At 44.4% G+C, this 143,813-nt stretch overlaps 4 protein-coding genes across 7 annotated transcripts; 1 reads left to right on the top strand and 3 right to left on the bottom strand.

Annotated features, from left to right (window-relative positions):
* Nucleotides 1-1,131: 1,131 nt before the first annotated feature.
* On the bottom strand, nt 1,132-55,298 carry Cfap53 (cilia and flagella associated protein 53). 2 transcript variants are annotated; one of them, XM_048418978.3, is made up of 8 exons: nt 55,091-55,287; nt 43,041-43,270; nt 42,118-42,291; nt 32,001-32,304; nt 28,849-29,067; nt 26,916-27,132; nt 23,346-23,448; nt 1,132-1,512 (listed from the first exon to the last, which is right to left on the bottom strand). In XM_048418978.3, exons 1-8 carry the CDS (start codon nt 55,157-55,159, stop codon nt 1,284-1,286), a joined length of 1,545 nt encoding a protein of 514 aa, XP_048274935.3. In that variant the 5' UTR covers nt 55,160-55,287; the 3' UTR covers nt 1,132-1,283. The 2 variants fall into 2 exon arrangements, with proteins under 2 accessions (XP_048274935.3, XP_085532549.2); XM_085676423.2 differs by lacking the exon at nt 42,118-42,291 and having other exon boundaries at nt 55,091-55,298.
* Nucleotides 55,299-55,571: 273 nt separating this feature from the next.
* Mbd1 (methyl-CpG binding domain protein 1) lies at nt 55,572-71,394 on the bottom strand. Its single transcript, XM_085676422.2, is given in 18 exon segments — nt 55,572-56,389; nt 56,392-56,426; nt 60,802-60,863; nt 60,950-61,081; nt 61,452-61,589; nt 61,678-61,977; nt 62,304-62,471; nt 63,051-63,119; nt 63,203-63,313; nt 63,428-63,502; nt 63,689-63,817; nt 63,905-64,051; nt 65,225-65,265; nt 65,783-65,868; nt 65,946-66,103; nt 66,182-66,296; nt 70,125-70,259; nt 71,239-71,394. Coding segments are annotated over 17 exon segments (1,911 nt in total). The 5' UTR covers nt 70,235-70,259; nt 71,239-71,394; the 3' UTR covers nt 55,572-56,354.
* A 14,704-nt stretch (nt 71,395-86,098) lies between these two features.
* Nucleotides 86,099-91,539, bottom strand: Cxxc1 (CXXC finger protein 1). Of its 2 annotated transcripts, none has more exons than XM_048419401.3 (15): nt 91,203-91,539; nt 90,398-90,516; nt 90,197-90,297; nt 89,675-89,904; nt 89,398-89,586; nt 89,007-89,033; nt 88,675-88,920; nt 88,433-88,552; nt 88,094-88,278; nt 87,614-87,821; nt 87,429-87,539; nt 87,250-87,299; nt 87,005-87,101; nt 86,615-86,767; nt 86,099-86,536 (listed from the first exon to the last, which is right to left on the bottom strand). In XM_048419401.3, exons 1-15 carry the CDS (start codon nt 91,203-91,205, stop codon nt 86,390-86,392), a joined length of 1,986 nt encoding a protein of 661 aa, XP_048275358.1. In that variant the 5' UTR covers nt 91,206-91,539; the 3' UTR covers nt 86,099-86,389. The 2 variants fall into 2 exon arrangements, with proteins under 2 accessions (XP_048275358.1, XP_048275359.1); XM_048419402.3 differs by having other exon boundaries at nt 88,445-88,552; nt 91,203-91,538.
* A 12,841-nt stretch (nt 91,540-104,380) lies between these two features.
* Ska1 (spindle and kinetochore associated complex subunit 1) lies at nt 104,381-115,189 on the top strand. Of its 2 annotated transcripts, none has more exons than XM_087895918.1 (7): nt 104,381-104,441; nt 105,096-105,191; nt 108,654-108,778; nt 110,693-110,790; nt 113,155-113,292; nt 114,214-114,383; nt 114,895-115,189. In XM_087895918.1, exons 2-7 carry the CDS (start codon nt 105,107-105,109, stop codon nt 115,041-115,043), a joined length of 765 nt encoding a protein of 254 aa, XP_087752044.1. In that variant the 5' UTR covers nt 104,381-104,441; nt 105,096-105,106; the 3' UTR covers nt 115,044-115,189. The 2 variants fall into 2 exon arrangements, with proteins under 2 accessions (XP_087752044.1, XP_087752043.1); XM_087895917.1 differs by having other exon boundaries at nt 104,382-104,573.
* Nucleotides 115,190-143,813: the final 28,624 nt, after the last annotated feature.

The raw sequence follows: 143,813 nt of genomic DNA on the forward strand, positions 1-143,813 counted from the left end.
AGGCATAATGGTCAGAGAAGACCTGGAAAAGGTTCTGATAATATCGTGAAGCTAAGGTACATACTTGTATGTCCTGTCTATTGCTTTGTCTTGTCAATCTATTGTAAAGCTGACATAGGGAAATGAAAGATCTCAGATGTAGGTTCAAAAAGGATGCTGAAGTGGATGGTTTGTCATAAGAAATTTATTGCAGAAGTTGCTAATGCCATGGATGAATAGACAGACAGACAGACAGACGACAACAGTATGGTGGGGACTCTGAAGAAAGAACAAGGCCCATGTGCTAAATAAGGGATTCTTCTCTTACAGCTTTCTGAAGATGGGGGTGGTTTTATAGGACAGGCTCTCCAATTCTCAGGTTGGAGACAGGAAAGAAGTGGGGGAGCAGAATGTGTTCTTTCCTCACCCCCCCAACACCTTCTTTACTGTAAACTCATTTCCCCAGGTGAGAAATCTGGGCACCTGGAAGTCTGTTAGCTAGGGAGTTACTGATGATGCCTCAGCAGGCACCTGCCAGTGTCTCTGAGAGGGGGAAAGCTGCTGGCGAGATTGTGGCCTGAGCAGCAGTCTGGTCTGGATTCTAGTCTTTCATTCTTAAAGAGAGAAACTGAAAAGAATTAAAGCATTAGGTTCTGTCCTGTTGACTTTAATTGTTACCTTGACACAGCCTAGGGTGTATGGGAGAAGAGGCCTCAACCAGGGATTACCTAGATCAGACTGGCCTATGGGCAGGTCTTTGGGGGATTGTCTGATCATTAGTTGATGCTGAAGGGCCAGTCCCACTGTTGGTAGCACCTTTCCTAGGCTGTATAAGAAATTAAGGCTAACCATGAACTGGTAAGTGAGCCAGAAAGTGTGCTAGCATTTGATCAGTGTTTCATCACAGTAGGAAGTTAGGGCCATACCATGGCCCAAACTAAAAAAAAAAAAAAACAAAAAAAAAACAAAAAAAAACTGTTTCCTTTACTAATTCCTGTCTCCAGGGTTTTGGTAACATACTACACAGACACTTCACGTCCTGTAAAACCAGCCAAGCTGTGCCAAGAACTCTGTGCCAAAAAGCTAAAATAAGTCTTTACTCTTTTTAAGTTGGTAATGTCAGGTATTATGCCATAGCAATGAAGAATTGACTAGTATCCAAACAAAGAACAAATTTATTTGAAGGAATAAAATTATATCTAATAAAGAATATAAACTCAGAGAATAAGAGTTTATCCTTTAGCTAAAAGGTGTAGTTAAAAAATACCAAAAGACCCAGGAAACATACACTGATGTTTAATAAACTATAGTGGAAGCTTGCCAGGGCAAGCCCTGCGCATGGGGTGCATTTTCTGAGACAGAGCTTGATGTTCCGAGAGGATCCCCTGGATCTTGTCCAGACAGGCTTGGTTTGCTGCTACCCCTGCTTCAAATTCCCGGCGTTCCTCTTCCTTCTCTGCTTCCAGAGCCTGCTTCTGGTAGGCAATTTGCATCCGAAGTTGATCCTTATACTCCTTAGCCAAACCACAACGCCTAAGGTTTTAAAGATAACAAAGGAGAACATTAAAAGTTACCATTTGGATTTATTTATAGCATTATCATTAAATATAATACTTCCATGAATAGGAACACGACAATATCACTTAGAGACTGAGAAATGGGATTGCTAGATCATATGACAGTTCTGTTTTTAGTATTTAAAAAAAATGGTGTGGGAGAATTGTCTGTATTCTGTCAATCATATTTTAACAAAACGCTGATTGGCCAGGCAGGCAGTATAGGCGGGAAAGCCAGAAAGGAAGTAGGGGTGGAGCAAAGAGACTGGAAGTATTCTGGAAAGCAGGAAGCTCCCTCCACAGTTCTGCCCAGACCACCGGAGAGGAAAGATGTAAGCTGCCCTGCTGGAAAAGGTACTGAGCCATGTGCTAATGTAGATAAGGATAATGGGGTAACAAAAGTTATAAGAGCTAATAAGTAGCCTGACCTAATGGGCCAATCAGCTTTATAACTTATAGAGATCTCTGTGTGATTGATTTTCTCTGGGACTTGCCGGTTGTGGGGTACCGGTCGGGAACAGATACCCCAACAAGCCAGCCAGGCCTCATGCTACAAAGAAACTCCTTGCCAGGCAGTGGTGGCGCACGCCTTTAATTGCAGCACTTGGGAGGCAGAGGCAGGTGGATCTCTGTGAGTTTGAGGCCAGCCTGGTCTACAAGAGCTAGTTCAGGACAGGCTCCAAAACTACAGAGAAACCCTGTCTCAAAACAAACAAATAAGCAAACAAAGCCAAACACAACAACAAAAAACTCCAATGCTGGAGAGATGGCTCAGAGGTTAAGAGCGCTGACTGCTCTTCCAGAGGACCCAAGTTCAGTTCTCAGTACCCATATTAGAGGTCACTACCATCTGTTACTCCACTTCCAAGGGTTACAGTATCCTCTTCTGGCTCTGGGCTCACCAGGCACATGTGTGACGCTGGCAAAACATATACACACACACACAATAAAAATAAATAAATACCTTTTTTAATAAAGAAGGAAACTCCAGTTAGTTGGCCCATAATAGCTACTGATGGTACAACTGTGACACTACCTTAAACTGAAACCCCCGGTCCTAAGAAACAGCATAGACATGTCTTTCAAACACCCTTAACAGTTTCACCCACAGTTCTGCAGTAGAACACCTGTTGCAGTCTCCCCTACTCTCTGACTCCCATCTCTAATAGATCATGGAGGCCTTCTCCTCCAACCTTCCTCCTATTCATCCTATTACCCCAGCCCCTGATATGAGCAGACATTCCTTGAGAACATGCTTGCTGCACCAGCCAGGGAAACAGGTAGGCTAACTTCAGATTGTTGCCCCTCCCTCCCTCTAAATACAGCTCCCAAGTCTCACCCCAGCTCTGTAGCAGACCTTACTGCAGCCCCACTCATCTCTGCCCCATCTCCATGGGACTGCAGGGATATCTGGACCCAAAATTACAACCTTCCTAGACACAGATGTCCATCTGATAGCATAAAAACACAACAGTCAGGAAAATATGTCCCCACTAGAACACAAGAACTACTACAATAGGCCGTGAGAAATGCAAAATAGCTGAAACATAAAACAAGGAACTTAACACATCCATTATGGATATAATGGATCTCCTTAAGGAGAAAGTGAATAAATACATTAGAGAAATCCATAAAAACACAAACAAAGAGCAAAAGAAAAATAATAAAATAGTTCAAAACTTCAAAGTGGAAATCAATCAATAAAGAAAACCCAAACTGAGGAAAATCTGGAAATGAAAAACTTAAGAACTTGAACAAGAACCACAAAGGTATACACATAATGGAAGAGAGAATCTCAGGCATTAAAGACAAGATAGCACTGGCTGTTCTTCCAGAGGTTCTGAGCTCAATTCTCAGCTGCCATATAATAGTTCACAACCATCCATAGTGGATTCTGATACCCTGTTCTGGCATAAAAGTGTGGATGCAGAGAGAGTTTTCGTATACATAAAATGAATAAATAAATATTTTTTGAAATAGCCCTCCTGGTTCAAAACACCCAGGAAATCTGGGATACTATGAAAAGACAAAATCAAAGAATAGTTAATAGAAATAGAGGAATGTTGTGGGAATTCATTCTGTCAATAACTTTGGGGTAAAGTAGTGTATGGCTTGTTCTAAGCTCCCTTGATCCCAGATTTGTGAGTCTGTTTTCCTCATAGCATGCCTAAATACATTGATATATATGTATCTCTTTGTGGTTCAAGTTACAAGTGGCACCCATGTGGTCAGGCCCCAAATGACCCTGTTGGGGCACATTGCCCCACACAGCCACGCAGGGCTAGTTTATTAACCCCTGTCTGCAATCAGCTGCTCCATGTAGCCCAAATTCCTGTTAGTTGCTGTTTTATATGCATTTTCCTTTCCTACAACTGAACTGTCAACCAGTCCCATGACTCCAAATCCCACCACTGCTCCTCTGTCAGGGTGAGAGTGACTCTCTCAAACCCTTCTTAGCAAATATGCAGACTCCTAATGGGAACCAACACATATGAAATAATTAAAGGGTATTAAGGAAGCAAGAGATTCTTATGGTATGCATTCAGCATATATGAGGCAGTTGATAAATACGTGGTCTTCTAGGAATAGGATTACTCCAAATGACTGGTCAATTAGTCTTAGAAGTATTAGAATATGGTCTTCAGTTAAAATGGAAAAGCTATTAGAGAGAAGAAGCTAAGGCCTTTGAACAACAAGGTAAGATTAGAGGTTATGAGGTCTCCCAAGATCAAATTCTTGGTGAGAACCATTATGCTGATGTAAATAGTCAGCTACATACAATGAACACACCTTATCCCTATGCCATAAAACAACCTTGAATGCTTGAAAGAGGATTCAAGAACCATGAAGAAGAATTGAGTCATATGCTAAAGTTATACAGGGTTCAGAAGAACCCTTCAGTGACTTTTTACAAAGATTAATTAAAGCTGTAAATATAGGGGTATCAGATCAAGAAGCTAGACAAGTATTAACTGAATCTTTGGCTTTTGAAAATGCTAATTTAGAATGCAAAAATACAATTACATCTTTAAAGGTCAGATTAGCACCCATAGGTGAATAAATCTTACATACAGCCAATGTTGAGTCTCTTAACTATAGTTATGAGGCCCGGATAGGAGAGGCAATTTCCAAAGGCCTGAAGAGACATCAAAATGCCAAATTTTTAGTTGTGGTAGAATAGGCCATTTGAAAAGAAATTATAGACAGGGAGTTCCTAGAAATAATGTTTCTTCTAGGCATGACCCAAATAGAAGGCCCCAAACTTCTGGATTATGCAGAAAATGAGACAAAGGCCAACATTGGACCAATAAATGCAGATCAACAAGAGACAAACAAGGCAACCCTTTACTACCAGGAAATGCCTTGGGTGGGGGACTCTTGCAGGTCCCCAAGTCAAATGTGATCCAGTCATTTCTAGTCACTGTGGAGGAAACTCCTCCCTAGAACAATTACAGGATCCAGTGCCTATTGTAATAAACCACACTGCTCTGGATGATAGAACATCTTTGGAAGATGAATAAAAAAATTCCAGGAGCAATTATAATACAAATATTTTGACAGACTTGAATAAATGATCAAAGACCAACTCTTAGGGTATGAATAAATAACACCGTGCTTGAAGATTTATTGAACACAAGGTTGGATGTGACTATAATTACACCATAATCATGCCATCCAAATTGGCCCATTCAAGAGGCAGATGTTCAGTTCCTATAGATTGGAGTCCTATCTCAGGTTAAATTAAAAAAAAAGCATGAGATGGGTTGAATGTATAGGGCCAGAAGAAGGACAGAGAGGAAAATTGAAGTCATATGTGGCTAATGTAGCAGTGAATCTATAGGGTCATGATCTGTTACAGAAATGGAATACTCAGATTAATATTCCTCCAGTCTCATAAATAGAACATAAATGAACTCATGTTTCTGGGAAGAATATATAAGGCACTATAAAAAAAACAGTCATTCAGGCTGTACAAAAACAGAAAGCAACAGCTGTCTCATTCTCAGAGGTGCCGATAGCCCTACCCTTAAAATGGTTAACTGATAAACCTGTCTTGGTTGGACAATGGCCTATGACAGAGAAATTACAGGCCTTAAAACAACTGGTTTAGGAGCAACTAAATGCTCAACATGTTGAAGAATCTACCAGACCTTGGAAATCTTCGGTATTTGTTATTTAAAAAAAACTGAAATGTGGAGAATGCTGACAGACCTGAGAGTCATAAATATAGTAATTCAGCGAATGAACTCTCTACTGCCTGAAATGTCTTTGACTTCTCTGTTACCTAAAGAATGGCCTGGGGGGCTGGAGAGATGGCTCAGAGGTTAAGATCACTGACTATTCTTCCGAAGGTCCTGAGTTCAATTCCCAGCAACCACATGGTGGCTCACAACCATCTGTAATGAGATCTGATGTTCTCTTCTGGCCTGCAGGTGTACATGCAGGCAGAATATGTATACATAATAAATAATAAAGAAAAAATTTTTTAAAAAAAGAATGGCCTGTTATAGTTATTGACTTAAAAGACTATTTATAACAACTCTCAGTCAGTTAAGAGCTATCAATGGAAAATCCTCCCACAGGGAATGTTAAATAGTCCCATCCTGTGCCAATATTTGTACAAAATCCATTGGAAATAATTTCTGTTCAGTTTCCACAACTTATAATTTACCATTAAATGGACAATATCTTATAAGCTAAATCAAAGATAGACACTTTTTTTAAAAAAAAAGTTTGAAAAAGTAAAGAAAGTTTTACCTCTCTGGGAATTACAAATTACTCCTGAGAAAATACAAAGAGGCGATTCTATTAATTACTTAGGGTATAAAATAAGTCTACAAAAAAATTAGACCATAAAAGGTCCAAATCAGAAGAGATTAACTGCAAACTTTTAATGACTTTCAAAAATTGCTAGAAGGCATTTCCAGTTTATGGACCACTATTAGGATAGAACCTTATGAACTGAGTAATCTATTCAGTACCCTTGAAGGGGACAAGGACTTAAATAGTTGAAGAGTATTATCAGCTGTAGCTAAAAGAAAATTGATTTGGTAGACAAGAAATTACCGAATACTCTGTGGGTCATGTGGATCCAAAGCTTAACTGCAATCTGGTTAGAGTACCCTCTAGAAAATCCCCTTCAGGGAATTTGATGCAGAAAAAAGATATCATATTGGAATGGATATTTCTATCACACAAACAGAGTAAGAAATTACAGACATATGTGGAAAAGATTTCTGATTTGAATTTAGAAGGAAAATTAAGATTTCACCAACTGACAGAAATGGACTCAGCAAAAATTATAGTACCTTTAACAAATGAGAAAATTTTTCATTTGTGAAAAGATAATAAATATTAGCAAAGAGCTTACAGTAATTTGGGGAGAAAGATTAACAACAGTTATCCAAAAAGTGAGAAAATTTAATTCACAAAAATAACCAATTGGATTCTTCTATGCATTCTAAGAACACCACCAATCTCTGGAGTCTCTAGGTTCTATATGAATGCAAATAAATCAGGAAAGGCAGGACATAAATCAGGAAATTTAAGTAAAGTGGCTCAAAGTCCTAACAATTCTGAGCAAAAGTCAGAATTTTATGCCATTCTAATGGTACTAATGGATTTTACAGAACCTCTCAATGTAGTTACTGATTCTTAAAATGCAGGAAGAGTTGTTTTATATATTAAAACTGCCAAATTTATTTTTGGTAAAACAGAATTAACTTTGTTATTTATACAATTACAGGAAACAATCAGGATTAGGAATTGCCCCATATATGTAACATACATCATATCCCATACAGGTCTGCCAGGTCCTCTAACACATGGCAATGATGAAATTGATCAGTTATTAATAGGAAATATGCTGGAGGCCTCAGAATTTCATAAAACCACTATGTCAATAGCAAAAGTTTAAAAAAGGAATTTTCTATCATTTGGCAACAAGCCAAGGAAACTGTAAAACTGTGTCCTATTTGGTGCTTCTATAACCAAACTCCACTACCTGCAGAAAGTAATCCTAAAGGTATGCAAAGAAATGAAATTTGGCAAATGGATGTTTCATTTTACAGAATTTGGAAATTTAAATATGTACACCATACAATAGATGTATTTGCAGGATTTCAATGGACAACCTCTTTGAGTTCTAAAAAGGCTGATTCTGTAATTGCACACTTATTAGAGGTCATGGCCATCATGGGAATACCTGTACAAATTAAGACTGACAATACTTCAGCTTATGTCTATAGTAAAATAAAACAGTTTTTGAATATTATAATATAAAGCATATTACAGATATACCACACAATCCTAAAGGACAAGCAGTTGTAGGAAGATCTAATTGCACTTTAAAAGAAATGCTTAATAAAGAGGTAGGGAGACTTAAGACCCTCAGAGAAAGATTTATTGCATAATGCCTTATTAACGTTTAATTTTCATAATGCTAGTGAGAAAGTAATAGCAGCTGCAGAGAAACATTGGACAAAAAAAAACTACTGAGTAAAATAATTCTGGGTATTTTAAAAATGTGTTGATCTTAGAATGGAAACCAGGGTATATGTTTCATTGGGGAAGGGGTTTTGTTTTTTTCTCCACCCAAGAAAAAAAGCTATGGATACCATCAAAATTAATAATGATTCAATTTGAACAGGAGAGACTTTTTAATAGAAGTGATACTTCATCAACCAATGTTACATTTCAAAAGGAAAACTCAACAAATAAGAGTTTGGGGTTCTGGGGTTTTTTGTTGTTGCTTTTTTTTTCTTGTTGTTGCTTTTTTATAGGAAAATAGAAATACCCACCTTCAAGAAATCAAAAGACCTTTGACATCTAGATGTCTAAAGAAGAGGGGAAAGCTATACAGAAAAAAAAATATCAAGCAAGAAAAAATCTGACCTATGGCATCAATATTCTCTGCAGGACAAAATCTCACTACCAAAATGTCTGTATTTCTTTACTTCTCAGAAAAGTTGTAGTCCTGGCACAATTAAAAATCAAAGCTGGCATTGGGATTGGAGTGTGGCTACCTCCTTCTCTAAACCTACATATGTTGTTAAAAATATTCAGAGTTCCTGTCTCATATTAGAAGAGTCACCTGATGTGGGACAGAAGAAAACTAAAAATATAGGGACTATTGTTATCAAAACTCTTGTTATCTCCCCCCAAATTCTATTTTTCCCCATACTTATTTTTGACTCTTTAGTACTTTTCTACAGGGTTTTTCTGTAGTTTTGGAGCCTGTCCTGGAACTAGCTCTGTAGACCAGGCTGACCTCAAACTCAAAGAGATCTGCTGGCCTCTGCCTTCTGAGTGCTGGGATTAAAGGTGTGTACCACCACCACCCAGCTTAGATAAATATCTATCCTAATATTTAAACTTTCCATTTTTATATTAATATTGTTAAGTTTTCCACAGCAAACAATACATTTTCCTAACAGCAATCTCTAAAATCTCCAGAAGAAAGATGGAGCCTCACAACAATTCAGCCTTGTACATAATGATGCCAATGAGCCAATAAATACCACTCAAAGATTGGCTTTGAACTACAAACTGCTCAAAACAATTCCAAATTGGCTGGCTGAGATGGTCCACCTTCTTATAACGCTCTTACCAGATAAGAACTTCTGGTAAGCTTTTCCCACTACTCAGAGACCGGCTACAAATGCTACAGCTAGTCCTCTTGAGACTTAACCATTGTTTTAGTTATTTACAGGCTCCCACAGAGATACCATCACCCCCAAGGCAGCTTGAAGTAATTCTAAGGAAATATGGCCCCTCTCCCAACAGATGAGATGGATGGTTTTTTGGTTTTCCTCAGGGTTGGTTGTAAGATATATATTATAGGGTTGAGGTCAAAATAATAATAATTAGACCCAGGAATCTCATTTAGTATAGAAAAAAGGGAAATAGGGAGACTAGAATAATAAAGTATATTAATGTATTAGATGGGCTAGAATAATAAAGAATATTAGTGTATTAGGCTAGAATAATAAAGTATATTAGTATATCTACTTAAACATCTTAACAACTATGAGTTTTAGAAAATTTACATTGGTGTAGATTCTTGTATATTGATACATATGTAAAACTATTGTTATATTCCTATCAAAAATAATTTGTACATTGATACAAATTCAAAATTATATTTGCCACATTGTGTATGTGCCTACTTCTGTTTTCAATATATTTGTATACAAACATAAAATTATTTTTGTCATACTATATGTATGTTTCTACTTAAGATATTTTGTATATTGATACAAATTAAGGATATTTTTGTCACATTGCACTACACATTTTTACCTCTGGTTAATATATTTTTATATAGTGTTACAATTTGAGGTCATTGTCCTCAATGATTCAAACACATGTTTGAAGATTGTTTACTTTTATAATGTGAAGCCTTAGTCTTTAAGATATATGGGTCATTAAGAATTACAGGTTAATAGTCACCCATGTTTGTAATTCTTATATTAGTTAGGTTCTCTAGATGCACAAATATATACTCCACATAGATAGGTAATCTTCAAAAACTTCAAAGACCTATGGAATACAACATTTAAATGTTTTAATAAATTAGAATTCCATTGATGTGAGTCACAACTGCTCCTGGCAGCACTGATCTACTCCCAAGAGAATGATGGACACTGAAGATACTCCATATGAAATTTGTTTATTCTAGGAAAAACTGGCTTATTGGACAAAGAACTTGCCTCATCTTCTTATGGTAAACACCCTGTCCAATCTGGACAAGCAGGATACAAGAATAAATTATTGCTGAACCGTGCCAACACAGGGTAAGACAGTCTTTTGAATTTTCCTGCTTCTAAAAATGGTCTGTCCGATATTCTAGGCCTATAGCCAAAGTTGGTTGCCCAACATTGCAGAGAGACTTTGGGTAACTGTCCAGTTAGCCAGCTGTTTCTGCCATTTCTTGCATCTTTTGGAAGTCACTTACTTGTATTTCCTGCTTACTCAGGAAGTGTTTACCTTCTCAGGACTTTGATGGGGTTGAAGACTATATAGTCATAATTATTATCCTCTTATATCTTAGCTAGGGAATATTAAGTACAAGACGAAGATGCTTCAAGATAGAACAGCTTTCAGAATAATCTCTGTTATCTACCAATGACCTATAGCTGGGACATTTAGTGTATGTCTCTTGCTTGATGGTGTTCTTGTTGGTTGTAGTTCCAATTTTGTGTATGTTATTACCATTTCTACCTCCTGTATAATACTTGATAAGTATTCTTATTGCATATAGTTTTATATTAGGTTTAGAATATTCCTATTTAGATAAAAGGGTGATGTGTTGTGGGAATTCACTCTGCCAATAGTTTTGAGGTACTGGCCTTAAGGTGTGGCTTCTTGTCTGAGGACATGATTTCTTAAAAGGAGAGAGAGAGAGAGAGATCATACACTTTCTTGGGTTGTAAAGACCAAGTCAGGCGGCATGAAAAAACATGAGGCCAGTTTCCAGTTCCCTTGGTCCCATTTTTGTGAGTCTGTTTTCCCCATAGCACCCCTTAATATATATCTTGTGGTTCACATTACAGAAGAAGACATAACCTAGTTCAAAGACAGAAAAAACATTTTCAGCAAAATCATATAGGAAAATTTCCCTAACCTAAAAAAAAAAAAAGATGCCTATCAAGGTACAATAAACATACAGAACACCAGATTGACAGGACCAGAGAAGAAAGTCCCTTGGCACATAATAAACAAAGCAGTAAACATACAGATCACAGAAAGAATATTAAAAGTTGCAATGGAAAAAGACCAACTAATATATGAAGGAAGACCTATAAGAAAAACATATGACTTCTGAATGGAGACTTGAAAAGCCAGAAGGGCCTGGACAGATTGTCTACAAACTCTAAGAAACCACAAGTGACAGTCTCAGCTTCTATACCCAAGAAAATTTGCAATTATAATAGATGATGAAAGTGAGACTTTCCATGATAAAATCATATTATATCAATATATATCATTCCAGACCTACAGAAGATGCTAGAAGGAAAACTCCAACCTAAAGAGACTAAACACACCAAAGAAAATACAGGGAATAAATAATTATAGATAGGCAAATTGAAATAGTGGAAACACACATATGTACATGCAAACCACAACAAAATAATAGGAATCTACAAACATTGCTCACTGCTGATATCTCCTAGTGTCAGTGGTTTCAATTCCCCAATAAAAATAGACAGACCAATAGAATGGATGTGAAAACTGTATCCATCTTTCCGTTGCATCCAAGAAACATATTTTAACATCAAGGACAGATATCGCTTCAGAATAAAAGAATGGATGGGGATTGCATTGAATCTATAGATTGCTTTTGGTAGGACTGCCATTTTTACTATGTTGATCCTACCAATCCAAGAGCATGGGAGATCTTTCCATTTTCTGGTATCTTTTTCTATTTCTTTCTTCAAAGACTTAAAGTTCTTGTTGAATAGGTCTTTCACTTCTTTGGTTAGTGTTACCCCCAAGATATTTTATGTGTGGCACCACCACACCTGGATTTGTTTCTGTATTGGTCTTGTGTGGCCTTGAACTCACAGAGATCCTTCTGCCTCTGTCTCCAAAATCCTGGGATTAAAGGTGTGTGTCACCACTGCCTGACCTCTACTGCCCTTCCAATTTTTAGGTGAACTTTATTAAAACACAAATAAAATATCACTATTAACAACTATGCACCAAACACAAGGGCACCCAAGTTCATCAAAGAAACAGTGCTACAGCTTAAATCACATGTTGACCCTCACTCACTAATAGTGGGAGACTTCAATACTCCACCCTTGCCAACAGACAGGTCATCAGACAAACTAAGCAGAAATGCTGGAGCTAACTGACATTATGAACCAAATGCACCTAAAAGATATCTACAGAATATTTCACCCAAACACAAACGAATATACCTTTGGGAACAAAATCTATATTGTGGGAAGACTAGGGGAAAATGGGGCAGACAGGAGGGATCAGCTGGGAGAGGATGAAGGGAGAGAGTACACGGAGAGATGACTAGAATTGGGGGGCATTGGAATTGCAATGGAAAGTCTCAGGAATCTATGAGGGTGACCTTAGCTAAGACTCCTAGTAATGGGGGATACGGAGCAACTGGCCCTCTTCCATAGCCAGGCAAGACTTACAGTGGAGGGTATGGGACACCAACCCAGCCACATGACTGGTCCATGCCACAAGAGGGCGCCCACTCCTGACACTGCTTGGAGAGCCAGGACCCAGAGGCTGAATAGAAACCTAGGATAGAATCAAACTTGACTGACAAGAAAAAGTCAATGAAAATAACCTGGGCTCAAAGGGCCCCACAGGAACTGAACTCACAACCAGGGAGCCTGAATGGGACCAACTGAGGTCCTCTGCATATATGTGACAGTTGTGTAGTTTGGCCCTCTTTGTAAGACTCCTAACAGTGAGAGCATGGGCTGTCTCACACTCTTTTGCTTGCTTTTGGGAGCAAGCCTTTTCCTCCTGCTGCGTTGCCTTGTCCAGCTTTAACGTGAGGGGATGTGCCTAGTCTTACTGTAACTTGATTGCCACGTTTGATTGATATCCCTGGAAGGCCTATCCTTTTCTAAAGGGAAATGGAGGAGTAGGGAATCTAAGGGCCAGGAGAAGTAGAGAGAAAGAACTAGAAGGAGAGGAAGGAGGGGAAGCTGTGGTTGAGATATAATATAGGAGATAATGAATAAATGAATGAATGAATGATTGTTTGAATATGCCTTCACAGCACCTCAGGGCACTTTCTCCAAAACTGACCACATACTCAGACACAAAGCAAGTGCCAACAGATTAAAGAAAATAGAAAGAACACCCTGCGTCAAATCTGACCACCATAGATTAAAGACAGATACCTACAACAACAGAAACACCAGAGAGCTTACGAGCCCGTGGAAACTGAGCAATCCTCTACAGAATGAAAAGTGAGTCCAGAAAGAAATTAAAGACTTTCTAGAAATACTCTACATGAAAAAATGCATGGGAAACAATGTAGGCAGCTCTGAGAAGGAGGTTCACAGCACTAAGTGTCTACGTTTTAAAAATCGGAGAGACTGCATACTAGTAACTTAACAGCACACCTGACAACTCTAGAACAAAAAGAAAAACTTGACACCCAAAAGGAGTAGCAGCAGGCAATATATAATCAAATTCAGGGCTGAAATATATTGCACACAAACAAACAAACAAACAAACAATGAAATACAAAGAATCAATAAAACAAAGAATTGGCTCTTTGAGAAAATTAGTAAGATTAACAATCTTATCCAAATTAACTAAAAGGCAAGAGAAAGAATATACAAATTGAACAAATTAGAGATGAGAAGGGGGTATAACAGACATCAAGGAAATCCAGAGAATCATAAGGACATACTTTAGAAATCTGTATCCCACCAAATTGGAAAGTCTAAAAGAAATGGATAATTTTCTTGATACATATCACTTGCCAAAGTTAAGTCAAGATCAGATAAGCAATTTAAACAGACCTATAAACTTCAGTGAAGTAGAAGCAGTAATTAAAATTCTAACAACCAAAAGAGCCCCAGGCCAGATGATTTTATCAAAGAATTATACCAGATTTTCAAAAAAGAGTTAATACCAATACCCCTAAACCTATCCCACAAAATACAAACAGAAGGAACATTGCCCAATTCATTTTCCAGGCCCCAGTAACTTTTATACTCAAACCACATAAAATACCCAACAAAGAAAGAGAATTACAGGCTAATTTTCCTTGTGAACATAGATGCAAAATTCTCAATAAAATATTCGTGAATGGAATCCAAAAGATCATCCATCATGATTAAGTGGGCTTCATCCCAGAGATGCAGGGATGGTTAAACATAAAACAATAAATTTGATCCACCATACAAAACAAACTAAAAGACAACAAATCACATGATCAATTTATTAGATGCAGAAAATGCCTTTGAGAAAATCCAACACCTTTTCATGGTAAAAGTCCTGGAGAGATCAGAGATAAAAGGAACACACCTCAATATGCTAGAGGCAGTTTACAGTAGTCTCAGAGCAAATACCCACTTAGACGGAGAGAAACTCAAAGCAATCACATTAAAATCGGGAACAAGACAAGGCTGTCCACTCTCTCCACACCTATTCAATATAGTACTTGGAGTCTTAGCTAGAGCAATAGGAAACTGAAGGAGATCAAGGGGATACAAACTGGAAAAGAGAAAATCATTATCCCTATTTGTAGACAATATGGTATATGGTAGTATACATAAGAAACTCCTGCAGCTGATAAACACTTTTACCGAAGTAGCTAGATAGAGAATTAACTCACAGAAATCAGTAGCCCTCCTATATACAAATGACAAACGGATTGAGAAAGAAATTAGGGGGATAATACCTTTCACCATATATTGGGTAACCCTAACCAAGCAAGTGAAAGACTTGTGTGATAAAAAAAATTTAAGACATTGAAGAAAGAAACTGAAGAATATATCAGAAGATGGAAAAACCTCCCATGCTCATGGATCAGCAGAGTTAATATAGTAAAATGGCTATTCTACCAAAAGCAATCTACAGATTCAGTGCAATATCCACCAAAATTGTAAGACAATTCTTCACAAATCCTGAAAGGATAATTTTCAGGCTCATATGGGAACACACACACACACACAAAAAAAATCCTCAAAATGACTTAAACAATCCTGAATAATCAAAGAGCTTTTGGAAGTATCACCATCCCCAATTTTAAGTTGTACCGCAGAGCTATAGTGATAAAAACAGCATGGCATTGGCACAAAAGCAAACATGATAATCAATGGCATCAAATTGAAGCCCAGACAAAAATTCACACACCTATGGACACTTGGTTTTTGATTTTAAAAAAACCAGAAATACACACTGAACAAAAGACAGCATCTTCAACAAATGGTGCTAATCAACTGAATAGCTGCATGAAGAAGAATCAAAATAGATCCATACATATCATGCTGCACAAAACTAAATTCCAAATGGATCAAAGACCTCAACATAAAACCAGATACACACTAAGCCTGATAGAAAAGAAAGTGAGGAATGGCCTGGAACTCATTGGCACAGGGGAAGACTTTCTGAACAGTACAGTATTAGCATGGGAACTAGGATCAACAATTAACAAATAGGACCTTAATAAAACTGAAAAGCTTCCATACAGCAAATTTCATTATCATCCAGTAACACTGGCAGTCCATAGAATGGGAAAGACTCTTACCAACTTAGACATCTGATAGAGGTCTAATACCCAAAATATATAAAGATATCAAAGACTTGATTTCAAGGAAAACAGCCCAATTTAAAAAGTGAGGTACAGATCTAAAGAGAATCCTCAAGAGTAAACTCAAACAGTGAGAAATACTTTTTAAAAATGTTCAACATTCCTTGTCATCAGGAAAATGCAGTCAAAACTACTTTGTGATTTCATCTTATACCCATTAGAATGGCTAAGATCAATAAAACAAGTGACAGCTTATGTTGGTGAGGATATGGAGTATGGGGAACACTCATCCATTGCTGTTGGGACTGTAAACTTGTACAGTCACTATGGAAATCACTGTGGCAAAAGGTCTTCATGGCAACACCATAGTCAAGGCTCTAGCCCTATGCCAGGCTAATCTTCTCATTTCTTTCACTGATACCTCTACAGTGGTCCTCTCTTCAAGGATGGCCCCTTTCCCTAAAGGTCATAACCACAAACTTCTTCTTTATCCCTGAAACCCTAAAACTTACTTTCAATCAAGCTTCTCCTGTTGCTTCATGCCACAGTTCCCCATCACACCCACCTACCCTTCATGCCACAGTTGCCCATCACACCTGCCTATCCTTCATGCCTCCAATCCCTGCACTCGGCCTCCTTCATCCTCCCATCTCCCTGTATTCATGCCCTCCCCTCTCCTAAATGTGAATACCTTACCGAAGACCTTCCACACAGATCTCCCGCACTCCTGTTCTGAAGTTATGGATAGCATTTAGAGTAGCCCACCTCACTAATTCCCCTGTCCCAGAGACCCATGACTGCATGACAGATGCCAATGCCTTAAAAATAGCTGGCTTTGCCATCACCCAGGGGCGGTCAAATCACTCCCTACCACCTCAGACTATGGAGGCCACCCCTCCTCCCCAAGACCACCTTTCAATGAAGCAAAACTCACTGCTCTCATTGCAGCGCTGATCCTAGCCACCAACACACGCCTTAGTCAATATCTTATTGCTGTGAAGAGATATCATGGCCATGGCAATTCTTATATAGGAAAACATTTAATTGGGGGCAGTCTTATAGCTACAGAGGTTTAGTCTATTATCCTCATGATGGGAAACCTGATGACACACAGAGTAGAGAGTAGAGAGTTCTACATCTGGATCCATGTAGAGAGTTCTACATCCAGATCCAAAGCAGCAGAAACAGAGAGAGTTACCGGGCCTGGGTTGGGTGTCTGAAACCCCAAAGCCTACTCCTAGTAACACACTTTCTCCAAACAAGACCATGCCTACTCCAAGGTGGCCACACCTCTTAATCTGTCTTGAATTCTTTGGTTGCAAAAACAGGAAAAACCGGATTTCTGAGATCACAACTGTCTTATTTCCCAAGATAGTCTGTCATGCTTGAACAAACAGTTCCAGAAAGAAGGGACCATTGCAACCTGTATGTACCTTCATCATAGTTCCTACATCTTCACCTGCAAGCCCATCACCTGCCCCTATAAAAGATTCCAGCCAGCTCTAACCTCCCACTCCCCCACCTCCAGGAATATCTTCCATTCCCTTGGGAGAGAGGCTGGCCCTTGCTGTGTGTGCTAATAAACCCAGCTCATCTGTTGAGGTCAGATTCTTGTCTCTTCACTCTGTACTTCGGTCAAAATCTAACAGCCCAGGAATCTCCTCCTGGCCAAAGCCCTGGGAGCAGCAGAGGAGAAATTAGTCTCCCGGAGAAAGGCACACAATGTGTTAGGAAGACTTTCAGGAGAGACATTCTCTTCAATTAAACCTTACCCTCATGCCTGAACTCCTGAAGATGGACTCGAGGGGTGGCTGTGTCTCTGTGTCCCTTTTCCCAATGTGGCCCTCATTCTATGAACCTCTTTTGTTTTCCTGCTTTTAACTATTAATTTGACTTTGTAAACTGTCTCATATAGGCTAACTGGCCAAACCTAGATTGTTGGGGCAAAAGCTGTGACCCCAAACCTGGTAACAAGCAGATGAGACGGGAGATACCTCGGTGGAAAAGAGCGCCAGCCATGCAAACATGAGACTTTGAGTTCAGTTCCGTGCACCCACATAGAAGTTGTGCATGGTTACACACCCTGCAGTCAGCCTAGTCAAACAGCTAGCCTCTGGTTCAGCAAGAAACACTGCCTTAAGGCAATAATGTGAAAAGAGATAGAAGAGGCATCCACATACTTGAGTGTTGACACATGAACATGAGCACATGCTCTCACACACATTCACATGCATGCACAATACAAACCCACACACCCACACACATATACTACCTGAAGCTCATGAATCAGCTACCTGGTCTATGCAGCGAACAAGAAACTGCCTCAAACTAGGTGAAAGGGCAGAACTGACCTCCACATGTCCACAACAGCCTGTACATACCCACGCTCACACATATACATCACAGATACACATAAAGGTTAAAAATTTGAATCTTACCAGGTGTTCATCTATACCTACACTTTACATTTATATCCTAGCACTTAAAAGTCAGAGGCAGGAGAACTTCACAGGTTTGAGGTTAGCCTGTCTCTATAGAAATTCCAAACTATCCAAAGGCTATATAACAAAACTGTCTCAAAACAAAAACAAAAAGGAAAAGAAAGAAAAAAATCTCAAACAAACAAACAAACAAACAAAAAAGGCTTGAACTTGCCAGGGGTGGGGGGACGAAAAGCAGGCTTGCCCGCAGCTCCTCACTACAAATGGCGCCCAGACGTGGATAACTGAATCCACAGAAAGCTTGAGAAAGCTTGGGAAAGAATAGAGTAAAGCATGTTTTCTTGGTAGCAGCAATTTCTCGGGTCTGCTCTGCTGGCTAGAGACAAGCAAGTGCTCTCATCTAAGAAAGGCTTCCTGACTCAGCTTTAGCTGCAAAACCCTGCAGCTCTTTTAAGAGGTCCTGCCACGAAACACTTTAAAACAGTGTTGATGAAAAGCTGAACGCATGCTTTTCAGTTTTCAGCCATAGCAGGAAAAAAGTTGCACTGTTTTAAAATGCTGGCTTTCTGGGCTATCCTGCCAGGGCAAACTCTGACTCTTTCAGGCAGGCAGTCCGACTGAGTGTGGTCTGTGAGCAGAATGCTGCAGCTTGCTTACTGGCAGGGACCTTGAAATGTCACAGAGTTGTGGCAATGAAAATGGCTCCAGCAGTACCTCTGCCATGAGGCTGGAAAGCTAAGACATGGACTGGATCTAGCTGTCAAAGCCACAGCTTTAATCCTCTCCTTAAAGACTCATGTGTTCAGAAAAAGAGAGATATACAGTAAAGAGAGATTTGAAGACAAAGGAAACCCCTAAATGCTTTACAGTGTGTTAAAAATATATGCAGGCTAAAAGTTAAAGTTCTTAAAGTAAAAAAGGAAGAAAGAAAGTAGTTGGGTGTGGTGGTACACACCTTTAATCCCAACACTTGGGAGGCAGAGGTAGACTGCCCTCTGTGACTTCAAGGGGCAGAGGTAGACTGACCTCTGTGACTTCAGGGTGTGGTGGTACACACCTTTAATCCCAATGCCTGGGAGGCAGAGGTAGACTGCCCTCTGTGACTTCAAGGGGCAGAGGTAGACTGACCTCTGTGACTTCAAGGTGTGGTAGCACACACCTTTAATCCCAATGCCTGGGAGGCAGAGACAGACAGATCTCTGAGTTCAAGGTGTGGTAGCAAAGGCCTTTAATCCCGGCACTGGGGAAGCAGAGACAGGCGGATCTCTGTGAGTTCAAGGACAGCCTGGTCTACAGAGTTATTTCAGGACAAAGATATACAAAGAACCTGTCTCAAAAAGTAAAAGTAAAAATAAAAGAAATAGAGGTTAAAATAAAGCCGCATAAAGACGGAAAATACACAGAGAATCTTGATACTGTATGTTATGCTCTCTTTAAATTGTTTGAATGCTGAGGAAGGAGCAATAGCTGTTAAAAGACTTTTGTTTATAAATGCTGCTGAACTAACCCAAGATGGGTATTTTGAAAATACTTTGGCTTCAAAATTTGGATCTAAGGTTATGATGCCTTGGAAAAGTTCTTCTTTTGTTTTCACAGAGGATGAGACCCTGTGGATTGCTTCTATCCCAATATGGTATGATAGACCCATCATCCTGAAAGGTTGCTATGAACACCCTCAAGAAATTACTTTGTTCAACTGCTGACTGAGATGAATCTAGCACACAGTTTATATCATGAAAGACCAATTAACAGTGCCCCTATACAGCAGGAAGAAATTTGGAGAGAAATAACTATGTCCATATTCCCAAATATTGCTTATAAATGTTCTTTTACATTTAAAGGGGGTTATGATATAGATATGAATAATTTGCATTGGTATGTATTTTAAGTTCAATTTTGTTATATGTATATATATTTCTGATCTTGATTGAGGTATTGTGATTGTGTAGTTCATTTAAAAATGCAATGTATAATTAAAAATATAGGTTGTTAATGGATAAATCATCGATAATAGTCAAGCTTGTAGTAATGTTAGTTCGATTTTCTAGATGTGCATAGATATATTTCAGATAGGCATTCTTCATATCTTTCAAAGACTACAGAACATGGCATTTAATGTTTTAATAACTTAGGGCTTTTCATGACAATGAGACACGTCTGCTCCTGGCAGCACTAATCTACTTCAAGAGGAAGATGGGCATCGAAGAGGCTCCTTATGGAGTTGGTTAGCCATTTGGGCAAGAAACTGCTCTTGCCTGGACTGTTGTATAAACTGGACACAGAGAACCCACAGAGAGAGGACTGCTGAACTTGCCTAAAGGTGAGATGATCTTTCGGGGTTCCTGATTCATGAAAGAGTCTGAGAGACATTCTGCAGGACACAGCAGATAGTGACTGAACTGCCTTTTGAAATTTCCAGCTTCATGGAAATGTCCCTGAATACTACAGGCCTGTAGGGTGAAGATGGATGCTTCAATGGTACAGAGGAAGTTTGGGTGACTATCCAGGCGGCAAGATGTCTCTGTCATTTCTAGAGTTTTGGAAGTTGTTTACTTCTTGTTTACTTAGGTAATATTATATCCTTCTGGAGTCTTTGATGGAGTTGAAGAATGGTTAGTTACAGTTTTCCATTATTATGATAAAGATAAAATAGATATAAATATTGTAACTGTAATTCTTACTCAATAACTGTTTTGTTATATGTAATTTTACTATGTTAAAGTGAAAGCCTTTCTTTTTTATTTAAATAGAAAAAGGGGAAATGATGTAGGTGGGCCTTCTATCTATGTGTTATTTTCATTGGTTAATAAAGAGACTGCCTTGGCCCTTTGATAAGACAGAAAGTTAGGTAGGTGGAGTAAACAGAACAGAATGCTGGGAAGAAGGCAATGAGGCAGATGCCATGGAGCCAGCCACCAGGTCAGACATGCTGAATCTTTCCTGGTAAGCCACCACCTCGTGGTGCTACACAGATTATTAGAAATGGATTAATCAAGATGTGAGAGTTAGCCAGTAACTCTCTAGAGATAATGGGCCAGGCAGTGTTTAAATGAATACAATTTGTGTGTTGTTATTTCCAGGGCTAAGCTAGCTGTGTGGGAGCCAGGTGGGACAAAAAGCAGGCCTACTCACCCCTTCACTACAGTACACATTGTAATCCCAACACTCAGAAGACTAAGGCAAAACTGTGAGTTAGAGGCCAGCTTGGGCCGGGTGGTGGTGGTGCACACCTTTAATCACAGCACTCAAGAAGCCAGGCAGAAAGTTGTCTGTGAGCTCAAGGACTGTCTGCTCTACAAGTGAGGTCCAAGATAGCCAGAAAATCATAGAGAAACCCTGTCTTGAAAAATCAACCCCCCCACCCCAAAAGAAAGAAAGAGAGAGAGAGAGAGAGAGAGAGAGAGAGAGAGAGAGAGAGCAAGCTTCCTGATAGAGGGTAAGAATATAAAGAAAGGATGAGGATAAGCATCTGAAAACTTTGCCATAACCCTCAAAGTGGAAAGGAAAGAGGGAGGGAGGGAGAGAGAGAGGGTGCCAGATCTCATTGTAGATGGTTGTGAGCCACGATATGGTTGGCGCATGCCTTTAATTCTAGCACACAGGAGGCAGAAAATAAATCTCTGTGAGTCCAACCTGGTCTACAGAGCAAGTTCCAGGACAGACTCCAAAGCTACACAGAGAAATGCTATGGGATAATAATCTGTACCGTGTAAAGATTTGTCACTTGTATTGGTTTAATAAAATACTGATTGATCAGTAGCCAGACAGGGAGTATAGGCAGGTGACCAGGAAGGACCAGGTGGGGCAACCAGACTAGGATAATTCTGGGAAAAAGACAGGTTCAGTCTGTAATTATCACCTAGACACAGAAGAAGCAAGATGAGAATGCCTCACTAATAAAGGTACCAAGCCATGTGGCTAACACAGACAAGAATTATGGGTTAATGTAAGATGTAAAAATTAGTTAATAAGAAAACCTGAGCTAATAGGCCAACCTATTTGTTTATAATTATGTAGGCCTCTGTGTGTTTCTTTGGGACTGAATGGCTGCAGGATTGGGCAGGATGGAAACTTCTGTCAACAGAGAAATTCTGTCTCAAAAAAAAAAACAAGAAAAAAAAGAAAGAACAAAGAAGGAAAGGAGGGAGGGCGGAAGGAAGAAAAGAAGCATTTCTTCTTGTATGGGAGGCATGGAGGCTCTTATACTCACAGATAAACACTAGAGGAACCAGGAATATTAGACATAGGGCTGTCTCTTCAAAGGGAGAGATGTATGATCTGTTTTCTGCCCAGGGGTTGATGTGGTTAATAGCCTGGTGATCTTTGTGCTATCTGTATAGCTGAGACCACACTGGATCCTCCCACAGATCTTGATTATAAGTTTGTTTGTCTCAGTCAATCTATAGAACCCAACTTTATTGAAGATGTCACTTGTACTATACAAAGAATTTTGATGTCTTAAGCTTTATTGTGCACATGGAATTCGTTAAGTACCATCAGTAAAATTTTCACAAACACATACTTTGTGTTTAAATATGTCTAAAATATACTACTTGGGGTCAGACTCTCAAAGTTTGAACCAACAGCAGTTCCTGAGTCATGCTGAACCACACTGCCATCTTGCCTCCCATGTGTTACAGAACTAGAAATACAACTCACACTATTAGCTTTGGTTTTTTTTTAAGTTCTTGTAAATTAGTGTTATTAGTCAAGATGCTCATCTGGCCAGGCAGTGGTGGCGCACCCCTTTAATCCCAGCACTCAGGAGGCAGAAGCAGGTGGATCTCTGTGAGTTCAAGGCCAGCCTGGTCTACAAGAGCTAGTTCCAGGACAGGCTTCAAAGCTACAGAGAAACCCTGTCTTGAGAAAAAAAAATGCTCATCTGGCTTAATAACCAATGTGTATATTCACACCCACAATGACAGTGGAATTTAAATTTACCAGCCAATTTGTGCCTATTTTTATTGAAATTATATTAATTGCTCTGAGGTTTTAAAAGCACCAGTGAAACATTAATATAAAATAGTATCAGTATTATATGAATTAATGGTGCAGCATCCTTATATTAAAGATAATATTTTTCTACATAAGAAGTGATAAGAAAGAGAATGAGCAAAATCATACCTGGCAAAATTCTCCCTCTCTTCACAGTTAAGTTCTTTCAGGCCTTCATTTATACGTTCTTGCTCGATAGCCAATTCTTCTTGTTCTTTAGCTTTCCGTTGCACTAAGAAAGGCAAGAAGAATTACTTGACAATTTTTTTTTCAAGCAAGATTTGCTGATATTTTTCTGGGCACTAAAGACATATTGTCTCTGGAATTGTTTGGGATCCCTGGGATAAAAAACATGATAGAAGGAAAAAACTGACTCCAACAAGTTGTCTTCTGACTTCCACATGTGCCATGTTGCATATGTGTGCACACACACATACACACAATACATGCATACATACATACATACAATTAAAATAATTTTTTAAAACCAAAGGAAAAGAGAAGCACAATCCAGGCATGCGGCTGTACACCTGCAGTCCCAGGTACAGGGAAACGGACGGAAAAGTATCACTTGAACTCAGGACATTGAGGCCAGCTAGGTAACATAGCCCGACCCTGTCTCAAAAACAGAAGAGAGAGGCACTTCTCTCCAGGAACAAAGTTTCTTATCAACTGTGATCCACACAGATTTCTTCTCATCATTTTGCACTGAAAATCTTTGAGTGGCCTTTTTACAAGAGATTAAAATCTATGTTGGCCAGACCTGCTGATCAGGGAACAGACAAGGTACTCCCTTGATCATGGTGAATGATTTTTTTTATGTGTTCTTGGATTCAATTTGCCAGTATTTTATTGAGTATTTTTTCATCAATGTTCATGAGGGAGATTGGTCTATAATTCTCTTTCATGCTGAGTCTTTATGTGGTTTCAGTATCAGGGTAACTGTGACCCCATAGAAAGAGTTTGTCAATGTTCCTTCTGTTTCTACTATGTGAAACAATTTGAGAGGCATAGGTATTAGCTCTTCTTTGAAGTTCTGGTAGATTTCCCCTGACATTTAAGGAGAATGCACACAGGGAGGGTGAAGTAGCTCCCCAAGGTGTATATTCCCTGTGCTCCTAAACGTGTTCTAAGCAGCCTATGGGAAGGGAAAAAGAAAGCTCAACTTCTTTCTCTTTCATGATTTATGTCTTTTCAATCAATAGTCCATATAATTGGAAAACTCAAAACCTATTTTTCCCTGGGTAGCAGCATGGGGATTAGAAAAATAAGTAAAGAGAACGAAGACGTGAGTGGAAATAATAAACAGAAGCAAAGGGTCAGATTGGGAGGGAGTTCCAGTGAGTACTGAAAATCACTTACATTTAATTTCCATGTGCTTACATACTCCGACTCCAAAAGGGAGGAGTAAGATAAAAACTGTATTGACATAATATAAGGAATGAACAGACCAGTTGAAGAATTATGGGTTACATTCTTAGTTAAACATTCTGCTGCCAGAACAAGACAAGTAGTACTCACACCCTAGACCAAAACATTTTGCAGGCAAATCACTCGCTGGGTAGAATCTATAGTTTTCTCCCTAAGGGAGTAGGAACTCAGTTGGATTCTTTTTTTTGTTTGTTTGTTTTTTTAAGGTTTATTTATTTATTATGTATACAACATTCTGCCTCCATGTGTGCCCACACACCAGAAGAGGGCGCCAGATCTCATTACAGATGGTTGTGAGCCACCATGTGGTTGCTGGGAATTGAACTCAGGACCTCTGGAAGAGCAGCCAGTGTTCTTAACCACTGAGCCATCTCTCTAGCCCCACTAGTTGGATTCTTAGACTTTTGTTTGAGATAGAAACAGATCTACTTTTTCTTCTTATTTATTTATTTATTTTAATTTTTAGAGGCAGGGTTTCTCTGCACCTCTCACCTGCCTCCACAAAAGACCTTATACATTAAAAAAAAAAAAACCTGCTGAGTTTTCAGGCTGCTGTTTGCACATCTCCATCACCGCACATGGCCCACCCAATGCCAGCTTTTCTATATGTGTGTCTGTCATTTCTTCATTCCCTATCAGTTAGGTTTATCACTAAACTATGCAGGTCACAGAAATGGTACCCTAATATGGGGACTTGGCATTTGGCCAGATGAGAGAATGCTCTTCTGAGAAATGCAGACATATGGCACTTAAAGATAAGGGGAGCTTATTTTTATGCACTGGGCACCAAACATGGGTCAGCAGAGTTGAGAGATGAGCAATTATATCTTTAGATTTTGAAGGAAGTTTTGAGGAACCAAGAAAATAAAAATGTTATGCTTCCATCACTTCTTAGACTATGTTCAGGAGACCCAGAAAAGACAGAAAATTTGGTTATTTGAAAAAATAGGAGGAAAGTTAAGGGATAGATACATAGCAGAAGGACCCAAGCATACTTCCATTTTTACTTCAGGTTTATAGAGTCCTAATGAGATCCCATAGATCCTAGCTGTTTCCTCACAAAATTGCAGAGTCTGTAAAATAGGGTCCCAGAGGGTGTCTGGCCTTATGGGCTTTGCCCCTCGGTCTACAAAGGACTGACTCCTCGCCCCTGGAGACAGCCATAGACAGCTATGGGGAGCACAACTGCAGTGCCAACCGTGCCCCTGGGATCTGCGGACACAGAGAGGCAAATTTGATTTACATGTCGTGCTGGCCCTGACCTGCCTGGTGCCTTGGTCACTGACACGGAGAAATATGAACATGGAGGATGAAGATACCCAGTCTGTGGCAAAATGTAACTTGAGTCTAGGTTGCTATGGGATCTGTGAGAAAATAAACTCTCTCCTTTACCACAAACTTTGTTTAGTGAGAGAGATCTGGGAGACAGCACTAACAGTTTTAACTGTTTTTCCATATTTGAATGACTTAATCCAATGCTTGGCCTACAGCTAAAACCAGCGCGTGCATAAAGAGCCAGGTGCATCCTGGGACTGCTTCCCTCCAGAGACCCTCTACTCGGATTGGCTAACACAGCTAATAAATGTGCCAGGTCCATCAGTCACTAGAAATGCCAAAAAAAAAAGCCTTGGGGAGAAGGATACACTTTAAATGGGAACACAGATAGCCTTGAGTGAATGAGCCATTTGAGCTGACTTCAGCAGACACCTAGAATTTCTCAGGGTTCAGTACATTTCAGGCTGCTAAAAAAAAAAAAAAAAATGACCTGTGCAAAATTATGGAGGGACCGAAACACCTTCAGAAAGAAAACAGGGACAGATGACAGGGCAGAGGAAGAGGCAGGATTCGGCCTTCCACCATCTTTTATAATTATCAAGGTCAACAGCACTCGGAGCACACATGGTTGGTCGACCCTGAGAACGACTCCCCCGGAACTGGGCATGTGAACGTGCTAGGATGTGAAGTTTCTCATTCATTTATGTCTCCAGTTCTAATTAGATAAGAATTGGAAGAGCAGGGGTCTTAGTACTTGCAACATTCATGGCATTTCACGGATACATACTTTAAATATTTCGGCTGTTAAAATAAGAGCATGGAGAGGAGGTACAGGGGGACGGTGGGAAGCAGGTAAATGAGAGCGCAATATAATGCTATGTGTCTATTAATATGTCACAATGAAACCCATCATTTTGAATTAAAGGTTAACTAAACAATTAACTTATGAAAAGGAAAGGCAAAAGATAAGAAGAATATAATTTGGTTCCTTACATTTTTCTTGAACTTGGAGTTTTCTTGTACACATGACTTCATTCATAAGTTGCTTCCTTGCTTCCCTTTCAAGGGCCAGCTCCCGATCCTTCTCAGCCAGTTTCTTTGCCTTTATGTCCTCTAGTATCCTGTCTAGTTCTTTCTCTTTGGCTTTTTCTTCCATTCGTCGCTGTATTAGATAGTCATTGTATATCTTTTGTTCTCTTCCCATGTCTTCCTACAGAGCATAAAATTTAATTCATGTTATTAGAACACAGCAACAAGAGCAAGTTTATATTTTTAATACTTGGTATCTTAGGATTTTTATGGCTGTGAAGAGACATCATGACCATGGCAACTCTTATGAAGAAAACATGTAATTGAGGTGGTGGCTTACAGTTTCAGAGGTTCAGCCCATTATCATCATGGCTGGGAGCATGGCAGTGTGCAGGAAGATGGGGTGCAGTAGCTGGAGCTAAGAGTCCTACATCTTGCAGGCAACAAGAAGTCAACTAACACACCAAGAAGTATCTCCTAGCATAGGAAATCTCAAAGTTCTTCCCAACTGCAGGCAGAGGCTGCTAGTTTGTTCCTGGCCACTCAGACCCGAAATAACCACAAAGAAACTGTATTAATTAAAACACTGCTCAGCCTATTAGCTCGGGTTTCTTATTAACTAACCCTTACATCTAAATTAACCTATTCCTATTATTTTGTATTTTACCATGAGGCTTGTGGTTTACTGGTAAGGCTCTCTAGCGTCTGTCTCCTTCAGCAGCTACATGGTGTCTCTTTGACTCCGTCTACTCTCTCTTTATATCTCTTTCAGTCTGGCTATATTCTGATTGGCTGTAGGCCAAAGTAGCTTTATTTATTAACCAATAAAAGCAACACATATACAGAAGGACATCCCACATCACCCCACAGAGACACAACTCCTAGAACAAGGTCATATCCACTCCAAGAAAGCCACTCCCTATGAGATTATATTCCAACTACCACACATGGTAATATATTTGTTATGTAAGTATGTAATGTGTTTGAGTGGACACATATGTGCCATGGTGTATGTGAACCCTTGTGTTGGGGGAGGGGAGTCAAAGGACAACTTTCAATAACAGGCTCTGTCTTTATACCTGGGGATAGAACTCAAATCAACAGGCTTGATATTAGACTCCTTTACCTGCTGAGCCATCTTGTTAACCCCAAGGGCAGCCTAAAAGGCAGTCTTCTAAAAGGTCCCATCCTAATCTTGTGCTGTTATATATGTAAGCGTTCACTGACACACTATTATGTCTGGGATTTACTTCAAAAAACTCAGAAGTACATTGTATACAGGTATAGACAAGACAAGAATGGACTTTCAATGAAAATTTGTTTGTTAAGGACACGAGAAGGCTCAGACATTCTCTGAATCATTTTTTAAATATTTGACAGCACATTTTTGAGTAAATTGATTCAAATTCTTTCTCAAAGAGTTTCCTAAAGCAGTTACCAACACACTTTCAATGGGAATACTGCTACTCTACAATGGAGTTAACTGGAATATCAACAGGAATGACCTAAGTAACCCAGAAAGAAACATTTCACCTAAGAGACTAAGAGAGGGCAAATAAGAATGTAAAACACTGTTCAACAGCATAAACCATTAGGGAAATACAAATTAAAGTCATATGAGCTATTTGGCAACATGGACCATAATAAAATAAAAAGAATGACACTATCAAATGCTAAAGAGAATGTGGAGAAACTGGAGTGCTCCTGTATTGCTGGGGGACTAAAGCTATCTTTTATAGTCTTACCTCCCTTCCTCCCTTCCCTTCCTTCCTTTCTTTGCTGCAAACTGAGCTCAGGGCTTTGCACCACAGAGCACAAAGAAAGTAACTGCCCATAGACTGCCAACTCAACAATCAATCCTGACTGGCATTTAGTAGGCATTAAACAAACGTCTTACTTTCTTCTGCTTATTCTTATCTGCCTCCTCTTGCAAGTCTTGAAGGGCCCTTCCTACAAGTTTCATGTTCAAGTCCTGCTCCTCTTTGTACTCCTGCCGCATGGACTCTATCTTGTCTTGCAAGGCTTTTTTCAAGATGTTCCTAGTTTCCAATTTTGTCTTCCGTTTCTTGAGCTTCTCTTGTTCATTCTCTAGCTTAACTTGTGCATTGTTCTGCTCCTAAGGAGGAATAATGAAGATGAATAAGCATAGTTAAGCAGTTGTAGTAAGGAGGCTGCTTGTTTGTCCTGGTCACCCAGAACCAAAATAATCACACAGAAACCAAATTAATTAAATCACTGCTTGGCCCATTAGCTCTAGCTTCTTATTGGCTGACTCTTACATATTAATTTAACCAATTTCTATTAATCTGTGTATTGTTACATGACTGTGGCTTACCGGCTAAAGTTCCATCCAGCTCTGGTGGGGCTACATGACTTCTCTCTAATTTTGCCCTTCTTTCTCCCAGAATTCAGTTCAGTTTTTCTGGCCTAGCTCTGTTCCCCTATTAGTTGCTATAGGCCCAAAGCAGTTCCTTTATTAACCAATGATATTCACAGCATACAGGGGGGAATCCCACATCACCTCCCCTTTTCTGTTTAAATAAAAAGGAAGGTTTTAATTGTAACATAGTAAAATTACATATACTTTATCTTTTATAATAACTAAGAAAAACTATAACTATAAATTCTTCAACTCCATCAAAGACTCCAGAAGGATATAACATTACCTAAGTAAACAGGATGAGCATTGTAAGCAACTTCCTAAACTCTAGGATTGACAGAGACATCTTGCTGCCTGGACAGTCACCCAAAGTTCTTCTGTACTGTTGGGGCATCCATCTTCAGCCTACAGTTCCATAGTATCTAGTAGACTTTTCCACGAAGCAGGAAGTTTCAAAAACAGTTCTACCTATATTGGCAGTATTCAGTCACATTTTTCTGTGTCCTGCAGAATGTCCGGCAGACCTTTTCAGGAAGCAGGAACCCTGAAGGCCCATCTCACCTTTAGTCAAGTTCAGCAGTCATTTCTCTGCAGGTCCTGAATGTCCAGTTCATCAAGAAGTTCAGGCAAGAGCAGTTTCTTGCCCAAATGGCTAACCAACTCCATAATGAGCCTCTTTAATGCCTGTCCACAGCAGCAACTGTGTCTCATTGTCATGAAAAGTTCTAAATTCTTAAAACATTTAAATGCCATATTCTGAAGGTCTCTGAATGATTTGAAGAATACCTAACTGAAATATATCTCTATTAACTTATATTCTTAGTTATATATTACATTTTCAAATGAACTACATAATTATAATACCTTAATCAAGAGCAGAAATATACATATAACAAGATTAACTTTAAATTTGCATCAATAAACCAAGATCCGTACCAATTCAAATCTCTATAGTGTATCCCCTTTTAAATGTAAAGAAACATTTAAAACAATATTTGGGAATGTGGGTGCAGTACTCTCCACACTACTTTTTGCTATTTATTGGGTGAAATAATTTTTGGGGGGTACTCAAGGCAACCTTTCATGGGGTCTTGGTCCATCAAGCCACATTAGTCTAGAAGGATTCCATAGGTTCTCATCCTCTGTGGAAACAAAAGAAGAGCCTCTTTTTCCAAAGCAACATATCCTTAGACTCAAATTTTAAACTCAAGATACCTTTATGTTGGTTTAGCTTAGCAGCCTGTACAATGAAATGTCTTTCTGTACTTAGCTCCTTCACAGTCAAAAAATTCAAAGAAGACAAATAATATACATAATCCAGACTATCTGTGAATGTTCCATCTTTTTGTGGCTTGTTTATTTTTACTCCATTTTACTTCCTTTTATAACTCTCTATACTCTTTTTCTTCTCTCTCCCAAGCCTATGTACATTTATCCAACACTGTGACCCATTTAGAGGTCTTTTATGCCTGAATCTGTCTTATTGTGTACCTGTAATTCTTTACTATCTAGGAGTGCTTCTTAAAATGCTAAGCGCTCCTTAAAAAAATTAAGCTGTGCCATTGCTGGGGAAATATGGCACTGCCTGCTTGCCCCACCCAGTTCAGCATGGCGGAGCTGCTTGCTGCCTTCAAGAGCCATGCACAAAATGCCCCATCTCTAGGCACATAGCCGATCCATGTTGCCACCAAGCAAGCCATAACACGATGCTCACAAACCCCATCCAAATGTTTGGCCTCCTGAAAGAGCCAGAGGTTGCACTGGCAGCAGGGCCAGAAAGCTGGCATTTCAAAATGGCACAGCTTTTTTCCTGCTAATGCTGAGTCAGGAAAAACCTCTCTCAAAGGAGCTGCAGCATGCCACCAGCAAACAGCAAGAAGCTGTATTAAACTCTGTATTTTTGTGTCTAGAATTCCTTTTCAAGTCCTCCATGTTTTAAGTGAATTTTAGTTGGCCACATGGGAGTTAGAAAAAAGCCAAGGAGCCGCTGCCAGAGACAGATGTGCTGAAACTTTGCTGGTAGGCCACAACCTGGTGGTATGCACAGATTAATGGAGATGGATTAAATTAAGATGTAAGAGTTAGCCAATAAGAAGCTAAAGCTAATGGGCAAGCAGTGATTTAAATAATATGGTTTTTGTGTGATTATTTCGGGGTTAAGCAGTTGGGAACCAACAAGCACCCTCCTTACTACACAAAGAACGTGAGTTAATGCATTTTCTCTACATGGGTGAGTCTAAAGGATTTCTTAGAAATATATACACACAGCTGCATCTAGAGGGGTTGTAGAAATGGAGCTTGCTTTTTAATAAAGCTGAACCAGGAATAAAGCTTTACAGGAATTGTTGTATGTGTGATTGTAAAGTAAGTGATAAGTAGGTGTGTATCCAAAAATGACCAAAAAAAGTAAATGTAAATGACCTTTGACCCCAAGTACTTACCACTCACCACTGCTCAACATGCCAGCCCCACTCTTCTAGGCCTTATGCTTCTATGCACACCTGTACATCTAGACTTGAGTATACTGCTAAGAAACAATGATACTTCAAAGTGGAAATATGCTTAATGGACCAGCCCCCAGTTCCAAGTCAGAAAACTCTATTAACCAGTTGGAAACTGCTACATCCATGGAACCCATCACTACAGCACAAGCATATGAAAGGGCTCACCAGGAAGCGGGCCTCCTCTTCCTTCATCTGCTTGGCTGCCTGCCTTTGCGCCTGCAGGCTAGTGACCTGAGCACCCAGCCCCAGGCGTGTGTTTTCCACCAGCTCTCTCTGTCTCCTCTCTTCTTGAGCTTCTCGTTTTTCCTTGGCTAGTCTGTCTTCCTCCCAGAGCCTTGCATACATCTGCTCTTCCACCAGCTTTTGCCTCTTCAGCTCCTTGTTGAATGCTATCTGTGCCTCCCGTTCCTCAATCACCTTTTCCTCGTGGATACTGACCAGTTTACTGCGGAGCTCCTCACAGCGTTCCCTGGAAGGGAAATTTAAAAAGGCAAAACCCAGCATTTCACAGTGCTGTGTTTAGGCATACATTTACACAGCAATGCATAGGAGAAGGGAAGTCAAAACAACCCAGATGCAGGCTGCCTGGGCAGAGGAAATGTGAAGAAACCACGGGGAGGGAGGCAGGTTCGAGAGAAGGTCACTAAGATACAGGTGCTGCCATCAGCCAGAATCAGCTGAATCCTTGCTCTGCCATTTCCTGTGTGACTTTGGATCAAACATTTAACTTATCTAGCCAGGTGTAGTGGTGCACGCCTTTAGAACCAGAAGGCAGAGGCAGGCAGATCTCTGTGAGTTCGAAGCCAGCCTGGCCTACATAGTGAGTTCTGGGACAGCCAGAGCTACATAGTGAGACCCTGCCTCAAAAACAAAAACAAAAACAAAAACAAAAAGAATGAACTTTTGTGGGCCAGCTGCCTCACCTTTAAGATGCCTTGTCTCTCTCTGTTCTTCAGTCTGAATTTAGTCCTACCAGTTGTTCCTGTATCCTGCGCTCCTTACTCATTAGAAGAGTCTTCCTATTGGCCTCTAGAGCGGTGTTTCACAACCTTCCTAGTTCTGTGACCCTTTTTAATATAGTTCCTCATGCTGTAATGACCCACACCCATAAAATTATTTTTGTTGCTACTTCATAACAGTAATTTTGCTACTGTTAGAAATTGTAATGTGAATATATGATATGCAGGATATCTGATATGCAACCCCTATGAAAGGATTGTTCGACCCCCAGCAGGGTTGAGACCCACAGGTTGAGAACCACTGCTCAGTAGGAAGGATTAGGGCAGAGTGTATTGTTAATGGAAATTCTATAGAACCATTGTCAGAGGCAGAGTCTTCATGGTTCTCTGAACCACATCTTGATGTGGTTTTGCTGTTTTCTCCTCCTGCTTTGTAAGTTCAGTGAAAATGAACTCTTGTATTGAAGGACCCCAATGCGTTTTAACCACAGTTATGCCATTCTGCAAAGGTTTTCAGATAGCAAGCTTAATTAAGGGCCTCCGGAGTTCAGAGCCTCTGGAATGCTGAGCAGATAGCAAGCTTAATTAAGGGCCTCCGGAGTTCAGGGCCTCCGGAATGCTGAGCAGATAACAAGCTCCATTAAAGGCCTCCGGAATTCAGTGCCTCCGGAATGCTGAGCAAAGATACCTGAGGACAGCCTTATCTGGCTGCGAGACAGGAGATTTATGAACTGGTCATAGAAACAAAGAAAGAGAGGATTGCGAGGCCTGAGTCACGTATAAAGCGGGGCTCGTCACGAGTCAGAGGCTGTGCAATCAGACATCTGGTCGCCAGCCAGGAAGGAGGGGCAGGATAAGAGGAACAGTAAACCGCTGAGTAGTCCCCTCATTGTTATTTAGGTTAAGAATTTACCACCCTGCATCTTGCTTCTGTAAACCTCGCTTTTTGCTCTCCTATAAAAAACCCCTCACCCCCAACCTGGGCGCGCAAGTCCTTCGAGAGACTCTGTCGCCCCAGGTACCTGCGTATCCAATAAACCTCTTGCTGTTTGCATCCGGCTGTGTGTTTTCAACTGATCTTTGGGCACGGGGTCTCTCCCGAAGGAAGACGCCCACGGGAGTCTTTCAGTATTACCTTTGTATTCTACCAGTTAAGTGAGAACTTACTCCTAGACCATCTGGTCCTGAATGTAGCTTAACAAGAGATATCCCTTTGCTTATTCATGCTCAGGGACTTGAGAACCTAACTGATATTCACTTTCCTTAAGTCAATCAACATAGTATTCTATCAAAGAGTTCGACATAAGTCTCAAAAATATTTGTTGAAGGCAGGTGTGTGGCAGTTCTAGCACTTGGGAAGCTGAGGTAGAAATATCTTGAATTCAAGGCCAGCCTGGGCTACACCGTGAGTTCTGAGATAGCCTAGATTACAAAGTTAGACCTTTTCTGAAAAATAAATGAATTTGGACTGGAGAGATGGCTCAGCAGTTAAAGCAATGGTTGTTCTTGCAGAGGACCCTAATTTGATTCTGGCAACCACATGGCTGCTCACAGCTGTTTGTAACTCCAGTTCCAAGGCCTTCTTGGGAACTAGGCACACATTTACATCCATGCAGGCAAAAATGATCATAAACAAAAATAATTAGTGTATTTATTAAATAAGTTTTTAAAAGGCTAGTAGCTATGTTTTAAACCCTTCCAGGAAAGAAAAATTGAACTTTTCAAATCCCTTCTGAGATTAAGATCTTAAAATTAAAAGACATATGAAACTGATAATCATATCATGTGACAATCACTACATTGAAGGACTTGAAAAAAAAAAAAGGTTGAAGAAGCCAACCTGTGAAGTATAATATCAGCCAGACTGTGGTGATGCATGCCTTTAATCCCAGCACTTAAGAGGCAGAGGCAGGTGGATCTCTGTGAGTTAGAGGCCAGCCTGGTCTGAAGAGTGAGTTCCAGGATAGGCTTTATAGCTACCCTGTCATGAAAAACAAAAAAAAAAAGAAAGAAAAAAGAAAGAAAAAAAGAAAGAGAAATATGATAGCATTTTAAAAATATATGTTTTATATATATGTGTGTGTGTATGTATATATGTATGTATATATATAAATATTATCATATTTATATGTTTCTGTCTATATGCTAGTATGTGATGTGAGTACAGGTGCCATCGGAGTTCAAAAGAGGGCACCAGATCCTTTGGAGTGGGTTTAAAGATGGTGTGAGTCACCAGATCAGTGCACTGCAAAAAGAATATGGGACTTCTGCAAAAGCAGTACATAGTTCTCAACCCCATGAGAGCAATGCCCTTAATGCCTGTCTCTTAGACATATAAGAGGTAGTGAAACTATAACTACAGAATATAGCCTTATAGCCCTAGGAAGAAAGAGAAATCGTGGGACTGTTCTGGTGGAAGCATCGCCTGTGCCCCCTCCCCCATCTCTCTCCAAACCCTGCCAGATCTCAAAAAGCCTGCCAAATGATGACCCCCCCCATCCCCAAGAGATGCTCAAGACCACTCCCACAGGGTACATAAACTGCCCTCCAGAAAACAGACATTGTTGGCAGAGGCTGTTCATTTGTTATCTGACACCCAGATCCAAAATAATCACACAGAAACTGTATTAACTAAAACACTGCTTGGCCAATCACTTAGGTGAATTGTTAGCTAGCTCCTATATCTTAAATTAACCCATTTCTATTCTTCTATATTTTGCCATGAGGCTCATGGTTTACCAGTCTTTCTCTTTCAGCAGCTACATGGCTTCTCCCTGACTCCACCTGTTGGACCCTGAAATCCAATCACTGAGGAGGAGTCACCCCAAGAGACCACTCTCACACCACAGTTGATATAAGAGCAATAGGCTTTAATTCTGTTGCAACAGGGTCTTTCAGCATTTGAGAAGCCAAAAGACCCGAATAGCTGGTACAGGCTATTTTTATAGAAATAGAAGGAGAAATAAGGGGGGGGGGAGGAACCTTGGGGTAATTTTGTCAACTAATTCAAAGGGCTACTGGACTGATCCAGGACAGGAGAGTGGTTGCTAGATCAGGCGGGGTAAGGGGGGAACATCTGTGGGTCATTGTGACCCTATTTCAGAGACTGAGTCAACACATCAGGAACTGAGTCAACATCTAAGGGTTATCTTGCCCCAATTCCAGGAACGGAGCTCTACTTGGAGAACACTCACAAGGACTCAGGGAGATGGAAAGTTCCCAACATCTCAGTACATGCATGTGTAGTTTTTAGGTCCTTGGTTCCCGGGGATAGGGAGGCACTAAGGCTGAGAGGCCTCGGGAATGGCCTCAGAGTTGTCAGAAATGGCTTTAGAGTTATCCTAGAGTTCTACACACCTACTCTCTCCTTCTCTATCTGCTTGGATTTCCTGCCTTGCCCTACTCTGTGCTGCAATAGGCTCAAAGCAGATTCTTTATTCACCAATGGTATTCATAGCATACAGAGGGGAATTCCACATCAAGACGTGGTTTTTCGGTCTCTCTTTCCTGTCTCCTCTCTGGGAGGCTGGAAAATAGTCCAGGAGCATTTAATCCTATAGACCTGGGTTTTTTCTAATTTGGTTTCATTTGGTCTTAATGGGTTGCTGTGGAGAAGCTTATTGGATGCAGAAACTTTTCTGGAGATTCCACCAAGGGGCTGTTTTCCCCCACCAGCACAGGGACATGCAGTGGGAGCAAAGAACCAACATTCTTCCATTTTGTCCTCTGCCTTCATCTTGTGTCTTGTATAAGCTATTTCCCACAAAACATTCCAGTCCTCAGAAATGACTAGCGGCAAAAGTAACAGGGTAGCCATCTGGAAAGTACAGATAACTGCAGAATGTTCCCACCAAAAAGTCAGCCAATAAGTAAACTGGACAAGCAACAGGTGAGGTTCGAAAATAAAATTTCTGAAAAGTCCCTAGACTGTCACCCCACACTCTGCTAATGTAACTTTTCTGGATTTTGCCTTAAATAGTGCCCTCTAGAAGGGTGGGGTACTGTAATGGTCTATCCTGTCCCTTTAAGAGACAATCCCCACCCACTACCCCCTTCCGCCAAGGCAAGCGAATCTTCCTCTAGCTTCCAGCTTAAGCTCTCTCTTTTCCGTCTCTTTCCTGAAGAGATAATTTCTTCTCTCTTCCCCTCTCTCTTCAGAAGAGATGACTGCTGCTGTAGCTCCTCTCCTCCTCCCCTCCCCCTCCCCCTTCCTCCCTTCCCTTTTACTGAATAAACTATACCCAAACCCTCTCTCCACAAGGCATGCCTATCTCTGTGTCTCACTCACCGCACTTCTTATGGGACCAGCTGCCCTGCCGATCTGCCATGTCCTCTCATCCGCCACCTTCCACCCACCTGAAACCCATAGAGGCCTCGGGAGGTGGGACCTGCCCTTCGTGGTCAGCTGCCCACTGCCGCCCCACGGGGAACGTAGCATTTTATCTGAACTGTCACGGGGTACCTCCTCTCACTGCTGCACTGATGGCTTGTATTGTGCACACAATAAATCTTGCATTTCCGTGAGTCGGTCTCTCTGGTGGTCTTTTGGGGTTCCCACAGACAGGGCATAATAGGAAAACACCGCACCTGCACTCTGCCGAGCTAAGATCAGTTTTCGGAGTCATTACCTTAGTGGCCCAGGGCCTCCTGCAATTTTGGGGGTGTCCTGCCAAAGACACAGCCATGCCAGGTCCCTGACCAGTTAGTGGAATAAGGACCTACCTTGTTTGATGGGAACCCTTCTTCAGAAGATGTTTCATTTAGGAGAAAATCCCATACCCTCTGCCCTTTTTTAACCCAAAGCCTACCACAGTGAACTCCCTGCGCTAGGCTTTGGGTCCTAGCATAGACTTCAGAAATGGGTACCTGCAATTGGAAGTCAGATCCCCAAATGCCCTTGGGCTGCCTTTTACAAGATCTTTTTAAATTGGGGCTATCCGATACCGTATGTCCTAAACACCTGATTTCTCTGTGCACTAAGGCCTGGTCTCAGTATGCTCTTGACAATGGGACCCGACGGCCTTTGAAGGAAACTTTGGAATTTTCCATTCTCCGTGACCTTGAAAACTTTGCCCGCTTGGAGCCCAGTGGACAGAACAGTTATGTGTCCATGGTTTCCGAGTAATGCACTTCTGTCGTTCCCTCAGTATACAGTGTCTCACAGCACTGGTCTTGTTAGCTAGAGTCATGACACCTCCAGATTCCTGCCTGTCTGGGAACTGGGACCCTGAAAATTCTGCCCTGAGCACACCTAGAGACACTTGCCCCTCCCCGACTTCCCCCAGTCCTGCCTACCCAACCCCCTCCTACAGGTCACGTGCTCCATTCAGAGGCCAACATTCCTCACATCCTCCCCCTGTCCACCCCTCCTCCCTTCCCCTTCTCCAGGACAAAGGTCAAGGAGCAACTTCCTCCTCCTCACCCACTTTCGTCTCCTTCACTTCTTTCTACTGCCCCTCCTTACCTTTCTCTGCCACAACCCACGGCCTGGACCCCTTCTAAACACTGGCCTAATTCCCTGAATCCTTCCCAGTCTCTTCTCATACTTGGTCTCGCCAAACCCCTGCTCTCCTCTCCCCTCTCAGAGAGGTAACTGGAGTTCCCTTCTCCCTTCAGGACCTTTCACAGTAGAAAAGCAGTTGAGTTCCTTCTCTGCTAATCCTTCTGCTTCTATCAAGGAGTTTCCTTATCTGTCCCAGGTCTACTATTTGACCTGGCATGACCTCTATGTCAATCCAGGCCTCCAAGCTCACTCCCAAAGAGTGAAGTCAACCAGATCACAGTTGAATATACCCATCTTGGCCCAGCCTCCCCAGCAGGAGCCACAGTCCTGGCCACTCATTTCATTTCTCAGTCAGAGTCAGATATTAGAAAGAAATTTTAAAAGCTGAGGAAGGTCCCCAAACTCCCATACAGCAGTTGGTGAAAATGGCTTTTAAAGTTTTCAATGCCCAAGAAGAGGGACAGACAACGTTGCAGGGGAAGGCTGCATTCCAAGTCTGAACTTCACCAGTAGCCCTGAGGTCAAGGGGACAAGAGAATTTGACCACAAAGCTCCATCCCATCAGAGCTCAGACCAAGTTAATTGCCAGGAGTCTGTTTCAAATGCGACCTGAGGCCACTGACCTGGCAAGGCCATGCCCTGTCTACCCACAGCCTGCTCCCATGCAGGCTCGTCCTCTATGACATGCTACAGATGCCCAGTCTCACCAACACCGGCATCCGAGATGCTACCAGCCTGGTGGAGGACTGATGCAGCCCAGACTTGGTGACTCCCATTGCCCTCTCCGAGCCTAGGGAGATGCTGCAGGCAGTGGGTAAGTCCATCGATTTTCTACTGGAGCTACTCATTCTGTTTCAACATCACACTCAGGTCCTACAATACCCTCTCACCAATTTCTGTCATGCGGTGGACAGGACCCTTTCCTTCCCACTTAAGACCAGGTCTCTTCCCTTTACTCTTACAGGGCAGTTCTTCTCACACTTTGTCCTGGTCATACCTGCCTGCCCCGCTCTCCCTGGGGGCAGAGTACTCCTCAAACAGCTAGTTCCTGGGACTCGAGAGACCATACGAGCAAGACCTTCCACTGTGAGCCTCACCACCCCTTCCTCTGATAAGCATCTGGCACATCCATGCTGGCACCATTTCTCCAGGCTCAAGCAGGCATCTATTCAGGATACTTGATCTGTCCAACAGCTGGGACCCTCCATCCGCCGGTTTTCCAAGATGTCCCAATGAAGGGCCTGTCTGCTCGTCTTCCTGGCACGCTCATCTTTATCAGTACAGCTACGACAGGTGCTAATAATTATTTTTTTCCATAGCAACTCACCTTTTCTGCTTCCTCAAGAAACAAGTGCCTGCCATCTCCAGGATGTCAGCTAACTAAATGCTTTTCCACTCCTACCTGCTGAGTATGCGCCCACCAACTCCCGACCCCTCCTCTCCACATAGTCCCATGCCTGCAGGAAGCAGCCAGACATGAACTGGCATCCATACACCCAAAGAATCTGGGATGTTCTGGTGGAAGCTCCATCTCAAGCCCCCTCCCCCACCTCTCTCCAAACCCTGCCACATCTCAGAAAACCAGCCAAAGGATGACCCCTCCCCCAGAGATGCTCAAGACCACTCCCACAGGGTATTTAAACTGCCCTCCAGAAAACAGACATGTGGTTTTCTGGTCTCTTTTTCCCATCTCTCTGAGGGACTAGAAAAATCATCTGGGAGCACTGTATCCATTAAACCTGGGCTTTTTCTAATTCGGTTTGATTTGGTCTGATTTGGATTGCTGCATTTGCAGAGAGGCTTATGGGGGTGCAGAAACTTTTCAGGGACCTTTCCAAATATTTCATTTTAGGACTGGGGCTATATAAATGCATAAATATACAACCTGCTGAGTCTGTCTAATGTCGCTTTATGTATATGATTTCAGGGCTGACTGTAGAGCACTGTAAAACTAACGAAGAAGTTCATCCCCACAAGACTAATTCTCCTACTCTCAACATTCCCCAGATGCCTGTAATTATTTGTCTAGATATGGTACTGTGTGAGACAGTCACCTTTCACAGTTCTGCTAGCTTCCTTATACAGCCCAGACCACTTGCCTAGGGATGGTGCCACCCACAGTGGACTAGGACCTCTTATATCAACCACCATGCAAGACAATTCCTCACAGACATGACTACAAGCCAATCTGATCTGGAAATCCCTCAATTAAGGTTTCTCTCAGAAATCTCTAGGCTGTGTCAAGTTGATAGCTGAAGCTACCTAAGGCAGACATACACACACACACGCATGCATGCATGCATGCATACACGTGCACACACACACCTTTTAAAGGTAAGGAGTGTGTCTTAGTTTGTGAAATTAAAAGCATCTGCCATACTCTTGATGATGTAATGCAATAGGTCATTTCAGAGAAGGGGTACTTCCTTCAAAGCATTCTATGAAATTGGAACAGATTCAGGATATCTTAAGGTAGGAAGGCAAAATGAGAAGAGGCACTAGAGACAACCATGGGATCAGACTGACTACAGGGAAGACCAGGGATCTGAAAATGAAGGGTCTCTGTAGTCTGAGTCAGAAAGTGGATGATCAGACATGATCACGGTACCAGGCAATAATCAGACGATGGTAAATTAGGCCCTGCCATGTATTTGGCAGAGGTGGAAAGGACCCTTGCTTGGCACTTTCATTCTTGGGAAGCAAGCACGGAGCACTAGAGCAGGATTTTAAGATGAACTGAGCACTTGTGTCTTAACTGATCTACGTAATCAATCTATGTATTTAAAGCGATTACCAAGATTTAAAGTATGATTACTATGTGCTGTGGGACAATGTACTTCTACCCTGTAAAGATTTGTCACTTGTATTGCTTTAATAAAACGCTGATTGGTCAGTAGTCAGGAAGGAAGTATAGGCGAGGCAACCAGAACAGGAAAATTCTGGGAAGAGGAAAGGCTGACTCTGCAGTCATCACCCAGATGCAGAGGAAGCAAGATGAGAATGCCTCGCTGATAAAATGTACCAAGCCATGTGGCTGACCCAGACAAGAATTATGGGCTAATATAGGATGTAAGAGTTAATAAGAAGCCTGAGCTAACAGGCCAACCAGTTTATGATTAATGTAGACCTCTGTGTGTTTCTTTGGGACTGAATGGCTGCGGGATTGGGGAGGACAGAAAACCTCTGTCAAAAACCATGTAGAGGGGAATGGGAGGGTATGGGGAGGAGAGGAGGAAGTGGAAATTTTTATAAACAAATAAATAAATAAATTTGAAAAAAAACTGTGTAGACTCTTCTAAGGTACAATTTACTGTAACTTAAATCATTTTTTAATATACCAGTGAGAATGTGGGACTGTCCCTTTAAGACAGTGGTCACTCTTAAAAGAAGGGAGATTATACAACCTAAAGAAGTTGAGTCCTGGTATTTCCTCTGTTCTTGAGGTTGCTCTGGGGGCTTTCTCGGAAGAGGATCCTCTGAGCCCAACCACCACCCATCCCAGATGCTCCAGTGGGGGGCGCTCTCTTCCTCTACTCCCTCTCCTCTTTTCTTCCCCTCTCCCTCTACTTCCCGTCACCCATCTCCTGTGAGGCCCCCATAGTGTAGTCCCACACACTGAACTATTTTCTGGCTAAAGTTCTCCTCCCACCTCCAGGATCCGCCATGGTCTTGAAGCTCTTTCTTCTAAGAAGCACCATTCCTAAAGGGCACTGTGTGTGCCTGCGCTCCCTTTCCTGGACTAGCAGCAGCTCTGCCATTATGTCCTTAACTTAACCACCCCACGATCACATTCTGCTTGTCTGCTCTTCCAATTTATTACCTGAATTGCTGCTCTAATTTTTCAGCTACAAACTCCTGCCTCTCTTTTTCCTTCTTCTCTCTTAACAACTTGGTTCTCTCTCTCATTCTGTCTTTTTTCTCTTCAATGGTTTCTCCTTTTGATTGCATTTCAGCAAAATAATTGCTTTCTTCTGATGCTAAAAGTTCACGTAGCCTGAAACAAACAAACAAAAGACTAAGTAATTTATTCATAAAATTATCATTCCAATTGACTTTCATTCTTCTGAGTTATTGTCTAAGAATTTTTTAAGAAATAAATGATCACTAAGGGTGAGGAAATAACTCAGGAAAACCCTTGCCTTGCGAACATGAGTTTTGTCCCCAGAAGCCACTTTGAAAAAAATAAAAAAAAAAGAATTGTCTGGTGATCCGAGTTTGACCCTGAGACCCACATAGTGGAAGGAAAGAACCAACTCCCAAAAGTTGTCCCCTGACCTCCATATGCACAATGACACTCACTCCCTCCAATAAATAATGTTTTAACAAAGGTCACACTGTGGTTCTCCACAAAATAAGACCTCAATCTGTGCCATATTTTATTTGAGGATATACAGATAAAATATGAAATGCTTATCTTTAAAAGTAGCAGTGGGCAGATTCTAGTTAAAGAAACAAACCCTAAAACAGTATATTCTTTTTCCATCAAAATGCAGTAAATAATAAAATAAGTGAATAAGTAAAAATAATAGCAAACAATAGTTATTGATTTTACTATAAAAAGTTAGCTATGACCTTCCTTTGACTTGATTGTTTCATGAACGATCTAAACACTTGTGAGCCGAGACATAACGAACTTGCCCAACATAGAAGAGACCCGGGGTTTGATCCCCAGTGCTCAAAGGAAATAAAGCGAGTGCTTCTGGTGTGCTTCAAAGCCTGGGCTACCAGGTCTGTGATTCTTACTTGTTCCGCCGCTCCTCTGTGTTGATGATAAAGCCTTGCATGGCGTCCTTGACTCTTGACTGCACAAGACTGTCAAAGTACTTGCGGTCATTGTGCTGGATCCAGTCAACTCTCAGGCGATCCTGCTCATTTGACTTAATGGAAGCCAAAGTAGTGTGATACTTGTGGTAGCTGCGCTGGATTCTTTTCAGATGTTGTTCAGTCCTTTGAGCCTTGGGAGGCTTGGCCCTCTGGAAACAAATGACAGCTGTCACTCACAGCAGGCAAAAATCAAGAGCTTGGCTGTGCATAGAAAAAAAAAATTGTGTGCTATAGAATATTTGAAGGCATGTTACTTTTATTAATACTCCAGAACATGTTTTAATGATGCAAAAGATGTGTTTGATTAAATAAAATTCGCCTGAGGTCAGGAGGCTGAGTCAGCTACTAGCTGGCAGGAAGTGGTAGAGAGGAGCCAGGTGGAGAAGGGTTGTTAGGAGGAGGCCCACAGGACTTCTGGAGAGATGCCAGGAGAGGAAGTGAACTACCTGCTATTCAGCCTCTCTGAGGAGCAGAATTCCACAACCTTTGAATCTTGGGTTCTTTAAAGGGACAGAGATTTAGATAAGCTCCCTTCGTAGCTTTGAAAGAGCCCGTGACAGATTGAGGGAACAAAATTCTCTCAGGCTGCTGCTCCTGCAGCCTAACGGCATCTGTGTCTTAAAACAGCAACAATTTACAAAGAGGGCAACACACATACATCTTGCTGTTACAGCCAAAAACAGCTTAAGCATCTAAGGGATAACTTGCTTGGTTCTCTGTGTTTGATATTCATCTAATCAGCCTCAAGTATGGAGAGTCTCTGGTTTTCGATAGTGTGTATTCTGATTACCTGATTGTAAACAGGAGATACTGTTAGTAATGATGCATTTTACACACGTAGTCTATCAAGCATAACAAACACAGTGGGGTATCTGTTATTCAGCCTTAGGATCTCTCTTGAGCCTGGTATAGGTTTCATTTCAATGTCCTGCCGAGACCTTGAGAGTAACCTTACTATATATTACTAGTCCACAAAACGACCCAAATTCACATTTTAAAGCACAACCTACTAAATGCCTATCAGTTTTGCACCATCATAAAAAAGTAAGTTGAATTATGAGTTATAGATCATCTATTTTTCTTAACAATTCCTTTGACTAAAAATAGATATAATTAGCTATGTGGTGGTGGTACACACCTTTAATCCCAGCAGGCAGAGGTAAAAGGGTCTCTGTGAGTTCAAGGCCAGCCTGGACTACAGAGTGAGTTCCAGGACAGCTGGAGATATACAGAGAAACCCTGCCTCAAAAAACAAAAAACAAAAAAAAAAAACAAGGTAGAAATTTGAGCAGCATTTTGCACCTCTTTCTGCGTATTTCTACCAGGTCACCCCTCCCCAGAAGCTTCTATTTGCAGTGGATGGTGATTAACACAGACACCTGACACCCACAACTGGTCAAAGTACATAGAATGAGAAACTATAGAATGTTCAGTCCAAAAAGAAACATGTATGCTGCACCCCAATCCCCCTACCCACTTCCAAGGCTCATGGATAATTTCAGAAGAAAGGGAAGAAAGAATATAAGAGCCAGAGGCAATGAATGGCAAGCAAATGTCTTCTGGACACAGGAGGGCAGCTGCACAGTGATTGTGACCGCACAGAACACGTGTGAGCCCAAGCTAACCCACATCCCAGCACAGAGGGGAAGCTGGGCATACAATCCCCTCACTGGTTACAGATGAATGGCAACAACTGTTAGCCGCTGGGAGAGAGAGAAAAGAGAAAGACTTTTCTCTGAGAGTGTGCCAAAGTCCAGATCCCCAAAGACCACCAAGAGACCAGATCCCATGCAAAAGCAAAGAGTCTTTCAATTGTAAGTTTGAACTCAGGTCTCTCATTCATCTGATGTATCGATGGAGCAGAGAAGACCTCAAGCAGTAGTGGGGCAGAGTATTTATTGGGGAACAAAGTGGGGGTGTTGGGAGCTGCAGACCCTCAGACTCTAACCTTTCTATGACCTCTTGCCTGGTCAAGTAAACAACTTGATTTTCTATGCTTCCAGCTGCTCTGAGCACGAAACCCTCATGAGTTCCTGATAACAAGGAAGCGATTTCTGGTGGGCTTGCAGTGGAAAATCCCCAGAGCTAGGGCTTGGTCATTAGTCAAGGAGAGCACTATATAAGCTGTCTGGGAACATAATAAAATGGGCATTCTTGCTCCAAGAGTGACTCGTGTCTCTGTGTGTTCTTTACTCCCCAGGCCCTTGCCCGACTGTGGTTCCAGGTGGTGCAGGGATCCGCTGGGATCGGGAACTAGGGACACCTCTGAGGGACACCCTCCAGAAGGCTGACCAGCAGGTAAGAAACAAAGAGAAGGTGAGAGGGTCAATTGTAAGGATGGGGGTGGATTCTTCCAAATCCACTCTTGTAAAGGAATTACAGGTACTACTGAAAAAGCAGGGTACCGGGATTAAGAGAAAAACAGCTGAAGAATTCCTGGAAACCCTAGGTTGGGTTAGTCCATGGTTTCTACAGGCAGGCACCTTGAATGACCATGACTGGGAACATGTTAAGGAAGACCTACAAAAGGAACTGAGAAAAAAGGGACCGGAGTCCTTTCCCATTGTCATGTTTCCTATGGAGGCTGGTTAAAAAGTCTATAGTTACTAAAAATTGTAGGCCTTCTTAAGGAAGCTGTTAGGATACTGGAGGATGTCCAAGACAGAGAATCCCTGGCGTCAGGCAAAGGAGATCCAGAGGGGGAAGAGCTGAAGGAGCCTGAGGAAGCTCGGATCTCAGATAGTAGGTGATTCCGAGTCATCTCTCGGGACTGGGTCTGTTCTCTTGCCTCGCCCCAGGAGAAAGAATCCCTTTTACAAAGCAGCTGCCTCTCGGGCTAGTGGGAGGGAGGCAGAAGAGCTGCAGGGACAATCAGCAGAACTTAAGTCCAGAAATATCCAGGCATTCCCTGTTATTGAAACTGCGATCCTCAGGGGATAGGCAGAGGCTACATCTGCAATTTCAGTTTAAGGATGTAAGTCAGCTTAAAGAGGCCGTAACCGCTTGTGGGCCACATGCTCCCTTTACCGCTGCCTTGGTGGAATCATACACGGATCAAAATTTGACTCCTAGTGATTGAATGCAGCTTTGTAGGGCAGTACTTAGTGGAGGGGATTACTTGATTTGGAGGTCTGATTATCAAGAAAATTGTGTGGAGACGGTCAGAATGAATGCTATTGAAGGGCACAAGAACAGAAGTATGGACATGCTCACCAGTGCTGGACCATACGCTCCACCTAATCAGCAAGTCATGTATGACCCAGGGGTGTATGCTCAAATTGCCACTGCTGCCTTAAGAGCCTGGAAAGCCTTGTCTAACAAGGCTGCTGGGGGTCAGTTACCTCAGGTGCTGCAGGGGTCTGAGCCTTATTCAGATTCTGTGAATCCGCTCTCACAGTTAGCAGGAGGATTTCCCTGATGTTGATGCCACCATGCCAGTTATCAAACAGCTAGCTTATGAGAGTGCCAGCAAGTGTTGTCAGGAGGTTATTCATCCTCACCGGCAACGAGGAGGGCTGAATGATTACATCAGACTGAAAGACCCCCGCCTGTCTGCCTCGGGGAATTTCCATTATAGCCATAGTCAAAACCAGGTCAAGCTGTTCCCAGGCCAGCATAATCACCCTGAGACCAAATGGGTCCCTAATGATGAGAAAACAGGATATCTGTCACCCTGAGACCAGATGGGTCCCTGATGATGAGAAAACAGGATATCTGTAGTCAGATACCTGGAGGTCAAAAGGGAGCAGGAAGCCCAGAGTGGGCTGCCTTAACTTATTCCTATGTATTCAAGATGAACAGACAACCCGCCCCTGACCTGACCCCACCGTTTTATCTGAAATAACCATTGAGAGTGTATCCACTTCTGTAAGCCCGCTTCCCATCGTCTTATCTGAAATAACCATTGAGAATGCATCTGCTTCTGTAAATTCGCTTCTTGCTATATAATCAGCCCCGAATTTAGCCCGACACGCTCAGCCACTCGAAAGCTGCAGCGTCCACGGGCACCCGTGTGAACAAATAAAAAATACCAATTGCTTTTGCATCCAGTGCAGACTAGTCTTGGTTCTTGGGCATCGGGGTCCCCGAGGGGAAGACACCCAAATCGGGGATCTTTCAAGACTGTGTAAGGATGATGACCAAGCCCATATCACCAGGGCTGTGATGACCGCTGCTCTGCAGTATCACGGTCTTGGGGCACATCCCAGCTCCTGCTTTAACTGTCGACAAGCTGAGCATGAAAGACCCCCGCCCACCTGCCTTGGGAAATTTCCATTGCAGCTATAGTCCAAACCAGGTCAAGCTGTTCCCAAGCCAGCATAATTGCCCCGAGGCCAGATGGGCCCCTACTGAGGAGGAAAACAGGATATCTGAAGCCAGATGGGCCCCTACTGAGGAGAAAAACAGGATATCTGTGGTCAGGTACCTGGAGGCCAGCCCTCGGCCAACAGGAAGATAGAAGGGAACAGAAAGCCCAGAGGGTGCTAAAATGAGCCTTATCTGCTTTCCATGTGCCCTGTCCCTGACCTGGCTCCATCGTCTTATCTGAAATGACCAATTAGAACTCTGTAACCATGCACCTGCTTCTGTAAGCCTGCTTCTTGCTGCCCCAACCCTATATAATCAGCCCCGAACCTAGCCCGGCACGCTCAGTCACCCGAAGGCTGGAGCGTCCACCAGGCACCTGTGCGAATAATAAAGTACCTCTTGCATTTGCATCCAGTAGTCTGGTCTTGGTTCTTGGGCATTGGGGTCTCTGAGGGGAGGACACCCAATTCAGGGGTCTTTCAAGCATTTTAAAAAACATTGTCCCAAGTGCCCCGGAGACCTGTCTTCAGGTAACCCATGACAACCAGATGGAGCCTCAGGTAGGAAGCAGCCTGGCTTGTGCCCCCATTGTAGGAAAGGACATCGGTGGTCTAATGAATCTTGGTCTAAGATGGACGCTGATGGTCATCTGTTCTCTGGTCAGTTGGGAAACAGGAGGAGGGGTCCACCCCGGGCCCCACAACAAGTTTATGGGGCACTAGAGATTCTTCCATGACATTCATTCCTCAGAAAAGGGTACCATTGACAAGCTGGTCCGGGGAACCAGAGGGAGCGCAGGACTGGACCTCTGTACCGCCGCTGAGCAGTTTTAACATCACAAATGGGTGTTCAAGCCCTTCCCACAGGAGTGTTTGGTCCCATCCCTACTGGGTCGGTAGGCTTGGTGTTGGGTAGGAGTAGCACTGCTTGTAAGGGATTAAGGGTGATTCTCAGGAGTTTTATTTCCGGAATCCACCCCAATATGGTATAGTGCCTACCTTCATGGGATGGTATCTCTGTGGACCTCATGCCTGTCTAAATTTTGGACCCTTGGCTTTGCAGGATTTTACCTTGCTTAATGGCATAGCAAAATGGAATGCCACAAATACCTTTGAAGATATCTTGCGGTTAAACCAGAGCCAAAATAAGACTTTTCCTGCAGCATTCTGTATGTCAGGGCCATTTTTCTTTCTTTTAACTAACCATACCTTGAATAATTCTGCCCTTAACTGCTCTCAAGTTTCATGTCATTTAAGCAGCTGTTGGGCCAACGACATGGCCGCTGTTGTGGTCCGTGTGCCAGGCCGGGTGCCCATGCCAGTGAATGTCACCACAATGATCAGCTGGTGCTGAGTCGCCTCCACTGAGACTTCGGGATCACTGCGGCTATAGTAGCCGCTATTGTCACCTCTGTGGCCTCCACCGTGGCAGCCGGAATAGCCATCAGCCAGACTGCTGCTGGTGATTCCCTAGCTGGATGGGTTGCCACTGCCTTAGAGACCCAAAATTCCGTTAATGAGCATATTTGCGGGACATTTTCCAACTTAACCTGCAGACCACCTTTTGACAAGAGCAGTTAGATTTCTTCTGGGATTTGCGTATGGTTAGTTGATCCCCTTCCTTCCATGACATTTGTGCCATGCCCAGGCCAGTCAAAAACCTTAGTGCTACCATCAGCCAGTAGAATTCTTAAGGGACCATGCAACACACAATTTCGTAATTTTACTGTGTCCTTTGCTAGAGATATTCTTAAGATTAATGAGACTCGTGTTTCTCCCACTTCCACAGATTCTCTAACTAAGGACATTCTTTATGACCTAAGCTTGCTGAAAAGCTGGTCTGGGACTGTTGCCCTAGGAACTCTCTTAGCTGGAGGAATTTTATTGCTCTCTGCCTTTATAACAGGCGGTCAGTGCATCGGTAAGTAGCAGCTTTATATCGCTACTAAGCAACTAATGCTTCCCAAGTAAGCAGGCTTCCTCCGAGCACAGTATGGGTCTACGTGCTACAAGAAGGCCAGTGAGCCAGAGATGGGTAAGACAGGAACCTGTCACAATCAACCTAAGACAGAGGCCTTGTGTGCTGAGGCAAGTGCTCTTGATGATGGGTAAGACGTGAATCTGTGCTTCTGCAACCTAAGACAGTCCTGGTCTGATTATATAGAAAAGGGGGAGTTTTGGGGAGCTGCAGACCCTCAGACCCTAAACTTTCTATGACCTCTTGCCTGGTCAAGTAAACAACTTGTTTTTCTATGCTTCCAGCTGCTCTGAGCACGGAACCCTCATGAGCTCCTGATAACAAGGAAGTGATTTCTGGTGGGCTTACAGTGGAAAATCCCGAGTTACAGCTTGGCCATTAGTCAAGGAGAGCACTATATAAGCTGTCTGGGAACATAATAAAATGGGCATTCTTGTTTCAAGAGTGACTTGCGACTTTGTGTGTTCTTTAATCCCCAGGCTCTTGTTTGTGGTTCCATGCGCCACAAAGGGTTTAAAAAGTGTCGAAAACCACCTTTTTGAGGTAATTTCTGCCACGGTTCAGCCACAACAGGTTCGTCTGCTCCAGGGGAGGAGTGTATGGATTAGAAATGTTAGGTAGGTGGAACAGATAAAAGAAAGAAACACAGAAACACAGGATAGTACCAGGGGGAAACTCAGTGGATACTGAATTTGCCTGCATTCATTTTTCATATGTTTTTATACCCCAATACAAGAGGAGGGAAGAAGGAAAAAGACTGCTTTAACATGACACAAAGAACAACCAAATCTGTTACTTGATTTAATGCTTGAGACATTAAGCCATTATTTCCTGAGTAAGGCATTTGATGCTTGGGCAAGAATGTTCAGTGAACACACCCTAGACCAAGTATTCTATAGGCAGCCACTCCCTATGTCAAATTTCCTATTTTAAACGGAGCCAGGACTATGATTGAATTCTCTTACCTTTGGTAAGTGTGGAGTGGATTCACCTCTATGGGCTATCTTAATGTCCAAAACACCAAGTAACCACACCCTAAGTCAGGGTGTATAGCCATACTCATTGTCAATGAAGGACCCCAACTCGTTTTAACCACAGTTATACCGTTTTGCAAAGGTTCGCAGATAACAAGCTTAATTAAAGGCCTCCGGAGTTCAGGACCTCCGGAATGCTGAGCAGATAACAAGCTTAATTAAGGGCCTCCGGAATTCAGGGCCTCCGGAATGCTGAGCAAAGATACCTGAGGTTAGAGCAAGGACAGCCTTATCTGACTGCAGGACAGGAGATTTATGGACTGGCCTGAGTAGGAACAAAGACTTCAAGAGAGGATTGCGAGGCCTGAGTCACGTATAGAGCGGGGCTCGTCATGAGTCAGGGCCTGTGCAATCAGACATCTGGTCGCCAGCCAGGGAAGGGGGGACAGGATAAGGGAAACAGTAAACCGCTGAGTAGTCCCCTCATTGTTATTTAGGTTAAGAATTTACCACCCTGCATCTCGCTTCTGTAAACCTTGCTTTTTGCTCTCCTATAAAAACCCCTCACCCCCAACCTGCAGCGCGCAAGTCCTCCGAGAGACTCTGTCGCCCCAGGTACCTGCGTATTCAATAAACCTCTTGCTGATTGCATCCGGCCGCATGTTTTCGACTGATCTTTGGGCACGGGGTCTCTCCCGAGGAAGACGCCCGCGGGAGTCTTTCATCAACAACTTTGAAAGAGCAAAAATAAGCTCAAAGTCTCTGACCTCTTGACAAGGTGGAACAGGCTCATGTCTGTGTGTGTCCCAACAAAAAGAAAAGAGAATACAAGTTGGGTGGATATGGAAGGAGGGGTGGATATGGGAAGAGTTGGGGTAAATACAAGCAAAACAGGCATGGAACTAGAAACTCTCAAAGAACATAGATAGAAAGATAGATAGATAGATAGATAGATAGATAGATACATACATACATACATACATACATACATACATACATAGAAATAGATGATGATGAAGATAGATAGATAGATACATAGATAGATAGATGAATGGATGGATAAAAATTTAACAGACCGGGTTCTAGAAATATTTACTCAACCAGAGATGTGAGTACTGTGTTCAGAGTTCAATGTTCAAAGTGCTTCAGATAGTATAGACCTGGATAGTAAGAATTAGGGGTTTTCTCAAACCTGGTATTGTGACTTACTGTGCACACATTGTTTTCTAATCAGTTATTAGCATCAAAATACTTTCGATGGAAAAAGTATTTAACTACACATGTACTAAATTGTGAACGTGAAATACCAAAAAGGAAAAAATGAAGAAAGGAAAGAATAGGAGAGGGGATTGATACTAGAAATTTACTCTGACTTGGTTTGTTTCTTAAAAGTTTGAATGAAAGGCCTATGCTACATGACAGGACCCACAGGTATGGATCCATTCTACTTTGACTAAAGGCCAAAGAATAGAAACTTACTTCTGTTCCTTCAAAGTTATTGTCTACAGTTCAAATAACAGGTATGGCTAACATTCAGATTTGGCATTTCAGGTATTAAGAAGTAGATCTGTACCTATCTCAAACAAAAGTCTAAGGCTTCAACTAGGTTCCTACTCCCTTAGGGAGATAACTATGGATTTCACCCAAGAAGTGGTTTGCTTACAGAATGTTTTGGTCTAGGGTATGTTTCTTGTCTTGTTCTGGCAACAGAATTTTAACTAAGAATGTAGCCATTAACCCTTCAGCTGGTGAGGTCATTCCTTGTATTATGTTAATGCAGTTTTATCTTATTCCTACCCTTTGGGGTCAGGGTATTTAAGCAAATGGAAATTAAATGTGAGCAATTTTCAGTATACACTGGAACTCCCTCCCTATCCCATGCTTCTGTTTATTATTTTCACTAGAGTCTTCATTCTCTTTACTTACTTTTCTAATCCCCATGCCCCTACCCTGGTAAGTGGTATCCTTGTCAAAGCTGATCTCTGACAGTTATAGACATTTTGGGGATAGTTCGGTTTCTTTAAATGTATTCTCTTTGCACAATGGTCACTCAGAAGTTGGAGGTGTGCATGCAGTTTGACTATATATTAACATACCAAATGAAATTTCCTTAGCTTTATCATTTCTGTTTCGCTAGCCTTGAGCCCACTCATCCCGCATTAGCCTCTCAATATGAATGAGTGAACACTGTTTCTGGGTGGTCTCGATGCAGTGGAGTGTCTGTACCTTCTGGTGCCATTAAGGAATCAATGGTCTTGAACTTTCAGCAGTGGTTTTATCCAGTCATCTTTGGTGAGTTGTGACACGTGGGTGCTCATTCATAGTAATAAACCCAGAAATCCAAGGCAGAACCATTCTGCTGAGTCATATTTAGAATATAAGTGTCAGAATGACCAGATACTGGGGTTTGGTCATTGTGGTAAAGCATCCAAAGGAAACAAACACAGCATCCATCCAAAGATAAACTGACGAAATGCTTCAGGTACACAAAGAGCCACCTAGATGCAGCTGACAGAATGAAACGGGAAGCAGCCCAAGATGAGAGTAGAAAGTGTATCACGAGAAGCAAATCCACATCAAAATGATTTGGAGTCTAGAGTCAACTAATTAAACTACTATTGTCTAACATTCCTGGTATTTTATGTATGTGGATTCTATGATAGTGAAGTAGAGTAGGGTCACTGGGCAGGAGACACAGAAAGAACTTAGACTTCAGGTAGACATGTGCGGGTTGAGAACACAACCCCGGCCAGCTAGACGCAGTGGTTACCAATGGTCAGGACAGGAATCAAGACCTGAGGTACACTTTGACTAGAGTGGACAAGAAGAGTTGGTGAGAAACACCATGAGTGGTAGCTAGACTTGGAAGCCCTGGAAGGTTTGCGGCATTGAGACATGGTGTCATGTAGCTCAGGCTGGCTCAAGTTCTCGCTTAACTGATCATCTGCCTCTGCCCCCCAAATGTTGTAGTCACAGACTGTGCCACCATACCTAGCTGAGTTCCCAGTCTCTGGATGAAGAAGGTGGGACCTTGAGTTGTCTAAACTGGAAAAAGGTGACGCCCGTCAAGGAACAGGCTTGTCACTGACCAAAACCCACACTGTTCAATAGAAATATAATACAAAACAGACACACAACTTAAGTTTTTCTTGCAACTGAATTGGTTAAAATATTAATTTTGATAATATAGTTTATTTATCCAGTATATCCACATATATTCAATATGTGACTCTGAGCATTTTTAACTAACACATTTCCAGAAGGGAAAAGTCATGTGTGGCTAGCAACTGCAATAATGGCACTAACCCTCTGATGGCACCAAAAGAAGATCAAGGAGGGATTTTGCTATGATAACATCTCAGGTTCCTATTTTAAAGAACAATACCCCCATCCAGGCTTGATTCTGACCTATACTCTAGGGTTTCTGGATTTCAAGTCTAGGGTTTCTCATCTGTTAAAAACTGCTTTTTCCTTGGGAATTTCTGAGGGTCCAAGCTTCATCAATTACCTCTCATTTCTTGTCACCCACTTAGACACCAGAGAAGAAACAACACTTTTGCCTCCTCCTTTTTTCTTTAAGCACACAGTATTCAGTGGCTTGCTTCTGCTATAGCAGTCTTTTTTTTTCTCCCTGTTCCTTGTTGGTTATGAACATAAATAATAGTCGCCAACAAATGACCTGGATCCCAAAAATGCTGCATTGAGATACAAGACTCAAAAGTGTCTGATTCTGTTGTCCATGAAGTTATCTTGAGCTTTTAAAGCCCACAGCAGTTTCCAGACTACTTTTTTTTTCCAGGTTCAGATTTTATAGTCCTGGGACCTAGAGAAGAGGGAGTTCTGTAAGTGGAAATATGAAACATGTCCTACGGGCCGTAATACAACTGTATTCTTGATTAGCCCAAATCTTCCTTCCTTCCACAAGCTGCCACCACAGTGAACATAACCTATTGCCTACTTTTAATGTCTTATTTACGAGGAGGCTGTTTCTTCATCATGTGGATGGGGCGTTTAATGAAGGGGGTCACTGGATTTACCCCATTAATACTATACACCCAGTAGTGGTTCCAGCCATAACTGATTACATATGACTGATTTTCTGATCTGTAGAAACAAGTGTTCAGGAATTTTAAAAAAATGCATGGAATAGAAGTGTCTGTATTGCTAGCAAAATTCATTTTAAATTCCTTTCTTATCGGCAACCCGTACCAGTCCGTTGTAGGAGTCAACTAACTGGCTTATTTTCAGTCTGTAGGAGCATTGCTGTCCAACACCAGCTACTCATTTAGCCGGCACAGGGAACATCCCATCATCACAACATTCAAGGCCTAATCCCCTTTTTATAGACTATTTTCATAGGGTCACAAGACCATTGCGTTGTCCCGTTGAACCATAGCCAGTTCAGATCCAGAATCAGCCTCCTGCTCCAGTGCCCTTCCATAATGTTCCCACACCCAAGCTCACGGCATTTGGGGGATACTAAAGGAAAAACAAAAACAGCAAGATCCCAAGTGGTAATTGTAGTTGGAGGATGGAGTGGAAAAGGATGCGGTGGGTATGGGCGGAATGATAGATAGGCGAGCAACGTTTTCTTTCTCAAAGTCCGCTGCTTCGGGAACCTGCTTCCCAGGTGAAAGAACTCAGACTGGTCGGGCTCCACCAGGAGACGGAAAGGGTCTTAAGTTTCCCGCACAAATATCCTGTACTTACAATGATCACCGCCTTGGTAGTGGGACCACTGAATTCCCTTGGGACAGTGCCAAACCGCTGGCTGTACATCTTCAAGTCTCCTTGGGATGGTGGCTATCGGGAACCGCCAAGCCCAGGATAGTCTTCCACGACGCAGAGGCCAGTTGCCATGGTGAGCCACCCCTCCCGCGCGCCGTTAGTGAAGGTGGGCGGGTCTAGCGGAAGTTGTCCCTGGTCCCTCTGCTGTTATCGCCCCGCCCTGGCAGGAACACCTCTACCCCACCTCCTTCTCTTCCGTCCGGGATCGCCGGATAGAGGCGGAGAAAAACAAAGGAAAAAACCCCTCTAACTTAAGAGTCAAAACACAATTCAGTGGATTTGCTAGTTATCACTTGCCTATAATTGATCTAAGCGCATGAGAAAGCTTAGTGGGCTGAGAGTGGAAAGGTTAAACTTTCTACCACCTTGAAGTTAATCTTGATGTAATAATCACATGGCAACCTTATGCTTGAATAAATTTTTTCTTTTTTACAATTTGCAAAGTATTTCCAGAAACAACCTTTGAGATTGACAAGAATCTTACAGGGTTGAAAAGAACTGAAGGTATCATTAGCATTATTTTACAGTGAAGTTGATTAGGGCTCCAAGAACCTAATTGCTATATATAGAGCCGCACAACCAGTACTGCAAAGAGAGTCTTCTACTGCACTGAACAGAAAACGGCTTACACTTCAGGTGAACACAGGAAGCAGGCAGGTCAGATGTACTGGTGGGACAGCAATCTTACTGGATTGAACACAAAAACTCTTAATGGAAGAATCAGAATGGATCTGAACTGTGGATCACAAGTTCAGCTACTCAATTCTTGAAAATTAGGATCCCAGGCAAAACTGGCAACACAGTCCAAGGAACTGGATGGTCCTTAGCACACGTGGGGACCTGAGCTGTAGTTTCCATTAATAATAAGATGGCGTTATAATTCTCAAGAGCCAATTATGAATACTACTTTAGTATTCATTCAAGAGAGGGGAGTTAAGAACAGAAAAGCAGGTGGGGGAGGGGCAGTGACAAGGTTACTGGTGGACACCACTAGTCTTAGTGCGAATCATGGATATACCCTGTCAAGGTCGGTTTTTTCGAATTAGCATGCTTAATTATTTGTAACCCAGCCACTTCAGATTTTCTATACGGTACATCTCTAGATTTGGGGTCCATTTCCTAAATTCTGGGTTCAGCTTTTCAGCCGTAAAGGAATGTCTTTCTTCTCTTAATAACTGTTTCTCGCCTACAATATTTCTTCTTTCAGCTGCAGCTCAGTAAATACTCATTTTCATTTACTGCTAGCAGCTTATGTAGCCTGAAACAAAAAAGAAAAAAATTAGGAGGATGTCAGGGTTCCCCGACAATGTCCAAAGAGGTACCTCCTTCATCTGAGTGGCTCTACATGTTGGCCTTTTAGGTGGATCTCCCCTTGCCCCCAGCACACACACCTTCTGCAGAAGTGAAGAAACCTTTGAGCAGGGTTTGTGAAAGACCCCAGAAATTGGGGCTGCCTGGTCCACACCCTTGAGATTTGTGTGGCCACAGAAGTCCTGTTTGTGAATTTGGGGAAGCTGAGCCTTAGAGGTAGCCAGCTGCTCGCAGCATCACACCGCCATCCTGTGCTCCAATGGCAGAGCAGTCAGATGATGAACCTGGTCAGGAGACTCAGACTGTTCCGCCATCCTCTGAGTAATGGAAGTGGCCTCTCAGACATCAGGAAGTATGGCTGGTGCAGTATCTGCCCCAGGGTGCCTGGTACCAGCTTTGGAATCTATCCAATGGTCGTCTCAACCAGCCTAGACCTGGAGGAGCCTTACGGACTAAGGTGGGTAAGGAGCAGCGCAGTGCCTCAGTCACAGCCACCCCAATCTGAAGCCTAGGGAAATGACAACTGATCTTCATCTTGCCACCCACTATCCCAATTCTTCCACAACGGTCAACACTGTTCCCACCACCAAACAATCCTCAAAGAATCAACTAACATAAAAACCAATAAATAGAACAAGAAAATTGTTTTAAAATAATTTTAAAATAGAACAGTTTAAAAACAGAAATGATTGTTTCCAACTTCTCTTGCATCTCGAAAAAGGACTGGCTTCTCCATAGTATACTAGATTTTATATTTTGAGCATCAAAGTCCATAAAAAACTGAAGATCTTTTTATAATTTGCAATATATATTGATGCATTTTATAAAATTGCATTTTTGGATCTCAGTATCATGTACAGTGATAACTATGAGCCAAGTTTTCCATATTTGGATGAATGACAAAAATACAGCTGAGACCAGCAAGATTGTTATGGAGGAGCTTGGCAGGGTTTCTTTCTTTGCTGGGACCATCATGAAATCCACGGTCTTCAGCTTTACATTTTCAGCTTATCCTCGGGTAAGTGGTGAGAACTTTGGGAGCCGAGTCATGGCAGGGTGGCTTTCTAACATGTCACCTGGTCTAGACTATGCTTCCCAGAATCCTTCCCCATAGACTTCTAGTTAAGAAAATCCACAGAAACATTGTGGTTAGCAGAAGTGAAACAGCAGTAGGCTGTTGTGAAGTTGGTGCACGAATACCAGGCATATTGCAGTTCATACAAGCGGTCATTCATCTGCTGTCTCACCTTGGTATTGGGAAACAGCAAATCCTACAGCCAGGCTCCAGCTGCTACAACTTCCCTGGGATCTCTTCAGCTTCTCTAGTCCTAGGCCAGATGCTACTTCCACTAGCTTCTTCTCCAGGACACAAACATCATCGAAGCGGGAGACGGTGAGACAGACATGGATTTCAGGCCATATTGAATTCCAACTCTTGTTCATGGGCTCCCATGGGTCCATCCTCCTTCCCTTCCTCACTGCCTGTTCTGAATACTCTGAGCTCCAGTATTACATACAACTGACAGTCTTAGAGGCTACTAAACTATCTCCCAAAATTACACAATGTAAAATGTCTCCCAAAAGTCCCTTAAAACATATATATTAGTCTTTGTTGAGTGGTTCTGACCTTTTGGCTGTACCCTAGTCAATACACATAGTAATCAGAATCTTTGTTCACAAGTCAAATGCCAACCAAAGATGTTACCCTTAGAACATCACTGTCAGAATTACCAGAATACTAGGAACAAGTTGTGTGCTTTAGGGGTTAAAAAGCAGTATGATTCCAGGATAGAACTAGGCAAAGCAAGGCCAAGAAAGAGTAGAAGGTGGCAGAGAGCTGTGTGAGTTGGAAATAAGAAATGAGTAATCCACATCTGAATTACCTAAAGCAGCAGGGCTTGGGACTAGGCTAGAGCAAGGGGGGCACACAGGACACAAAGTATGTCGAGGCACTCAGTCCTGGCCCTGTAAACCTGGCTAAGTAACCAGTTCTATATCTTTTTGGCATTTTAAGGATGGAAAGTGAGGTAAGGCTGAGTCAAGACCGGCCCTTGGGCGGGACTCAGTGCATAAGCTCATTCAGCCTCCTAACAAACATTTAGGCTGAGGACAGGAAACATGCACAAAGGTCATCAGTAGCAGATGCTGCCCGGAAAAGACGTCCCAGCTGACAGCTTGAGTTCCAAGCACTGCTCTGGCTAAAGTGCTATCTGGGCTCAAGCAAATTGTCAGCCAGCAGTGAGGAAGAACACGCTTTTGGGGCTGAGGGATCCTATGCAGCATCCGGGGCCTTCAGGGAACCTAGATTCTACATGAACCAATGCTCTGACGAGAAGGTGACCCCATCCACCCATAGCCAAGGCATTCCCTAACCACAACTGAGGCAAAGGTGTAAAGGATATTTTATACTCTTCGTAGTCATCTACTGCTACTTTCAAAGTCACTAAAACTGTTATTGTAATATACATTATTGCACAAAAGACTGCAGTTAACAGTTTAGTGGATTAAATAACAAAGTTTGTATAGCCTGGTTGATTTCTAGACTCTACCAACACTAGCTGTTTGACACTGGTACGTCTGTCTCTTCTGAGTCTGTTTACCTACCTACAGAAGTGCTCAACATCACTCACTGTCTTCCTAAGGACTACTGTGAGGGTTCAGTAAGTGGCTCCATGGGAGGAGCTCACCAAATAATGCCTTTTCCTCCTTTATTCTGTAGCATTTCAACTGCTGTTTCCCTGAGAAAATGTGCAGACACACTGCCAGGTCTCATCCGGAAGCCACCAACAATTATGAAGATGGCTTGTTTGAGTCGTTGGTAGTGGCTTCGATCATATCCTCCCCTCCCCTCCATCCACCTTCTCATCACACTGAGATCCTTGGAGGAGCGGACGTTCTCCCAGTCTTCCACTCTTTCTCTTCCTCTCCAGCTTCTTTCCTCTAAGCTTCCAGGCCTAGGCAGGCCTGTTCCTCGATTGTGCTTGCAGGTCTTTCTCCTAGAGCTGATTCACAAACACGCTCTGCAACCAGGCCAGGGCCCAGTCCTGGTAGATCAGGTTGTTTCTCATAAAGCCGGTGCGCAAATATCACCTTCAGTCCTACAGTCAGCAGAAGCCTCCAATCTACTGCATTTTAGCTTCAGGATTTTTAAGGTCCTTGGACCTAGAGAAGAGGGAGCATGTCTGTCTGTTGAATGAGGTTTGCCATGTAGAAAACAGCATCACAAAACCATTTCCTCCTACTCTGCATCTGCAGCCATTTCTCCTTATTCACCCAGAGCCACTTTTCTTTCTTCTATAGACTAGAAAACAGTACAGCACTTCTCTGTTAAGAGGGGAAAAGAATTCATCTTCCAGAAAATCCTAAGCTCCCGGAAGCCAGGGATGCTGTATCTTCTCGGGGGTAAGCCTTACAGGCTGCAGTAGCATCACCAGTGGAAGCCCCAACAGCTGTATGCCAGGCAGGGTGTCAGTCATCTCCACCTGCTACCTACAAGGTACACTAGCAGATTTTCTAGCAGTTAAAACTGGTGTACGGAAACAAAGGAATCCAGGTGCTTGGCCCTATAGTTTTGTTTTTTTTGTTTTGTTTTTTTAACTTTGGCGTGGTCCTCCTCCCACTACCACAATGACATCTCTCCTCACCTCTGTTAATAGACTTACAGGGACAGTTCTACACAGTATTCCAACAGTAAACTCAACAGGAAATGTTTGGAACGTACAGGCCAAATCTACCCACAGATGCTACTCTAGGAAGTGGGGGGGGGGATACACTTGAAATCACACAGCTACACAGGCTTAGCTTGCAGAGCCACTTAAAGCCCAATCCCCAAACCAACTCCACTGCCTAGGCAAGTCCAATGTCATCTGTGTGATATACATTCTTCCCATCGTCAGGAACAGCTCACCCAATAAAGGGCTCTGGAGACATCAAAGGCCTTCAAGACCACAAATGGTGATCTTCTGAGTAAGAATGTTTATACCAAGTCTGACCCTTAAAAGGATTTTCTTACGTAGGTGGGGACCAGCCTCACTTTTTTCTTTGAAATCTCATCATGGAGCATCAGTCCTTCTGTTCCTTCCCCAAGAGAGCCCTGGAATACCAGCAGGCTGGGTCTCAGGAGCAATCTTTACAGATCTTCATGCACACGTGCACACACACACGCACGCACACACACACATCCTTACTGGTTGTGCAGTGTAATGGTTACAGTCCTTATGTCCCTTTGCACCCAATCAAATTGCTGACCCTAGGTTTAAAACTCAGGGCCCATATCTGGCCAGCACCTACCCCATTCCCACACCTAACTGTATGGGGCACACCTTGGCCACCAGGCTGCTATGTCCCGGAGGCGGGTTCCACCCAGGCTGAAAATCTCCGTGATCTAGAAAAGAATTAACATCATGGGTCAGAATGACAGGAGGAGAGAAGGTAACATCAGGGTAGGGTGGGAACATCCCCAGCACTGACCACTGGTGTGCCAACCCCTCCTGTCTCCTCCTCTGGGGCTGATGCAGAGACATAATCTTCTCTGTTTTCTTCTCTATCCTCCTCAGGGCCAGGGGGCTCTTGTTTCACAGGCGGAAGGTCTGGGTCTACTGCCTAGGAGAATGAGGAAAGGCAGCAGTTAGGACAGGGCCAGGCTGAGGCAAGTTTTTTTGAGTATTCTTTATAATAATAATAATTATATATATATATATATTATATGTATAATATATATATTATATATGGAGAGAGAGAGAGAGAGAGACCTCCCTTTTAACACTGAGAAATGCCACCTCTCTGCCTGTGAACCTTTCCCATTCCTCAATGATTTTCAGTCCCCTGGGAGCTGGGCAGCAGAGCAGGGAAGGCGCCTGCTGGATATGCTGGACAGTCTAACAGAATGCTCACCATCACCCCCGGCAGCCCCACCACAGCTCACTATCACCTTGCTTACAGACCACCTGTACGCACCCATTACCTCCCTAACCTTGCTAGGGCAGCCAGGCTGCAACGTGGGAGAAGTCAGGAAGGCTGTGCCTGCTGTCCACTCCTCTGGGGCATCCGCCTTCTCTTGCTTCACCTGTGGCAAGGTCACAACCCAACTCTGGGCAGAGCATTGGGCCTCCTGCATAAGGGAGGATGGCAGCAGACTTGGTCTCAGGTTCAAGGCACAAGGCTGGGTGGAGCTTGGAAGAGTGGGAGGAGATCCTTACCTGTAATGGGGCTTCTGAGGAAGCTGCAGCAGGACCAGGCACCTGCAGAGGACTGCTGGCACCCTCTCGTAAAAACACAAGGTCTGTGTCAGGTGGGGTCGGCACAAAGCCTCTACCTGTTTGCTGCTTCGCTGAAGCCTGGGCAGGGCATGGTGGGGTTGTGTGCACAGCCAAAGGGGCCTTTGAAGAAGAGCTTGGATGGAGTTTTTGAGGAGAACCAGGCCTCTTTCGACAAGGGTGACATGGAGGCGATCCTGCTCCCTCCTCAGACCCTGACCCAGTACTGGGCAGCAGTCGCTTCTGCGAGAACAACGTTGGGTGCTGTGGTAAACCCAGTGCCATCTGACCATACCCACCCTGCCCTACTCAATGTGGCTGCTAACAACCCATCAGACCACACACAGAATCTGCTGCTTCCGGGAGCTGTCATCACTAAGCCTGCTAGTCAATCTCCTGCCTGCAATGGCAGTACAGCTGAACTCATTACCCCAGCACACTGTCTGCTAATCCTCAACGAGACTCACTACACCACCCATCCATCTACCAGGCCTGCCCACGACTCCCAAACAAGGGGGTGGGCCGGGCCCAACCTAGCCCATCCACCTAACCCTCCCTGCCCCACCCACCATGGCAAATTGCAGGCACTGGCGCCAACGACACTTCTGGCGCTTCTGGTTGCTGCCCCCGAATTTGGGCTTGTCGCAGCAGAAGTCGCAGTGGCCACAGTCCATCCGCCGTAGGCAGGCTGCACAGGCCCCGCACTTGCGGTTCTGCCGGTGGTTCGTGTAGGGCTGCTGGGGTGGAGGGGAACGGTGCTACTGTCACTAAGACTAGGAGAGGCCGTCCTCAGCACCAATCTCAGTACTGTGCAGGTGCTCCTCTAGCCCCATGGAGGAGCTAGCTACACACGAGGCTCAGCCTGCTAACTCTCCTAGGCATCTGTGGCTTCAAAATATGCCGCAACCACTGTGCCAGCTGGCCTCCAAGCCCATTAGGACTGAGGCTGCTCCATTACTCTATCAGTAGAGCACCTGCGATCAGGACAGTGTCTCTGGCCCTCACTTCATCAGGACTTGGCTGACCTTCCATTAGTCCTCATCACTGCCAGCGATGTTGACTTACTCTACACAAACGTGTTTACCTGCACCCCTGTGAATGTCACCATTCAGCCTCTTTGTCCTGCACCAGCCATTGCTGCTGGTTCATCCGACAGAAGCACCGTACTGCTAGCCCCTCTTCTTTCCCAGCCAATTGCTTATCCCATCCTAGCACTCACTATTACTCCCTACTCGTCCCATTACAGCATCTACTTCCTTGGGTTAAATAAGCATCAGGAGCATCTAGGTTTATCCAGATAAGGTGGGGCCACTCACTAGCTCGTCCTCGTCTACACAGTAATAGATGAACTCAGCAGGTGATGTGGGCGCTAGGTCGCTGATGTGCTGCAGAGGCAAATGTGCTAGGGTCAGGGCAGGTCCTGAGTAAGTTTAGGGTCATGCCTTCCCCCTGCCCACCAGGGCCTTACCAGCTCTGTGGGCTCTGGGTGCTGCGGTGCAGGAAGTGGAGGCAGTGGCTGAGCTTGGGAGTGACGTTTGGCAGCCACCTTCGATCTACTCTTACGATGATCACGTTTACCCTAGAGGCCGAAGGGACAGTTAAGGCAGGGTGGTACCAGGGAGACACATGAGCCCCAGGGAGTACAAAAAGCATGCATTGACTGGTCAGGCAGAGTGTGCAGTCAGGCACTCACAATAGGGGGAACCACAACCTGGGGAGGGCACTGGTGACATCCTTGAGGGTGGCCACGGAAGCGATGAGCAAAGTGCTGGCAGAGAAAGGCAGGTAGGCAGAACCAAGGAGGTGAACATGGGGCAGAAAAGAAAATAAGACATGAAGCAGACAAAGCCAGATTGGGAGGAAGAAACAGCAGCAGTGGTTATAAATTTAACAGCAGAATGAGCTCTGCTCCAGCATTGACTCCATCAGCACCGGTCCCTCTAGCCAGACTCACCCACAAGCAGCGCCGCTGCAGACACCTCCACTGGCGCTTGAGACCAGGGCGGGGAGGGCGAAGGCAAACTCGGCAACGGCCACAGTCCTCTTGATTCTGACAACCCCGACAGACTCCACACCCTTGGCTCTGTGGGGGGCGGGGGCAGGAGTTGTGAAGAGGCTAAAGGCCTTGAAGGCCAGGAGAGCCCTGGCCCACTTCATCTGATTGCCTCACCTTCTCCACAATCCGGAGGCAGCGTCTCTGCTCACACTTGCAGAAGAGCCCTGAGGCCACATCATGGGGCAGCTGCAGGCGGCAGATGGAGCAAGCCCCACAGTCTTCTTTCAGCAGGCATGCTGTACACTCTCCACAGCCAACTCTCTATCAGAAATGGATGGGGTAAGATTAGAGGCCTAGGGAGAGGGCTCCAGGGCCACTGCCCTTCCAAATGTTTGCCGTACTTATTAGTCTTCCATTAGCCCCCTTACTATAGCTAATAAACTACTGATTAGCTTGCCAACACCAAGGCTACTACTATGCCTTCTACTAGCATTCTGTTAAATTCATTCCTGTAGTGATATTTCATTTGTATTTTAAGAAATAAAACTTGCCTGAAAATCAGAATGCAAAAGAGCCACACTAGTCAGCCATACAGGCCAGGTGGCACAAACCTTTAATCCCAGCAGCCACATTAGTCAGCCATAAAGGCCAGGCGGTGGTGCATGCCTTTAGTCCCAGAACTAGAAAGGAATATAAAGCAGGATGAGACAGGAACTTACTCTTTTAGTCTGAACATTTCATAGAGGTAAGAGCTCTCTAGTGACTCGGCTGTTTTGCTTTTCTGATCTTCAGGTTCAATCTAATATCATTCCCTGGGTTTTTATTATTCATGCTACACTTCCCTATGTCTACTGATATCCTCTAATTCCCATTATTGCATCTACAAACAAACCAACAGCCAGGTATCTACTTAAGAAACGATCTACAATGCCCGGCAGACCTGTCCTCAATGCTAAGCCGTCCATCAGTCCTGTCCCATTCTGTTCTCTTGTAGACTGTGAAGATACTGAAAGACTCTGGGGCATCTCAGCATTACTGCCCCTCCTCCCCTGGGAACCAGGAACCTGATAATCACCCATGTGTGCACTGGAGCTTTGAGTACTTTCTCAGGTACTGTCCATCCCTCTGCGGTTTTTCTCCAAATAGACCCAGTTACTGGAACTGGGGCAAAAGGACCTGCAGATGTTCTTCCTTGCTCAACCAACAGCAACCGCCTGTCCCACCACGGCATTATAGTTAGTTAATCGTTAAACGAGCCAGTCACAATAGCTGACAAACAACTCCTGGACTTCCCCTTTGCTTCTGTGGTTTTTTTCTCTAAAAGTAGCCTGTAACAGCCACCCGGGGTCCTTCTCCTCCTGAGGCTGAGGGACCCTGATGCGCCAGGTAAAAAAATTCCTCTTGCTTTTGCAACAACTGCGGTGTGAGAGTCGTCTCTTGGGGCGACCCCTCCTCAGTAAGTGGGCTTTAGGGTCCAACAATACATATTCTCACCTTAAACATTCTCTGTTCTCGGTTGAAGGCAATTCTCTGTGCTGGCGGGAAAAGGAGAATAAGAGAAATGGCAACAAAGCAACAAACACAGACACATGGCTTCAGTTACTACCTTAACCCTGACCTTCACTGTGGTGGCATTTCATTTGTATTTTAATAAATAAAACTTGCCTGAAGATCAGAGTAAAATAGCCCCACTGGTCAGCCAGTGTAGTGGTAACACACACCTTTAATCCCAGTAGCCAAGCTAGTTGCCATAGAAACCGGCCAGTGCATGCCTTTAATCCCAGCCGGAGAGAGGAATATAAAATAGAAGGAGACAGCTCTCAGACAGTCTCATTCTGAGATTCCTGGAGGCAGGACCGTCATTTCGGACTGAGGTCGAGAAAGAGACTGACTGACACTTCACCATTCTACCTATGCCAATAGAGTGAGGTCATAGGCCGATTCCATGTATGCCCAAAGCCTCTATCCCGACATGAACTATAGAGCCTCCAGCTTAGCCCGGCACTGGGTCTACTATGTGTCCTGTTTCCTAACCCCTAGGAACTTACTTACCTCGGCAGTCTTCGCATAATGTCCTGAGCCTCTGCCTTCTGATACCGCCCCATGGGAAGTGGATTCCACAATTATCACAGCGGCTACTATGAAAAGAGCAGAGGTAATTACTCCCAATCCCAAGCCTCACCTCCCACCCAGCACACCTTAAGCCAACACTCACCCAGGTACAGGTAATGAAGCTGGAGCTGTGCCAGTGCCAGACTTATCCTCAGCCCGCGGGGTCGCCTTCCTGACATCACTCTTCTGCAGCCTACCCTGACACTTCTTGACCTTGGCTGGTTTAGAAGGTTTCTTGCTGGGGACAGGCAAGGGATGGGTCTGGAGATGAAGACAGGAAGAATGTGGGTACCTGGGTGACAGAGTTGCCCATATATGGACACCGGCGTTGGGAAATACCTTGGGAGCTGGGTAGCACAAGATGCCTTGTCTGAAGTCAAAGAGGGTCAGATCACAGGCAGGGCCTAGGTATCGGGTCAGCTCAACCTTGCTTCGAATCTTGTCGCCTGTGGGACTGAGAATGAAGCAGAATGAGTGGGCACCGTGATGGAACTAATGTCATGCCACCCACACAACAGCCCCACAGATCACGTGAGATGCAAGAAACAGTCTGGATTCAGTCTGTGATTCCCACCTAAGACCCATCTCAAATAAGTAACAGGAATACAGAATATAAATACAAGCATGCATACAAATGTTAGTAAATAATACAACTGTGAAACTCATTTTGATCCATGACATCCCAGATTCTAAGGTAATCCCCAAAAATTGTAATACAGGGGAAAATTCTATTATCTGGCAATACTGCAATAATTTTAATATCGTAACACAAAACATTATTCAGGCATCTGTAGTGGTATCAGTATAAACAAGCCTAGTGTAATGCCTGTAACACACTGATGTACAGTACATACTTGATTAATAATAATTACAATTCTTGGATTATGAACTTAGTGCGATTTTTTAATCAGAGTTCTACTTATAAAAAACTAATATACTGTGAAACTGCAATGTTAGACTAGTAGTAACTAATACAGTTAAATGGTTACTACTTCTCTCAACTTCATAATTCTCTGGAGCTTGATTTACTCTCATGACTTTCGTTCAGCACTGGAGTGATTCATGGCCTATACAGTTATGTGGTGTTCAGTGATGCACTCATCAAAAACCAACTGCATATACATGGTAGTCTCCTAGTGTCTAATGACACCACACGCCCTAGTTTTATAATCTATGATTTTCACATGAAAAAAATCATTAAATAACATGCTTCCCAGAATGTACCAGTACCAGTAAGCAATGTATGACTCTATGAATATGCAGCTTAGGTGTATAATATGGTGTATTAGACCACCTGAGTCTGTGTGACTACATTCACTTTATATTTCTCAGACTGCATTACTATTGGTAACTACATACAGACATATAACAGGCAGGGCAGTGGTGGCACACACCTTTAATCCCAGCACTTGAGAGGCAAAGGCAGGTGGATGGATCTCTGTGAGTTGAAGGCCAGCCTGGCCTACACAATGAGTTCCAGTATAGCCAGGGGCCCTATGGAGAAAGAGACCCTGTCTCAAAATAAATAAAAAATAAAGACACATAAACATACTTACAAAACGTAATACTCTTAGTGTTGAAAGTATGAATAAAAATCAACACAATACATATTAAGTAACATGTAAATATGTATTTTGTGTTGTCTTGCTTTGACATGGGGATATTATTTTCACCATGAGGGTTTTGAAACTCATATGTAAAGATGACCTAAAACTTCTGATCCTCCTGCCTCTTCCACCCCAGTGCTAGGATTTCAAAATGTACCACTTAGTTCATGCTGTGCTGAGAATTAAACTCAGGGCTCCATGAACACAAGACAAATACCCAGTACTTAATACATTATGTATTACATACCAAAAGAATTAAACATAAAAGCCTGTAACAGAATTATTTTTTAAAACATGAAAATGAAACTATATTCAATACAAAGTATAAGTAATTAATGTTGATGACACTCCAGGTCTTTTCATGTCTACAAGAATTGTAGGAGGCATTCATTATCTCTTGAACCAAATTACCTTATCATTGTAAAAACATGGAACTTTAAAAAAGGTCCCCTTCCAGGAAAAAGGGCAGCACACTTATACTGATACATGATTACCTAAGTTCAAACAGACAGGCTGCCTTTCCAACATACAGTGCAGCACATATGTTCTTCACGTCATCCTACGGGAATTAGGATTCTGGGAAATGGCAGAACAGATGATCCTAGGGTGAGAAACTTTTTTACCTCCTCCCAGCATCCACAAAACTAACAAACTGAATTACTATTCTGATATATATATATATATATATATATATATATATACACCTTTTGACAATTACTTGTAAATTTAAAAATTTTCATAGAATTTCATATGTGAAAAAAGTTATAGAACGATGAAAAATATCTGAAATTTTATTACATTCCAGGGAAATGGCAACTTAGATAACCAGGAAGGGTTAACAGCTATATCACAAATACATTCTAACACATGCTTATGAACTTTAATGTTCAAGTACTGACAGTCAATTCTCATTAGATGTAGTAATTATCTTTTTCTTTTTTAAAACTTTATTTATTTATTTATTTTTAGGTACAAGTGCTCTGTTCATACCTATGCCTGCAGGCCAGAAGAGGGCATCAGGTCCTAGATGGTTGTGAGCCACCATGTGGTTGCTGGGAATTGAACTCAGGACCTCTGGAAGAGCAGCCAGTGCTCTTAACCTCGGAGCCATCTGTCCAGACCATACATGTAGCAATTATGAAGTTGCTACAAACCCTGAATTCAGGAAGCAAGAGCCACTGCTCCTACCAGAAATACACGGGTAGGTTCCAGCAAGTCTGTCACACTTTCAGCAGCTGAACATCTTATTTAGGTGCTTCTACTTAAAGACACTGCAACGTTTCTTTCTTACAAACAACTCCGAACCAGTTAATGATTAAGGGCCACTGCTATTGAGGATGTTTTGTCTAGGTTTGTCTGCCAGTGTTTTGGTTTTGTTCTTCTGAATACATCTGACGCACAGAACCTGTACCCCAAGTTTACTGTTTTTACACCATGTCACCTTCTGAAACACACGAGTGAGCCAGAGCACCTAAAACGGTTCACAGTTCCTAGCGCTGGCTAATATGTCCTTGCCGTCCACCATGCTCTGCGGGCCAGCAGTTCACAGATCTACACATTTTGCTGGCTTCCCAATTTCTCTGAAGCTTTGGCAAGTATCTAAATGTTAATTTTTGTTCTTCCCAGAGCAGCCTCACACATATCTCAATGGGTTTCCTCTCCTCTTTCAGGATGGACCATTTCTGACTCTTAACAAGAGTCAAGCGGATAGAAAGCACACGCGATTCATGGAAGCAGCTTATCTGACCAGGAGACAAGGCACATGACCTTCCCCTTGCACTCGGAACACTAGAAAACATTTTAGCACTTTATTTGGGAGTCATTTTAGACAATAAATTCAGCCACAAAAATATGGCACTAAAGAGATCACAAAAAGGACGCTTGATTTGCAGTACAAAGGAAACAAAAAGTTCTTCTTCAACTTACTGGGAAGGCAAGCACTAGACAATTCAAATTTTTAGCTATCCCAAGCATACCTAAGAATAATCACAAATGCACTCTGAATATTGGCTTTGGTCAAATAAACTTTATTAAGGACAGGTGATTATGAAAACACAAAACCTTTTTAATAAGGACTGACTACATGTGAAAGACCAGGATAAATCCAGACCCCCTAGCAGGAAGAGTAGAGCCAAAAATCTAGGTTAGCCGGTTCAGTGACTTTGTTCCAGGAACTGGCTGACCTCAAAGATAGATTATAATCTTGAGAACAATCTTGAGAAATGGGGAGTTACCCCCTTGTGATTATCACTGGTATTTTTGGAATCTTCCAATGATGCCCTCCCTACCCCCTTGGGGTTGTGGTTTCTTCCCTTAAATACCCCTTCTCCCAGCTACTTAGGGTTGAACTCCTCTACCCCTGTGTGGGATATGAGTCTTGGTGCCAGCACGCTGGTTCCTGTCCTGTCAATAAACCTCATGTGATTACAGCAAGAACGGTCTCTCGTGAGTTCTTGGGGGGGTCATGTTATCCTGAGACTTGATTGAGAGTCTCCCAACTCCGGGGGGGGGGGTCTTTCACATGCATGATTTTAACTCCACCCATACTGTTTAACCTAATTAGTTGTAAAAGAGTACACAGGTCTGTGTAAATTAAACACACCTGTATACTGTATATGGCTTCACTACTAACTAGGTTCGACTCCCCTGAACACTGTCCACAGCCCACAGATTACCTCTGATAATAGATGTCTGAGCGTCCACAAGAGGCCCCTGACTTTCGAAGGGACTCTCGACGCTTCCAGCCAGGGCCCAGGGCTGGGCAGTCCTGCCAGTCCTCAGCCATAGATGCTTCAGGAAAGAAGAGAAGCCTGCAGGATTGGAAACAGGTAGAGTCTGAGGGTCTACAAAGTGGCAACCTGTTTCCAGGCCACCAAAGTCATGTGTTTCCTTGGCACAGGAAATACTCCATCCCTCCTCTTTGTCATCCTCCAAACATGAAGAGTACTCTTCCAGTCTGAGAAGAGTCGTTCCTCCTATTCTGAGTATGAGGTCCCTATGTCTCTTGTCCTCAGCTCCCTACTTCAGTTTAACTTCACTTAAACTTCCCTTGACCTGAGCTTCCAATGTCATTCAGTGTTCTAGTTGCATTTATATGAATGAGAGTCCCCAACTCCTCCGTACATCAAACATTCCCCAGCCTGGAAGCCTCTGGTGTCCCCCCTTCTTGAGTCCAAGAGCTCTCCCCAATACTTATTTCCCCTTGTTTCTGACCCACGATTTCTCTTCCCTCTCAACCCTAACCTTTATAGCCACTCTTCTCCTCATCTTGGTCATTCTCCATTTCTCTTATCCTGTGAAACTTCCCTGTCCCTTCACACAGTGACCTGTCTCTCAATTTCTGTCTGTGTTCCAGGATGACACCACCCGTTCCAGTCTTCTGACAGGCTACTTCCTGTCGTCCTCCACGAGTCTCTCGTAAACCTAACCCTGCTATTTCTCCTGTCACCCGTCTCGGGCCCACTCTTCTCACTATGAGCTTTCGGTCCCCATTTCTAGCCTGTTAACATGGAGACCTGACGCCTCTCTGAACGTTCGGATCTCTCCCACTCCTCCTCTCCATCCTCTTCCCAGAGTCTGGACTTTGCTGTCATTGCCCTGAAACACATTCCTTCCTTCCCTCCCCGTCTTCTGCCCAGTTTCCCCAGTCCTCTCTGCAACACGCACAAGACGCCATTCCTCCTCCTGGGTTCAGGGCCCTTCGCGTCCCCCTGCTAAGCGTCCGGAACCCCAATTCCTCCCCAGCCTCCCCGCGCACTCTCTCCACTTGCACGCCCACGGCTGTCTCACCAGCTGGACACGAGGCCCGGGCGTCCACCGCGCTAGGCCCGTTGACCCATGGGGAGAATCCCGCCCCGCGCGTCCCGCCCCGTCCAGTCTTCTTCCTCCACCGCAGCCTCCTAAGCACTAGTTGCCGACTCTGCGGCGGTTGGTTACTCCCGGAACCGGAAACCCACGGGCTGCCTTTGGGGCTCCCACCAGGACACGTACCTGTGTGCAGCCTTGACACGCCTGCCCTCAGTGGGGAGGCTCCGGCGCCTGCGTACTGCGGCTTCACGGGGCGGGGGTGGGGGGGGTCGCGCGCGGATTGCCAGGGATCTGCTGCGCCTGCGCGCTGACAACATCCGCAGCCCGCGCGGTCTTGCCTTGCATGTGCGCCTGCGCAACCAGCTTCCCTAATCAGTGCATCCTTCCCACCCCACTTGTCCCTAGAGCGTAGGCACGGTCCTCTCCCAACACAAGGGGGCGTGGACAGCTCGGCCCGCTCTTAGTTTTTGTCTCCACAAATAGCAGGCACATGATCGCCGAGCTTGTCTCTGTCCACTTGCTTTCCTGGGATAATCCCCGCTTTGTTCCTGGGACTACCTTCTTCAGTATTGGTACCTACTACTTACTGGAACTTCCAGGGTCACTGCACCCTAGGCAGGTTCCTTCCTTGGGAACAGGGGAGGAGACTTGATGTGCAAGCAGGTAATGAGGGTACCTAGTGAGAGCTTACCCATCGCTCCCATGACGGGAGGGGATGATGAACTGACCAAAGTTACTTGTTTTGCTTTCAGCTGACTCCATTTGTGTGCTTGATCCAACGACTCCTTGGCCCTGCTGTGTTATGATGTTAGGGGGTTGTAGACTGTTGTGCCTAAGTCCTGAGACCCCCCAAGAAGACCACCATGGAGTCACACTCTTTCGAAAAAGCAAGGTTTCATTTATTGTATAGGAGCTAGTACGGGTCCTCTACCTCGCAGTCTGACACAGCAGATGGAGGGAGAAGGACCCCATCTATTATTGTAAGGGGTTTATAAAGACAAAAACCTCAAAGCAGTAACAAGATTACAGTTTCAAAGTAAAAAAATTGCTTATCCTATATCACAATTGGCTAAAGGTTAGGTAAAACTTCGCTATTATTTTTCTAATAGGCTCTTGTCTAGGGCACAGTTGGTATGGGTGAACAAGCCCAACTTCCCGTAACTGGTTGAGTAACAATGGACCAATAGGATAAGTTTCCAAAGGGTCAGTAGGTGGTACCTAACCACAGGTGGTCAACATCTTTTGTATAATCCACAGGTGGGTAACAGTCAGCACTTTTGTGTAATTTGGGTTTTTCCATTAACTAATACTTCCCTTAGGAGGGCCCTTGCGACCCTGACTTTTCTCAGGGTTTGGGATGAAGTTCAAAGTCCCAAAATGTCCCAGCACCAAAATAGGAGTTTTTCTGGTCTCACCCGCCCCCCCCCCCCACACACACACAAGTTCTAGATGGAGTTCAATCCTGAACTCTAGGTTCCTCAATATGATGGGAATAACTTGCAAGTTCTATTTCGTCCTCATCTGGGAGGGGATAATAAGTAGAATAATAATGCGTTAGTGTTAGTACGCTGAACCATAAGTTCAATGGTGCCAAGCCTTTGTTTTACAAACTATATTAGCCTATGGACCAATAGTTAAAATTAGTAAGAAAACCAATAGGAGTCCTATAATAATGGCAGAAACAAGGGTCGTTAACCAAGGAGAGCTATTGAACCAGGATTCGAACCATCCTAGTGAAGAGTCCAATTCTTTTTTCTGCTTGGCCAATCCTTCCCTAACCTCAGCCAAATTATCCCTTATAATCCCTGGGTGGTTAGTGTTAAAAACAGCATTCTTCTAAAGCTGCACAGAGTCCTCCTTATTGTAGAAAGATTAAATGTAGTCCTTTTTTGTTCTGCAAAATCACTTTTGCTAGTAATGTTATAGAATCCTCCAAATGGTAATGAAGGTTTCTAAGCATTCTATATCCTTATCAATGGCGGCTCGCAACTTTGAATAGTGTCCTTTCCTGGATCACCAAGGAAGTTACTCCCATTCCAAAACCTGCCAAACTTGTTCCCAAAAGAACTCTAAGAGTTACGGCAGTAACCAGTTCCCTCTTTGGCTTCCTGTGGGTCCATCTGTCGCTTTTTGTCAAAGTTAAAAAGTCTGAGTTTGTATGATATCTCACTCAAGGAATCACTCTGGGTATTACACTGTGAATCAGCTATTACCTTGCGGTTTACACAGGGGCAAACCCTGAGGAACAAGTCCACCAGGCGACCCCTACTGGGACCAAATAATCATGTTATTGTTGTCCCAGGAGAAGGGCTTGCGGTGGTGCCGCCATGCAGCAGGCAGGTGCAGGCAGGCAAGCGGGCCCTTGCGGGCCATGTGACCGCAGGCAGCAGGCTCTGGAAGCAGCCAGTCCAGACAGAGACTGGCTGTGGGTCCCTGCAAGTGGTCCATGTGGCAGCAGCGGCAGGCAGCGGTGGCTGGTCCTGGCTGGTCCTGGCGGCAGGCAGACACATGGCAGGCGGGCAGGAGACAGAGACACAGATAGACCCAACGTGTAGAGTAAGGTTAAATATTTATTCAGGGGGTTATGGAGGGGAAAGGAATAAAGGAGAGAGAGAGAGGGAGAAGAGAAAGAGGAAAATGGAGAGACCCACGCACGACCAGACAGGACAGTAAGTGAGTGATCCAAGATGGCGGGGAGAGGTCAGGGGTCGCCGGGAGTGGGCGTGGCTTACCCCTTAAAGGGCCAAAAGCATAACATCCTCAGGTCTTCCTTATAATAAAAAGCAGGAGATTAGACACCACAGTTTGAAGGAATTGGGGTGGCAAATTCTCAAGACTGCTTCCAGCTTATTTGTGGTCGTCGTCTTTGGGGGGGGGACCCTGAGAAGGCTGGGTACTGGCCACATCCTGGCATAGCTGGTCTCTTTGCTCCTAACCGGTATCTGTGGCAAGGAAATGTCTGGTGTCTCGTATCCTGTTTAAGGTATTGGCAGAACAAAGAACAAAGTTAAATTAAGGAAAAAAAATTTTAGGACCAGGTGAAAAGGAAAAAGAAAGGAATACCACTCTTGATGCTGGAATGCAGGGCCTTAGAAATAAACAATTCAGGCCCCTTGCTGTAAGGGAGGGGAAGGGGGCCTTTTGTCCTGTGACAGGATGTGAGTCAGGGTATTTACAGCCGGCCATCTGGTCTCCAGCTAAGGGAAGGAGGAAGAGATAAGAGAAACAGGAAGCCCCTGGACAACCCCCTCCTTGGTATTTAGGTGAAAGGTCAAGAATTTGCCACTCAGCGCGCGCTCTTAGCCTTATTTGAATTGACCAATGGAATGAACCCCCATAACCACGCTTTTCGCTTCTGTACCCGCGTTTTTGCTCTCCTATAAGAACCCCTCACCCCAACCTGGGGGCGCGCAAGTCTTCCGAGTGACCTTGTCGCCCAGGTACCTGTGTATCCGAATAAAACCTCTTGCTGTTTGCATTCGTACGAGTGGTTTCGTCTGATCCGTGGGTCCGGGTCTCTCCCGAAAGGAAGACATCCCTCGGGGGGTCTTTCACAGGGAATTGAGGGGGATGTATCTGACCTGTTTAAGTCCCTGCCTGGGACTGGCTGCTCTTGGGATTCACTGTTTGTTGACTGCTGCCACATGGACCACTGCTGGCACTCAGGGATCTGTGCCAGTCCCTGCCTGGGACTGGGTGCTCTCGGGATCTGCTGCCCACTGCCATCTCTTGACCTGCAGTATTGCTGCTGCTACAGCCACTTGGGGAATCCACAGCATTTTGCTTTTACCATAACACGCAGCCTCCATCCCTGCTAGCAGGGATGAATGACCAAGATGTGCTTTTTCCATGAAGAGATTGCAATGGACCCACAAACATGTTTGGCAAATGCTCTGAGCCTTATACCCCCACCTGCTACCCCCACCCCCACCCCGGCCCTCACAGATTTCAATCAGCAGATTGGGTCTCTATCCAGCACCACTGCCAGGGGACCCTAGAGCCAAGATGGAAGGGCCTGTTTGTCATCCTGATGACAACCCCAATGGCCCTAAAGGTGGATCCTTGGTCCACTACTCACATGCCCACCCCTCCCATCCATTCACCCTCCAGAAGGACTACAGAGGAGATGGATGAGAGGCCTTGCAACTCCCCATCAACACTTTAAAAGTACAGCTCAGGAGATGGCAGTGTTATGCCCAAATCCATGAAGTCCCTGGAAAAGCCAACAAGGAGACCAAATCCCATATGTAAAAGCAAAGAGCCTTTATTTTTATCAAGTTTGCAAACTTGGTCTTTCCACATGTCCAACATATTGAAATAACCAGAGAGCCTCAAGCTCAATTAGAATAGTATTTTATAGTAGTAAAGGTAGGGGTGAGGGTTTTCTGAGGTTTTAGGACCTCTAACTGACTGACATTTGTCTAGGGGTGTCCTGGTGAGTGTGTACTGGCAGGTGGTCCTATCAGTGGTTAGGATGTTAGGCATTTCCTTTGAATGGTCTGTTCTTGGGTGGTGGAAGGGTAATCTCAGCTTGTGGTTTTTCCTGCAGCCAGGTATTGCTTCAGGGTAAACTACTGAGAGACTCAGGCCTCTGTTAAATTTATCGATGGCTAGAGTCCTACTCTGGCAGGTGATGATGGTTGGTAGTAAAGAACTTCCTTTGGGTTATCTATTCATATTTAGTTTATCATGGCTGGCTCCTACAGTTTCCCTATCAGCAGTCGCTATCAACAGATCATCCACGTACTGCAACAGACTTATATCTGGATTTTGGGTCCTGTAGTCACCCAGGTCCTTGTATAGGACTTCATCAACGATCATGGGAAAGTTTTTGAATCCTTGTGGTAGCCAGGTCCAGGTCAATTGGCCACTGACTCTGATCTCTGGGTTGTGCCATTTGAAGGTAAAATACGTCTGGCTTTTGGGGGCTAGAGGCAGGCTAAAAAATGTGTCCTTTAAATCCAGAACTGCGTACCATTGCCAATCTGGGGGCAGCCTGCTGAGAAGAGAGTAAGGGTTAGGTAATATGGTTTTACTATTCCTCTCTGTCCTTCTGGCCCTATACATTCCACTCATCTCATGCTCTGCTTTACCTGAGATAAAGTTCTAGTACCTAAAAACTGAATATTTACCTCCTGAATAGGCCAATTTGTATGCCAAGAATCTGATGAAATTGTTGTTACATTCACACCTGTGTCTACAAGACCTTCAATGACAATGTCATTTATTCATATTTCTAATTTTAGTCTTTGCTCAATTATAGAAAATTGTTGACAGAGGTCTCTGTCCCACCTGGTCCTGCAGCTGTTCAGTCCCAAAGAAACACACAGAAGTCTACATTAATTATGAACTGGTTCACCTGTTAGCTCAGGCTTCTTCTTATTATATATTGTTATTATTATTATTTTTAAATTAACCCATAATTCTTGTCTTTGTTAGCCAAGTGACTTGGTGCATTTTATCAGTGAGGCATTCTCATCTTGCTTCCTCTGTGTCTGGGTGATGACTGTAGACTGAGCCTTTTGTCTTCCCAGAATTCTGTTTTGGTTGCCCTGCCTATACTTCCTGCCTGGCTACTGGTTAATCAACATTTAGTAAACCAATACAAGTGATAAATCTTTACAGGGTACAAGACCATTGTCCCACAGCAGAAGTTTGCCAAAATACTTCTTTTATGGCTTCTCCTGAATTTTTTCTTTTCTCTTCTATAACTGTTCTATTATCCAGAGCAGGATAGTTTCTTACAATAGGCATTAGGTTCTTTAATTGCTCTGGGAAGGAGTTTCCTCTACAATGGCAGGAAACTGAACCAGATTTGGTATAGGGGCCTGCAAGAGGCCCCCTCACAGAGTTTTCCAATGACAAAGGATTACCTTGAATAGTCCTTGTTAACGTACATTCTTTAGTCAAATGCCTGCTTTTGCCACATCTTCTACACAATCCAGAAGGGAGGGTAATTCTGAATGAATTATTCTTAGAAAAAACATTGTTTTTAGAAATGCCCTGTCTACAGTCCCTTTTAAGGTGGCCTCGTTCGCCTCAAGTATAACATGTGACATTTCAGTTTTTCCTCAAACCTCTGAAAATCACCTCACCTACCCATGCATCATCATGGTCATGAGATTTAATATTAATTGTATCTTGAATCCATTCTTCCAAAGGTGCTGACCTTTCCTTTAATGGCCTAATTATCCTTTTGCATAGAGAATTGAAATTTTCAAAAGCCAGAAACTCAATTATCATTTGTCTGACTTCTAAAATTGGTATCATTCTGTTTTCTGCTGTATTCAATCTTTTTTAAGAAATCCATTAAGTCTTCTTTTGGACCCTGCATAACTTTAGTAAATGGCTCAATTTTCATTCCTCTTTCTCCAATTCTGTCCTAAGCATTCAAACCTGCTGCACGGCATAAATCTAGGGTGTAGTCATTATGTACAGCCTTCTTTTCTATAGCAGCATAGTCTCCTTCGCCAAGAATTTGATCTTGGGAGATTTCCCTACCTCTAGCTTTAGTCCATTGTTCAATAAACTTAGCCTCTTCTCTGAACCAGGTTCTCCATTGTAATTGTGGACCAGGCTCTAAAACAGCAGTAGCCAACTCTATCCAGTCTTTAGGGGTAGTTCTATTACAAACTGACCATGAGTTTAACATTTGCTTCACAAAAGGTGAATGCATGCCATAGAAATTATTAGTTCCTTAAATCGCCTTAAAACTAACAATGGCACAGGAGTTCAGTTGTAGGATCTTAGTCCACCCGAATGAAGATGGACTGGGTTCAAAGAAAGATACGTGTGCTGCTCGCCCATTCCCCAGCCTTTCTTAATCCTGGAGACAGTCTGATGCAGTGGGGAGTCAGGTCAAGCAGGAACTTGTTTATTATCAAACAACAAGTATCTTTTAAAACAAAATAAAACAAAAAACAACACAAAAAAAACCTGCATAATCATGGGGGGGGGTCGTGTCGGAAGAGGAACCAACCAATCATTTTAAAGGTCACCCTATCATGTGCTCAAGCATCCTACATTTACCTTATTGTCCATGAGTTGTTCATGCATTGACATCACCTTGCCTGACTTCTGTGTCCAATCAAGTCTTGGCATAAACAACTTGGGATCCACCCATCCAGTTTTCTCTTGGCGCCATCTTTGCTGCCCACGTGCCCCACAGATTCCCTCTTTTTGTTGTAAAAGCAGGCCCACCTCATCTGGAGGTTCAGGCTTGGGGCAACTCCTATGAGATTCACCCATTAGGCACCTTTTCCTCAAGGTTCTCCTGGAACATGAGGGAAGTCTTCAGTGCTAAGCTTATTGTAATGGACTCAGAGAGTCATGAGTTGGATTTCTTGAATTTTAGCCCTCATGAGTCTAACCAACCTGGTGTGGGAGAATGGTCTGTATTCTGTCAATTATATTTTAAATAAATACTGACTGGCCAGTAGCCAGGCAGGAAGTATAGTTGGGACAACCAAACAGAAAGGAGAAGCTGATCAATGAGAACAGGAGAATTCTGGGAAGAAGGAGGCCCATTCCTCTGCAGTTGTGAGTCTGCCACAGAAGAAGCAAGATGTGACTTCCCCGCTGAATAAGGTACTAAGCCACATGGCTAACACAGATTAAAAATAATGGGCTAGGACTGGAGAGGTGGCTCAGTGGTTAAGAGCATTGCCTGCTCTTCCAAAGGTCCTGAGTTCAGTTCCCAGCAACCACATGGTGGCTCACAACCATCTGTAATGAAGTCTAGTGCCCTCTTCTGGTCTGCAGGCATACAAACAGACAGAATATTGTATACATAATAAATAAATAAATAAATTTATTAAAAAATGGGCTAATAATGGGCTATATAAGTTATAAGAGTTAATAAGAAGCCTGAGCTAATGGGCCAATCAGTTTATAATTGATGTAGACCTCTGTGTGATTTCTTTGGGACTTAATGACTGTGGGAGCCAGGCAGGACAGAAAACGTCAGACAACACCAACCTATTTAATATGCAGGTACAGATCAGGGTAAGAATTATGAGCAGCCCCAGTAATGTTGAAATTAGGGTGGTTAACCAGGAGGATCAGTAAAACCACTGCTTGTACCAATTAGCATTTAAATCCTTTTTTTTTCTTTCTTTAATTCCTTTTCGGATCTTGTGGAGATTTTGAGTGACTATACCAGAGTGGTCAGCATAAAAACAATATTTTTCCCCAAGTGCCTGGCATAAGCCTCCCTGCTGTAGAGATAAAAGATCCAATCCTCACCGATTTTGTAGCGAGACCTGTACTAGGGGGTCAAGGGAGTTTTGTATATATCTAGAAAAAGTTTCTACTTTATCTAGGTTAGAGGTAAGGTGAGCCCCAAGCACTTTAAAGGGGTGTACTTTTTGAATCTTATTGGGGGCTATTGTAAACCCAACTTCCCTGAGTATTGTGAGGACCTGGGTCAAGGGCTTTCCAGGCGAACAGCGTCTCTGTGTCCTAGGATTATATCGTCCATATAGGCATAAGTGAGGGAGATAATCAAGCCCAGCACAGGCCCCAAGAGCATAGCCAGATATTACTGACTGAAGGTTGGAATATTGGCCATCCAATGTGGCAACACCATCTATTGAAATCGCTGGTCAGGTTGAGAAAAGTTAAGGAAAGGAATGGAAAAGGCCCTTTCCAAGCCCAATTCATGCCTCTATGCTTCTTATTCATCTTGAATATTTTTCTGAAAGGTCCAGTGATGTATAGTGACCACGGCATCCGTTTGTCCTAGCATGACCTGTCCCAGTAAGTTGGCTATGAGGTTTTTAGCCAGGGGGCATATTTTCCCTTGCTTCCATCTGGACTAGTCCACCTCATGAGGGCAACCATCTCCTTGAACTGGGAGTTGCTCCCTACCCCCAATATTGGGGGTCCATTCGCGAGCTCCTAGTCAGGAGGCACCTCCTCTTCCCGGAGTACTGTTCTATCCACCCCCATGTCAATTAGGCAGTAAAACCTTTTTCCATCTATAAAAACACTCATCTTGGGGGCTGGAGAGATGGCTCAGAGGTTAAGAGAAGGTTCCATGAAATGCTGAGAAGAAGGTATATTCTTTCCTATTTTGGTGAAATGTTCTATAGATTTCTATTAAGTCTGTTTGATCCATTACATCTTTTAGTTCTTCTACTTCTCTGTTAAGTTTCTGTCTGGTTGACCTGTCCATTGGTGAGAGAGGTGTGTTAAAATCTCCTACTATTAGTGTGTGGGGTTTGATGTGTGCTTTGAGTTCTAGTAATGTTTCTTTTACATATGTGGGTACTTTTATATTAGGGGCATAGATATTCAGGATTGAGACTTCATCCTGATGAATTGTTCCTGTTATGAGTATAAAGTGTCCTTCGCCATCTCTTCTGATTGATTTTAGTTTGAAACAATTTTGTTAGACATTAGTATAGCCAAACCCACTTGTTTCTTAGGTTTTGTAACATGAAGGGGCCTGCTTGTTGGGGTTTATGTCCTGCCCAGTTCCTCACAGTTGGAAAGTCCCAAAGAAAATCACACAGAGAACTCCATAAGTTATAAAACTGATTGGCCCATTAGCTCAGGCTTTTTACTAACTCTTATAACTTATATCAACCCATTATTCTTATCTATGTTAGCCACATAGCTCGGTACCTTTCTTAGCGGGCCAGCTCACATCTTGCTTCTTTGGTGATCTGGGCTGGACTGCAGAGGAATGGGCTTCCTCCTTCCCAGAATTCTCCTGTTCTCATCATCCCACCTCTACTTCCTGTATGGTTGACCCGCCTATACTTCCTGCCTGGCCAGTCAGCATTTATTCAAAACATGATTGACAGAATATAGACAATTCTCCCGCACCAAGGTTTGTTTGATTGGAAACCTTTTCCCAACCCTTTACTCTAAGGTAATGTCTGTCTTTGAGTTGGAGGTGTGTTTCTTGTAAACAGCAGAATGTTGGATCCTGTTTTTGTATCCATTCTTTTAACCTGTGCCTTTTTATAGGTGAATTGAATCCATTGATATTAATTGATATTAATGACCAGTGGTTATTAACTCCAGTTATTCTTTTTTTTTTGTGGTAGTGTTTGTGTGTTTCCCTTCTTTGAGTTTTGCTGGTGGAGGGTTGTCATATGTCTGTGTTATTATGGATGTTGTTGGCTTCCTTGGGTTGTGGTTTTCCTTCTAGTACTTTCTATAAGGCTGGGTTTGTGGCTACATATTGTTTAAATCTGTTTTTGTCCTGGAATATTTTGTTTTTTCCATCGATGGTCAAAGAAAGCTTTTCTAGTAATCTGGGCTTGCATCCATGGTCTCTTAGTGTCTGCAGCACATCTGTCTAAGACCTTTGGGCTTTAATGGTTTCCATAGAGAAGTAAGGTGTAATTCTGATAGATTTACCTTTATATGTTACTTGACCTTTTTCCTTTGCAGCTCTTAATATTCTTTCTTTATTCTGTATGTTTTGTGTTTTGTTTCTTACATGGCAAGGGGATTTTTTTGTGATCCAGTCTATTTGGTGTTCTGTATGCTTCTTGTACCTTCATAGGAATATCCTTCTTTAGGTTGTGAAAATTTTCTTCTATAATTTTGTTGAATATATTTTCTGGGCCTTTGAGCTGTAATTCTTCTCCTTCTTCTACCCCTATTATTCTTAGGTTTGATCTTTTCATGGTGTCCCAGATTTCCTAGATGTTTTGTGTTAAGAATTTGTTGGATTTGCTGTTTTCTTTGATCAGTGAGTTTATTTCCTCTATAGTATCTTCAGTGCCTGACATTCTTCTATCTCTTGTATTCTGTGGTTATACCTGTCTCTGTAGTTCCTGTTCATTTACCCATATTTTCCATATCCAGCCATCCCTGGGTTTGTGTTTTCTTTATTACCTCCATTTCAGTCTTCAAGTCTTGAACTGTTTCCTTTACCTATTTGATTGCCTTTTCTTGGTTTTCTTGGGTATCTTTGAGGGATTTATTATTTTCTTCTTTTTATTTGTCTTCTCTTCCATTTCTTTAAGAAAGTTTTTCACATCCTGTTTAAGGGTCTCTACCATTTTCATAATGTTACGTTTAAAGTCAATTTCTTTTACTTCTTTTGGATCAGGGTGTTCAAGTCTTCCTGTTGCATGTTTGCTGGATTCTGGTGTTATCATGTTGCTTTTCAGGTTGTTGGAGGAATTCTTGCATTGGTGCCTGACCATCTCTTCCTTCAAATGTGGCCAGAAGAGTCCTGGTGTCTTAGTCCAATCTTTGCTGTGGCTGACTGTGTACTTGAGGGTTTTTCTTGGTCTGCCCTCTCTTAGGATCCCTCAGCACTGGAGCTGGCTCTCAGATCCCCTCCGCCCTAAAGCAGGCTGTGCTGGTGGATCTAAGAACCCTGCAGATGGAAAGGGGTGCTTGGGGACAAGATGGAATGGGGTAAATAGAGAAAGTCAGTAGCCAGGGAGATGCCCTGCTGAATGGCCAGAAACATTTAGGAAATTGGAGGGAGCCTGTACTCTGTTCCCGGGGCATCTGGCCAACCAGGTGGGCACACACTTACCCCTCTGGATGGATCTCCTTAGTACAGAAGCAGGACCTCTTGCTGGGCCAAGGACCTCAGAGACAAAAGGGCAGGCTTGGGGGGGCAGGGTCGTGTGGAACAAAGAAGCCCCTGTGGCAGGAGCACTCACCACTGGCTCTCCAGACCATCAGCCCTGAAACAGGCTGAGTTGGGGGATCCTAGGACCCCGCAGATGGAAAGGGGTGCCTGGGGGCAAGATGGAATGGGGTAAATAGAGAAAGCCAGTAGCTGGGGAGACACCCTGCTGAATGGTCAGAAATGTTTAGGAAATTGGAGGGGGTTGTGCTCTGATCCTGGACGTCCGGCCAGGCGGGCACACACTTACCCCTCTGACTCACCTCTTTCACCCCTGGAAAGGACTGGAGGGTCCTTTCCAGCCTCAACTGAATCTATCCTCCCAAGAGCACAGTCTTATTCAAAGTCAGCCTCAAGTTTCTTCTCCTTAAGTATAACAGGAAATGCTAGAGGAGCACAACAGAAATTAGGAAAGGCAGATTTTTATCTATGTCAGGCACAATTACAGACATCAGGTGTGAAGGCTCTATTGAATTCTGCTCCTACTGGCCCTGTGTCACTGAAGCCACCTAAGTGGGGGTATTGGGGGGAACCAAATGGTCACAGCCTCCTCTCAGTTTGAAAGCTGCATCTGTTGCTATGAAAACAGCCTATAAAGCTTTCATAAAAGGCAAACCTAAATTCGAGGGCAGCCTGTGATTCCATTAATCATACCCTTTGTGTTCATATGTCTCTTGGGAAAACTGCAAGGCAATCTGATAGCCAAAAGGAAAATACCTTTAGGTGAGTTTCTTTGGAGAAAACTGTCTTGAGGTATCTCTGAGCCCTTATGACTTCTAAACCTGATGCGCCCAGCAATCCTGCCCTGCCTTTCAAATATACCAAACCATGAAATAAAGTTGTTTTCCTTTGTCTATATAAGGAACTCAGAGAGTCCATGTGAGTCTTTGCCCATGAGGTCATCGCTCCTCTCTTCCAGGATCTCCAAGTTTTAGCAATTGCTCCACTGGATGTGGCATCCGTCAAGCTGGACAGTAATGTTGTTGTCTCAGTTAGAGTTTCTATCGCTGTTGTTATTCCTTATGCTCTCTCTGGTCCCTTTAAGGGCTAACCACGCCCACTTCCAGCCACTTCTGACCTGTCGCCATCTTGGCTTTCCCCTTTTCTGTCCGTCTCTTGCTGTGTGCACACGTGCTTCTGTCTCTCTCTATGTTTGTCTCCATGTCTTTATGTCTCCCTTTCTTTAAGTAATAAATGTTTACCTTTATGTCTAGCCTTATGTCTGTTTACTATTATCCGCCGCACCTGCTTGCCTGACTCTCCCCTGCTGCATGACGGGACCAGCTCTGCTGCCGCCGGTAACCTGTACTGCTCTGGTAGCAGCTTCTGCCTGGCTTGCAGGCCGCTCGGAGCACCTCCAACATATATTCTTTTTAAAGAACAATAGCTGTGACAAAACACCATGACCAAAAAGTAACTTGGGAAGGAAAGGGTTTATTTGACTTACAGTTCCATATTGTTGGCCATGTTGAAGGAAGTCAGGACAGAAACTCAAGCAGAGCAGGAACCTATAAGCAGGAGCTGGTGCAGGGGCCATGGATGAGTATTGCTTGATTCCTGGCTTGCTCAGCCTGATTTCTTACAGAATCCATGACCACCTGGCCAGGGATGGCCTCCCCCACAATGGGATGCCCCTCTGCCCCATCAATCAATAATTAAGAAAATTCCCTACACACTTGCCTACAGCCCTATCTTATGGACAAATTTTCTCAACTCAACCTCTCTCCTCTCAAATGAACTCTAGTCCGTGTCAAGTTGATATAATGGGAAACTCAAGCCCCAGTAGGTCTGTAGTCTTTTAGCCATGGCATAATCCCTGAGTACTCTGACTCTGAACCCAGAGCCAGTGAAAGAAACACACCCTGGATCTGGGACCTGAGCCAGCAAAAGAAACACTTTATCCCTGAACCCAGAGCATGTGAAAATCACCCTGACCCTGAGGTCAAAGCCAAAGGAACACACTTTGCCTCTAGAACCAGAACCTGTTAAAGAAATTCGTTCTGGCTCTAAAATTAGAGCCTAAAAGATAAAAATGATCAGAGAAAGAAACACAGTTTGGCCCTGAAATCAGAGCCATCTCTGCCCTTGATACAAAACTAACCAATCCCTGAGCAGGAAAAACCAACCAATTCCTGAGTAGGAAAGTAGTAACATCTAGTCTAGAGGCATGACCTCTCTCTGACCCCATCATCATGGGTTCCTCCCCCTTATAGGAGGAACCAATCAGAAGTAGGCAGTTCCCTTACCCCATATGGGGCAGCCAATCCCAAGCCTGTAAGCTTGGACTTCTGCAAGCCTTCTTGTCTATAAAACCCCCTCCCAGCAGCACTTGGGTCTCTCCTGCTCTGCTGCTGCTGTTGACCTGAGTTAATAAAACTCTAAGCGCTTGAATCAGATTCAGTCTTGTGGTGATATTTTGGGGAACTGGACTTTGGGTGCAACGATAAAACTGTCCAGCAGTTTTCTTCATTTGGGTACAACAGCTCCTTAACTATTTTCAGGGGGAGATGGGTCCACCTGGAGCCTCTGATTGTGTTATTCCTCCATTATCCAGTGGCTGCCACCAAAACCAATTGTCCCCATAGCTAACTTAGGGAACATTTTACTCTAGTTGACTCCCTTCTCCGGCTAACCACATCCTGCTTAGGATATTGTAATCTAGCCATGTCTGTAGGGAGTTCATTGTTTTAATCAACTAAAGCATTTTAAATCTTTTAACAGAAACTGTTGAAACTTCTGCCATGGCCTGTCCCTTGTATATTGTAACTGTAGTTCAGGTTTTGTAAGCCCGATCCCATTTGTCTCTCGGGTTGAAAAGTCTTTTTGGTATGAGCATGTTCACAAATGCCTACAAATCAAGGACTCTTGTTGAATGGCATTCTTCTGTGCCTCTTTTGGGCAGTATAGATTGGGTAGGGCTCTTGGTGAAGACACATCTCCCTAGTCTTTGGGGGAAGGCAACCTGAGTGCATGACCTCTGGTCTAAAGACAGTATGTCCTGGCCCAAAGGCGGTCTGGTCTGTCACACACAAACACACACACTTAAAGCTGAAAGGATACCACTATACCATGATACGGGCCTGAGTATAGCCTAAGGGAGCACACGATGAGTGCACTGAATCCCAGCCCGCATGTTTCCCGGTCCCTCCTGAGTACAGACATGCCACCTCTGTCTTGTCCAGGGGTTGGGACCACAACTGAAAATAGAAGAATGGGGACTATCAAGAGACATCCCTGTTTGTTGTTCAAAATTTTATTAACAAAACTGGTTTGTTCAGGGGATGGGAATAGGCAAAGGTGAGTAAACTCTACGGTCTCACCCCAGCACTGAATATGGAGAGGGACAGACAAGACAGACTAGGGACAGAGGCCCTTTAATAAGGGCAAATGGAAGCCGGAAAGGAGATGGGCACAGGAACAAAACTAAGGAGTGATGGATAACAGATGAACGGAGGAACAGAAAGCTGGAGATGCAGGGCCACTCCCCTAACTGGAAGGCAGGGTCGAGGGGCTCTGGGCTGGTGAAGCTCAGCGGTCAGCACTAGATCGAAGGTCGGTAGTGAGTGGGTCATGTTGGATTGTTTGGTGCAGCATCAGGGCAAGTAATCCTGCTCGGTTGGTCATGGCTGTGCGAACATTCCGTTCCTGCTCAAACAGCTCGTCCAGCTTGTACCACTGCCAAGGAAGTGGAAGGAAGCATGAGAAGCAGCCCTGGAGCCCAGACTGACTGAGTCACACCCAGTGAGAACCTACCACCCGAACACGCTCCAAGTCCACTTCTGCACGCCGAAGCTTCTCCCAGCAATAATGGCGATTGCACTGGCGCTTGGGCAGGCGGCAGAAGTCACCCGTGAGCTCAAAGACATCACGTACAAGTGGACACCCACAGACCTCATCAGCTGGTACCTGCAGGGACACCAAGGGCAGAGGTGAGGAGGGATGGGGAATTTGGAGAGTGCAAAGGAGGCAAAGAGGAGAAACTGGAGATGACTGACAGGAAAAAAGAGAAGGAAGAAAGGAAGAAAGAACAAAGGGCTGTGAGACACGAGGCAGGGTAGGCAGGGTAGGCAGGGTAGGCAGGGTAGGGCAGGGCAGGGCAGGGCAGGGCAGGGCAGGACGCGGGTAATTGAAGGAAAACCTTACTTTGGGGTCCCGTGAATGCTCAGGACATAGCACCTGGAGCCGCTTACAGTATGTTTTGCTCTGGGGATTGTAGACATCACAGAAGAGTCGGGTAGCCCTGGTAGAGGTTAACAGGAGGGTAGCCTTGAGTAGCTCCTTAAACCACTTCAAAGGCCCATACCCATTTCGAGCCTCAATTCCACGCATTATCCCATTTCTAACCCCAGCCTTAACTACCCTTAACTCCACATGGTACCCTTACTCACCCTTCAATGCGTGTGGGGTACATGGACCCAAAGGATGTCTGGCTTTCATACTGGAAAGATGAGCACAAATAAAAGGACTTTGGGTGCCCTCTCAAGATACCAACCACACAACAGATCTATGGGCCACGTGAGCCCATGGACATTCCCATACCGTCTACTCCCTTAGAATGGTCCCTGACCTTGGCATAGCAACGCTCCATGTGGCGCAAGGCAACGCGTGGGTTGATGGGATGCCCACAGGAGACACAGAAGATCTGCAGATCTGTGTCGTCACTGTCGTTCTCATTGTTCTGTACAGGGCGAAAGGAATGATGAGGCCAGGCAGGACAAGGTCCTGGGTCCTGCCCAGCTGTACTCTCTTTACCTCCTCGTCCTCACGCACAGCCTGCTGCTTAGCTCGAAGAATGATGGCCTCAAGCTCGTGGAATCTGCGCTCCATCTCTTGGAGACGGGTGCGGGCACTCTGCTGCTCCCGGCGGATGCGTTCAAGTAGCTTCTTGCCATGCTCTTCGGCAATGCAGGGGCTTTGCTGCCACTGCTGGATGCGCTGGGGGAGGATCTCATAGATCCGGCTACAGGGAGGCAGTGAAGTACAGGCAGAGAAGCACCAAAAGCAATAAGTGGGGTGATCAGGGGACAGTGAACAAACAGACGACGAAGAGGTGCAAAGACAAGAGACCGAATGGTAGGGGAGAGGCCGATGGGGACTGAGCAGTGGGTTAACGTGGCAGATGGGAGTTTGACTGAACAGTACACACGACTAACTGTAGATATTTGGACGGAAAGCTCTGGTCATGCCTACTCTTCACTTCCTGACTCCCTTCAGGGCCCAGGAAAGACTCACTTGGCTGCCAGCTTCATGCCACAGTCATCTGAACAATACTTGGAACCAGGCTGGGCAGCACGCACACAGCCAGGCCCCAGGCACTGCGGTAGTGATGCGGGGTCCTTGGCATCAGCCCTTTCTGGGTGTTTCCATTTGTCTTTATGCTTCTGCTTCTGTCGATGCCGTTTATATCTCTCCTCCTTCTAAGGGGCAAGATGTGTCATGTCAAGGTGCTACGGAGGTCAGCCTCAGGCCTTATCTGCCGCTGCACTCCAGCTTTCTGGCTCTTTTCCTGTCTAGCCCTTAACTTCCCCATCTCCCTCCCTGCCCCATCTTCTCCCATTCACACCGGTTTACCCTCTCCATCACCTTCTTCTCAGATTTCTTCTCACGACGCTTCACGTGCTTCACTTTGACTGCCCGTTTCCTCAGGGCAGGGTCCATGAAGGGGGACTCTTCTGCGTCACTCATCCAAGACTGCAAGCAGGGCATGCTCTGACCACCTGACCACCTCATGACACCACCACCCATTTCCCCAAGCAGCCTTGTGTGCCCTCTGCCTCCCCCCCTCCCAAGGATGCTATGCTGCTGCTACTCACTAGGCCATGGTCATCAAAGGCCCCCGCACAGAAGTCCTGGTACAGATCAGGGTCCAGTGCCAGGTCCTCATCTGAAAGTGGCTCCGGTGTGGCTGTAGCCTCTGGTAGCTCCTTAACCACCGATGACAACACTGTCCCCTCATCTTCACGGATACGCCCCAGCTTCTGCGACGGCTGTGGCTGCTGTTGAGTGGGTGGTGGCCGGCGGGGCCTTGGCAGGGCCTCTGAGGGCGTCACCGGCGAGAGCTGCGGGGCAGAATCTCAGGACTGGCCCTGACGGCCCTGACCGCCCTGCCCGCATGCCCTGCCCCGCCCTGGGGGGCTGGACTCACCGAGGAAGGGAAGTACTTGTACGATTCCTGTGCGCAGGAGGAAGGCCTAGGTCAGCCCCAGGAAATGGAGGGTCACCCTGTTCTAGCCCCAGCTATTCATTCTGGCCTGGTCTCACCAAATGCAGTTTTATCCCTCCCCTCACCACAAAGATACACTCAGGCCTACCTGTTGTGCCCTGGCATGCCTGACCACCTAAAAATATATGGGCCCTGTCAGCTAGTTAGGTCATATGTCATTCACCTGAACATGCTGGGCCCCTCCCATTCGTCTGGACACAATCAGGCTCCATCCCACCTACACTTGCTCAGTTGTAGCTAGCTAACACAGCCCTACTTGGGCCTCCCAGCCATGCTCTCCCACCGGATCCTGCCCAGCTCTATCCATGCTCACCCGTGCCCGCAGCTGACACTGGCGAAGCCGGCACTTCTGCCGGATCTTGTTGGGGCCCCCAAACTTCTTCATGTCACGGCAGAAGTCACAGTGGCCACAGTCCTCGGTGCGCCGGCACGCCTCACACTCACCACACATTCGGGCTGATCGTTTGATCTGTTGCTGCTGCTGCTGCTGCTGCTGGTGATGCTAGGAGACAATGCCCGGGGTAGAGATCAGGACCCCGAATGGGGCCCAAAGGAGAACTTCACCCATCCCAACCACTGTAGTCACGTACCTGGCTAGGTGTGGCCACCAAGGGCTGTGGAGAAGATTTGTGGGGCGAAGCAGAGCCCCGAGCAAGCATGGTCCCAACCCCTGTCCCTGCCCGGCGCTGCAGGTCTGGATCTGAAGCAGGCCTCTTGCGCCCTCCTCCCTCATCCCGGGGCTCACTGCCGTCCCGCTCACTGCCATCCCGCTCCCGGGACTTTTTGTGCCGATAACGAATCTCCAACTTCGGGTCCTTCTCTGTGTGGCAAAGAGTGGGACAAGAGTGGCTTTGCAGGAGGGATCTGAAGGATCCCAGAACGTCCTTCTCTGCTCCCACCCCACCTACTTGTCTGGTTCATACTACAGGAGAGAGCTGCCCCTTTTAGGATCCTCCATTATTGCTCCAATTGGAGCTGGTGTTCCAATCCACCAGAGAACAACACAATCAGTGTCCACAGAGGACACCATGACTACCCACGATCCCTCCCATTCCGGCTCTTCTTCATCTCTTGGAACCCACCTGCCTCCCCTGCCCACGCCCAGGCCTCACCTCGGCACTCCCGACAGTACCATTCACGGATGGCCTTGGCCATCTTCTCGGTGATCCGGATGCAGTCCCCATGGAACCACTCATTGCAGTTATCACAGCCACTGAACGTAACGGAGCAAGTGGTAGAGACGTGAGAGGTGTGCTTCCTCAGTGTCCCCCAACCCTGTCGGGCATTGGCCCACCCACCGCTCCCTCACTCACATCATGAAGCAGTTGATGTCCGGTTTGCGGCAGATGCAGTAGATGGGAGCATTCTCCCCATTCTCAGACTTGCTGTCCTCTCCAGCATCTGGGGGCTCCAGGTCGGAACCATCGCCTTCCTGTGAGACCCACCCCCCAACGATGACTCCTTAATCCCACCCTTACAACTCCACCACGGCTCCCCACAAATTCCCACACCGGGTCTTTGGACTTCCTGCCCCTCGCGGCTTCCCCTCATAGCTCGCCCACCCCTCATCACTCAACCCTGGGCCTCACGACTTTGCTTAGTTCTCTCCAGCACTCTGCTCCAGCCCTCCCATCGCGCACCCCGCTGACAAGCAGTGTCCTGTCACTCTCACCGCGCATCACAGACACTTACCACATTGTCCCCTTCGAGAGTTCTACCCGGGTACCATTTAATTTATTTTACTGTCGCCCCAAATCGGCTTCCCACAAGTCGCTACAACTTAGCTCCTGGACCCCACCCCCGCCTGATGGTTCTACAGAGCCCGTGTAAATTACTCATGGCCAAGTGCTTATCTCTCTGGCCAAGGAACCTCACGAGAAGGTTTCCCACAAAGCTGCCATCTGGAGGAGTCTCTGTTCAAGTTCCACTACGGACCCCCCACAACGGTTCATCCTGGAACCCGCAGCCGCTTCACCCCAAACCCCACGGCACACCTTCGCCCGTCGGCCCCCAGACTCGGCACCCAGCTCCCCACCAGTCCCGGGCGGGTGCCACCAGGCAGCCGCCGCCACCCCCAGCGACCTCCGCCTGGGATCCGCGTCCCGACCAGGGACTCACCATCTCTGCGCTCACGGCGTACCCGCTCCGGACCCCGGGCAGCGACCCGCGGACCCGAGCGAGCCCCCGGGCAGCGTCCGCGGCGGTGGCAGAGGCGCCCACAACCACTTCCGCTCCCGGACCCGCCTCCGCGGCACCGCACTCTGGTTCCTCACGCCCGGGACGACCGCTGAGCAGGGAACAAATAGGATCGCCCACCTAGAGCCACCGCTGTCGCCCAGGCGCCGCCATCTTAACCATCGAGTCCGTAAGGTAGCGGCCACCGTACGTTCCGGGAGCGATGGCTGCGCCTAGAACGCGGAGCCTCCGAGCGCGCCGCCACCTTGTCAGTCGAGTCCGTACGGTGGCCGCCAGAGGGCAATATGGCCGCGCTTGCTTCGAGTTTGCGACACACACGTCGTCAGCTGTTTGCGCCTCCGCAGGCGAACTCCGTGTGTTCCTAGGCAACCGACGGTAGCTTCCGGATCGCGGCTGCCAAAGGGCGTGGCCATCTTGATAGTTGACTCCATACACGGCTGCTGCCACAGACTGGATGATCCTGTCACTGCCTAGATCTGTCTCATTCATTCCTCCATCCAATCATTTTACCCTTCGACGTTTATCAATGGGATGCCAGGGCTCCACCCAGAGCTCCACAGAAGAAATAAGAGTCGTATCGTACCTACCCAGTTGTTTATCCACTTTTTACCCGTCTTGCCCCTCATGTTTTTCAGTTAGATCTGAAAGAAAATATCCTTTTATTTGTTCTATTTCTATTTTATTTTATTCGTTTGTTTGTTTGTTTTGCTTTGTTTTGTTTTTCGAGACGGGGTTTCTCTGTAGTTTTGGAGCCTGTTCTGGAACTAGTTCTTATAGACCAGGCTGGCCTTGAACTCACAGAGATCTGCTTGCCTCTGGCTCCCCAAGGCCTGGGATTAAAGGTGTGTGCCACCACCGTCTGGCTATTTTATTTTATGTTACTTACTTTTGAGACAGGGTCTCTCTAACCCTGGCAGTTCTTCAACTCACTGTTTAGACCTGGCTGGCCTCGAACTCACAGATAACCACCTGCCTTTGTCTCTCAGGTGCTGGGATTAAAGTCATGCACCATCATACCAGAGAGCAAGAAGCACAATTCCAGAGGCAAAAGCAAGGTTTGTCCATTCATGGACTTTCCCAGACACATCCTGGAACCACTGACTTTGCCTTTGTTTCTGTTTTGGTAAGAATTGCCTAGATAGGCAAGCTGGGTTCCAAGGCCTGAATGGTACTTTTACCTTGGTGTCAGTAGTACTAAGGTCTGGGGCTTGTTACACCCCCAGAGTTCTAGAATAAGAAGCATGTGCTAATGAAGGACCCCAACTCGTTTTAGCCACAGTTATACCGTTTTGCAAAGGTTCACAGATAACAAGCTCAGTTCAGGGCCTCCGGAATGCTGAACAGATAACAAGCTCAGTTCAGGGCCTCCAGAATGCTGAGCAAAGATACCTGAGGTTAGAGCAAGGACAGCCTTATCTAGCTGCAGGACAGGGGATTTATGGACAGGCCTGAGTAGGAACAAAGACTTCAAGGGATGAAGAGAGGATTGTGAGGCCTGAGTCACGTATAAAGCAGGGCTCGTCACGAGTCAGGGCCTGTGCAATCAGACATCTGGTCGCCAGCCAGGGAAGGGGGACAGGATAAGGGGAACAGTAAAACGCTGAGTAGTCCCCTCATTGTTATTTAGGTTAAGAATTTACCACCCCGCATCTTGCTTCTGTAAACCTCGCTTTTGCTCTCCTATAAAAACCCCTTGCTCCAGCCGGACGGGGCGCAAGTCCTCCAAGAGACTTTGTCGCCCCAGGTACCTGTGTATTCGAATAAACCTCTTGCTGTTTGCATCAGGCTGCGTGGTTTCGACTGATCTTTGGGCACGGGGTCTCTCCCAAAGGAAGACGCCCACGGGAGTCTTTCACTAGGATACTGAGAACTGGAACCAGGGTTTTGGCATCACATTCCAGACAAGCTACCTACCAACTGAACTGTGTCCCCAGCTCTTCTGTATCTTTTCTGTTGAACATTTAGAACTAGATAAAACTAGAGGAAAACTATCTGTAACTTCCCATCAGAACTGGACTACGTTGGTTGTTGGGCAAATTCAGGTCCTCTGGAATTCTACTCTTATCGGCTAGTTAATTTTAATGTTGAACTAGCTTTGAAACTATTAGAGTAATAAACAACCCAGAGAATGTTTCCTTCTTGCTTATCTTAGAATGTTTGTTGAACAAGGACCAGTTAAGAACCTAGTCTGTTCTTGATGACCAGTCAAACTGGAACAATAAATTTGCTGTGCCCTCTTCGTGCATGTGTGTGTGCGTGTGTGTGTAAAACTAGAATCTTTGTGGCCATTTTTCAGTACTTAATCTAGTGTGGGTGCTCCACAATGACTCAATTCCATCTTGACTTAGAGTCAGAAAGTCTAAGCTTGTTCTTGCTCCTCAAGGCCAATTGACAGGGTGTTTGGCCAAAGGTATGATCTCTAGATGTCTTGTTCTTCAAGGCCAAATAGCAGAATATTTGACCAAAGACATGGTGACGATGTTCTGAGAACTAAGGAGGTGACTGTGCTTGTAATCACCTTGAACCGTTGAAAAGACGTCTTTGGCCCTCCCTTTCTGCTTTGGGTATAAAAGGAGTATAAGAAATAAGCTTGGGGCTGGGGCAGTATTCACTGAGAGCCTTCCTGATTCTGTTTTCTGTCTCTTCCTTTCTTAATCCTTCCTTTCCTATTCAGGTATTGTAACACAGGTCAGCTGGCCCCCAACAATCTGGTCAATTAAATTGATGTTTTCTGGGCCATTCTCCTTACTGTGCATAGGCGGATCTTTCTGTTCATCATACCAGTCCCCAAATCACTACACTGGGGCTTCTTATCGATTATGAAAGCTTGGTTGATAGCTCAGGCCTGTTACTAATTAGCTCTTACAACTTAAATTAGCCCATTTTTATTAATTCATGTGCTGCCCCAAGGCTTGTTTACCTCATCTATGTACTACTCATCTTGCTTGGTCTGTATCTCATGGTATCTTCGCTCTTCTTTTTCCCAGTCTCCTCTCTGCCTGGAAATCCTGCCTAGCTATTGGCTGTTCAGCTTTTTATTAAATCAATCACAGTGACATGTCTTTACACAGTGTAATCGAACATCTCACAACATGTGGGCTTGAATAAACTCTTTTATGCACACCATTGTGTAAGACTCTGAGTTTTAAGATGACAGAAAATTTTCAAATGATATTCTAAATAGAACTGCAACAAATGTTAGCATGGGTTCATGCTTATTCCTGACTGACCCATGCAGTGATTGAGTTAGGTAGCTTCACTATGCCCTCCCTTACAGCTATGACAACTGGGTTATCATAGTTGTTGGGTGTTACCCTACAATTACAACTAAGTTAAATCTGTCAGTAAATATGTTTCCACATTTATACTGTGGGTAGTATCACTGATGATTATAGTCTGATTTTTCTTTCAGCTGCCATCTTACAAATATGACATGAAGAATTATTAATTATGAAAACTAGGCCTAAAGCTTAGGCTTGTTTTTAAGTAGCTCTTATAACAAATTAACCCATTTCTATTAATCTATGTTCTCTCACACACCACCCATCCTGTTTCCTCCGTGTCTCCTCTAATCTCTCCCACATGCCTAGATTCCTCCTCCCACTTCCTCTCTCTGCCTGGAAGTCCCGCCTATAACTGCTACCTGCTGCCTGGCTATTGGCCATTCAGCTTTTTATCGCACCAATCACAGCAATACGCTGTTGTTGAACTTTTCTGTCTAAGACTGCAAATCAGCTCTGCCCCACCATCCATTCCCCAAATAACCATGCAGAGACTTAATTATAAATGCTTAGCCTATAGCTTAGGCTTGTTTTTAGCTAGCTCTTATAACTTAAATTAATCCATTTCTATTAATCTATGTGCTGCCCTGAGACTTGTTTACCTCCTGTACAAATTTCCTAACCTACTCACTCTGTGTCACATGGCATCTCCAGAGACTCCGCTCTTCTTCTCCCCAGCATTCCTAGTCTGATTCTCCGACTTAACCTCATCCTGCCTAGCCATCAGCCAATCAGCTTTTTAATGAGAGCAACACATCTTCACAGTGTACAGAAGAATTATTCCGCAACATTACACCTTCACACAGTGTTCAAATATCCCACAACAGGGGACTTTATTGAACAATTGCTATCTTAAACTCAAGATTAAGTGAAGTATGAAAGCAGGGTCATTTTCTAAAAAGGAAAGGTGATCTTTGACAGAAATATAAAAAGATAAGTGCTCCTTTTGTCTGTGGAAAGGATATGAAACATTTATTTGAAACACTAATTGGCTAGATAATCTAACTCCACTACAATGGTATTGTTGTTATTATTGTTTGGTTTTAAATGCCACTTTAGCAGTGTGAGATTTTACTGCAGCCTACATGAGGGCTACCCTACATAAGACCTAGTAAGATTTCAGCTGCTCTGCTAAATACTTCCAGTCTCTATCCAGGTCAGATCAAATAGTAGTAGCCCCAATTTTATTGAAATACACCATTTTGAAACAAAACAGTAAAAAGGGCAAATCAAAATGCTTCTGTAACCATAAATCCAATGCAATTTATGAGCCCTGTTTGTTTCCCACTAACAAACATTTATTTCAATCTTGAGAATTACAAGTTGTCCAGACTCCTCTTCCTTGTCCAGTAATTCAAAGACAAATCCCAAAAGATAAGTAAAGAAACTATAGGAATTAACACCCTTTAAATTAGTTTTAAATATGTTGAAAGTTGAGAAGGTATTTAAAGATGATTAACTCCAAGTAAGAAAACATTATCTGAAGGACTATTCTAATGGCAAGTAAAATGCTGGGTTACCTACCTATGAAGCATCCCAGTTTTCCTGCTTAGAAGATAACTTTTTTCTTTCTTTCTTCCTTCCTTCCTTCCTTCCTTCCTTCCTTCCTTCCTTCCTTCCTTCCTCCCTCCCTCCCTCCCTCCCTCCCTCCCTCCCTTTCCTTCCTTCCTTCTTTCTTCCTTTCTTTCGGGATTCTCTTTTACACGTTTAATTGCGGGAGAGGTGGCTCAGCAGGGATGACTGCTTCTTGTTCTTACAAAGGATTCCAGTTGTGCTTCCAGCACCCCATAGGTCACAAAGTCAGCCTCTAAGGTGGCATCCTAGAATGGCTACCCAAGCTTAGCCAGAGCTGATGGCCATGTGGAAAAAGAAACTTAACACCCAGCATTCTTTGGAAACCCCACGTCTTACTTAGTTAGGGTTTTTAATTGCTGCAACACAATACCATGATCAAAAAGCAAGTTGGGGAAGAAAGGGTTTATTGGGCTTTCAATTCCACACTGTAGTCCATCACTAAAGGAAGTCAGGGCAGGCGCCTGGAGGCAGGAGCTGATGCAGAGGCCATGGAGGGGTGCTACTTACTGGTACTGTCCTCATGACTTGCTCAGCCACTTTAGAACTCCAGACCACCAGCCCAGGGCAGCACCACCCACCAAGGAATGGGTCCTCCCCCATCAATCATTGATTAAGAAACTGCCTCATTGTTTTATCTCTGGCTCAGTGGCTGTGCCTTAACCTACTGCTATTTCAGCCAGCAATTGCAACTCTGCAGTTACCGGCCTGCTTCTTTGGCAGCGTGGCCACTCAGGCCGCAGTCTGGTGGGACTCCTGTTGCTGCAGGCACTGGTTCTGCTACTTCTACTAAACATAACATTAACTAAATCTGGATCGTTATATTTATAAATAAGACTTGATATTCAAAGACTGGTGTGACAACCTGTTAGCTCAGAGAGGTTGAGTAGCAACTAACTAACTTTGTCTCCTTGCTGGTGTCTCCAAAAGAAGGCGTCCTTCTGATCTGCCAAACAAAAAAGTCATGCCTCTACAAATCCCTCTCTACTACTTCCCATGTCTATCTTGTGGATGCCCTCTGATGCTCTGTGATTACTTTCTGTCAACTTGGTGTGGGAGAATTGTCTGTATTCTGTCAATCATATTTTAATAAAATGCTGATTGGCCAGGTAGGAAGTATAGGTGGGAAAGCCAGACAGGAAGTAGGGGTGGAGCAAAGAGACTGGGAGTATTCTGGGACACAGGAAGCCCTCAGCCATTCCTGCGCAGACCACCGAAGAGGCAAGATGTAACTTGCCCAGCTGAGAAAGGTACTGAGCCATTATGGCTAACATCGATAATGATAATGGATTAATATAAGTTACAAGGACTAATAAGAAGCCTGACCTAATGGGCCAATCAGTTTATAATCTTATGGAGTCCTGTGTGTGATTTCTCTTTGGAATTTGCCGGTTGTGGGGTACTGGGCGGGACAGAAACCCCAACACGCCGGCCCCTCATGTTAAATATGTCACCCACGTGGATAACTAAATCCACAGAAAGCCTGAGAAAGCTTGGGAAAGAATAGAGTAAAGCATGTTTTCTTGGTAGCAACAATTTCTCAGGTCTGCTCTGCTTGCTAGAGGCAAGCAAGCGTTCTCATCTAAGAGAGGCTTCCTGACTCAGCTTTAGCTGCAAAACCTTGCAGCTCTTTTAAGAGGTCCTGCCGTGAAACACTTAAATGGTGTTGGTGAAAAGCTGACCGCATGCTTTTCGGTTTTCAGCCGTAGCAGGATAAAAACTGCGCTGTTTTAAAATGCCGGCTTTCTGGGCTGTCCTTCCAGGGCAATCTCTGACTCTTTCAGGCAGGCAGTCCGACTGAGTGTGATCTGTGAGCAGAATGCTGCAGCTTGCTTGCTGGCAGAGACCTTAAAACGCCACAGAGTTGTGGCAATAAAAATGGCTTCAGCAGTACCTCTGCCATGAGGCTGGAAAGCTAATGAATGGCCTAGATCCAGCCATCAAAGCCACGGTTTTAGACTCATGTGGTCAGAAAAAGAGAGATATACAGTAAAGAGAGGTTCAAAGATGAAAAAAACCTCTAAATGGTTTACTATGTGTTAAAAATATATACAGGCTAAAGGTTAAAGTCATTAAAAATAAAAAAGAAAGGGAGAAATAGGGTGTGGTGGTACACACCTTTAATCCCAATGCCTGGGAGGCAGAGGCATATTGACCTCTGTGACTTCAAGGAACAGAGGTAGATTGGCCTCTGTGACCTCAAGGTGTGGTAGTACACACCTTTAATCCCAATGCCTGGGAGGCAGAGGCATATTGACCTCTGTGACTTCAAGGAGCAGAGGTAGATTGGCCTCTGTGATCTCAGGGTGTGGTAGTACACGCCTTTAATCCCAGTGCCTGGGAGGCAGAGACAGATCTCTGTGAGCTCAAGGTGTGGTAGCATACACCTTTAATCCCAGCACTGGGGAGGCAGAGACAGGAGAATCTCTGTAGTTCAAGGACAGCCTGGTCTACAGAGTTATTCCAGGACAAAGATATATACAGAGAACCTGTCTCAAAAAGCCAAAAGTTAAAAGTAAAATTAAAAGAAATAGAGGTTGAAGTAAAGCCACACAAAGATGAAAAATACAAAGAGAATCTTGATACTGTATGTTATTATGCTCTCTTTGAATTGTTTGAATGCTGAGGAAGGAGCAACAGCTGCTAAAATACTTTTGTTTATAAATACTGCTAAACTAACCCAAGATAGGTATTTTGAAAATACCTTGGCTTCAAAATTGATGTCAAAAGGTATGTCACTTTGGAGAAGAGATTCTGCTTTTGTTTCCACAGAAAACAAGAGGCTCTGGATTTATTCAGAGTTAAGAAAAATCACCTTTGACCAAGGGAGGCCACCTGAAAATTTTCCGACAGGAACAGATGGCCCAGATGTCTGAGTTCTTCATCCAGAACAGATTCAAGACTGCTGCCTGAGATGATCAAGACTCACAGGATACTCCAGTCAGGACTTGATTATAACTCTAAATTTTCTTTAGGTCCCCATAAGATTATCAGCACCCCCAACCAACAAGAAGTAGCCTAAAATACTACGCCCACATTCCCAACAAATGAACTATGGGTATTTTCCTTTGTTTAAAAAAAAAAAGAGAAAAATGATGCGGGAGAATTGTCTGTATTCTGTCAATCATATTTTAATAAAACGCTGATTGGCCAGCCAGGCAGTATAGGCGGGAAAACCAGACAGGAAGTAGAGGTGATGCAATGAGAACAGGAAAATTCTGGGAAGCAGAAGTTCCTCTGCCATTCCTGCCCAGATCACCAAAGAGGCAACATGTGAGCTGACAGCTGAAAAAGGTACCAAGCCATATGGCTAACACAGAGTATAATTATGGGTTACCGTAAGATGTAAGAATTAGTTAATAAGAAGACTGAGCTAATGGGCCAATCAGTTTATAATCTTATGGAGTCCTGTGTGTGATTTTTTCTTGTGGCTTGCTGGCTATGGGGTACTGGGTGGGACAGATACCCCAACAAGCCAGCCCTCATACTACAGTCAACTAGTTGCTAACTCAGCCTCCTGACCCAATATTAATTTTATTTAATTAATACAAATGTAAAATCAGAATTCATGGCATGATTGAACCTCCCCAACAATGCTGTACAGCTGGATCTTAGAGAGGAATTTTCTCAATTAAGTTTCCCTTCTTTCAGATGACTATACCTTGTGTCAAGTTGTCATAAAATTTCCCAGGACACCCTGGGTCTCAAGAATCTTATTTATTGGATAACTGGTGTTTCCTCATTCCTCTCTAAAGGGCATTCTGTCACAGGCCAAAGGATATCTACTACCCATAACCTGGCTTGGTTGGGAAGGCAGAGATGTCCTCTCAGCAGGATCAGCTCAGGAACTCTGTTCTACCCAAGATAGAAAGAATCTCCTGAGAGAAGGGACCTGCCCTTAAGTTATTAGAGACCCTATAAAACCCACTTGTTTTCCCCTCTGAGCTGCTGTTCTCTCGGCTTCAGAGGAAAGTCTGTCAGATAGGCTAGGCTTGTAGGCCAGAGTTGGGTGTCCCAACATTACAGAGTAACTTTGGGTGACCGGCTAGCCAGCCTGATGTCACTGTCATTAGGTAGCATTTCACCCTTCTGGGGCCTTTGATAGAGCTGAACACTAAAGAGTTACAATTATACTTTTCCTTAATTGTAATAGAAAGTAAATTAGATACAACTCACCTATAGATAGATATTTTCTGTGTTTTGGCAGCTACTTCCCAAATAACTGATACAGAGATTTAATATAAATTATAAATAATCAGCCAATAGCTCAGATTTGTTACTACCTAACTCTTACATTTAAATCGACTCATATTTCTTATCTATGCTTTGCCATGTGACTTATGGCTCTTTACCACTTTTTCTACATATCCTGCTACCTCTGGCCGGCTGGCATCTCTGCTGACGCTGCCCTTCTTTCCATCATTCTCCTACACTTTCTTCAATAAGGCCACACATACTCCCACAAGGCCACACCTCATAATCTTTCTTAAATAATGTCACTCCTTTATGACTAAGCATTCAAATTATGACCCTATGGGGACCATTCTTATTCAAACTACCACACATTCACATACAGCTTATAAAAGGGGATTTATTAGAATAGCTTACAGGCTGTATTCTATCTAGTCCAATAATGTCTCTCTATCAGTGGAAAGTCTAAGAATCCAGTAGCTGTTTAGTCCAGGAGGCTGGGTGTCACAGCTGGTCTTCAGTATATGCTAGAATCTGAAAGACATAGTCTCTAATGCCAGTGAGGGAGTGGACACCCCATTGAGTGTCAACCAAACAAAAAGAACAACACGCTTCCTTCTTCAATGTCCTTTAAATAGACTGCCACCAGAAAGTGCGGCCCAGATTAAAGGTGGATCTTCCCACTTTCGATGATTTAATTAAGAAAAATTCCCTACAACAGGTGTACCCAGTTTGGACCTTAGTTAATTACAAATGTAGTCAAGTCAATAACCAAGAATGGCCATCACAAGCTTAATAGCTGAAGTTATGTGAAGTCAGAGAGATCTATACCAACACCCAATTAAATATCTTTGCTATCTATTAATTTTAAGTCTGTTTCTGTATCTGTGTGGGGAAGAATCTAGGCACATGGGAAACACCAGGAGACATGGAGAGGAAATAGGAGGTGCAAGATGGAAAAGAGGTAACGCCACATGATAGAATGTAGACTAATATAAATGGGTTACTTTAAGTTATATGAGCTAGTTAGGAACCAGCCTAAGCTATAGGCAAAGCTTTCATAATTCATACTACATCTCTGTGATGCTATTTGTGAGCTGTTGCCCAAAGGAAAGTCTGACTACAGGCCAGGAATTAGAATGTGGTAGTTTGAATAAGAATGTCCCCAGCCAGGCTCACATATTTGACTGCTTAGTCATAGGGAGTGGCACTACTTGAGAAGGATTAGGAGAAGTGGCCTTCATGGAATAAGTGGGTCACTGGGGGTGGCCCACATTTGAAGTTTTGAAAGACCCAGGCAAAATGATTCATTGTATTAATTCTGCTCCTCTAGAGAACCCTAACTAATACAGGCCTTTTGGATCTTACAAGTTGTCTTAGGGTTTTTATTGCTGTGAAGAGACACCATGACCATGGCAACTCTTACAAAGTAGAACATTTAATTGTAGTGGTTTGCTTTCAGTTCAGAGGTTTAGCCCATGAAAACAAGGCAGCACGCAGGCAGACATGATGCTCGAGAATGAGCTGAAATTCCTATATCTTGACCCACAGGCAACAAGAAGTGATCTGACTTACTGCATGAAACTTGAGCATATATGAGACCTCAAAGCCCACCTCCACAGTGACACACTTCTTTCAACAAGACCACACCTATTCCAACAAGGTCACACCTCCTAATAGTGCCACTCCCTTTGGGGGACCATCTTTTTTCAAACCACAACACAAGTTTGGAGAAGTTTTCTGTCATTATTTTCACATTTTCACATGTTTTCCCCCCTATGTGTCCATTTTTGTCCCTGTGACTAAAGACCCAAAAAACATAAATAGGAGAAAATAGTTTGGTTCAGGTTCTTAAGAATTCAGTAGTCACAGAGTATCAGGGTGGCAGAGGTTGCTTACATCGTGGTAGCTCAGAAGGAGAGAAAGAAGGGAGGAGGGAGACAAAGCTAATGGGCTCCTCCCTGCTGCCCCACCACACACACTCCTGCCACTCCCCTACCACCATTTATTGGGTGGTTGTTTTAGACCCTTTTCTTGTTACTGTGACAAGAATAATACCTGACAGGAGCCACTTAATAGAGAAAGGAGTAACAGCAGTGAGTGGCTGGGACTCCTCATACCTCCATGGACCAGAAAGCAGAAAACCATGCAATCATAAAACCTCAATGACTGCTCCCAGTCACCCACTTCCTGTAAAGATGGTTCTACCTCCTAAACACGGACTCCATGCTTCCCAAACGGTGTCACCAGCAGTAGAAGCAACATTTATAGTGTAAGCATTTAAACACATGAGCACATGGGGGACATTTTTCATTCAAACCACCAGGATGTTGCCTACAGTCAAGGCTGGTCTCCCTCCTTTACGTCACCGTTTCTAGAAACACCTCTCAGAGGCATCCAGCAGCGTGCTTTACTTATCTCCTAGGAATCGCATAGTCCAAGTCGACAGGCAAGGGTTTCCCTTTCCGCCTCTGACGCCCACATCGCATGCTCATGCGCATACATTGGTCTGTTGGATAGTGGACTCACAAGTCCCCTAGGACCTGTTTTTCTTTCTTTCTTTCTTTCTTTCTTTCTTTCTTTCTTTCTTTCTTTCTTTCTTTCTTTTTTAAATTACTGCTCCTCAAATTTAATAATTGTCATTGCTGTTTTCAAGATCCCCGATCCTTTCTTCAAGCCGCAGCTTCCAGGAAAATACCTTAAAGTCTTGAGGGGAGTCTCTTACCCTCAGCTCATCCTCCTTCCCTTTGCTTGGGACAAAGGCTTGAGGCCAGACAAGCGGTTGTCTTGCAAGGATGTCAAGAACTTGGGCATTTGATACTGTGGCACTAGTATCCCGGCCCTGGAATCTTTCTCCCTTTTCTCAGCAGGGAAGATGAAACTTTTAAAATATGAAGTAGCACATGTGTACTTACTGGGTTTTCATTGACCCTTCACACTCTCTCCCCACCCCCAACTCAACCCTTTTCACTTTCATATCATTGAAGGACCCCAACTCATTTTAGTCACAGTTATGTCATTTTGCAAAGAAGCTCAGTTCAGAGAAGGGCCCCTGGAATGCTGAGCAAAGCAGGATACCTGAGGTCAGAACGAGGACAGCCTTATTAGTCTGCAGGACAGGGGATTTATGGTCAGACATCTGGTGAGATACCCAGGACAGCCTTATCAGGCTGCGGGACAGGGGATTTATGGTCAAGACATCTGGCCTAGGTGGAAACAAAGACTTCAAAAGACTGACCATATATGCTTGAGATAGGGACAGGTCAGTTATCCGGTTTCTTTGGTCCAGGCCAAGGACCACGAGGCCTGCCCTCAAATTCACCCCTCGCCTCATTCAAACTGACCAATGGGACTCCTGTAACCGCGCTTTTGCTTCTGTAACATTGCTTCTGCCTATATAAAGATAACCCAAGACGTAGCTCGGGGTGCTCAGTTCTCCATGTGACTGCAGCACCCACAGGCCTGTGAACATTAAAGTTTGCCTCTTGTTCTTGCATCCAGTGGCTCTCGGACCTGGTTCTTGGGCACGGGTCTCCACGCGTGTGAGACACCCTCTGGGTGCTCTTTCATCATAAATGTTTGCAATTTTTAATATGGCGTTTGCATTCCCCTTTATAGAGTAGCTAATCCCCATAAAGGCAGAATCTTTAAGCTCACCAACCTGGCTGCTTTTTGGAATCATACGGGAGTCTTTTAAAAACATGCTGTAAGTGCCTGAACTCAGGATTTCTGTACGGTCACTGGTGTTTGTAGAAGCGTCCCCTAACGAACTCTGCAGCAGATTTCCGAGACCCACTTTTATAGCAAGCGCTAGACAGCTGGCTGTGCTGTGATCGTGGAGGACGATGAATAAATTCACCTGTGAGCGCCAGGTCTCAAAAAGCAACCTTTCCGCGCTAGAAGAGAGCCAATCCGACCCCAGCTCCGCCTCCGGGCCCCGCCTCCCTCCCGACCCCGCCCCGGGCCCGTCTCTTAATCCCGCCTCCAGACCCCGCCCAGACGCTGCGGTGTTGGGCGGAAACTTATTTGCTAACAGAGTCTGCGCAGTTGAGGAACGCGCTTGTGCGCTTGCGCTTTCAGGGCGCCAAGGCCGCCGGGCAGTTTGAATTTTAGTTCTGTAAGCAGCATTTACGGTTCGGTGTTTTTGCAGTAGTCCGGTGCTTTCACGCCCCAGCCGCAGCGAAGCGTCTTCGCTCCCAGACCCCGCGAGGTCCCTGGCCCCGAAGCCGCCGGAGGCATCTCTTAGCAGGTGGGGGGACCGGGCGGCGCGGAGAGAAGGCTCCCCGCTTCTCCGACTTTGGTTTCCAGCCAGGCGCGGCCATCCGGGATCTGCGCAAAATCGTAAACGTTATGAGATTTCTTTTACGATTTTGTGCTTGGTAACTGCCTTGCACGGTTCTCCAGTATAAACTTGACGATGTCGTGTCATGGTGTCCAAAGACTGGACACGCCTGCTCAAACCGGCATCTTTTCACCTATCCTTGCAAGGACTTTTCGCTCCATCTTACACCCAAAGTATGAGGCCTCGACTCCCCGAAAAAGATAGTAGCTCAGGTTTAATGTGTCTAGATATCCAGCAGGAGCCTCCAAGACATGTTACCATTGTGTGTTTTTTAGACACTGAATGTAGAATTGAGAGGGGAAAAAAAAGCGCCCTCTAATTGTGTTCTTTCAAAGCAATGTTGTTTACTATTTTTAGGTTTTGAAAGTGAATGGAAATTTGATTTTACGTAACTTTCTTTTAAAAAGCGTTTCTGTATGTTTTATTCAGCTGTTTGGAAGATGGCCTCAGATCTAGAACAGCTATGCTCTTATGTTAATGAGAAGATTGACAATATTAAGAAAATTCTGTTGATAAGAAATCTTGGTAAGTGAAATCAACTCATTGCTTTGGGGAACACACAGTGCAACTTGCTTATTGTCCTGTTATGAGTGTCTCTTAGTAAGGTAATTTTAGATTTCCAATAGTGATTTTTCAAAACGCAGAGGCGACGTTAAGTAATGGGGAATATTTAACTTTACTTATGTTTTTCTTAGATATAGGTCCAATAATAAGATTTGAAGCATCCAGGGTTCTAGAGCTGAAAGGACCTACTACCTCAAGAGACAGAGAAAAACAAAAACAAAACCAACCAACCAACCAACCAACCAACCAAATTAAAACTTCAAGTGAAAAAGATCTACTAAGGATGAAGTCACCCATAACCAGTTAGCATTCTATTTTGGAGAAAGCTTATCCCTATGTATCAGGGTGAGACAGATAATTGAAAATGAAATTATTGTTTGTTTTGTTTTTTGAGGTAGGGTTTCTCTGTGTAGCTTTGGAGCCTGTCCTGGCACTCTCTCTGTAGACCAGGCTGACGTCGAACTCATAGAGATCTGCCTGCCTCTGCCTCTCGAGTGCTGGGATTAAAGGTGTGCACCACCACCGCCCAGTCAAAATGAAGTTATTGTTAAGGCATAAAGGTCAGAGAAACAGATGATTTTTGTCAAATCTAAAATGTTTAAAAATCGAGTTTCCTGGCTTTGTCCAGGAGAGTTCAAAGCTGTGTTAATAGATAGTGCTCTGTCTTCTGGAAAGACTGTGGAGCTTTTGCTGTAGTTTGTGGTGTGGATTGATAGTTTAAGGTTTTAATTTTCTTTGAAATAATGAAATTCTGTTGAATATCCCTCCTAGAAATTTGATATTTCCAGTACTTATTTGAGAACTCCTAACAAAGGAACCAGTTTATTTTGTGGTTCATGGTTCACATTCTATAGAAAGTTAAATCTAAAACATCTGTGAACTCAACATAGCAAGCCCTCTCATTTTATACTCAAGGAGACCAAGACTCAAGAGACTTGCCCACGTAATCTATCTTCTGAACACTCGGGGTCGGGGAGGGATAATGGTTCTCAGTTTGAATTCCCACTGCGTGTCTTCCCACCCATATACCACTTTTCCACGTTTATTGAAGAAAATCTGGTCAGTCATTGCAGCACACACCTTTGATTCCAACACTTGGGAGTCAGAGACACGCGCAGGTGATCTCTGTGAATTTGAGGCCAGCTTGGTCTACTGAGTGAGTTCCAGGACTGCCAGAACTACGTAGTGAAACATTGTTCAAAACAAAAAGAAAAGAAAGAAATTGGATTTTTAATGGTTAGCTTTCTTTGGGTTCTCTTTATGAGGGCTGGATAAACATAATTTGGGGGTCTATAAAGTTGGATTCAAACAACCCCACCAAAGTCTGGCTGAAGTAGGGGAGTCTACTAGACCGTTGTCCTTAGTAAATGAGAAGAGTCTTTGTTTCCACCTCCTGTTTAATAAAATCTAGTAGCTTCTCCCACTGACTGCCATAGCTCACTAGATACCTAACATCAAGTATGAGCTTGCTGAGATGCTTGTGTTGCTAAAGTGTAAATGTCTAATTTTCTTTTCCTTTGAGATAGCAGTGGTCAGGACAGACACTATATCCAGCCAGTTAATTCTTTCTAAAATTATTCTTAGTACAAACATCAGTACCCTTTTAACATTAACTTATCAGACCCAGGTCGTTAATTACAGCCCTTGGGAGGCAGAGGCAGGCAGATCTCTTGAGTTGAAGGCCAACCTGGTCTACAGAGTGAGTTCCAGGGCAGCCGGGGCTGTGTAGTGAGGCCTTGTCTCAAAAAAAAAAAAATCCTGAAATTAACTTAGCTCATTTTGGTGGTTGTGAATTGAGTGTCAGATAGTGCCTGCGCTGCAAAGCTAGAGTGAGCTGGACCTCACAGGGATGTCGTAGTTGGCATTTGACAAGAGCTTTGCTACTTTCCAGATGCAATGTTAAGTCTTCCTTGTCCTCCCATGTAATTGTCTTTGCAGCAACCCCCGTGACAGTTGTTGCTCTTCAGACTTCAGGCCAAGAGCATCCTGCTATTTCCTTTTGTCTCCACACAATCTATGGATGTGGTCACAATGTTCCTCACTTCTTTGTATTTCCTTGTCTGGTTGTTTGAAGCACATATAAAAACTTCCTTCTTTTCTTTTTCTTTTTCTTTTTTCTTTTTCTTTTTTCTTTTTTTTTTTTTTGGGATAGGGTCTGTCTATGTAGTCCTGGAACTCTGTAGACCAGGCTGGCCTTGAATTCACAGTCATCCTCCTGCCTCTGCTTCTGTCTCTGCCTTCGCCTCCTGAGTGCTGGGAGTAAAGGAGTGCCCATTCATACTAGACGGGCATCAAAACTTTTAAAGCTACTCTTAAAATAACATTTTGTCTTTGTTTGCAGGAGTTGCTTTTCTGCTTCCACGGTGATCACAACCAGGTTGTCACTTAAGCTTGGTAGCAGATTCCGTTACCTGCTGCGCCATCTTGCTTATTCTACATCACTTCTAGTTGTAGGGAACTTCAGGTTTTCCAATCCCTTTCAAATCCAAGTCCAGAGAGGTGCTAGGTGATACGAGAAGTGTAAAGACCCTGTTTATAAGAATGTCTTGTCTTCCAGGCACTCAGTCTGTGTTTTTGTTGTTGTTTCTTTCTCTGATTGAAGGTTTTGAGTCCTGGGGATGGTGTGAATATGAATTCCAAATTTATATTACAAATTCTCGGAGACTCTGCCCCTTTATATAAATAAATACACTGGAAGGGCAGTATAACATGAGTTTTTTTTAGGTTACACTTTAATAAAATGTCCTCTGAAGCAGGGTAACAGCCTCACTTGAGATTTTTCATTTCTAACACCCTGTGGTTTGAGGTCTCAGAGTCATTGGCTCTTATCCATAGTAAGGTCAAGGGTGGGCGGTCACTGAGACCAAAAGCCTCCTCTCTAACATTCCTCCACATGTAATGACTGGGATTATTGTCCCCTCTGCTCACACTCCCTTCTTGGTGTCTGTGAGTCCCACCTCATGTCAGTCCAGGAAGAATGACTTCTCCCTCGTGAATGCTTATATACAGGTGTTCATTATTTCCGGATGTTGTTATATTGAGCAGATTTGCCAGAAATAAAGGTAGCAGGAAGCACGTTTTACTTGCCTCTCTCTTCTTCCTCTTCCTTACTACTTTGAAATTAAAGTTAGACCAGGCCTGGTGGCATACAACTGTAAGCCCTGCACTGAACAAACTGAGGCAGGAGGATTTAAGTTTGAGGTCAGACTGGGCTACTGCATAGCAAGAACCTGTCATATAACAACAAAACAAGACAGAGGAGGTTTAAAGTTATCTATGGAGACAGGTCTCAGGTTGAAGAACCTGTCCTTCCCAACACAAATGTTTTCCTAAGGCATAGCTGTCGATTCTAAGTTTACTTGGTACTTGCCTGTTTTGGTTTTCTATACACTTTGTTTTCCATTTTCTCTTTCTTTATAACAGGCCAAGAACCTGCCTTGAAGACCACCTTAAGTAAAATAGGAGATGAGATCATTACAGTAAATGAACTTCTAAATAAATTTGAATTGGAAATTCAGTATCAAGAACAAACCAACAGGTCACTTAAGGTAACGCCTTCCTAACCGGAAAGCTGAAAGCGTAGACACAAACTCCTTAATCACCTGGTTTTTGTTGTTGTTGTTGTTGTTTTTTCTTTTCTTTTTCTTTGTTTTTTTTGGGGGGGGGTTGGTTTTTTTTTTTTGGCTTTTTTTGTTTTTGTTTTTGTTTTTGAGACAGGGTTTCTCTGTAGCTTTGTAGACTAGGCTGCAGGCTGGCCTCGAACCAACGGAGATCTGCCTATCTGCCTCCTGAGTGCTGGGATTAAAGGCATGTACCAACGCTGCCTGACCAGGTCATTTTTAAGGATCCTTTGTTTGTAAAGTTCTTGGCTTTGTAAATTAGTCTATAAAGTAACATTTGTGTTCTCAGTATAAAGGAGTTTCAGAGTGGCAACTCATTCTGTATACACAACAGCATAGACCTTTTACTAAACGGAAAGTTTTTGAAGAATATTTGTAGGTAGGTTTAATGTAGACGAATGATGGCCTGCTAGAATGCTGAGCGGAGAAGACCTGCCCTGAGAGAGAAGGTCGCACCTTGGTCACCCTTGGTCCTCTGCCACACTGGAAAACCTCTTCACCTCTTGAGGTCTCAGCATCCTCATTTAAAGGATAAGGGAAGACTGGTTCTTGGCTGCTTTCTGATGTTTGTTTCTATAAAGTACAAGGTCTACTCATTAAAGGAAAGCTTGACCTCACGTGCACTTTGGTTGTAAGTGAGACTTCTAGCTGACTTCTGCCGTGCAGAGTGTTTGTGGACTTTCCTGATGAGGAAAACAGCCGGCGCCCTCACCATGTCGTGCTGGCATCACTGTGGTGCCCAGGGAGGGTGAGCCTGCAGTCTTCGTGGTCTGAGAAGACTCGCCAGCTCTAGGCATGGGCACACTTATGCTTATGCTAATCCCCAGTCGAAAGTAAAACGTGGCCGTGAGCATAATTTAGTTCTTGGAAAGAAAATGTCATAGAGCAAAATGGAAAACAGTGTTGGTCCATCAGTGTCCACCTGTCGAGGAGCATACCAGTTCCTGGACATGAGAGCCCAGAGTGTGTTCACCTGAGACAAGGCTGTTCACATGGCTGACAGCCAGGTGTCAAGAACCCAAAGTATAGCATATTTTCTGAATTAAAATTTAATTTAATTAATTTAATATTTAGTTCATTCCCCCAAGTTCTAATAGACGTTCACATACACTGTACACAGATACACACACTGTACACACCTACCTACACACACTATACTATATGTGTGTGTACAGTGTGTGTATATATATATTCCCACATACTATACACTATGTGCATACCACACACTTACACATACACACCGAAACACTCACACCAAACAAAACCCCTAAACTTAAAACTCAGAAACTAAGAGCGTGTGAGCGCCTCCCGTCTGGGTTGACCGTGGTCCCTCTGGTGCTGCTTCCTAGGCAGCACTGGGAACGTGCGCTAACTCAATAAGAGCAGTTTGCTAGGTTGAGAAACATCAATATTTCATCTAGTTCTTGGTTGCTTCCCAAGGTTAAAGTGTTTGGGAAAGACTTAAACTTCAACTCAATCTCGTGATTATAATGTGATTGATTATAGTGCTTGTTCTCTGGAAAAAAAAAAAATCCAATAGGGAAAAGGGTCATCTAGAGACAGCGCTAGAAGTTACAGGTCTCCCCTCTCCCACCCCACCTCCTTTTGTTCCTGTGTTGGGATCCAGCCCAGGGCCTTGTACTGGGTAGGCAAGCGCACGGCTGCACCCTTAGCTCATCATTGTTGTTTTGTTGTTCGTCTGAGTTGCTGGATTTGGTGCTTTCCCACTGCGTCCTGGGTCTTCAGCCTGTCCCAGGACTGTGAGTATCACAGTCTTCTGACTGTACACACATCACACATGTAGAGGAGGATGTCTTGTTCACAAGTGTTTTTAACACTTAGGAGCTCTGTGAATCTCTTGAAGGCGATTTCAAAGCTGTGGAGCATCTCAGAGAACACATTCCTTCCTGTCTGCCTCAAGCGAAAGCCGCCGAGAGCCTGTAAGTATATTCTGACTCTTGCTGTCTTGAGGTATTCGTGGAAACAAATACCTCAGTCTTTTTCTGCCACGTTCTTGAATATTTTGTCAGTGTTCATTCGGTTTCTTGTCTCCTCCAGTTTCCTCATTCTGCACCTCTGAGGAAAATAGCCCCTTCCCCAGCAAGGCTCCCTTGTACACTTCCCAGCTCCCTCCCCCATTCTTAGACTTTCAAGCTTTGACCAGAACGTTCTTTGCTGTGAGAGTAGGGTTTTTAGTAGCATCACTATCTCCTTCCACTAGATACCAGTCTCATGCCTCTGACCAGGTGGACAATGAAGGTCCCAGGACATCTCCAAGATTTTGACCTCTGTGTAGTATCTCATTGGCCCTTGCGAACCAGGAATACCTCTGCCTTTAGGATAAGCTAAGTTTAGGGAGTCCTGAAAAACACCTGGAGAAGCTGTCAGCTTTACACTGCCATTTTCCCAGAGGAAAATGCCTGGCTTTTAGTTACCAATGCCCTGCTCTTGTGAAAACAATGGCTTGAAGGTTGCAGGGAGACAAGTTTGTCCTCAGCTCCATGTCTGTTCCTCTCTCACCCAGTTTGTTTCTAGGTGCTGTGTCCCTGCTGCCCTGTGCATCCTTGGCTGGCATCCTCAGCTGTGGCTGCCTCCTTTTCCTCCTCCCTTCCATAAGCGGTAGCTCTTGTATGCTTGCCTGACTTTGGCTGTCAGTGCTTGGAAATGTCCAGGTCTGCTCTTGATGTCTAGTTCTGCTGTTCTAGTGGCCTGCTGGAAATCTGCTCTCTCTCCAACTTCGCACATCCAAGGCTGAACTCAGTGATTCTTTTGTTACCCATGTATACAACCCTTTGCTTTTGGGCCTAGGCAGGGCCTTTCTGTCCTCACTATCTCTTGTTCTCTTAGCCCCCAGCTGTCCAGTATGTCTCAGGTTTTGTGTCTTTTCTTCCTTGTTCCTATTGCCTGGCTCTGAATAAGATCCTCTCTCATTTTCTTTTTGTCTTTGTATGTAAGAGTTTCTGTGTCGTGCCCGGCCCCCATCTCTCCAAGCCTGATACCAAAATTGTGTTTCTAAAAGGTGCTTTCAATGTGTACAAACATTCCATGGCTAATTTAATTTTTGAAGTGTATCATATATAGAAAAGTGATTATAATAGTATATATAAAAATTGAAGAATAGTCGGTATCCATGTATGTACGAGTTAAATTCAGAACAGTGTATTACCAATATCATAAAACACTTCTGATGCAGACCCTCCCTCTGTAGAGGTAATGGCTATTCTAGCCTTGAAAATGCTTAGGATTTCCTTGCAAGAAGAGAAGACTGCCTGGGAAAGTCGTGAGTGAATATTAGGGAAAAGAGCCTCATGGTTATTTGTCAGGGATGTAGAGTGGGCTGGACATGGCTGTCCAGGGGAATGTGGCCAGCAGAACAGAATGTAGCCCAGCTTCTGCTATCCAGGTCAGGTCAAAGCAGTTTTGAATAGGTTGAAGATGTTTCCAGTGGATACGGTGAGCTGGGCCTGCAGGAGTCATCAGATACATTGATCAGGAGGAGAAAGTTGAGGAAAGAATCAAGACAAGTCAGCCAGTTTAATGGTGGAGGTCATGTTAGCATTCAGCAAAGAATGGTGCGTCACTGTTGGATTTATTGTAATTTCTACCATAATTCTACTACACAGCTAAGGTAGTATTTCAGATTTTATGGACAGCCCACAACAACCAGTCGTGTTTGCTGTGCTCTGGGTCTGATCCCTTGCTGTTGTCTTTCTGGGGCATTCCTTTTCTTGTTTCTGTGTTGGATCTATAGATTTCTGATCTGGATGTCTTTCTTGGAACATTTCGGCCATTGTGGGAACTGCTGTCTCTTCCATCTTGGCAGTTGACCCCAGCCTATTTCTAGACTCCATTTGCCAGAATGAGGCCACAGTGGGTAGTGACTAATAGTCAGAACTAACAGAAGACACCAGGATGGACGGGAGATGCTGCTGCTTCCTGGTGCACAGCTGCTTCCTGGTGCACAGCTAGGGAAGAGCAGAGAAGCTGTTTGGAGTTTAGCTCAGCTTTACATATGCTGACTGTGAGAAGCAAACAGGACTACTGGTGTGTTGTGTTCTGCTCATGACATGTTTGAGTATATAAATGAAAATAGTCATACTCTGAAGATTTCGGAACTTAATTTTCAAAATTCCTTTCACAGTTTAGATCTTCATAATCAAGGGGTAGAGCTAGGAAGAAAACATTGGTTATGAAATTATTAAACCAGGGTATGTCACGCATTTGTAGTCCCCCACTCCGATTAAAAAGAAGTGTGGTGTGCAGCTTGATTCTAATAGTTACCTGTGTTCATCTCTGCTCTGTAGGGCTAACGGAGCTGATCCGAATCCTCCAGAGCCAGTCAACGCTGAGGAACCTGTCCTGGCAAAGAAGCCTCCCAAAGAACAGAGAGTAATTAAGGAAATGCAATTTGTAACGACTGATGAATTCAGTGGTGTTCCTGCGTAAGTACTGAGCATAAATTCTAATGTTCACTACTACTAATCAACATGCATGATTGTTTAAGTCATAAAGCTTGATTGCATGAATTGTAACATGTAATGTTGAAGCAAAAAGGCCAGGAAGTGTTTGCTTGTGTATCCCTAGCTGGTTTAGAACTCATTATATAGACCAAGCTGGCCTTGAACTCACAGAGATCCACCACCTCTCCTAAGCACTGAGGTTAAAGGTATGTGCCACCACACCCTTGTACTATGTCACTTTGTGGTTTGGTGCCTGCCACTTTTCTTGCAGGAAGTCCAGCATTTTAGGTCCATTCACTGTTTGCAGGAATCCTATCATCAGGGGGAGGGAGAAATGTAATTACATTATCATCTCAAAGGGAAAGTGTGAGGGACAATTTCTAAAGTAACTGTGTCCATGGGAACACTTAGCCTCCGACTGGATGTCTCAGTCAGTCCCTCTCCTGGGGGCTCAGGGAAACTCAGCTTCTGACAGGGCGTCTCAGTCAGTCTTTCTCCTGGGGGCTCAGGGAACCCTCCTGAAGAGGAGGTGGAAAGAGTGTGAGAGCCAGAGGGGATGGAGGACACCAAGGAATCAAGTCCTCTAAATCAGCATGCTGACGCACATTTGAACTCACAAACTGAGGCGGCACGCACAGGGCCTGCATGGGTCTGCACCAGGCCCTCTGTATAAATTGTCCAGTTTAGTGTTTTTATGGGATCCCTGAGTGTGCAAACGAGTAGATCTCTGATTCTTGTGCCTTTTCTTTTCTTTCTGTTTCTCTCCAATTCCAATGTGCTAAGTTTTTGTTTTACCTTATTTTATTGTTTAAAAAAGTAGTAGAAGTAAATATTTAAATATATAATAAAGAAAATATAAAATATAAAAAAGAATAATCATATACTTTTTTTTAAAAAAACCAGGTACATGAAATCCCGTTTGACATATTGTCAAATTAATGATGTTATTAAAGAAATTAATAAGGCAGTGGTTAGTAAATACAAGATTATGCATCAACCAAAAGCATCTATGACTTCCGTGAAGAGAAATCACTACCAAAGATTTGTTAATGAAGAAACGAAGGACACAAAAGGTAAAGTGGTGGAATCTATGAGGAGGGCATGTCAGCTGCTTGGAGGACAAGCCTAGAATTCTAGGAAATGGTGCATCTAGAGTTGTTTGTCCCCAGCCGTGCTGACCCGTCACTGTGTGCTGGGCAGCTCTTAGCTTCAGTCTTCTTTAGTGCCCTTGACCCATTTTGCAGACTAGACAAAGAGTTCTCAGCTCACCCAAGGTCTTCTAGTTAAATGATGGACTTGCTGTGGGTTCCTTTCTGTTTACCATCTCCGCAGAATGTCTCTGGAGTGAGCTGTTAAGGCACACTAGCACTGCCCTCGACAGCAGGACCACCCTGAAGAAATGCGGCAGTGATGTCAATTTGCCTCAGTCGCTGGAGCATTGTTTTAGCAGGAATGCCATTTCCGCTGTGTTTAGTATTTGGACAGGGACAGTAAGAAGGACTCAGCCGTTCACAAGGTGCTTCCATACAAACGTCTGTGAGGATGGGACTCGTGGAAGTTAGAACCTGCTGCTTCTCTTTCCAGGTCGTTATTTCTTCGTGGAAGCTGACCTAAAGGACTTCACGAATTTGAAAACCGACAAGAGGCTGTACGCGATCTTGAACATCTTGCGACATTGCCAGAGACTATCAGAGGTTCGAGGAGGAGGACTCACCCGATATGTCCTAACCTGAGGCTTTTGCAGGCTCAGGACTGAGTGGCAGTAGAGTATAGAGAATAGTCTTGACATTTCATGTGTAATGTCTTTAAGCTTCCATTTCATGGTCTTGTTTCTTATGGAAAAGAAATTTATTTGAATAAAGCATATGTATTTTCAAAACATACTGCCTATAGGGATGGGGATAAAGCTGGGACTCACAGCAAGTGCATAACCAAAGTCAGAACAATATATCTAATCTCATATGTGGAACCTAGGTTGAAATTACATGTGTGAAGTGCAGATCATGACAGAAAAGAGATCTTGAGAAGTGAGGGGAGGGAGAAACAGAAGATAATGGGATGGTGTCATAGGAGACCAGAAGGGAGGGGTTATCTGGGAGCCGCCAAGGGGAGCGGGCAGCAAGCACAGGAAAGGGGCGGGGTGGGGGTTAGAATAAAGTACAATGTCACACAGGGTATGAAGATGTATCGTGGGACTCATTTCTTCGTATGCTAACTTAAAAATTAATTTTAAAAAAATCACTGCCTTTCAGCAGGTATTCAACCCTGCCATGTCCAGCCTCCGTATGGGTGTGCAGTGAAAAGTACGTCAGTTGTGTGAAGTGGACGGCACTGCAGGTGCCATGCACACAGATTTGATGTTGGGAAAGATGAGGAAACCCAAGCCCTCTGGGATGTAACGTCTGTGTACTGATTTTCTGTGTGTCCGTAGGGAACAGCTTGCAAAAAACGCATTCAGCATCAGCCAGCCTGTTCGCCTCATCTTCACTCCCAGTTCTCTGTTCAGAGTTTCTAAGACCCTCGTAGTGTCCTAAGTGATAGGTGCATCTTGTGTTGGACCCGGCTCCTGACGGTAGTTCTCAAGTGCCTTTGAATTTCCTCTCAATCAGAGCATCTTTTGTTCTGATTATAGTGAGGTGATTCTTGGATGGCTTCAAGGTGGGAGCTGCTTACCAGAAAGACAAAGCCATGACTAGAAAATTGCAATTTCCAGCTGATCCCAGGGAGCAGATTGGGCTGGAGATTAATTATTGATCATGCCGATGGGCTGCGTCTGTGTTATATCCTTTACCTGTGAAGTCTGGAGAGCTTCCTGGTTGGAAAACATTGCTATGCCAGGAAAGTGGTGCACCCCAACTCTATGTAGACAGACATCCCTGTGCATGAGACCTTTGAGGCAACGTCTTTATCCAGCTGCTGATTTGTATACACTCTTAAAGCCAAATCCAGTGCTTTCCTGCATTTTTTAAAGTTGTCCTAGCAAAATTACCAAACTCCTAATAATGGACTTATATTAGTCAGAGTTCTCTAAAAGGGCAGATTCAGTGGGATAAAAAATACATTTATGAGTTTAGGTAGGTTTTTGAGTAGGCAGAACAACAAGATCACACTGGAGAATCTGTGAACCCAGTAGTTACTTCGTTCTTGAGACTAGATGCTGCAATAATCCGAGTGGTCCTATAGTAATTCTAACTGGAGGGGCAACAATGGGCAATTACTTAGTCCACAAGGTAGGGACCTCAGTAGTCTGATCTGTGGAGAACTACTGGTCCCTAGTCCATGATGATAACTTGGAAATGCTGGTGACCAACCAGCAGCAGCAACAGTGCAAATTAGCTGTTGGCAAGAGGGAAGGCCAGCTGAGCAGGAGGCAAGATGGTCTTGCTGTTGACATCCACGATGGTCTTGCTGTTGACATCCACTTTATACCTGCGCTGCCAGCAGAGAGTGCAGCCTACAGTTGGAGTGGGTCTTCCCACTTCAGCCAAGGCAATCAAGACAGTTCTAAACGTGATTCTAGCCTGGCAAGTTGCTATTAAAGCCAACCTTGATAGGTTATAGAAACTTTGATTTGTAGCCAAGCAGGCTGCAAGTGTGGGTAGTTTGGGGAACCACTGGTTGTGATGTAATCTGAAGTGGGGGTGGTCTTGTGGGACTTTTCCCTTAACCAGTGGGCTACACTAACTCTAGGTCATGTTGGCATTGAATTGTGGGATGCCTGTCGCTATCCAGATTCTTGGAGAGTTGGTACCTGTTGGGGGGAAAGCCCTGCACATTGGGATCTGTATGTGGGGGTTTAATAGAGGAAACAGCTTTTCCTAGCGAGATGCATATGATAAGCTGTGAAGAAGTTGAAAGGGGCCAGGAGAAAATGGTAATTGGATTCTAAGAACTTTGTCATGTTCCTCTTTGCACCTGGGGAGACTGTCTGATCTATTAATAGCTGTGCCATCTGCTTGCCAGGCTCATCCCTGTGGTAGAGAAAAAACGTGTACCATGCTGCAACTGCCAGTGAATTACAGGCCCTGCATATTCATTATTAGCTGTCTTCTTTAATTCAAATGCAGTCATGCTTTTACTTTTTTTGTGGTTCTAGAGGTCAAACTTGTAAGGGTCTGAGAAAAACCCCCCAAAGAAGACCAACAATTACGTATACAATAACAAGAGCACTTTATTGATCCCAGTGTTGGGGTGGCAAAAGAGCAGCCCCCCCCCCCAAGAAGGTCACAAGCTTCCAAGGAGGATTCCAGAGAGGAGGGATTAATCAGTGGCAGCTTTGCAGGCTTCCAAGGTGTCCGCTGCCTTCAGGAAGTCATCCACATACTGATGTTGGGGTGGGCTTGTTGGTATTCACCAAGTCCTCGTGGAGTGCTTCATCAAAGATGTTAGGAGAGTTCTTGAACCCTTGGAGTAGCTGTGTCCAGGTCTTCCCTGCTAGAGATCTTTCCTTCTGATTTGAGTTACTAAAGGCTGTGTCAAAGTTGTTTACCAGCTCTGCTTCATGAGCACGTGTTGCCTTGGCCTTGAGGATCAGAGGACAAGGTTTTCACCTGTTGACCCACCTGACTGTTGGGTATATAAGCCTCTGTGGTGCTGTTGTATAAGGAGCTACTTACCAGTGACTAGAGGTCCGTGTCTCTGTCTCTCTGTCTCTGTGTGAGTCTTTGTGTGTTTCAACCTCCAGCCCCTTGCCCGAAGCTCGCGAACTGTATGGTGGCGCATAGAGTGCAGACAGGCGTTGTGCACCACACAGGTCAGCTCTCCTTTGAATCCATCCTCTGCATCCGCCCATTGGAAAGCAAACATAGGCTGCCTGGCTGGAGCCAGTGGCAGGTGTTGCACTGGTCTGCAGTAATTGGAATTGGGCTTTTTTTTTTACTGGCAATAGGAGTGTGTTCCAGGCTAACTGGCAAGGGACCAAAATACCCAGGCCTCTGAGGCACCTAATATGGGGAGTGATCCCCTGCTTGGCCTCTCTGGGCATTGGGTATTGTTTGACACATGTTGGCATTGCCCCAGCTTTCAGCTGTATTGTTGAGGGGGAGGGGATGCGATGGGCGCATCCCCTCCCCCTTTGTCAGGTCCCCAGTTTCTGTTTGGGTCAATTCTGGAGCAGGTCTCCATTGTCTCTTCCCAGTAGTGGGTATGGGCACTCAGGGATGACCATAATAGAGTGGGTCACCCGGCTCTTTCCTGTGTCTATTGAGTTTCAAGTAGTGCATGAGTGCCGGTTCATCTCTGTAGCCCCTTGAACCCAGGATTGTTCTGGTGACATTTTGCCTAGGGGTTGTTTTAGAATGGAGTGTTGTGCTCTGGTATCTACCAGAAAATCTGTGGGTTTCTCCACCTTTAGGGTTACCCAAGGCTCCTGGAGAGGGGCTCCAAGCCCTGTCTCCTTCAGTCACTCATTTCTTCCAGTTCCAGTACCTTCGCTTGAGCCCTGTCATCCAAGGCATTTATTCTTCCAGTGACCCAGCTTCCTACAGTAGGCACATCGGTCTTTCTGCAGACTAGGCCTATTGCGCAGCCGCTGCTTCTGTCCCTTTGCGCAGTGAGTCACCCAGGGCCCTTGTCTGTCTCCCAACCTCTGGGCTGCCTGGTGCAGCTAGAAGGATCGTGGTGAGCCCAGCTCTGTCTTTCTAAAGCTTTCATAAGCCCCTTTGTCTGCCTTTCTTCTGGGGTTTCCCTATTATTGAATACTTTCTCAGCAACTGAGATAAGTTCAGCCAACCTCTTATCTTTAAAATCTTCTAGTCTCCGCTGTTTAAGGTGGGTTTCTGGTGCTGACTGGTTGACAAAAGCCAGGCTGACTGAGACCGATTCTCTGGTGCTTCTGGATCCATGAGTGTATAAGTCTTACAAGCTTCTATCAGCCTCTCTAGAAATGTTCCTGGTGTTTCTTCAGGCCCTTGGAGTACCCGACTAACTTTGGGCAAATTTGTGGGCCACCTCGCAGCTGCCCGGACACATCTCCATTGTAGTCTGGAGGTAGAGTTTGAGCCTCTCCCTACCTTTCTCTGTGTTGAAATCCCAATTGGGTCACATCACAGGAAACCCAACATTTATGAGGTCTGCATTGGTGGCGAGTCTTCCATCTGGGCCTGGAACCAATTTCTGAGCCTCTGTTATAATCCGGTCCCTCTCAGTGGTGAAGAGGTCTGGAGCAGTTAGAAACGCGTTGGGGGCTCCTCCATCCCTCCCTTTCTGCCCTCCAGGACCTCTCATCCTGGGGTGCTTGGGGGTAAGGTGGTGGGGTAGGAAAGAACTCCAAGTCGCCTGGAGAAGGAAAGATAAGGTACAGGGGTGCAGTAGGCAGTGGTCTGGCCCCCTCTCTCCTTGAAAGAGTATGACTACGTTCCCATCACAAACATTTTGTAGTGAATCAGCTTTGTTTTATTTTTATTTTTAAAAAAGAAAGCCAACCAGAATTAACATAACATGCTCAAATCTCATGTCTCCTCCGGCCTTTTACAACTTGCTATACTCAGTTCCTATCTCTGCTTCTCTGGTCCAGCCAGACATTCTTACTGAGACAGCCTTTTCTTTCTCTTTTTATTTTAGTCTCTGCCTTTTTTTCAGACACCATGAAAACTTTTATCAAAGTCCTTCTTGTGGTTCCTTTGGTACTCTAGAATATTGTATACCTGTAATACTTTCAATAAGAACAGAAACATACATATACCATAACAAATTACATAAAAACCTGCACCAACAAGAAACAACTGAGGCCAGCAGTTTTTTTTTTCCTCTTACTCTAACCAGTGATAATTTGTAACCCACCCCTCCAAATGATGGCAAATATTTATAACCCATTCCATCTGAATGAACAAAACCACAAGTGTGTGTGTGTGTGTGTGTGTGTGTGTGTGTGTGAGAGAGAGAGAGAGAGAGAGAGAGAGAGAGAGAGAGAGAGAGAGAGAAGGGTTAAGGGGAAGTAACTGGCTGCAAGGACCTTGGTCCACAGTGAAGGGAGAGGGGAGTGCAGCAGCTGCTTTGTCAGGCACCCAAAGTCCTGCCAGGTCCTATCAAGAAACACACCTCCACCCTCTCCAGGCGATGAGCCGTTTGGGTAAGACCTTGGAACAGTTCAAACTAAGACTCAAGGTAGGAAGCTGAGTTTGACTGACCCACTCCTAAGAGAAGGAATGAGGTAACATTACAGACAAGAAGACACGAAAATAACACTGACAGAAATGTCCCGTTTCGGCGCACGAAAAAGAAACCAGGAACCAGCACCGACTGAAGGCAGGTATCCCTGGGGAGCTCCGTCTTGCAACAGGCACAACCTGTGTTCTCCATTCAACCAAATAGACCCAGGTCTCCCAGCTTGTGATGAAGGTGCCTCTAGTGCGTCTGCCAGGCAAACCTCAGCCTCCAGATTCAGTTAGCTCAAGCTTCCCAGAGAAATAGAACAGGTAAAACCCACTGCACAGTGACAATCAGAGAACGATGACAGATCAAGACAAAGACCGCTCACTGCACTTACCGGCCGGTCAGTTTATCAGACACTCAGCATGGGGCGGGAGGTATCTCTGGAGGACCTCCCGGACAACACACTCCAACTGTTAAAGAGTCTGAGAAAAGCCCCCCAAGAAAACCAACAACCACGTATGCAACAAGAGCACTTTATTGGTTCCAATGTTGGGATGGCAAAAGAGCGAGCCCCAAAGAAGGTCACAAGCTCCTTTTAAGCGGAATTAGGGGAATTCCAGAGAGGAGGGATTAATCTGGGGTTGATGGGTGGAGGAAAGATTAGTTTGGGGGCTGATTGGTGGGAGGTCCTAGTGATTAGGACCTTCCAGCATCCAGGTAGGGGAAGCTATCTTTAGCCTGCAGAAGTTTGGGGGCATCTGCTGAGCTAGCAGAAGGGCTTTTGTTTTGGGGGTGCTTGCTGATGGTCGCCCATATGTAACAGATGGGGCCGGCTTGTTGGGGTTTTCGTCCCGCCTGGTACCCCAGAGCTGGCATACCCCAAGGAAAATCAACCACACAGAGATCTCTATAAGTTATAAAGCTGATTGGCTCATTAGGTCAGGCTTCTTGTTAACTCTTATAACTTATGTTACCCCATTATTTTTATCTATGTTAGCCATAATGGCTCTGTACCTTTTTTAGCTGGGCAAGTTACATGCTGCCTCTTCAGTGGTCTGCGCAGGAGTGGCAAGGGAGGTTCTGCTTCCAGAATACTCCTAGTCTCTTTGCTCCACCCCTACTTCCTGTCTGGCTTTCCTGCCTATACTGCCTGCCTGGCCAATCAGCGTTTTATTAAAATATGATTGACAGAATACAGATAATTCTCCCGCACCACCCATAAGTTATGGTTTTCATGAGACCTGCTTACTCAGCTCTGTCCCATTCTAGTGAAGTGAAACTAAGGTGTAATCTCTGTCAGGGTTCTGGTCTGCTGCCCTCCCCCCTCCCCCCGGCCACCTCCAGGGCCTTACACATGAGATGCAGGCACTCTGCCAACTTCAAGAAACCCTTGGGCCGTTTATTCATTTTTATATTTATTTTACCAATGATGTTCATTGAGGTATGCAGCTGATAAAGAGAATAATGAAGGTATTAATTTTAAAACCACTGATCTTGGCTGTTTTAATTGTACGCTGACAGTCCGGAGATTGCCCTAAAGCTAAGCCTTGTATCAGGGCACAGAACCAGCGACTAGCTGAATGGAATTGGCCATAGAGAAGCCAGCAATTTGGACAGAGAAGATGCATAGGAAGGAAAGGGCGGGAACTTGAGTTTGGAGCTTCTTTTTGGTTCTGGGACAAGGGGAGAGTCTGTCTCTTGCAGCGTCTTCTGCCAAAAAGCAAGGACAACTAGTTGCTACTCAACCTCTCTGAGCTAGCAGGTTTTGACTCTTGAGTGTTACTGGTAAATAGAACAATAGAGACTTAATCTGAACCTGCTTATTCTGGCTGTGGCAGAGCCTGGGCCACAGGCCACAGATGATAATTAAAATATCTAGTAGATTCATGTGCAGTTCCTAAGATGAGAGAAAAACATCACTCGGCCTTCATTGTCAAGCAAAGCAACACACTACTTTTACTCATTTTTTGTAAATGGCATTTTTAATTTTAAGAGAAATTTTTGTCCTGGCTCTGCCCTCAGGTTCATTTCTTGCCCCTTTTTCCTGTCTGTCTGCTCATGGCATTCTGTAAACCTTTCTTGAGACGTGTACAGTCTCTTGACACCATAGGGCACCAACAACATACCAGAGTAACATTCCATCCACGTCCAGCTTGGTGAACCAGTGGTTAATTAGGCTTTATTTCGGGAGCGTGGGTGTCCAGCATAGCCCGAGTGCTAACCTAACGGCTGCATCAATGCAGTCCCTCCTCCAGTGACCATCCATCTCTTGTGTCCTCTAGCACCTCCCAATACCATGTGCTACTGGGGCCAGGGCCAGGACAGGTAAGTGGTTGTCATCTTAGGTGAGGGTCTAGTGACCCAACCCCCATGCCTAGGAGGGATTGGCACAGTAAGTACAGCTGTTCTGATTAGTATGGTAACAGCTGGATCACAGTTGGAGAGCTGAGTCCTGCAGCTATAGGGATGCATCCCTAGGTGCTTGTTCTGGCAGCCCACTGCAGAGCCTGGGGCCTGGTTTACTCATCTTAGCCTCATTACCGGCAGGATGGGTGGTGAGCTTCCAGAACTTCTCAGTTATGAGGTATTAATATTTATGGGATGGTAACCTAAAAGGCAAGGGGAAGTCACAGAAAGTTTGAGTAGAGGACCGCTCAGTGGGTAAAGGTGCTTGCTGCCAAGCCTGAATTCGGACTGACTGCCATCCTAGGCATTCACAAAGCGGGAGGGGAGAACTGACTCACACAGGTTGTCCTCTGACTGTACACACACCCTTGGCCACACCTGTGTACACACACAACCGTGAGCCTAGATGTGGGGGAAGGCCACGGTCCTGCCTCAAAGTGATGGACTACTAGACTCTAACTCCCCACAGGAAGCCTTAACCTCTCTGAGGAGTGGATGGGGGTGGGGGTCAGAGGAAATGGGGGTTGGGCCAGGAGGAGAGGAGGGAGTAGGAACTGGGATTGGTATGTGTAATGAGCATGGAATCAGATTCCTCTGAATGAATAAAGAAAGGGGAATCTGTAGTGTAGATAGAACAGGAAATTTATAGAATAAAAATGAATGCAACTTGGTGTAATGCAAAAGCATTTCTTCTTGTATGTGGTATGGAAAATTACTAAAGTGAAATATTAAGGGAACATTTGCCTGCTTGAAGGCTGCCAAACCCAACTGGCCCTGCAACCGTGGTAACGAAATAATCTTGCCACACAAGAGGGACCCCCACCCTTCTGTGGCCAGTCGATACTGATAACCCAGGACACCTGGTTATCGGAAGGATCAAGCAAAGGGCAGTTTCGAACTGACTTAAAAGAGGTGTCACCAGAGGAAGAGGCTGTATGGTATTTTCTCATCTAGTGATCAGTGTGGAGGGTCCAGGCCAGGGCAAGTGGTGCTATCCCTGCGCTGGTGGCCGTGGGTTGAGCCAGTCAGTAAGCAGTGCCCCTCCATGGCCTCTGCATGGGCTCCTGCCTCTAGGATCCTGCCCTGTTTGAGTTCCTGTCCTGACTTCCTTCGGTGATAAACAGTAATGCTTAAGTATGAGCCAAGTAAATGCTTTCCTCCCCAACTTGCCTTTTGGTCATGGTACCTATGAGGAGGCTCATCAGGGCTTGGCATGAGCAAGCAGCCAGATTCTGAGACACAGATGAGATCAGAGGAGTCTGAGGGGACCTTTACATTTACCCCTAGACAGGTACCAGGCCAGCTGTCTGTCTTCTCTCCTGAGGGAGTGTCAGGCTTGCCTCTATCCCAAAATGGGGTGCCAGTTCCCAGGCCTGACTCAGGGGGACCTATAGCAGTGTGGCTCACTTCCAAACTTAACAGAAGCAGCCCGTCACAGGGCTTTGTCTTTCCCAGTTGTTGGGAGGGTTTGGCCACCAGGTGTACCCTTCCCAGTGAGAGAGAGAGCAGATGGAGCCGGCAGATAAACTCCTGTCTCCACTTGAGAGTCTGCTTTCTAATCTCCCTGGGAACAGGCGCTGTGGCTGAGTGCGCGCTGTCTCTCTCGTTTTGTGAAGCCCCAGCCAGACTAGATGTTTGTCACTTTGTGTTGTCTCTCCCATCTTCCCTGCTTACTTCTCTTTCCTGCCCCAGAGAAAGTGTCTGCCTTGCTTCTGCATACCACACACCAAGACGTGGCTTTAGGCCCTGGCCCTGTATTTCTGCATCAGTGACTCTCAAATAGGCTTTTAATTAATTTCTTTAACTTTTTCCCTCCTACGAAATGCAGTGGGTTTGTGCTTTTGTTTACAGTCTCTGTAACAATCTTCACAGTAGAGGGCGCTAGGTATTTATTGAAACACAGTAACTAAACCAGTTCATAGACATGGAGGCAAATGATCTCACCTTTTTGTGCCTCTGTTTCCTCTATTTGTTGAAATGGATCAGCTATAGCAAGGTTTCATTGGCTAAGGGCCCTTCTGCGATATCTTTAGTTTTCTAATTTATCTTGCTTATTGTATTTTGAAGATTAGGGTCTCACTATGTAACCTGGCTAACCCAGAACTCACTAAATCATCAGGCTGGCCTTGCACATAATGACTTGTCTGCTTTTTGAGAGTGCTGAGGTTAAGGATGTGGTCTGGAAGAAATTAATAACTTATTTTTCTTTCTTCTTTCCTTCCTTCTTTTCTTTCTGTCTTTATTTTTGTTTTGTTTTGTTTTTTTAAATATTTATTTACTTATTATGTATACAATATTCTGTCTGCAGACCAGAAGAGGGTGTCCTTTGTGTAGTCCTGGCTATTGTGGAACTTGGGATGATGTGGTAGTCCCCTCTGTGTGTTGCTTGTATTGGGTAATGAATAAAGAAACTGCCTTGGCCTGATAGGGCAGAACTTAGGTAGGCCCCCAAACTAGAAAGTCTGGGAGAAATTAATAACTTGTTTTTCTTCTTTCCTTCCTTCTTTTCTTTCTGCCTTTATTTTTTGTTTTGTTTGTTTTTTGATGAGAGATGGTGTCTTTGTGTAGTCCTGGCTAAGAGAAGACAAAACTGAATTCTGGGAGGAAGAAAGCAGAGTCAGAGAGACACCATAGATCCACCGTCAGAGTCAGACATGCTGAATCTTTGCCGGTAAGCCACTGCCATGTGGCAATATACAGATTAATAAAAATGGGTTAAATCAAAATGTAAGAGTTAGCCAATATGAGGCTAGAGCTAATGGGCTAAGCAGTGATTTAATTAATACAATTTCTGTGTGGTTATTTTGGGGCTAAGCCAGCCGGGCGGCCGGGACAAACAAGCAGCTCCTTGCGACACTTGGGGAAAGTTCAGAATCAAGTCATAATAGTTTCTGTTCATCAATTACACCCCAACTGACTGATTTCAGTGTTAATCTCTTTCTCTCCCTTCCCCTCCTCCACCTATCTTTCTCTCTCTCACACGCACACACATAGAAAGACATACATACAACTTGAATCTATGATTGAGGGTATATTGCCTGAGATTATTTATCAAATGTTTCTTCTATTCCATTTTTTTTCTCCTGCTGGTGTACTCACTACATGTTTTCACCTCTCCAGTTAGTTCTTGGGACATAGGTTATTAACATCTAAGATCGTTCTGGGCTTCTCATGAAAAGCCAATGGTGTTTGGGAAGCCCCTCCAGTTTAGTGGTGTTCAATACCTGAACTTTGTCTCTGTTTTTGTGATGCACACATTTTCCCTACCCATCCATCCATCCTCCCAGCTGTGGTTTGCCACATAAGCCTTAGAGACACCCCAGTCCCCCATTAACAGCAGATGTCTGTACAGCACGTATCTAATTGACCTTAATAATAAAAACCCAGAGTCAGATGTTAGTGGGTGGAAGATGAAAGATCAGAGAATTAAAGCGGCCAGTCATAAAAGTTCTTATCCTCAGGCTGAAACGGCTGAGCTCCTGTCTCCTCCCGCCTTATATTCCTCCTCTCTCCACCAGCCATATCACTTCCTGTCTCCACCTTCCCAGTGCTAGGATAAAAGACATGAGATCCCAATTGCTGGAATCAAAGATGTGAATTCTGTTTCTCTTTTGGACCGGTTAAATCTCACGTAGCCCAGTGTGCCCTCGAACTCCTGATCTTGCTGCTTCCACCTCCCAAGTGTTGTGATTAAAGGTGTGTGTCACCACTGCCTGGTCCCTGTGGTTAACTAGTAGCTAGCTCTGCCCTCCGATCTTCAGGCAAGCTTTATTTGTTAGAGCACAAACAAAATATAGCCATATATTTGAATGAAAATTGATTTGGAGTCTTCTCCCCTTGTGGCTCCTTCTTCTCCAGGGTTTTGTGCCTCTTTCCAGCCACTGGGGCTCACCATTTCTCTCTCTCTCTCTCTGTGTGTGTGTGTGTCTTTGAGAATACCAGACCTTTATAGTTATGACCTTTGTTGCCAGCCATTATTGTTACAGGAAGACCACTCAGACACAGTTTATAACTAACCGGAAGTCTTTATTCCAGTCAGCTGGGATTTGAGACCCAAGTGTAGCACCAAGCGTTTAGACTAAGAGGCTTTCAAAGGCAAACCCCACAGGTCGTTATTTCTCTCAGAACCTGCAGGGGAAGGCTTTGCACAAGCAAGTGGTTTAACAGAAGCTAAGATAAGTAGTTAGCTGGAGGGGGAGGTTTGCACAAGCAGGCAGTTTAATGGAAGCCAAGGTAAGTTCACTGGGCCATCTTGACCTCAGGTTCCTTGAATAGAATTGGGTAATTTTCCACAAGGCTCTTCATCAAAAATATCAAATTTTAGTCAGACCTAAAATGTCCTCAGCAAGAATATACGATGGAGGAACCTCTGACTGTCTTGCCCTGTCACAATTATCACCATCACCCCAAAAGTCTGATACCTCAAACCAATAATCTTGGCTTTTCTGCTACAGTTTTAGTTGACAGGCATACAGATTAGGGAATGCCCTGAGGTAAAACTTGTGTAAACATTCATTTTAGCCTCTGCAAGTCCCTTTTATTAAGTGACACGCCCCTTTCCCACTCTGTCTGCTGTTGGTCACTTTACAGGATCTTCACAAAGCTACTCTGAAGCCGGAGCTTAGGAAGCCATGTCTTGACATTTCTGACGTGTGCAGCAGTATAGACATTGTTATGTATCTCCCTTGGTCGCTAGTACATGCAGTGCCATTTGCCTGATGTCCATCTTGAAGGAACCATTAGTGTTTTCCTACTGAGAGTGGGTAGGAAACGGAGCCATCATCTTCTATTTTAAATATTTGTATTTGATTTAGAGTTTTATACAAACAGACGACACTTTGCCTGTACCTCATTCTGGCCCACTCCCCCAGGTTAGGAGAATATTTGGAGACACAGGCTGCTTCTGTCTACCTCGATTCCCAGCGGTGTTAGCGAGGTAGGAACTCTGCCCGCTGTCTCTTCTGTGGTCTTCTGTGATAACAAAGCAGGTGCTGGCATCAGTAAGCTAGAAAGAAGTGACTCACTTCTGGTAATCATTCCCCCGTGAGACACCATCATAAGTCATAACAATCACGTGCCCCTACATTGGAACGCCCAAGCCTCTGCTGTTGCATGTGGGCAGGGCACAGCGGTGGGTGGCTCTCTCCTATTCTGAGGTCTCCTGGGGGTGGGGTTGGAGTCAGAGTTATACAGTCACCGCACCTGTGCCATTTCTGAGTGCGAGTGGGCTTCTAGCATAGGGGTGGGGGAGTGATTTGTTCTTTCTGCCCCCTTGATCTGCTCTGAGTCAGAGGGACTCCTGACATTAGCCCAGCTACATGCACACAGCGTAATTGCCATGGTTCTCAGTCTGCATTGCCTTTTCAGATTGCTAAGCAGCAGTGTTCTATGCCTGAAGGCTGGGGATCCATGTGTCGGGGGGATTTATTCTGCATACGCCACCACAAGAGAAGCACAGTGATAAAAGCAATCCTGTTTTTAAAATATTTGTTTACACGGTGCAAAGACTGGGCGCTTGAGAATGTGGAGATGTAATCTAAGCTCGCCAGGGGTAAACTGTGTGCTGTGTTGATTTGGCCTCTAGATGGCTGGCCATGCTCTCAGATGGTAAGGGGTCCATATCCTGCTGGAAAGAATCCTGTGGTTTATTGTGAGGATGGAAAAATGACTGTTCCCACTTCCTTAGACCCCATTTTCTCGTCCTTATCTGGTTACTCTTCCTGATTGGGCCATTTTTGGACCACATTTTCTATCTACTCATTGACTTGTCCTCTGTCCATCACCCACCCTCTCTGTCCATCACCCGCCCTCTCTGTCCTTCACCTGCTCTCTCTGTCCTTCACCTGCTCTCTCTGTCCATCACCCGCCCTCTCTGTCCTTCACCTGCTCTCTCTGTCCTTCACCTGCTCTCTCTGTCCATCACCTGCCCTCTCTGTCCATCACCCGCCCTCTCTGTCCATCACCCGCCCTCTCTGTCCATCACCCGCCCTCTCTGTCCATCACCCGCCCTCTCTGTCCTTCACCCGCCCTCTCTGTCCATCACCCGCCCTCTCTGTCCATCACCCGCCCTCTCTGTCCATCACCCGCCCTCTCTGTCCATCACCCGCCCTCTCTGTCCATCACCCGCCCTCTCTGTCCATCACCCGCCCTCTCTGTCCTTCACCTGCTCTCTCTGTCCATCACCCTTCATCTCTGTCCATCACCCGCCCTCTCTGTCCATCACCCGCCCTCTCTGTCCTTCACCTGCTCTCTCTGTCCATCACCCTTCATCTCTGTCCATCACCCGCCCTCTCTGTCCATCACCCGCCCTCTCTGTCCATCACCCGCCCTCTCTGTCCATCACCCGCCCTCTCTGTCCATCACCCGCCCTCTCTGTCCATCACCCGCCCTCTCTGTCCATCACCCGCCCTCTCTGTCCATCACCCGCCCTCTCTGTCCATCACCCGCCCTCTCTGTCCATCACCCGCCCTCTCTGTCCATCACCCGCCCTCTCTGTCCATCACCCGCCCTCTCTGTCCATCACCCGCCCTCTCTGTCCATCACCCGCCCTCTCCGCTGAATTGAAGACCGCAGCAACAACGCTTACACAGTTGCTTCCTTTCTTCCTTTCCTGCCCTGATGGGGAAGAGAAATCTACTCATCCACTTGACAGATACTCACTTAGTCTAAGCACTGTGTCATAGGAGCTGCGGATCACTGATATCCAGAAACATGAGTGTTGCACGTAATTGTTCTGAGAATCATCATACCTAACCCAGCACAAATGTCAATGTGATAAGTGCTTTGATGTGGACCAGGTGGATACTGGAAGGGTGTGTAGAAAACACCCAACACAAACAGGTGAGAACCAACCAAGGCTTCTGGGAGACATCAAAGTCTGAGAGTACTTCCAAGGAGAGAGGGTTCAAGTGGGAGGAGTTGCCTTCATCACTCCTGTGACTGACAGCTGCCCCACTCCCACCCTCCTCACTTGGGAGAATATCATACAGAATGCAAAGTGAGCAATAAACTAATTGAAGAAATATGAATCTTCCATAACTTAAAACGTAATAAATTATTTACATGGTTTCTCTTAACGAAGAGTCCATTTCACCCATAGAAATGCACTCCCAAAAGGATTGTATACACCAGTTATGATGCCTTATACACAGCAATAGATAACTCAGGACAGCCAATTACACATGCACAACCCTAAAGCCGGTCCCTACTAAGAGAGGGGGTGTGTACCTTTCTCTCTCTTTCCCTGTATGTGTGTGTGCGCACGCATGCGTGTGATGTAGGTCATGGAACTATGAGAGGAGCACGAAAGGGGAGGAGGGTGACTTCAGAGAAGGAAGCAGAGCAAGAGAAGGTGACAGAGTGCCTGTCTCCTGAGAGGAAAAGGGAAGACTATTTGAGGGGAGGAAGGGAACTAGCAAGAGGGGAAGGATGAATGGTGGAGAGCAGAGAGGAGAGACAAGGAATAAAGCGAAGTATAATTATCTGTGTGTGTGCATGCGCACGTGTATGTGCATCCGAAAACATCCACTACTTTGTTTGATAACATTAAAAATAAAATAAAATCACCCAGAGCAACAAGAACAAATAACACACACACACCACACACACACACCACACACACACACCACACACACACACACACACACACGCACATACACATGCACGCACACACCACACACACACCACACACATACACACACGCACACATACACCACACACACACACGCACGCACGCACGCATGCATGCACACACTGCTTATGAAAGGAATCTTATGTAATACCACTGACCCTTACAATGTAATAGATGGTAAACAGCTCCCCATCAGTATTACAATGTAATAGATGGTAAACAGCTCCCCATCAGTCAATGCTCTCCTACCATACATTTGAACAGCTGTACTCACACAGGACACATTTACCAAATGAGTTCCTGTTGCCGTCACTCTGGGAACTGACAAATGTCTGTGATCTTTGTCTTAGAAAGGACTGGAAGCTGTGCAGCACCTTTCTAGCTTTTGAATTTTGTGCCTGGTGATTCTTTTTTCAATAGAAGTCTCGCCATATAATATTGCACCCTATACTATCGGTTGACCTTGAACTCAAATCCTCATGCCCCAGTCTTCTGTGTGCTTTGGGTCATGGCCAGTGCTATGGCCAGTGCCATGCCCAGGCCTACCTAGTTCCTTCTTAAGTTAAATGTGAGACCCAGTCATCACACTTCCTTTAGATGATAAAATAAAAGAGATTTTCTTATACATTTTAAAGAAATTTAATTGTGAAAGCAGGGGAAAGCATTATGAATTTTCATAAAGCTAGTTAACATTTTCAATGTACACCTCTTTTTTGAAAGTATTTTATTTTTAACTAATTAATTTATTTTAAAAAACTATCTTTTCTCATCTTACATACCAATCCCAGTTCCCATTCCCTCACTTCCTCCTGATCTCTCTACCTTCCCTGCCCTCCATAATACCCCTCATCCACTCTTCAGAGATGGTAAGGCTTCCCATGGGGAGTCAACAAAGTTTAGCACACTGCTTTGAGGCAGGACCAAAGCCCTCCCCATGATATCTAGGCTGAGCAAGGTGTCCCTCCAAAGAGAACAGGTTCCAAAAAGCCAGTGCATGTAATAGGGATAAATCCTGGTTTCACTGCCAGTGGCTCCACAGTCTGCCCCAGTCATACAACTGTCACCTACATTCAGAGGGATTAGTTTGGTCCTATGCTGGTTCCCCCGCTATCAGGCTGGAGTCGGTGGGCTACCATTAGTTCAGGTCAGCTGTGTCAGTGGGTGCCCCATCATTCTCAATGTTCACTTCTATGATGACATTATCATTTGATGGCGTTTCTTTACCAAAACACAATGTTAATATTAACGTATTAATTAAATGTTTAATTTCATTTCATTTAAAATGTTTTCTTAATCTTTTTTCACCTTTAAAGAAGCATAATAGTTTAATTAAATGGAAGTGGCCTTTATGATTTATACAGATACCAGTTTAGGACTGGTGGCTGTCCTGAGCTCTCTCTGCCTCATAGCAAGGCAGCCATTCCCTCATAGCCAAGTTGTTGCTGACCACAGTCAACCCCAAGTGTAATTGTTCTGCAGTACAGCGACACCACAGCACTCCCTGGCTGCTTCTGCAGACCTCTCTCCGCTCGCAGTCATGGCAACCAGGAGGATGCCTCTGCCCAGAAGGTCGCTGTTTACTGCCCTGCCCTCTAGCGGTCCCACACTGACTTACACGTACTCCTTACCCCCTCTTCCTGGCTTTCCCTATTTCTGTCATAGCCACCCTGCACATTCTGGCGGCCCACAGGGAAACTTTGCCTCTCTTCTGCCATTTCTCCTGACGTGGGACCCTCTGTGAACTCTGTAGAGGAAGTGATGGTGTCTGCACAGTCATTTGCTGGTAGTACCTGGAGATGGCCTTGCTCCAGTGTCCACTTGCCGCTGCCTTAGGGGTAACTGGAGGTCCTTCCAGACCTTTCTCTCTACACTGGGACCCTTTAAGGGCTGAGTTTTGGGGACAACCAGCAATTCCCAGTCTGAAGGCTTCCTGTTTTTGCAGACAGCTCCCTTGGGATGAGAAACCCTCCCTCTTTACAGTCTTTTTAGTGGGCCAGCTCCCCTCCCTAGCTTTTTGCTGCTGTTCTGTATGGCACTTTGCAATCACGTTTCTTAGAAAACCTTCTACATTAGGCTATTTAAGGTATTTTAAACTTCATTCTTGACAAATTGCTAGTAACCATTACAGTTAACGTGAGCAGGATTATTTGTGACCTCATGATTCCTATTCTTCTTTAGAACATCATAAGAAATCAATCTAAATTTATTACATGGAATAGGCCTGTTGCCATAGAATATTGACATGTTTAAAAACTTGTCAGCCCTTGAAATTTTGGTATCTATCTGTGTGTATGTATACAGATACACATATATCTGCAGGTGCAACATGTATGTTCGTACGTATGGAGGCCCAAGGTCAGCCTTGAGTGTTGTTCCTCAGAAATCATCCATCTTGTTTTTTGAGACAGGATCTTGCATTGGTTGACCCAAATCTCATCAACTGGGCTAAGCTGGCTTGCTGGTCAGTACCAAACACATGCCAGTCACTGCCTGCCCAAATCTTGGATTATATGCATTTACCACTGCTCCCAGCATTTTGATGTATGTTCTGGGGCTTAAACTCAGGTCCTAATGATTGAGTGTAAAGCATTTCAGGATTGAGCCCCAGCTGTGGCATTTTTACATTCAAAAATCAATTTCAAGAATCTATTTAATTGTAGAGATTTTAAATTACCTTCTACTATATGGTTGTGAGTTTTATGTTCTGGACGCTTAGACCGAGTGTAATTGTAACAAATAATATTAAGAGGTCATATGTCTTTAAAAGATGCCACTTAGTAGAAGGAGATTAGGTTATAGGCTTCAATTCTCTGAAGGCATTAATGTGTGGGAGCAAGACATTGCTCTATTTCCATCTTGACTTAAGGTCAAAGTTCAAGTTTGTCAAGGCCCAAACAGGATGTTTGGCCAAAGGCGTGGCTACTAGATGTCTTGCTCCTCAAGATCAAATAACAGAATATTTGGCTAAGAGCGTGGTTACTAGATGTTTTGAGTATTAAGGATGCAATTACGCTTGTTTGTTCCTTGTATCACAGGAAGGAAGTCTGATGCCCTCCCCTTTTTGCTTTGGGTATAAAATGGTGAAGAGAACGAAACCCGAGGCCGCTGCAGTGCTCACCCCAGCCCTCCCGACTCTATCTTCTGCCGTTGTCTCTTCTTTTCTCACTCCTCACTTCCCTTTCCAGGCACGTCCGGCAGGTCAGCTGGTCCAGCATTAATGTTCTTGAAGGCCCAGGTTCAACCACAGAGAACAAGTTAGAAAGGGTGTGCCTCATGTCTGTGTCTGGCTCCCTTTCTGTGTCTCTGCCATAAAGAGATGTGACCAGGGGACTTTCCCTAGAACACAATCTTGTTCTAATTATCAAAATCCTCAGCCAAATAAACTCTGCTTTTATCAGGTTCAAGCACTTTATTATAGCAACACAAGAAGTCCTCCTAAATTCAAATTAGCCATCATTTAGGTTTTCCTCTTCAGTGTTTCTTTCTTTTATCTTAGTCAACTATTTATAATGATATTACTGACAACATGAACTTGCGTGCCTTGGAGAACTCACAGGTGATTAAGATAAGTTTGCTGAATTTTTGAAATGGTAAAGAACCCCCATGAATATCTTGTTGATGTTCATCTGGTATGGAATTTCTTAATATCTAGTACATTAATAACTGATATAGTTTATATTACTGATGTGGGATGCCCTTCTTTAGGCTGTAAATATGTTTTTATTACCACTTGTTAATAAAGAAGATGATTTGGTCAATAGCCAGAGAGAATAAAGCCAGGCAGGAAATCCAAACAGATACAGGGAGAAAAGGGGCAGCGTCAGGGAGACGCCATCAGATGCTGGAGAAGCAAGAGGTGTGAGGTAAGGCCATGGTCACATGACCATACATAGATTAATAGAAATGATTAATTTAACATGCAAAAGCTAGTTAGTAAAAAGCCTGAACCATCAGTCAAACAGTTTGTAATTAATATTAAACCTCAGAGTAGGTATTGGGGAATTGGTGGGTGGGAGAGAAACCTCCAGTTACATATTACCCTGAAGATATTAGTAATTCCTTCCTTGTTATCACAGAATCTTACTTGGAAGTACCCATCAGGAGGCTACTGTCCTAGCTAGGGTGAGCATTGCTGCAGTGAAACACTGTGACCTAAGCAACTTGAGAAGGAGAGGGTTTATTTGACTTACACATCCACAGCACTGTTCATCATTACAAGTCAGGACAGGAATTCCAACAGGACAGGAGCCTGGAGGACAGGAATTCCAACAGGACAGGAGCCTGGAGGCAGGAACTGATGCAGAGCCCATGAAGGGGAGCTGCTTACTGACTTGCTTCCCATGACTTCCTCGGCCTTCTTTCTTAAAGAACACAAGACCACCAGCCCAGGGATGGCACCACCCATCATGGGCTGGGCCCTCCCCATCAATCACTAATTAGGAGAATGCCCTGCAGGCTTGCCTACAAACTAATCTTATGGGGGCATTTTTTCAATCCCTTCTCTCAAATTACTCTAGCTTGTGTCAAATTGACATAAAACTGTCCAACACATTAGCTCTGAAGAAAAAGCTAAGCCTATTTAGTTCCATTTGGGCCTACAGTTGTTCTTGCCAGACTTAACAGTACTGGGTAGTATAACCAGTTGGGAGTGCATGCTTCCCCAGGACTCCTCACTCTCACTTCTTATCATGCTGAGCAATGTGGATGACTCTGGAATTTAGCTTGGAGGCTGCCCTCACGCCCTGAAAGCTGGGCTGGTCACCAGTGATCTAAGGTTGCAGAAGACACCTTCCTGGAACTTACTGCACTGTTGTCAGTGCTTCAAAATGCCACTGGCCAGAGAGCAGTTGGCAGAGGTCCCATCATAGGGGATGAATAAGAGGCAAGATCATGTGTGTCTTAGTGTGACTTTTGCTGTAAAGAGACACAATGACCACCTCAACTCTTCTAAAGGAAAACATTGAGGGGCATGGCTTACAGTTTCAGAGGTTTAGTCCATTATCATCATGGTAGGACATGGCAGCATGCAGGCAGACATGATGCTGGAGCTGAGAGTCCTACATCTTGATTGCCAGGCAACAGGAACTGAGATACTAGACACGGCTTGAACATACATTAGACCTGAAAGCCCGCCTTCACAGTGGCACACTTCCTCCAACAAAGCTCTGCCTACTCCAAAAAAGCCACACCTCCCAATAATTCCACTCTCTTTGGGGGTCATATTCTTTTAAACCACCACACTCCACTTCTTGGCCCCCAAAAGACTTGTAGCCATATCATAATGCAAAAATACATTCAGTTTACCTTCAAAAGTTCCCATAGTCTATAACAGTTTCAAACTTATTTCAAAGTCTAAAGTTCAAAGGCTCTTCTGAAATTCAATCTCTTGACTGTAATCTCCTGTAAAATCAAAATTAAAAGCAGATCACACACTTCCAACATATAATAGCACAGAATGTATATTGCCATTCCAAAACATAGAGAAGAGAGCATAGTGAAGAAACAGTGGACCAAAGGAGACTGAAAACCAGCTGGACAAACTCCAAACTCAGTATCTGTATGTTTATGTCAAAACACTCTTCAGATCTCCAAGTTCTTCCAGCTTTGTTGAGTTCAACAGACTTCTTTCTCTTGAGCTGTTCCCACTCCCTGTTAGCAGCTCTCCTGAGTGGGTATCCCATGGCTCTGGCATCTTCAACATTTTGCAAACTCCAAGGCAATCCAGGCTTCACCTTCACAGCTTCACACAATGGCCTCTCCGGGCCTCTATTCAGGGACACCTTGATAGATGCCTGACCTCGGTGGTTTTCTTTAGTTGCAGAGGCAAGTTCTACAACCTCGTTCTTCTATCCTTAACTCCAAAAGCAGAACCATGTGACCAAAGCTGCCAACTTCTTTCTGCTGTTTGCTGGAACATGGCCCCCTTGTTCAGTTACATCTTCACCAACGTTCTGTTTTTTATGGTTACCTTCACTGCCTAAGCTTGGCAGTCTTTATACTAGCTCTGCCGAGCAGCCTGAACCAAACTCAGAGATCTGCTAGTTTCTGCCTTCTAAATCCTGGGATTAAAGATTGCACCACCACAACTGGCTCTAAGCTTTTCTTTACTTCCTTTTCACAAGTGGGAAACTTAGTTGGGTAGAATTTTGCCTTAAAATTAGCACTCCCTTTATTCTACGTCTTAATCTGTTTATCTCCTTGACAGGACTTAGTTCCATTCAACTTTTTGGTTCTCCTTTTTCTCAGATTTTGTTTTGTAATTTACCCTGCCCAGCTTGCTCCTTTTCATTATAAATCTTCACTAGAGTTACCACTGATAACCACACGACAGAGTCTATACTAGGCTATTTTGAGATTTCCTCTGCCAATGGAATTAATCCAAAACTCTTCACTTTAGCCTCAGGCAGACTCTTCAGACAAGAGCAAAAGGCAAATACATTCTTCACCAAAATATTACAAGAATGATCTGGTGGTTGCATACTAATGATGTTCTCCACTGAAACCTCTTGACCCAGGCAGCCAAAGTTCAAATCAAACTCAAATCACATTCAAATCACACTACGTGTCTTCCATGCTCTTACTAGCATGGCCTATTAAGCAACACTTAAAGTGGTCAACTGCTTTTCTAACCCACAGTCCCCAAGGTCCATATTCCTTTAAAAAAAAAAAAAAGGCCTGGTCAAGCCTATCACAGCAATACCCCACTCCCAGCACCAACTTCTGAATTAGAGCCTTTATTTCTGTGCAGAGGTTACTATGACAACTTTTAGTGGGACCTGTCCAACCCTGGTCTCTTCTAAATGGAGTGGGATGCTTCTAGGTTCCAGCTTATGTCTACCCTTGGAGAAAGCAGGCCAGTGACAGCGAAACCCCACACCTAAATGTTTATGTCAAGGTACCCAGTGTTCAAATGTAATCAATTACTTAATTTTTTTCTAGTCTTCTTGTTCTTCATTCACATTTCTGTGGGTTGAAAGCCCAGCCACCTGCTCATTGTTGCGCTTACTATCTAGTCGCGCTGAAAGCCTTGCCTGGCATCCCGTTTTAGCAGTCAAAATAACCCTATGAGACATTAGCCTTCCACTACAGAGAGGAAAGGCAGAGGGGTGTGACATCAATTCCCTGAGGTCATATGACTTGTAAAACTGAGAGCTTGGATTTGAATCCAGCCATCAATAACTCCAAAACCCATGTCTTTAACTAATGAACTTACTGTATACCAAATGGAATATAAGATTCACTTCACTAAAAAACATATACTGGATTTTAAAACACATCTAAAGTCAATCCCACCTTCATTCTAGTGTGGTTTGGGGTGAGGGTGTTAACGGGGGGGCTGGTAGAAATAATAAACACAGGCCAATGTCAGCTAGCAATAACTGCTCTGGAAAATACACAGCAACCTAAGATACAGAGTGGAGGATGGCAGTTTGAGACAGTATGATCGGGGACGACCCTACTGGGGAGAGAGGTGTCATTTGGCTGAGAAGATATGGAGGAAAGTCACATGAGCTATTAGGATGACGTGGGGCACATGGAGGCCACAGGGAAGGGGAACTATGAAGGTCTTTAGAGATGGTACACTTAGGTGAGTGTGAGTCAGGGCCAGAGAATGCAGGGACAATGAATTTGATTCCAAGTGTGATGGAAAACCTTTTAAGGGCTTTTGGCAAAAGAATTAACATACCAAGAAGAGCCAAGAATAATATCTTTTCCCCTCTGACTCCCACTTCTAACTTCACCTTGCAGAACGTTCTCTGGATATGTGTGATCCTACATGTGGCCCCTTTCAGCTTTGTTAACCACCAATGCTGTATGCTAAACGTGGCATGCTCTCTTGCCCCCTTTGCTTCTGAGCTGTCTGTGGCTCCTGGACTGGCAGTCCCCAGTCATTCCATCTGTCACCTGCAGAACTGCTCATTCATCCTGTGTTTTGCCCAGATGCCAAGGATCAATTGGAGGCTTTTCTGAAATTTCTGGGTCAGAGTTAGAAAATTCTTTGCTCTTAGCTTCTGCATAATAACTCTTGTATTAAACCTGAATTCCCTGCTCATCTACCCAGTTATAAAAATTTCATAGTACAACAATATATGAAAACAGAAAACAAATTACCCATAATTCTCTCCCAGTGCTGTCCTACTAGGTTTTAACCGATTATTATCTGCATATCATATGTGTTGTTCTGTAGATTTTTCCTTTTTAATGACATTATTCCATAAGTGTTTTTTCTGATTCTGGAAGATGGCCCAGCAGCTGAGGATGAATGCCACCAAACCTGGTGACCCTGATTTGATCCCTAGGACCCACATGTGGAATGGAAGAAGCAGCTCCTGCAAGCTGCCTCTGACCTCTGTATGTGAGCCATGTCACGTGTGCACATGCACACTCATACAAGAAGTAATAGAGTATTTAGAAAACTTTTTATTATAGAAAATTTCTAACATAAAAATAACAGAAAGCAGTGTAATGAATTCCTGTGACCCCATCACCAAGTTTCAACAGTTAATGACAAGCCACCAACTCAATTTTCATTATCACCTTCTACCAGCCTCCAATCAAGATTATTTTAAGACAAATTTCTGATGTGTTATTTCAGCCATAAAATTTTTCTCTATGTTTATCTGAAACCATACTTTTGAACTGGGGATATATCTCTGCCAGGAAGTTACAGCAATGTCTGGAGATATTTTTGGTTGCTAGGACTATGAGGGGGAAGGTGTTACTGGCATCTAGAAGGCAGAGACCAGAGATGTCACTAAGCATCCTATGATGTACAAGACAACCTCCAAGAAAGAGTGCTCTAACCCAAAATATTGCTGATGCTGAGGTTGAGAAGGACTGCTTTAAAAGATAAAGTTTCTATTAAAAACTTTACTTTGGTATTATGTACATGCAGAAAGCACACAGACCAGAAGTGAACAGTATCTGTGCACTAACCACACAATGTTACAGCATTCTGTTGCACCCAGAAGCCCCTCTGATGGCTCCTCCCAGTCCTCCTCAGCAGACAGGTGGTTTGAAGTATGCACACTCCAGAGGAATGCATGGCTCTTGTCCATCTCCCAGATTAACAGTGAGGTGTAGTGATATTTCATTTGTTATTTTAAAATATAAAGCTTGCCTGAAGATCAGAGAGTAAAACAGCCACCCTGGTCAGTCTTACAGACCAGGCAGTGGTGACACACACCTTTAATCCCAGTAGCCACACTAGTTTACCATAGAAACCAGGCAGCAGTGGTACACGCCTTTAATCCCAGCATAGTGAGGATTATAAAATGAGATGAGACAGCTCTCAGGCTGATGTAGGTGGGCCTTCTGTCTATGTGTTATTTTCATTGGTTAGTAAAGAGACTGCCTTGGCCCTTTGATAGGACAGAAAATTAGGTAGGCGGAGTAAACAGAACAGAATGCTGGGAAGAGGGCAATGAGGCAGATGCCATGGAGCCAGCCACCAGGTCAGACATGCTGAATCTTTCCCGGTAAGCCACCAACTCATGGTGCTACACAGATTATTAGAAATGGGTTAATCAAGATGTGAGAGTTAGCCAGTAACTAACTCTCTAGAGATAATGGGCCAGGCAGTGTTTAAATGAATACAATTTGTGTGTTGTTATTTCCGGGGCTAAGCTAGCTGTGCAGGAGCCGGGCGGGACGAAAAGCAGGCCTACCCGCAGTTCCTCACTACATCAGGCTCAGTCTCATTCTGAGGATTCCTGGGGGCAGGATCGCCATTTCAGACTGAGGTAGAGGTAAGAACCAGTGGCTGGTATTTTTGATTTTCTGACCTTCAGGCTGAACCCCAATATCTGTCTCCTGGACATGAGGTTCTTGATGTTTCCAGAGAGAGAACACAAACCGGTCTATGATAGCCTTATCTGTAATCAAGACTTTTCTTTGGACCTCAGCTCCTAAAAAACGACAGAGACTTATTATTAATTATGAAAGCTTGGTCTTAGCCTTGTCCCACTAACTCTAATAACTTAAATTAACCTTTTGTTTTTTATTTTTATTTTTTATTAATCTGTATTTTACCTCATGGCTTTTACCTCTTTCTCATTCGGTGTGTGCAACTCGTTCCATGTCTGTATGGGGTCTACTGTGAGCCTCTTCCTCTCTCTGCCTGGAAGTCCCGCCTATCTCTCCTGCTTAGCTATTGGCCGGTCAGCTTCTTATTTCACCAGTCACAGCAAACCTCTTCCCACCGCGTGCAAATATCCCACAACGCTTATCTCAGTGCCATTTGAACTTTCTTTACTGCATAAATGACTTCCTTTTGTTAAGCTGCCCTCCTACACTGACAGGAAGAATAATTTACAGACTGTTACGTGTCTGGGTTTTGTGACAGAAAAAATGGGTGACTGCTCTGATTCTGTGGGAGAGGGAGAAAGCCTCTGCAGCCGCTCACCACAGCGAGCCAGCTGGATTCTGGGGGATTCTGGGCTGAACATTTTTGCAGTTTAATTAAGATGAGTTACATAAAGTACCATTTGGCCTGGTCTGCCTTCTTGCAAAGGTACGAGACTTTCTGCCTCTTTGCCTTCAAAATGGAAAGCAGAAAGGAGCAGATTTAAATTTAAAAAATAAATTAAGCTTTTACTAGTTGGAATAACAAAAGATCAAGTGGATGGATAGATTTCGGACATTAACACTCCCGAAGGGAAAGTTGCCCCCTGGTGTCTTTACTGCAGCCTCCAGTTCAACAGGGCCAAGGTGACCAAGCAATCAAGTAAGGCCCTGACATTTAAACAGCATGCAGGTGCGGGATTTGGAGGAACAATCGCTTTCAGGAGGTGCCTTCGGGCTGTTGGAGCACTGCCATGGCAACCTCTGCAGGGAAGAGTGCGTGGGCAGCGGGGCTGCGCCAGCATTCAAGTTCACGCAGTATGAGCTCGTCCGTCTGTATGTCTCGCGTGGGTCACCCTTGCTTGTAAAGCCTCACATTCCCCGATGTGTGCAGTCGCATGTCCTTACATCAAACATTCCCAAGCAGCTGCTAATTGGTACTTTGGGCAAGAACAAGGAGTAAAACTGAACAAATTTATCAGCGAGGGGGACAGGAAAGAGTGCACACAAGCCCACGCTACACAAGCGAAGCTAAGAACCAAACGGCGCCTTACGAGCTCCAGAGCCCCACAGGCATGCGATTTATGGGGCGGTATCCAGATCAGTAATAGCTCCGGTGGGACTGGAACGTTGAGAGAATTGGATTCTGTCCTCAGGTAGAACAAAATTGAGCGGTCTTTTCAGCTTGGTAATTTCGTTTCGGTTACGGAAGATTCAAAGTGACTGAATTTATTCACAATTTAGTGGCTTCATTTTGTACCATCAACTATGTTCTCGGAATCTTTAAAATATCCCTGCCCTGTTTAGCTGAAAATCAAGGAAGGGAAGTCCAGGGAAAGAGAGTGCAGATGAAGAAGTGTGAGAAATGTCTGGGGCACGCTTCTTTCTGCCAGAGGTTTAGACACTGGCATTCAGTGACGTGAGAAGGAAATATCTTCAGGGGAGATGGACGGGAGAGCATGTGCGAAGGCCCTGGGGGCAGAGTTGCCCTGGAATTTTAGCAGAGAAAGAAAGCGGGCACTGTGCTGAGCATAAAAGACTGGAGGGTCCTTGGGCCTAAGGAGGACGAATTAACCCCTCCTGTCGAGGCTCAAGGATCTAACAGGCAGACAGACTGGGTAGTGGATAGCTTCAGCAAAACAGTGTTTCCTAGACAAAACAGGGTAGGTGCACATCTATGCGTAGTGACCGGTGCTGGCAAGCGACCCTCACGAGCTCACTCCAGACAGTCTCAGCGTGACGCTGGCAAAGTCAGCTGTGAGATCCCACCACGAGTTGAGGAACTATTGACATTTAGTAGCTACCTGGAGAGACAGAGGTTTTCTCTAATGCACAACCCCTGGCAGGTTGATTACACTTCAGGGCAGACCCCGCTCCCAAGCGTGGATGGGAAATACAAACTGGACTAGAGGAAGGAAAAAAAAGAAAAAAAAAAAAAAAGAGAAGTTGGGTGGGTGGGGAGGGTGGGTGTGGGAGGAGTTGGAGAAGGGGTGAATAGGATCCAAACGCATTGTAGGGAATTGTCGACAAATTAATGAAAATATTTTAAAGCTCCAATCCCTGGGAAACAAGTCCAGTAGCGACCTGCAGGTTAATCCTGCCTAGCCTGTGCCTAGACGATGCCGACCAATCTGTGACGTGTGGATGCTGGGCACTGAGCATACAATAGCCACCGGAGAAGACTTAAGAGCTTATTTGTTCTATTGATCAAGAAGGTAAGTGGACCGGCGGTCAATTTCAATTCTAAAGTGCTCAGGATCAAGGACCAGAGCCAAGTTTCCTGCAAGTCAGTCATTCTGCTACTATGGCCTCATGTTTTATTCAGTAAACAGCCCACCTTGCCTCTGGGAATGAAAGGCTTGAGTCCAGGTTTTATCCAAGCTGGAATCCCAGGGCTGTCACTGACACTGGGAATCTCATTTCCATTTTATTTTCTCTCCTCTGAACCTTCAATGTAGGCCCATATTTCTACATGGTGTGACAGCCAAGTTCTCGGGGCCATAGTTGGTATCCAGAGAGGCTGTCACTACGAAAGCTTAGGCTATGTTGCTTCTTTTGTAATTATGTAGATCTCCTGAGAAGAGGTGTGAATCCCAATATGTGGCTGTAGTCCTGCTACCCCCGGAAACAGAATGTTAATGAACTTCCACCTTAGTTTACTTTGGGGTTCAGAGAGGGAAAAGTAGCTTATGTTGGGGCATAGGACTCCAACACTTCAACCAGCAGAGAATGCCCCCTGTTTTTTGTGCACTAGTGTTTTGCCATAGATGTTGGGTCCCCGGACCTGGAGTTACAGACAGTTGTAAGCTGCATGTGGGTGCTGGGAGTTGAACCCAGGTCCTCCAGAAGAGCAATCAGTACTCTTAACCACTGAGCCATCTCTCCAGACCCAAAGGCAGTACTTTTATTAGTCGTATCTTTGGGATTTGTGTGTGCATAGGCAACAGCTAAGAGGGAGGTTCATGGTAAAGTACCCCAAACCCCACCCCAGCACCAGCCCCGCCCTCATCCTCACTCTAGCCCTGCCTAAGCCCCACCCCCCGCTTCACCCCCACCCCCAGTCCCACCCCAGCCCCAACCCCACTCCAGTCCTAGCACAGGCACAGGATCTCTTATTTCTTCGCTGCTTCATGTTCCTGAGAGCTAGGAATATTGGCATCACCTGGGTGCCTGCTAGAAACGACTACTCTGACTACCCCAGATCTTACTAATTAAGAATTTTAATAAGACTCTCATACTCTCATGGGCACATTAAAGTTTAAGAAGCACTAACCTGGGTTTGGCAAGCTAGTGAATTTGTGGCATTAAATAT

The sequence above is a fragment of the Myodes glareolus genome, chromosome 13 (genome assembly GCF_982192425.1).
Source record: "Myodes glareolus chromosome 13, mMyoGla1.1, whole genome shotgun sequence".
NCBI classification, from domain to species: domain Eukaryota; kingdom Metazoa; phylum Chordata; class Mammalia; order Rodentia; family Cricetidae; genus Myodes; species Myodes glareolus.

Coding starts and splice junctions, on each gene's coding strand:
- Cfap53 (XM_048418978.3), bottom strand. CDS start 55,159: ATGTACAGCCAGCGGTTTGGCACTGTCCCAAGGGAATTCAGTGGTCCC. Junction 42,292..43,040: donor ACAGAGGAGCGGCGGAACAA/GTAAGAATCACA, acceptor TGTTTGTTTCAG/GCTACGTGAACTTTTAGCAT. Junction 1,513..23,345: donor GAGAGGGAGAATTTTGCCAG/GTATGATTTTGC, acceptor TTAAAACCTTAG/GCGTTGTGGTTTGGCTAAGG.
- Cxxc1 (XM_048419401.3), bottom strand. Junction 90,298..90,397: donor GACATCAACTGCTTCATGAT/GTGAGTGAGGGA, acceptor CGTTACGTTCAG/TGGCTGTGATAACTGCAATG. Junction 88,553..88,674: donor CCTTTGATGACCATGGCCTA/GTGAGTAGCAGC, acceptor CCCTGCTTGCAG/TCTTGGATGAGTGACGCAGA.
- Ska1 (XM_087895918.1), top strand. CDS start 105,107: ATGGCCTCAGATCTAGAACAGCTATGCTCTTATGTTAATGAGAAGATT. Junction 105,192..108,653: donor TCTGTTGATAAGAAATCTTG/GTAAGTGAAATC, acceptor TCTTTATAACAG/GCCAAGAACCTGCCTTGAAG. Junction 110,791..113,154: donor GCGAAAGCCGCCGAGAGCCT/GTAAGTATATTC, acceptor TCTGCTCTGTAG/GGCTAACGGAGCTGATCCGA.